Here is a 143,210-nt window from a genome sequence, read left to right as displayed (position 1 = left end):
GCCGCTGTTGGCTCTCTAGTAGCCTGAAATTGCCAGATCGTCGCTGGGCAGGGTTGCGGGCGAGGCCTTGGGAACCAGGTTTGAGCTGGAGAAGGCGAAGAAAACAAGTGAAACGGGAGGGGCGGGGTAGGGTGACGGCTCATAAATCACCCAGCCCCACCCTCGGGCCTCATCGCAGAGGCGCCCCAGCCCCGCGGGGGATGGAGGGTCACTCGGCCACTCCTGGCCGACCTCTGAGCTCTCCGGGAGCCAGCGCCCCACCCTGGGCTCAGGCCTTGCTAGAACCAGCTCCGGCCCGGATCGTAAACCACCCGCCCAATTCGGCGGGAAGCCGCCCTTGGACGCGGCGCGCATCCGCCCAAGGGGAAGTTTATTTATAGCTTGTAAACGTAAAGGAAACCAGACCGCGCTGGCTCGCCGCGCTCCGGCTCCTACGCTCCCCACCTGCCCACCAGGGAGGGCGCGGCGGGAGGCAAGAGGCCGCCTCGGTCTTTCCCTCCCCTTCCACCCCCAACCCCACTCCACTCCCGAAAAGAACAAAGTAGGGTCCTAGGAAGCTGGCAAGCCTTAAATTCCTATTCAGTACCACAAAAACCGGAGAGGGTGGAGGACAGGGCCGGGGTACCGGCATAGTGAGATTGGGATGGCCGAGCTGTCCCACTTGGCACGCACCGGCGGCAGGCAGGCAGGCAGTGTGGCGCGGGATTTCGCAGCTCCCACTCTGGGCCCAGGGAAGTCCTAGAGAGCCCATGATGGGGACGCTCCGGGAGCCTCTCCTTGAAAGGCGGGATGCTTCCCCCGTTCCTCCCAAGCACGTGTCCTCAGCAGAGCAGGCAGGAGCTGCGAGCCTGAGGCTGCGATCCGCGGGTGACAGCGGCTGAGAGCGCTCCCGCCCCAACCCCCACTCCCGCCGTCGCAGCCTCTCCAAGCTCCGGGGTGTGCTCGGGGCAGGCCCCAGGAACCGGAGAAAAGGAAAAGAGCCGGGGAGGAGATTAGGGAGAGAAGACATGAAAAAGCCCAGCCCTGAATAGACAAGCAGCCTTGCTTAAAGACGCCTGCGAGCCCCCCTCACCGCCCCCTCGCCCCCACAACCCGCCCCAGCGGCCTCTCCTAGTCCCAGCGGAGGGAGAGCACCCACCCCGGGCCTCGGCCCGGGCGAATTCCTCTGTGTGTGTGCGTGTGTGCGTGTGTGTGTGTGTCTGTGTGTGTGCGCGCGCGCGCCGGGCGGGCAGTTGCGAAACGGGCTCTTGGCTGCAGCGCGGCATAATGGAGGTGGCTGAACAATGCGCGCTTTGTGCGCGCGGGGAGTTGTTTTCCACCCGCCTCGCCCCCCTCGCTCGGACCGTATGGCACTTTAATCCCCGCCACGGCTCGACACAAATGCACTTGTGTCTTGCGGGTCACCGGGGGCCGGGCGGCTGGAGCCGACCCTACACCCGCGGACCCCAACGCCGGCCGCCCTATGTTCTTTACTGCGCAGCCCACCACCACCATCTCAATTACCGGCCTAGGCCAGTGAGCCGGTTTGGAAGCTTCCGGGCCCGCGGGCCACTTTTATTTTCCGTGGAGACGACGCACCATCCCCCTCTCAAGCTCAATACAAACACACACTCGGGCCGACCACAGGCCCCTCACTCGCAGCCCTCCCTCTCCTCTCCCCGGCCCGCCCCCGCCCCCGCCCCCGCCCCCGCCCCGTGCTCTGGACTCCTGCAAACAATAGTAAATGTCAACAGATTCCGCGCGGCGAGTGTCTGACTCGGCCAAGATAAGGGTGTGCGGTTGGCCCCGCATTCCGCGCCGCCGCGGGGAGAGCTCGCCCTGACCCCAGCAGGACAGAACTAGCTGTGACGAAAGCCGTGCCAGAGAGGGGTGGATCAGAGGGAGGCCACCAGTCCCAGCCCGGTGTGGGAGCTTCACCGGGAAACCAGGCCCCGCCCCGCCCCCACCCCATTAACCCGGTGCTGATAGGGGACCGCTGGGCACAGTGAGAGAGACGGGGTAGGCCAGGCTCTTGGGCCTGCTTTCAGCTCACGATTCCACTGTCCTACGGACGCCAGAAAAACGCTGATCCGGGGCAGGAGGCGACCTACTGGGCGCTTGCCCCGGAAAGATGTGAAGGCTTCCAGTGCTTGTCTCCAGAAATTCATTTTAAAAAATATTTTTAAGCGCGCACACACTCTCCCAAGTCCTCGGTCGTCCGCGACCCACCACCCAACCGAGTTAAAATTCGCAAATTGATTCTCACGCGTTGGTATTAATGCGTTGTTCCTCTTAAATTGTTGCCAACTTTGCTAATGGATTATTATTTAAATGATTTCTTTTTTATAAAGTACGTGTCGTTTTATAGATGCATATTTACTTAAAGAAATCAACTGCATCTATTAACATATTAAAGAGAGAATAAAGCATCGGGGCCGGTGTAATGTACTGTTCAGCCTTACTTTGGGTGCTCGCGAAGATAGGAAAATCTTATTTGTTTAATAATAAGTCACTCATGAATATGCAAATGACCTCGGTGCAGTACCTCACTTCTGTCACTATTAATGAGTTGCAAATTAATGTGACAACAAAAGGAAAATCTATTTAGTGGAGGAACTTGGGTCCCTACCTGGGGAGATCCCAAGCCGGCCTGGAACTTGGGTCTCCAGGAAGGAGAGGAGTAGGAATGGACATTTCCTCACTCAGTCTTTTCCCGGAACCTCCACTATTGTTTGGTCTCAGGGACTGGCTTTGTCAGGAGCCCCTTAAAATTCTTGCTCCAGGCCTGAGGAAGAAAGGCTGCTCCAGGGTAATTAGGGCCAAGTGTGATAAATGGAAATCAGCCCACAGTTTGAAATAAAGCAGTTGGTGAAGCAGATTTGGGGCCGGGGGAATCTACCCCGCCCAGCTTAAAGATTCCCCTTTGGCCTCAGTTGCTTTGGGCAGTTAGTAGTCACAGTACCAAATCAGGCCTCAGAGGCCTGACCACAGGTATTAAGACAACACCCTATGCACTTGCATTTTACGAGGTGACTCTGCTGATGGGAGGTTTAAGAGCAGATCAGCTCATTTTCCTGCCGACCTACTTCCCAGAGGTTACAGACTGAAATCTGGTTGTCTTCCATTTGAGCCTTCGCTTATTTCTGGCCCACACATCACAGCCTGTTTTTATTTCATTGGTGGATGCTGGAGAAAATGTTTCTAATCCAGTTAAGTTTGGAAACGTCTCTGAGAAAAAAAAAAAATGCTGAGCTGCCCAGAGCTGTGAGCTAATAGTTCAGGTGTCTGGGTATCTCAAGAAGCTGTTCAACTAAGGAAGCTTCTAGAGAGATGCAAATATTTTATATCTAATCTGAGTGATGGCTACATGGTTATATACAAAATGTGAAAATTCATCAGGCTGTACACTTAAGATTTGCACACTTTACTATGTGTAGTTATATCTTGTTTTGGTTTTCTATTACTGTGTAAAACCTTCTCGAAGTTTAGTGGTATAAACAACAATAATTGTTCATTTTGCTCAAGAATCTGCAATCTGGGCAGGGCTTGGCAGAGACAACTCACCTCCACTCCACCCTGTGTCAGCTAAGACAGCTCAACTGGAACTCCGGGATCCGTTTTCAAGATGGCTCACACACATGGTTGGCAAGTTGGTGCTGGCTCTGGTTTTTCTCCATGTGGGCCTCTCCACAGGATTGCTTGGGCTTCCTCACAGCATGGTGGCTGAGTGCCAAGAACGAACACCCAAAAGAGAGAGGAAAGGGAAACTGCCACTTACCTAAGGCCTGAGCATGGCAACTAACAGTGTCAGCTGCACCATATTCTATTGGTCAGGCAGTCACAGAGCCACACAATTCAAAGGGAGAGGACATGGGCCTCTACCTCTTATCTCTCAATGAGAGGTATGTCAAAGAATCTTGGGGCTATGTTTTAGAACTGCCACATATCCATTTAAAAAAGAAACCAGAATATGTGACTTTATGTTTTCATTTTATATCCCACCCCACCTTTACCTCTTTCCATATCTTTTTCCTCCCAGCCATCAATGGGAATTACATGGTACTGTATCCTAGTAAATTTGTGTGGGTGCATATAGAAAAGACCATTTACATTGGGGTTTTAAATTACTATTAAATTTGTTAAAGTTCCAGATTTTAGAATCTAGACTTTCACGAGTCTTTAACTTCTGTTTATTAACCCTGGTATTTTTATATAAAATTAGAGCAATCATTTTTAGAGAGGGCTTTGATTAAGACTCAACTGAGACAAGTTGAACAGACTAAATGCTCTTAAACTGCCCTACCCATTTAAAAATACAGCTAAACTTTTGTAAACATTTTAGATTGCAATATGCACATTGAGTTGGTTTTATTTTCTTTTTAAGCATTTAAATGCCTGGACTTAAGCATTTGTAAGTCAAATAAATTGAATCTGTGACTATCCTGTTGTCTTCAACATTGCAACTTCTTCTGCTTTCCTAATCAAATTTTAATTTCTTTTACCTTAAAATTGCAAGTCTCAAGTCTATTACACAATTTTAAGTTGGAATCATAAGCCTTAGCTGTCTGATTCTTTACTACCAACAAGTTTTCATAAACACTACATATTAAATTACATTCATAGATTATTTCTGAATTTAACACCAAAATATCACCACATTATATTTGATTTATTTCATTTTCTCCATATTCCTTCCTCAACCTTGCCAAGGTTAAAAGGGCACCCTCTGAGGAATGTGTTTTGCCATCTCAAGGGAATTGAGGTTGCTCGATGTAAGGAAAAATTTAAGGCTTGGAAACAAGCGGATCCTAAAGGGAGTGGAGTGGATTATCTGAACCTATAGCAATATGACCCATTGTCTGCACCTAGGCTATACAGCTCTATAAGGTGTGGATATTTAACGCCACTGTGAATACTTCTTCCATCTAGAGATGCAAATAATTTGTATCTGGGTAAAAGACCACTCCCACTCCCACCCCAAAAGCCAGTTTTGCTTCCTTTTGCAAATTCATTCCAGTATTCCTGATCTATAAATATTTCTGTCTTTGGGATTCTCCTTTAAACTGGTTATAATAGCTCATGCATTTCTTCACTTAGTGAGTTAAGTAAAATCTTTGTCATGCATTCATTTTATATTTCTATGAGAGTCGTGATTTTGTCTTCTTTTGAGAATGAAGCTTGCCCTAGCTGGTGTGGCTCAGTGGATTGAGCATCTGCCTGCAAACCAAAAGGTCGTAGGTTTGATTCCCAGTCCGGGCACATGCCTGGGTTGCGGGCCAGGTCCTCGACTGGGGACGTGCAAGAGGCAACCAGTTGATGGTTTCTCTTACACATTGATGTTTCTTTCCCTTTCTTTCTCCCTCCATCCCCTCTCTCTAAAAAAAAAAAAAAAATTTAAAAAGAGGGAATTAGCCTGTAACGTTGGTCAACGGTTCACTGCACTATATAGATCATATTTGTGGCTAGCTAGAAATTGGAGTCCAGGATGCAAGATATGAGCCCTACAAATCTTCAGGGAGAATTTGCTTACATCCCAGACAGACCGACAGAGCCCCTTTTAATCCTACTTATAGTTATTATGACAACTGAGAATGCAAGACCACACCCTTCCGGTGAATTTTTTTCCCAATCTCAGGTTCCAAATTCAAGGTAAATCCTACCCTGATTCTTTTCTAACCTCTTATCTCTCTCTACTCTGTCATCTGAGCGGAGGATAGGGAATTATGTAACTACCACCCACATTGCCCCAGCACTTGATTGGATTCAATTAACCTATTTACTACCTGTGGTGGTTTTTAAATTTGTCCACAAATTCTTTGATTCTCCACTCTTCAAAAGGTGGAGCTTGGTTTTTCTTCCCTTAGTTGTGGGCTGTGCTTAGTGACTCACTTCTAGTGAACAGAATGTGACAGAAGTGACTGTCCCTGACATCCATGATTAGGATATAAAAGGCATTGTGGCTTTCTCCTTCCTATCTGGGGGAAGCCAGCTTCCATGTCATGGGGACATTCAAGCAGCCCTATGGAATGAGCCATGTGTCGAAGAAGTGAGGCCTCCTGCCAACAGCCATGTAAGTAAGCCATCTTGGAAGCAGATCCTGCAGCCCCAGTGGAACCTTCAGATGACTGCGGCCCCAGCCAACATCTTGACTGCAACCTCACAACAGTCCCTGAGCCACAACCATTCAGCTAAGTGGCTCCTGAATTCCTGACCCACAGCAACTCTGAGATAATAAATGTTTGTTGTTTTAAGCCACTAAATTGTGGGGTGATTGGTTATGCAGCCATAAATAACTAATACATGAGTCAATCTTGTATTTGGACATAGCTCTAAACCATTCTAATAACACTGAACACATTTCTATTTTGCCTAGATGGGTGGATGTGCCTCTTTCAACCCCCAAAGGATGACACCCATTCATTTTTCTCAACCTTGAGAACCATTTTCTAAATGCCATGAGGAATAACTTAAATCACATTGCTGGGAGTAAAAGAGTGAACTAAATATATATGGCAAAATAGTGTTTCCGGCAATAACAGTGATGATAAACTAGCATGAGCAATAAAACAGTTTTAAATAGTTCTTTTGATCACTTTGCAGTTGAAAGTCAGATCTTTGTAAGAATTCATTACCATTGAACTTACAGAGAGGGACCATTCTGGGAGACAGAGACAAAATGAAACAAAACACACATTCATATCCTACAAGAAGCCACCAAAAGTATAAAAAACAAAACTGGAATGATTAAGTTCTGAAGGAGTAAATCTCCTAAAGGTATGCCCCAAAGTGTTGCTCAAAGATAAAATAACTTCCTTTCTATCTATATGGTATCTTTCAACAACTGAAATGTTAAAATTTTTGGAGTGTGACCTAGATGACTCAAGTTGCTTCCTGTCCCAGGAACAGGGACTTGGTAATGTAGCTAAGACTCTCCTCAAAAGGAGTAGGTAAATTATCACATATTCAAATTACTTCATCCCAATCCTTTCTGTGAGCTTAGATGGGAAAAGGGAAGCCATGTGAGTGTGTGTGTGTGTGTGTGTGTGTGTGTGTATCTCAGGTTCTTCTGCAAAAGATTTGTGTAAATTTATCATACAAATGTAACAAACTGATAGAAAAGTATAAATAGTAAATAACCAGAATCTAGGCTAAACTAAGAATAGAAGGATGAGACATTGTGAAGGCCATAGGAGTGTTGTTTTTTTTTCTAGCAACTTGTTAGTATTCATTCCTTAGAACAACATTTACTGAACAGCTACTATAAGTTAAATGGCGATGACACAGTCCATTGTTAAGGATGCTCCCAGTATAGTAGAGAAAAACAGGGATACAAATTATAGTGATGTACAATGAAGTGTTGTTGTTGCTTCAAGGTTTTGTAGGTTACTATGTATATAAGCAACCAGAATTGTGTGCCCATGTTCACTGAAAGGTAGGTCCGCTAGCAGTACTTTTTGGTAATGAACCCAAACTGGAAACTACTCAAATGTTCATCAACAGTGGAATGGGGAAACTATGGTGTCTTCACCCAGTGAAATATGATACAGTGGTGAAAATAAACAATATAATCACGCATAACAATATAGAGGAACCTCACAAACATAATATTGAGCAGGAGAAGCCAGACATCAAAAGGCACATAGTTTCTGGACAAAGCAGGGTGCTTTAGAAGGTATGTAATAATAAAATTAAAAATATATATCTCATTAAAAGTTTGGGTAATTAAATCAAACAAACAAAACAAAACCATAATAATATTGCTTTCTATAAGTGGTTCATTTAACAGACTTAATTTAGAATAAAAGGTATTGAAAAAAAGAAAGGCACATACTGTCTGATTCCAGGCCAAACTAGTCTTTGAAGTTAGAGGTCAGGACAAATTACTCTCTGGGGAGAGGGGTTCAGTGTCTGGGTGGAGGCACAAAGGGACCTCTTGGAGACTAGGAAGATTCTGTTCCCTATTCTGGGTGCTGCTTACATGCAAATGCAACAAGTCCCTTCAGTTTTGAAAATCCTTTGAGCGATACACTTGTAATACATGCAATTTTCTGTATGTGTGCTGCCTTTCAATAAAACGTGTAAGGAAAAATCCATCCTTTCACAAAGTGGGTGGGCCAATGAGGAAGAGTGGTTAGTTAATCTTAGGGTGGGGAGCTTAGGAAAAGATTCCTGGAAGAGGTGATGAGGACCTTTTCTTCACTTGTAAGCCTGTGTTAGCCTTGGGGATGAATGCAGGAAGGTGTTCAGAGGGAGTAAAGTGCAAAAGCAAACCCAGAGAGGCCGGAACGATAAGGGAGGTACCACAAAATCACAGTGGCCAGGAGAGAGGAGCCTGCTTCTCGAATGTCTTCATCATAGAAGCTTTTTTCCCTCTTGCTCACCAGTGTGGACATGGGAGGTGGAGCTAGAGAGAATGAGATGACATTTGCGTTCTAGGATGCTCCCTCCAGCAGCAGGGCAGTGAGTGGGTGGCCACAGGCATGACTGAAGGCTGAGAGAACCTTCTGTGTCTTCCAGACTAGAGACAAAGGGGCCTTGACCTGCTGGGTTCTGGGGATGAAGAGGAGCAGAGAACACTAGGAAAGAGCAAAAGCTGCTATAGAAGAAAAATGCAAAAGAACATGAGAAAGCAAGGAGAAGAATGAAAGGAGGAGTATTTTTAAAGCTTCTGGTAAAACACATTATAAAATACAGTCTGTTCAGCTGCCTATAAAAGGAGCTTCACTGAATTCTTAAGAAGGACAGAATCAGTCATCAAAGGGATGCACCGATTTCTCTCTAAAATAGGGCTTCTTAACTTGAGAGAATTTGTGGGACTTGTAAACTGCAATGGGAAACTTTTACTTTTCATTAACCTTTAACTGAAATTTAGCATGTCCTTCAGTCATGCATGTAGGTAACAATTGCAATTGTGTTAACAGCACCTATGACTTGGTCACTAATCAAAATCACAGGTGTTTTCATATCATATTACAGTTGACGCCTATTTCTCAATATATTGATTACATCGCTAATTTTAAATTATGATATTTTTAGATCTACTGTTAAATCTTATTATTTAATTCATCATTTAGAGGTACATCCATTAGTGTTTTGGTTGTCTATGCTATCTAACAAATTGCCTCAAAATTTAGTAACTAGAGCCCTGGCTGCTGTCGCTTAGTGGATTGAGCATCAGCCTGTGAGCCAAGTGTCGCTGGTTTGATTCCCAATCAGGGCACATGACTAGGCTGCACACTGGCGGCGTGAGTGAGAGGCAACCACACAGTGATGTTTCTCTCCCTCTCTTTTTCCTTTCCCCTCTCTCTAAAACTAAATAAATAAACAAAACTAACAAATAAATAGTAAATTATTTTTAAAAAATTTAGTGGTTGGAAACGATTGTTTCTTTTGCTCTTGAACCTGCAGTTTGGGCAGGGCTTAGCAGGCTCCCTCATCTCAGCTCCAGACAAAGTCAGAGGCCTCAGATGGGATGATCTACATGACTGGGGGCTCCCTAAGCATCTCTCTCTGTGTGCCTCCAGGCAGTCTCTTAGGCTGTCCATGTCATCTGTTCAAGTGAGCTCTCCATCATGGTGGCCTCTGCATAGTGGGACTTCTTACCTGATGGCTCACAGGTTCAAAATGCTCAGAGAATGAGGAAGCTGCCAGGCTTCTTCTGACCTAGCTAACCTTAGAAGTGCCAGAATGTCATATCTGCCATGTTCTACTGGTCAAGCAGAGCTCTTCCTAGGGTCAGTGTAGATATAAGGAGAGGGGACATAGACCCCAGCTCTCAATGGGGGAGGTGCCAAAGAGATTTTGGACACACTGACTATGTCAGAGATTTGTGGAAGTTTGGTATTTTGATAACATATTTCAGTATAATTGGTTTCCTTTGTAATCCTACTGTTTTATTTTATGCTTTGTAAAAAACACTATTCTGGGAAGGGGTTCATAAGCTTTATCCGACTGGCACAAGGGTCCATGATGGAGAACCTCTGCTCCAAAACATTCTTCTGATTCTAAGCGTCTTCCTCTGTCTACTCCCCACAGCCTTGAGCTTGCCCCAGGCTCCCATCTTCTCTTGATGGACGACTGCAATAGCATCCTATTGGCTTCTACCAACAGGCTCTTCTATCACAAATCCTTCTTCCAAAATCTATCCTTTCTCAAGTCCAGATTCATCCACCCACCCACCCATTCATCCATCCATCCAGCCAGTCAAGGAATGAAATATCCTAAATGACCAAATGTAAAATGATCCAGAGTTTTTCTAATGAGAAGGCCCCCAAATACCTTTTGTATCTACCTTTTATTTTTAGGCCTAAAATATTAGATGGAAGCCAGGGATCCAGGGCTGAAGGAGCTGAAGAATTACACGGTTGTTGGCAGACCTCAGTTCCTCACTGGCAGTGAGTGGAGGCTTCCCTCACTCAATCGCCACATGGGCCTTTCCATAGGGCAGCTCCCAACATGGTAGTCAGCTTCCTCCATAGAGAGCGATCCAAGAGAAAGCAGGAAACCGAGCAACCAGATGTTCACAGTGTCTTAGGATCTAGCCTCCAGAGTCATCCATCCTCATGTCTCCTTTACTCTATTCATTTTAGAAGCCAACTACCAGGTTTAGCCCACAGACAAAGGAAATAGAATTTGGCTCCACCTTCTTAAGGCAAGAGTGTTAAAGAATAAGTGGACACATTTTTTAAAAAACCATCACAGTTATCTATATGTATTTAAAAGCACATGTAATTAAAATAACCTATTAATTGAGATTATATTACCTTTTCCACTGTCACAGCCAAAAGCTATTTTATATTTCCCACAAATTTTTTACATTAGTCATTTCTTTGTCACTTTACTGACAAGGCTTTCGAGAGCATGCCATCTGCCCTGCTCACTAAGTAGTTTGAGACTTCACACTGTCTATGTGGAAAGTTTATCCAAAGCTACAAGTACTCATTGCCCAGCCATTAGGCTGCCTCTTTCTTTCACACTTCTTTCTGTGTGCATTTATGATCTCCACAACAGAACCACTAACTTGTTTTTGAAGGCAAGCATTAAAGAGCTTATTCACAACAACATTCAATATTTATGTCAGAACCAGAAATAACTAAACCTTAGTTAGCTTACTTTGTGCAATGGGCTGAATGTTTGCCCCCACTCCACTCCTGACACTCGCCAATTCATATGTTGAAATTCTAATCACCTATATGATGCTATATGAAGGTGGGGTCTTTAGGAGGTGATTAGGTCAGGAGGGTGGAACCCCCATGTATTGTATTAGTGCCTTAAAAGAGACCCTGGAGAGCTCTCAGTTCCTTTCTGCCATGTGAGAACACAGGAAAAAAAGATTATCTATGAAATAGGAAGTGCGTTTTTTCATGAGACAACAAATCTGTCAGTGCCTTGATCTTGGACTTCCCAGCCTCCAGGACTATGAGAAATAAATGTATGTTTATAAGCCACCCAGTCCATGGTATTCTGTGATAAGAGCCTGGACAGACTAAGACAGCATCCTTTCTTTTTTTTCTTCTTTCTTTCTTTTTTCTTTCGTTTTCCTTTCCTTTTTTTTCCCCTTTTGTAAACAAATTCCGTTAAGTGACCACTCTAAGCATTACAAGCCAGCATTGATCAAGGCCATTTCTGGTTAATGGGTCTTCCCTAAACACCACTTTGTTGTTCAAAATCAAGTCATTGGGAGTGCCCTCCCAAGCAAGATTTTTTTTTAAATTTTATTTATTTAGTTTTAAAGAGAGGGAAAGAAATGGAGAAAGAAAGGGAGAGAAACATCGATGTGTGAGAAAAACATAGATTGTTTGCCTCTAGCACACACCTAACTGGGGATCTGCCCTGCAACCCAGGCATGTGCCCTGGCTAGGAATCGAATCAGAGACCCTTTGGTTTGTGGGTCAGCTCTCAATCCACTGAGCCACACCAGCCAGGGCAAGAGATTTTGTTGGGACTCAGATAATATAAGGCAACTTCCAACACTCAAAGAGATCAATATTTAGTGGAATGTTCGCAAAATGGAACACTACATAGCAATGAGAGTGACGAACTACAGCCACACATAACCACACAGGTAAATATCACAAAATAATGTTGAATAAAAGGAACCCAAACAAAAAATATGCCCAGTAGGATTCCATTTATGTAAACTATAAAACCCAGTCAAACTAATTTATCATGTTAAAAAACAAGTTAGACATTACCCTTGGTGGTGAGGTGGCTGGAAGGGGACACACATCAAGGGCCTTCTTGGTGCTAGTCATGTTCCCATTCATTCGGGTGCTGGTTATATGGGTGTGTTCAGTTTGTGAAAATTCAGGTATTCATCAAGACATATATGTATGATTTGTGTACTTTTTTGTATATTATATTTCGATAAAATAGTTTCTGTGAAAAATCTCTAAGGTAACTTCCTCTTTGTGAAGGAAAATATGGTAATGTGATACTCAGGCCTGGTGCTAGGGCTGAGGGAGTACAAAGAAAACTCCTCGTCAAAGGTCTTGCAATTTAGTGAGAGACAATATACATTCCTATATGTAGATTGCCCAGTGTACTCAGAGTGAACCTTGATGGAGGAGCCAGTGTGTGCAGACAGCTGAGGAGACTCCATACTTAGGTGGGCCACTGTCCTCAAGGAATTTATGATACCCCAGGGCAGAAATATAGTGTGCTTATTCTGTTCCAGGAGGCAGAAAATAAATGAGGCCCTCATGGATCTCCAGAAGTTTTATTTCAAGCATGGATTTTGCGTGGTGACTTAGAGCGGACTCCTTTTTTTTTTAATTAAAAAAAAAACATTTTTTAAAAGATTTTATTTATTTACTTTTAGAGAGAGAGGAAGAGAGGAAGAAAGAGAAGGAGAGAAACATTGACGTGAGAGAGAAACATCAATCAGTTGCATCTCATATGTGCCCTGACCAGGGACCGAGACTGCAACCCTGTCATGTGCCCTGACTGGGGATCTAATCCATGACTTTTTGCTGTGGGGTACTGAATGGCCTGTGTTCTGGCCTTTGGTCTGGGAAAATAAGGGGAGAGAAGTTCTGAGGGACATTGCAGCCAAACATGGGTTGATTTGGGGTAACCTAGAGGTCCTCAGAGAAGGCAGAGCTATGAACAGGAACTGACTAGTGGTGGGAAGCTTTTTTGTTTTGGTACTCAAGTCCAAAGTTATTCCTGACAGGTATGACTGGACATTAATTAAATAAATCCTAGTATAGTAAATTGCTATGTTAATCATCAAAAATAATAACAGAGAAGTATACTTATTAATGTGGAATAATGTTCATTATATATTATATGTAAAAAACAATTTATAAAACACCTGTACAATGCAAGAAAACAAAACAAATATATATATATTTGTGTGTGTGATATGTATGTATGTATGTATGTATATACATGTATGTCTGTATGTATGTGTGTTGAAAAAGAAAGTTGGGAAGATATTTACCAATACCTGGCCTCCCCCACTCCCATGGGCTTGCAATTCATTTGTGTAATAAAAAATTTAGAAATTTTAAATTAAAAGAATTTTTTAAGTTCATGCTTTACACTGGCTTCACTTATTTAGTTACCAGAAAATGAACCAGGACCCCAGGCTCAGTGGCCTTACTGCACTGTTCCTCTGGGGAGCATTTGTGGCTGAGGCTGTTGATATGGTCTCTCTGCCCCGAAAGCAGGGGTGAATCATCAGGACCATGGAGGAGCACAGTTCTGGAAACTTTTATTCCATATTTCTGCGTTAGAGAAAAAAAAAATCTCCACGAATTTACACCAGAGCTTGCAAACTGGTGGGCCCACGTTTACCCAGACTGCTTTTGTTTGGCCTACACAATGCTTTATCAATGACATAAATGATTGTGAGAGTTCACATACAAATCCAGATTATTGGCTTCTTTTCTGAAAAATCAGGAGAGCTGGCAATCCAGAGTCACAGTGCAGCAACGGCCTGTCTCAAAGTAACACTGGTCCCCTCAGACAGGACACTGTTCGGTTCGTACAGCCGCTGCAAACCCCAAGACAAGTATGTGTGAGCATCTGGCCCACACTGCTCCTTTACATTGCCCTGTGGTCTCTGCAGGCATTTCACTGTGGTCCCCTGGTTTACACTCACGGAATGGTTTCCTGTCTGTAAAGATTTTGAGCATGTGTGAGACAAAGGGAATGTGATGGCTTTAAAGCAAGCCTCCAAATTATTTGACCCTCTTCCCGCAAAAGATGGAATCTAATCAGTCTCTTCTTCAGCATGGGCTGATCTCAGTTACTTGCTTCTGACACATAGAATATGGTGAGAGTGACAATGTGTGACTTTCAGAAGTAGGGCATAAAAAGGAAAGATAGTTTCTGCATGGTCCCCGTTCTTTTAGGGATGCTGGCCTTTGGAACCCAGCCACCATGTAGAGTGTAGGTGTTCCAGCTGACAATCCCAGCTGGAGTCCCAGCCAACAGCCAGCATCAACCGCCAAACCAGACATGTGAGTAGAGGAGCCTCCCGACGATTCAGTCCCAGGTTTTGAGCCACCGCAGCTGACGCCAAGTGGAGCATAGGTGAGCTGTCCCAAAGGAGGTCTGCTCAAGTTATGGATTCATGAGCAAAATAAATGTTGTTTTGTAGTAAGAAGCTTCTTTTTTTTTTAATTTTTACTTTTATTTGCTGATTGTCAGATTTATTTTTTTAAGTATATTTTATTGATTATGCTGTTACAGTTGTCCAAATTTCTTTCGCTTTTGCCCCCGCTTCTCTCCAGCAATCCCACCCCCTTAGTTCATATCCATGTGTCCTGCATGTAAGTTCTTTGGCTTCACCCTTTCCTCTACTATTCTTAACACCCCCCTGTCTACTTTGTACCTACCAATTATGCTTCTTGATCCCTGCGCCACTTCCCCATCTCTCCCTCCCCACTCCCAGCTGATAACCCTCCATATGATCTCTATACCTATGACTCTGTTCCTCTTCTGGTTGTTTGCTTAGTTTGTTTTTGTTTTGTAGATTCAGTTGTTGATGGTTGTGAGTTTGTTGTCTCTTTTTGACAGCTTCATTGAAATATAATCCGTGTACCATAAAATTCATTCATTTAAAGTATACAATTGGTGTTTTAGTATATTCAGAGTTGTACAAACATCACAACAATTTTAGAACATTTTTATCATCCCCAAAAAGCTCTGTACTCCCTTCCTCCACCCTCTCCCCAGCCCTTGGCAACCACTAAGCTACTTTCTGTCTCTATGGATTTGCCTATGCTGGACATGCCATACACATGGAATCATAGAATATGTGGTCCTGTGTGTCTGGCTTCTTCACTCAGCAAAATATTTTCAAGGGTCATCCAGGTTGTAACATGTGTCAGTACTTCATTTCTTTTTATTGCTAAGTAATATTCCATTGTATGGGTAGACCACATTTTTACATTTATCCATTCATCAGTTGATAGACATTTGATTTCTATCCATGTTTTTGTTTTTATGAATAATGCTGCTACAAATTTTGTGTACAAGTTTTTCTGTGGACATATGCTTTCATGTCTCTTGGGTGTATGCCTAAGAGTGGAGTTGCTGCGGCATTTGGAAAATTCTCCATTAAACATTTTAAAGTACTGCCAAACTGTTTTCCAAAGTTGCTGTATCATTTGAAGTCACCTCTCATTATGGTTTTGATTTGCATTTCCTTGATAGTTAATGATGTTGAACATACTTTCTTGTACTTATTGGCCTTTTGCATATCTTCTTTGGAAAAATGTCTATTCAAATCCTTTCCCCCTGTTTAAATGAGTAATTAAATTTGTCTTTTTATTATTGAGTTGTAAGAGTTCTTGATATATTCTTTATATATCACCTATCTGATACATGATTCACAAATATTTTATCCTAGTCTATGGGTTGTCTTTTCACTTTTTTGTTTGTCTGTTTAAATCATTTTTTTCAATTACAGTTGACATACAATATTATATTAAATCAGGTATACACCCCAGTGATTAAGTATTCTATAACTTACTAAGTGATCATCCCAATAAATCTAGTACCCATCTGACACCATACATAGTTATTAAGATATTATTGACTGTATTCCCTATGTGGTACTTTACATTCCCATGACTACTCTGTAACTACCAATTTGTACTTATTAATCCCTTCATCTGTTTCACCCATCTCCCTAACCCCCTCCCATCTGGCAATTGTCAAAACGTTCTCTGTATCTATGAGTTTGTTTCAGTTCTGTTTCTTCACTTATTTTTTTTTTTAGATTTACTTGTCAATAGATATGTATTTATTGTCATTTTATTGTTAATATCTTGATCTATTCTTCTTAAAGAAGACCCTTTAACATTTCATGTAACACTGACTTGGTGGTGATGAACTGCTTTAGCTTTTCCTTGTCTGGGAAGTTCCTTCTATGTCCTTCAATACTAAATGATAGCTTGCTAGGTAGAGTAATCTTGGTTGTAGGTCCTTGCTTTTCATCACTTTGAATATTTCTTGCCAATCCTTTCTGGTTTGCAAAGTTTCTGTTGCGAAATCAGCTGACAGTCTTATTAGAGCTCCCTTGTAGGTAACTAACTATGTTTCTTTTGCTGCTTTTAAGATTCTCTCATTGTTTTTAACATTTGGCATTTTAATTATGATGTGTTTTGGTGTGGGCTTCTTTGGATTCATCTTGTTTGGGACTCTGCATTTCCTGGATTTGTATGTCTGTTTCCTCCACTGGGTTAGGGAAGTTTTCTGTCATTATTTTTTCAAATAGGTTTTCAATTTCTTATTCTCTGTCCTCTCAATCTGGTACCCTCATGATACAAATGTTGGTACTCTTGAAGTTGTCCCAGAGGCTTCTTACATTATCTTCATGTGGGTTTTTTTTTAAGTATATTTTATTGATTATATTGTATCTTCATGTTTTTTAATTCTTTTTCCTTTTTGCTATTCTGATTGGATATGTTTTGCTTCCTTAAATTCCAATTGCTAATTTGATTCTCAGTATCATCTACTCTACTGCTGATGCTCTGTAAATTATTCTTCATTTCAGTTAGTGTATCTTTCATTTCTGACCTGTTTACTTTTATTGTTTCCATGTCCTTTTTTCTGCTGTTGAATTTCTCACTAAGTTCAACTACTTTTCCCTTATGTTCATTGAGCATCCTTATAACCAGTGTTTTGAACTCTGCATCTAGTAGATTGTTTGTCTTCATTTTATTTAGTTCTTTTTCTGGAGTTTTGTTCTGTTCTTTCATTTGGGACATGTTTCTGTGTCTCCTCATTTTGGCAGCCTCCCTGTGTTTGTTTCTATGTAGAGCTGCTATGTCTCCCAGGCTTGGTAGACTGGTCTAACATAATAGATGTTCTGTAGGGTCCAGTGGCACAGCTTTCCATATCACTCAAGCTGGTAACTCCAATTTCACCTGCTCCCATGTGGGCTGAGTACACTGCCTTATTGTAGTTTAGACTTGATTGCAAGCACTGGTTGTGACAACTGATCACCATGGAGGATCAGCTGTACAGGACCCTGTCCCACAGAGCAGGACTTACTTCAGAGGGGCTCTGGCGCCCACTGAGTCCAACGCTTGAGTGTGTCACTGTGGAAGTGGTTGGGTGGTATTTTTATGTGGCCTGAAGCTGTCCACTGGGTAAGTTGGCTCTTGAGCCTCCCAGGAGGTACAGGCCAAGGTCAGCTGCCACCCGTGTTCTGCCCAGGACCACCCAGCTTGAGCTACAAAAAGATCTGCAACTTCCTGCTACTTGTGCAGGGCTTGGAGATGCCCAGGAGTGGCCAAGCTCTGAACCAAGGCCAGCTGCTGCTAGTGCTGGGCCTGGGGCCACTTAGTGAGTGGTACAGGGTACACTGAGGCCAGATACGGCTTGTTTGAGAGATTTTAGGAGAGTATGACGCGTGAGCCAAGACAGGTCATTCATATGGAAAAAGCAAGGAAAAAGCTTAAGTGGACCCACAAGCTGAGGGGTACAGGGTCTCAGGGAATCTCTAGGGCATGAGTGTGAACAGTGATATCTAGGTTGATGAAGTCTCAAATATGGCACCTGCCTGCTGTTTCTGTGGTGCAGGGCTCATCAAAGGAACAATGGCCTCTGCCAACACTTTTATCGGGGAGAAAGCTGGCCCCCAGCTCTCATACTGTGCCAGACACTTCGCTTCCTCCTCATATATTCCTGGTGCCCTTCAAGCTACTGCCCCAGTGCTGGAGCTCACTCAGAAAGAGTGAGTCAGAGTAAGTCTATATGTGAGCCATTTAAGAGGAACTGTCTGGATTTAAGAGGAACTGCCTGGGACTCCAGAAGCCCTCCATCTCACTCAGCCTCAATTCCTGCTGATTTTTGCAGCCAGAAGTTATGGGGACTCCTCTTCCCAGCACTGAAACGCTGGGCTTGGGAGCGTGGTGTGGGGCTGGGACTTCTCACTCCTCAGTGGGAGACCTCTGCAGCCGAGATATCCCTCCCGAATTTTATCCTCCACAGGTGGGTGTGGGACCAGTTCACTTCGCGTCTCCGCCCCTCCTACCAGTCTCTATGTGGCTTCTTCTTTAAATCCCTTGTTGTACAACTTCTATTCAGCTAGATTTCAGGCAGTTCTGAATGATAGTTTTTCTGTAGTTTAGTTGTAATTTTGATATGGCTCTGCTAGAATGCGAATACCGTGTTTACCTATGCTGCTATCTTGACCAGAAGTCCTGTCTTTTCACTTTCTTAATGGTAATTATTTGCAGCACAAAAGTTTTTAATTTTGAAAAAGTCCAATTTATTTTTTTCTTTGGTTACTCATGTTTTTGGTGTCATATCTAAAAAACAATTGCTTAACCAAGATTTGCTTCTATGTTTCCTCCTAAAAGTTTTATAGATTTAGCTCTTCTTACATTTAGGTCATTGTTCCATTCTGAGTTAATTTTTCTGTATCATGTGAGGTAGGGGGTCCAATTTCATCCCTTGCATGTACATCCAGAGTTCTATCACCATTATTTGTTAAAGTCTGTCCTTTCCCTATTACAACCTTGTTGTAAGTCAGTTTACCATCTATGTGAAGGTTTATTTCTGGGCTCTTTATCCTAGTCTATTTCATTGGTTTATATGTCTGTCCTTATGCCGGCATAAGCTATGAAGTCTGGTGGTGATTTTCTGCAGCCATTGTAACTGGAACAGGGAGGGGAGAGTGGATGAAGGGGTTAAATGAAACATGAAGGGGAAAGGCTGAAGAAAAGTTTCCTTACTCCTTTTTGAGTTTTCTTAAGCCTACTCTTGGCTTAAATTTGTATACCCTAAAGACACTAGCCCTGAACAAGTAAAAGCAGCTATCTTCTGGCCCCAGGGAATGGGTCATGAGGGCTGCTCATTTCTGGAGAAGTGAAATCTAGCAGCATAACAGAACAATTAGGCCAACTTTGAAAGGCTTCAAACATGTCCTTCTTGGTCCCACCCTTTTAGCCTGAAGCCTTTGGCTGGGGACACTGTTAGAACTTGTGTAGATCATACAAATCTCTCAGAGTTGGGGGTGTGTGGCAGAGGCAGAAATTAAGCTTTGGATCAATCAACCAGCCTCACAGTTGCTTCCAAAATGTGTTCAGGGTCATGATCCCACCCACTAGCAAGATTAATCTGTAGAGGAAAGTCGGACAGATAGGGAATCATTGCAAACTCTTGTGATTTTCCTTCTAGGGTTGTACAAAGGATGGACCCAAAGACCAGAACTGTTTACTTACCTCTGTTCAATTTTAAGCACTGCACAGGCTTCAGTCAAAAGAAACTTCTGTTTCCAAAGTTTGTATCCTTGGTGTTTCTCTCTCTCTCTCTCTCTTCTTTTTCACCTTCCCTCCCTCTCTCCTTTTCTTCCTTCTTCTGGTAATCATTTCCCTTTCTTCACAGCCCCACCCCCCCTTCCAGAGATAGCAATTATCCTGAATTAGATATGTATCATTCCTGTTTTTCTTTTTATACCTTTACTATTAGGAAATCATTTAGAATACAACAGTATTTTCCCTATTTGTAAATGTTATATAAATCTGTTACACTATACACATTCTTTTGTAATTTGCCTTCTATTTTAGTCAGTATTGTTTGTGACATGCATCTCTCTTGGTTGGTGTAGCTGGAATCTAGTATCTCAGTGGTTGACTATAAGCCTATTTATTTATCCACTTGCCTGTTCAAACACCACCTCTCCAGAGAGGACTTTTCTGACCTGACCACTCAATATCATGCTAACCTTTTTCTTTCTTCTTCTTCTTCTTCTCCTCCTCCTCCTTCTTCTTCCTCTTCTTCTTCTCCTCTTACTCTTCCTCCTCCTCCCCCACCCCTCCCCCTCCTCCTTCTTCCTCCTTTTAATATAAACACACTGAGGGAAAACAGCAGCTTTCAGAAACAAATCTGGCTTCAGCTAATTCTGGCCCTTGTCTTCTTTTATAGTATGTATGACAGAGGGAAAGTGTGTGTGTTTGGGTCATCTAAGAAGCAGATGCCAAGATGGGATTAGACACACACAAAAAAGGTGAGTCATTGGAGGAAGAAGTGGCAAAAAGGTAAGGAAAGCTCTCAGACCTTGATCAGGTCTGACACTTGTGGAAAGAGGGGGGGGGGGGTAGAAAGACTCTCAGACTGGAGAGTAGTTCCAAGATAGGCTCAGCCAGACAGACCATGAGGAGTCTTGAGCCAAGGTCTCCCATTGGAGGAGCCCTACAACTTGCCAGAATGAGCCAGCCTCAACATGGAGGCTTGTGCTCAGCCACTGGCTGAGAACAACCCACAGAAAATGTGGCCTTAGCCTGAACATGCTGGTGGATCCAGAGGAGGAAGGTAGCTTGAGTCTTCCATGCAATATACTCTCCAAGGCAGGTCTGGACAGTACGTTCTCATGGCAGACAGAGCAACTCTCACCAGCACTTTGGTTTTGTCTGCCTGCCTGCAAGTATTTAATAAGGACCTACGTGCTCAGGCTGAACCTGGCTGATCAACTCTTCTGTTTGTCCAAACCAGAAGGCTGAGGAAAGGAGGGTATTATGGACTGAAAGTTTGTGTTCCCCTCAAATTTCATATGTTGAAATCTTAATGCCCAATGTGCTGGTATTTATTAAAAGGTGAGGAAGTCTCTGGGAGGTGATTAGGTCATGAGAGTGGAGCCCTCATGAAGGGATTAGTGCCCTTATAAGGAGAGGCCTGAGAGCTAGCTAGCTCTATTACGTGAGGATACAAGGAGAAGCGGGCAGTCTGTAACCCGGAAGAGGGTTCTCATGAGATCTCAACCATGTAAACACCCTGGTGTCGAACTTCCAACCCCCAGAATTGAGAAATAAATTTCTGTTGTTTATAAGCCACCCAGTTTGTGGTACTTTGTTATAGCAGCCTGAATGGACTAAAAAAAAAGGGGGTGATTTCAGTGTGAAGAAGAGAGACATCCCCCTCTCCCAGACCATACCCAAATCCAAACCCCAAACCCTAAACTCTGAATCTGGGCTTTAGGAAGGGCCTAGGTGGGGAGGGGCTGAAAAACCTCTTGGGCCTTCTGGGTCTTTTTTTTTTTTTTAAGATTTTATTTATTTATTTTTAGGGACCGGGGAAGGAAGGAAGGGAGGAAGAGAGGGAGAAAAACATCGATGTGAGAGAGAAACATCAATTGACTGCCTCTCTCATGAGCGAACCAGCAACCTTTTGCTTTACGGGACAGTGCCCAACCAACTGAGCCACACTGGCCAGGGCTTGGGCCTTCTTTTTTTGACAGAATCCTAAGATCTTTTAGAAAAGGGAGAAGAGTGACAAGGTAATAAATGTTTGAACCTGTCTTTGTTTCATCTTCCTCTGAGGGAGCAGTTATGAGAGTCATTTAAAAAAGTCTGAGAAGAAAATTACATTTTTGCTTCTCAACTTACTATTTTGAAAAATTGCAAACCTATAGAAAAGTTGAGAGAACAGTTTAATATACCGTTTACCTAGATTCACCAATTATTAATATTTTGCCGTTCCCTTATCCGTGTGTATACTTTTTACTGAACCATTTGAAAGTGAATTACACACGTCATGATAATTCACCCCTAAACACCATCGCATGCATTTCTCAAGAATAAAAAACACTTTCCTGTGTAGCCACAACGCCATTATCACGTCTAAAAAAAATTAATTTATTCAATAATGCCTTCTAATTTACAGCTTTTATTTCAATTTCCCCATTGACACTATATAGAGAGTAACCACCAGCAGCTACCTGGGATGAGGAGGTTGTTGAAAGCAAAGAAGCACAAGGAAACTTTTTGGGGTGATGGAAATTTTAAATTCTTGATTGGGAGTGGTGCCTACCTGGGTATAAAATTGTCAGAACTCATACTTAAAATGGGTGTCTTTTATTGTATATAAATTATACTTTTACGAATTTCCCCCAAGTGTTTTATGGCTCTTTTCCCCCTGGTCTAGGATTTTATCAAGGTTTATGCATTGTCTTTGGTTGCTTTGTGTCTTCAGTCTAATCTAAAACATATCCTCCTGCTTTTGTATTTTATGCCGTTGATTAAAAAAACAAAAAAGGGCAGGCTAGTTGTCCTGCAGAATGTCCCACATTCTGGATTTATCTGTCTTTTCATGGTTGGATTCAGGTTACACATTTTTGACAAGAACACTGCAGAGGTGATGCTGTGTCCTTATTCATCATATTGGGAGGCATATGGTGCCAGTCTGTCCCTCTACTGGCAAGGCTTACCTTGTATGTTTATTGCTACAGACTCAGGGTCAACCATTTCTTCAAGTAGCCCCTGGTTCTTGACAGTGGAGAATGGTATTTAGAAACCAAGAATTTGGTGCTTGATGTGCTCATTGCTACTGGGGTATCAATGTTTCTTAGGCTTTTTTTAGTCAGCAGAGCTTAGAAATCCACATTGTACTTGTTTTGTTTAAATCTTAAGATGACAATTCAAACCCAACATGAGGTTCTTTCTCCTTTCCCCAGATTCCATATTTGTATCTCACTTCTTACATAGCAGTTTCCAACATCACCAATATGCTTATCATTTGCTCTATCTTACAATGCATATAAAATGCTTTCAGAATTACAATAAAATATGACTACAAGAGATGTGCTATATAAAATTCAAGCTATCTTCAGTTATTTTTGTTCTGAGAATATATTACGCTAAGGATGTACACTCTGTGTACTACTGTCAAAATCTATTTAAGCTAATTCTTTTCTCTGTGGTAATGTTGTCAATGTGATACAAAGTTTCATTTCTTCTTGTTTACACTCAAATTCAGCATTTTTATTTTTCATTTTTGGATATTTAAACCATTAAAAACTCTATAATTTGCATATACATGCCATCCCTGACCTCTCTAGCTTTTGCCATTGAGAGCTACCATTTGCCATGTTTCTCTTTCCCAGTTTCACCAGTGAACAGGTCATTACCAGATGGTAGAGATAAGAAAAACACAAATCTAGTTCAAAGGAACTTGCAAATTGTGTGAGGAGGCAGGGTCATTTCAGGGTCCATTTTTGTTTAAAGTACACAACATTTTTTAAAAAAAGAATAACCTATACATTTACCTAGTGCTTAATACCTGTTGGAGTCCCTGGCTGGTTTGGCTCAGTGGATTGAGCGTCGGCCTGCGAGCTAAGTGTCGCTGGTTCGATCTTCCAGTCAGGGTACATCAGAGAAGGAAAACTCTGACTCCAAAAAACCTCCGCTGCCTTGCGGCATACCTCTTCAGGAGAAAGGCTAGGGGAGTAAACCCCGACAGAAAATCCGGAGCCGGAGTCCCTAAGGCGGTTTGACGTTGTAGTCAACACCGGCAACTCCTGCGGCGCACCTGAAGCCAAGCTGTATTGACTCCGTCTTTTCCTTGGACCCTTCAGCTGCGAAGAGAGGGGGGGTCTGCTGCATGGGCAACAGCAGACCCTCCCTATCACCCCGCCCAGGCTCTGTAGCTTCAGATTCACTGGAGAGGACACTCCAGCGTCATCGAAAGATGTCGATTCAACACGGGAGGAGACAGATACCGTGTCACTCCCGAGTCGGACTGCACAGCTATTCTCGGCAGTGCAGATAGACTCTTAAGAAGCTACACCATCGTCTCTCGAGACGGACGGCTGCCGACAATACCTGTTGGGCATTCTGTTTGGTGCTCTACATGCATCATCCTATTTAACCTTCATAACTCTAAAAGATAGGTGTTGCTGCTCATTGAAAAACTCACTGCAGAAAACTTCAAATGTACTCAAAAGTAGAGAATAGTATAGTGCAAATAAACCTCCACGTACCCATCACCTGCTTCAACAATTACCAATTGATCTGGCTTGTTTAATCTATACATCACCCTGGATAATTCTGTAGCAAATCCCAGATACCCTATCATTTCATCCATAAATATTTCAGGATATAAAAGGACTCCCTATTTTTTAAAAAATGTAGTGCTTCTATTTCTCCAATTTTCACAATTATTTTTTAGTTTGTTCAGTTCAGACTCAAAGATCCATATTTTGCAACTCTTGGTATCTCTAAGTTTCTTTTAGTCTATGGGTTCCCCCTCCATCTATTTTCTTCCCCTTAAAATTTATTTGAAGAAACCAAGTCATGTGCTTTATAGAGCCTCAGTATGGCTTTTGCTGAATATATACCCATAGAGTCCTAACATGTTCATTTGTCCCCTGTAATTTCTGTAAATTGTAAATAGATCTAGAGCTGCATCTTCCAGTATGGTAGCCACTAGCCACATGTGGCTATTGAGCACTTGAAATGTGGCCAGTCTAAATTGAAATGCTATAAGTATAAAATATGCATTGGACTGTTTAGAGGTCTTAGTACAAAAAAAAGTCAAATATTTCATAAATCTTTAGAGATTGCATGTTGAAATGGTAATACTTTGGACATATTAAATTAAAATAAAATATAAAAATTAATTGACCTGTTTCTTTTCACTTTTCTAAGTAGCTACCAGAAAATTCTAAAGTACATACACAGCTCACATTCTATATATAAAGGGCAGCACTGCTCTAGATTTGGTCAGTTTCAGGATCCATTTTTTTGGCAAGACTACTTCATAGGAGGTGTTTTCCTGTCAGGAGGTTCATAATGCCTGTGTTTCCTTTTTAATTTTCTACTTTTGGTAATGTTGGGCATTCATGATCATTGCCTAGACCCACTGTTTCATTAAGGGTTTTCAAATGGTAACATTCTATTATTTCTTCGTGTACTGGCTAGAATACTATTTTAAAAGCGTAAGATTTCCTTTCATATAGGAAAAGCAGGGAAAATGTTCGAGTCTTTATTTGCCAGCTTTCAAATGATGTTTTCCCCAACACCACTCTAAAGGTGATAAATTAGTCTGTTTTTTTGTACCTTTATGAATTCATGGACTTGAACATATTTTGTTCGTTTATACTTGTAGTCATCCTCACTGATGTTCAAAGCAGCCCATATGCACCCAATGGGGACTCCTCCAAGTTGGCTACCTGGTGTTTTTAACACAGCCCCACCAGCTTGTGCATATCCATACTCCCCTCGATCTCTTTCCCTCTTCAAAATGGAACCAAGGATTTTTCAAAGGAGTCTCAATTCTTTTTAGTGGGAAAAAGTATTTAGAAACCACAGTCTGAGAGCTAGCGGTGCTCACTTCCATTGGTCACTGTTCCTAAGCCTTTTCAGTGGACAGAGCTAGGAAACATTTTTTAAGATAAAATTCATCATAAATTCACAGTAATACTTTTAACTCACTAGATTACCAGCTGATTATAAAACAATATATAGCTCAGGAACAGCCAGATGTCAGCTGCCTTTTGTGTTCAGTACATACCAAACTTCATTTGGTATGCCAAGTCTTCCCCCGAAAGTGGTTCCCCTTTCTCACTCTACATATTGGCTTCTCTGACAGTGCTGGATTTCCCTGTTCCCAAATATGCCTGGCTTTTCCACCTGCCAGGCCAGTTTTTGCTGACCCCTCCTCCCTCCACATACTTCAAGACCTCACTGAAGTATATTATCTCCACAGCCTTTTCTATGACCTCAGCCCCTTTCAGTCTGCTCTGCCTTGATGTTCTCAGGGTTCAATGAAGGTCTGGAAAACACTCAAGGCATTCTGAACACAAATGGATTTGATAAAGTAACCAGGTACTTAATCAAATCTTTGGGAGAGCCAGAAGAATGTGAGTCATGGATGGCAGTGGAACCACTGGGTTCAAGAACAATTGGCTGAAGTTTTCATCCAGGCATCAGAATGCTGTTGCCACTAACACTACTGCTTCTCATCACCTACAAAGTTGAAGAGTCAATGTTGGAAGGCTGGTCTAGTCACTCCAACTAGCCAGCATGTCTCCTTCACCATTTTTATCAGCAGCCACTAGAGCAGGAAGATGCTTCTACCTCACTCTGCCTTCCAAACTAAACAGATTCCTAGCTGCAAGGGAGTCTAATAGTTTTCAGTTCTCTAGTTTCTGCAATTAAGGAAGGACATAAAATAAAGTGGGACAAAAATTGAGGGCCAAATGACAGTTCCCAATATGGATACTGCTGGAAAAAGTAAGAGCAGTGGAGGAGCAGAGTGGTCAAAGGTACAGGCCTTGACTATCAGGCCATGCTAGTTTGGACTTGACCTAGAAAGTGACTAAAAAACATGAGGCCTGGAGAAAAAAGTGACAACAAAAGCCTGGTTTCTGGCTTTTTATATAAAGATATAAAGGGTTGGCCATGACAGAGCTACTGTAGTTCATCAAGATCAAAGACAATGTAAAACCAAACTAGAGCTTCGAAGAAGATGGGGAAGATAAGGATCTGAGAGACATCAAAATATATGCCCAAAATTTGGGCTTTCAGGACAGGACTCCAAATCATATTCTGAGCATAACTCCCCTGAAATCTTCCAGTATGCTTTGGTTCAGAGACTATAAATTGCCTTAAAATCATGTGTAGGTAATTAACCATCAATATCATTTAAGAAAAAGAAATCTGTGACAACGTTTTGGGAATACATATGACATAACATACTTCAACGTTCTCCTTTTCTCAACAGGTTTATTGCCTTTTAAGAAAATTTTTGTAAAATATAAATACAAAGGCAGAGAATTTACTTACAAAGTTAAAACACAGATTTCAAACATAAACACACAATTCTGAAAATTTTAGTTTTATGTACATTTTCAAGCAACCTCAACATATTATGTTAGTTTTCAATATTTTACAGGGTACAGAAAAAAATAGCTCAAAGTCTTCTTTAAATAAGAGCATAAAATGTTTAAACATATAAACAATCCGGTTTGATGCGTGAAAACTAATTTCACAGCTTTTAAATTAGGATATAAAAGTTTCATACAATTAGTTGTTGTGTGTGGATATGGTTTGAATTTATATTACACGCTACTGGATTACATCCAATAGCATTTACCTGACCCGAGCAGGTACTCTGTAAACAAAACATAAAGTTACAACATCACCAAGTGCCTTCACCAAATTCATTTCCCCAAACCATCCACACAGTTCTGACCACTGCCCATCATTGGAGCTTTGTATGAAATTTAAGTCCAAGTGTTGCGCTCCCTTTCCTCATATTTTTCCTTAAAAAAGAAAAGAAACAAATGTTCCAAGTAAAAACAAACATATCCCAAAGCATGTGTGCATTGAAAAGTAAAGAAACATTATAACAACTTTCATAAAAACTGACTTAAAAGTTTAAAAGAAAAAAAAAATGTTTCTAAGTCCTTCCGACTGGAGTCATTTCTCTTATATAAAGAAGAGATATTTTCATATGTAATAGTGTCCTTTCTTTACAGAAATAGTCGTATTATGACACATATGCACAAGGATTAACACTATAACACACTGTACATGGCGGGCCTGGCGAGCTCACCAGTAGTCATCTGAGACCATGTCGCTGGGGTGTAGCCACTCCATGGTTGAGCCCAACAGAGTCTGAAGCTCGCTAGTGAACTCAACCAGATCCAAAAGCTCCTTGCTTTCAGGGTTAAAGGCTTCCAGGTCTTTGGAACAAGAGAACAAGAGGCTTGCTGCAACTTGCCGGTAAAACTCTGCCTCTGCAATGGTGACAATTTCCACATTTGGAAAATTGCAGCGAAATATACGGGAGGACATTTTCAATTTCTTAAGCACATCTGAGAGCAACAGCCAGTTTCGAGGCCTACAAGAGAAAGGAAAAGTGGTTCGAATTTGTGGCAAAATTAAGTGCTTTTAAGTATTATACGCCATCCTGACAAGCTCAGTCCCTAAGCTGGAACAAGGGCCACTTCCTTCTGCTTTGACACCACTCCCTCCACTGTTTTTCCCACCATACCTAGAAGAGAGGATCTACTTCTACAGGTGGGAACTTTGGACTCATCTCCATTTATTCAGAGACCACCTAAGGAGGGCCAACCCACTTAGCCAGGAGCTGCATCACAAGCTGCCTCATCACAGGCTGTTGGTTCTGATGGAAACCAATAGGTAAAGATTTGCTCACTCAGCTCTGGCCACAACTCAGGTCACCACTCTCCAAGTGAGTGCCCTGCTATAGTCACTGGAGGAGACCAGTCACAAACGCCTCTTTGATTTCTCCTCTCCTCCGTCGCTCACGCATCAAGCACTATAAACACAGAAGGCTGGCAGGCTGGCTGACTGGCTCTCCTTTCCTTTCCCACACCTCCACCCCCAGCCCTCAGTGCTTTTGAGAAGGTGTGTTACATTCCTTACATACACCCTTGCCACACTTCATGATTTCTATTACCAATAAAATGTCACCGTGACGACATACATATTTATTGCCTTAGAGCCTGAGGATGATGTTACTCATTAAGCACCATGGTCAATACATAGCAGAATACAGTCTCCTGACATGAACACCCCAAGGCCTTGGTCACAGGAGCACAGTGGCCTGACCATGGGAGTGAGACCGGATCTCACCAAATCTGATGACAACACGAGATCCCAGGTGCCACATAATGCTTTTCCCAATCTTATACAGGAAGGTGTTATATCGCTAATGTAGTCCAGTAGACCTCAAGTGCGTTGGAAGGCTCCTATGGTGGCTGGTTGCGGAGGCTCTTATGAAGGACCTCTTCCAAAGAGTTTAGTGACTGAAGGATCCAAGTTGTATAAAATTCCAGTCACTGGCTTTAATGTCCTTTGAGCTCTGGGAGTGTGTTCTGATGAGGGCATTTATCCCATGCTGTGCCCCAACACACACCTTTTCTGGAAAAGATCTACTACATTGTGTGAGGTTCATGGACACTCAGGAATTCACTCACCCACCCATCCTCATCTGGTTCAAGGGATTTCTAACTCCTGACACCTCAAGAGCAGCTGAGCTAGTTCTTAACCACATGATAGCCATGCTCACCCCTGAGCGACAGACACTTGGATGTTATAACATGGTAAGAGGGGGCTTTCTGAAAATTCAAATTCAAACACATCACTGTAGGCCTCATCATCATCGTTCTGGTCCTCTGGGCCTGGGGGGTTTGCTAAAACATCATATCCGCTTTCATCATCTGGCTCTAATGGAGGGCAAACAAGAAAGAGAGAACGGGAATCAGTCACAGCAAGAGTTCAGCAGTTGTCAAAAAAGGTCTCTTTAAAGATTCTTTCCCAACCAACACCTGCTTTTAGCACCCACCACCCCTCACCCACACCAGAGAGAAATATTTTGTAGCTCATTCACTTCCCACCGAACTAACAAGAACAATGCTGCTCACCACACACAGAGCTGCCATAAAATTCCCAAAAGCCGTTGGAGTCCTCGTCACTGCGACCCTGCAGGTCTTTTAAATAGTCTGTTGAGAGAAAAAGAAGATAAAACCTGCTGGTGAGAATTGAATGCTGGCAGAGTTAGGGGGCATCTCACTTCCTGTCCACCCCATGACATGCCCTTTGTGTACTTTCCAACACCATTCTCAACCGTTTCTGACCAAAACCCACATACCTGCTCATGTGCCCTCCCAAGGGATGGACCACCCTTGCCCTTACCATGCCCTAGTCCACCAAAAGCAAAGCTAGATTGGCAAGCTGAGATTTTTTAAGCCCTCATAGGCAAAAATAAAGTATGCAACTCTTCTTTGAATTCTGTATCTGTTCTTTCATAAACTTTATGCTGCTTTCCCAGTAAGTAAACTTAAGGTAAACAAGGATGGCCCCAGTGGGTAAGTGGCATTCTTTGGCCAGAAGTATCACCATATAGATGTTTGAGTAAGACCATTTCTTGAACTTTGTCGTACCTGTTAAAAACTTTTCCATAAGTTCGCTGTGTGTCATTTTCATAATGGTTCTACCTGAGTACGTAGCCAAAGTAGGGTCAGCACCATAGGAGAGGAGCAAGCGGACAATTTCCAAATGATCGTTCTCAACAGCATCGTGAAGAGGCCTAGGAGAGATGCACAGGATTCAACTTGTGCACACAATGCTCAGGCAAAATTAGGCATGTGTGTGCCAAGCGTCCTAGGAGCAATATTTCACTGAAGAGGAGTGTAATGTCAGTGCCATTCCGGATTGGGAAACCGAGGCAGTGACTGGCCCAAGGTCAAGCAACATCTCTTGACTATTTCAGGCCTAATTCTCAAAAGCAAACCTATGTTAATCCAAGGCCAAAGGACGAACACAAGCCAAATTGAAAATGTTTTCAATGAACTTAATAGTTAAGACAACTTACAGAAGGAAAAAAAAACCCAACATTATGGAAGCCAATACAATAAGCAATTGTTATGCCATTATTAAAAAAAAGGAAAAAAAGCCTACTCCATTTTTAAAAAGAAACTAGATGCAAAGCAGAGCCTCTCCTGAAAGCCAGACCCCAGTAGCCTAGAGATTACTGATCAATCCCCTGGCCCAGAACCAGTGTCACCAGGGCGAGTTCTCAGGAGGGTACAGGGCCCTCCCACCAGTGCCCACTAAGGCACAAAACACTGCCCAGTCCCATCCTGAGGAAACGCTATTTGGAAACCATAAAACACCAAATATATCTCACTTTTGCTGATGTTATGACTGTCAGGGGAGGCCTGGCACCCCACCTCCTGGCAGCACCCCATGCACACAACCAGGAAGATGTCTGGGCTGACTCAGACCCAGCCTCTGACCAATGAACCAAGGTGAAGAATGGGGTGGGTGGGCTATGGATGTGTGTAGACAGGGCAGGTCCTAACACCAACCCAGTGGCAAATGGCCCTGTTTGGATGCCTGGGACTATCAGCTCCAGTACGTTTTAAATATTGTGATGTAATGAAGAATCCAGGGTCTTAAAAGGCAGCACACCTTCAATTATTCAGGCAGGCTTGACATTTTCAGGAACTTTTGTCATTGTGAACTTTTAATTTGCCAGAAAGACCTGTCAATTCCATTCTAGAAGTCTCTGCCATCAATGTGCTTCCATGTCACTCTTCGTCTTTCCTTTTGGAGTTTCCTGCATACCCTCTGCCTGTGCCCCAGTGGGGCCAGTATGACAGCAAGACCTGCGACTAACCTGGTTCCATCCTGGGCACTGCAGTTGACGTCAGCGCCATATTCAAGAAGGTGTCGCACAATGTTCAGCCACCCCCTAGCACAAGCTTCATGCAGGGCACAGTAGCCGGCATTGTCTCTGTGGTTCACGTCACAAATCTTATTCTCCAGGCAGTACAAGACCACCTCCTGTGGGGAGAGAAGAGGGGATTGTCATTAGATCATCACACAACGAACCTTGTAAGAGTGATAGAGCCTGGCAATGCCTGCTTTCAAAGGCAAACACCTTTGGGTCCAAGAGCCAAATACAGCATAGGCAGACAGTAGACATCTTGGTGTGGGGGCAAGAGCATGTATTAAGGGCTTGGTGATGGAGAGTGTCATTAGCCTCAGCAGCCTGGCCCCTGGGCAAATTGCCCTTGACCTTCTTCAAGTGCCCATTTCTTTCTCTGTGAGACAGGAGAGTAACAGAGGCTCCATAGGGCAGCTGAGAAGATGCAACAGATAGCTAAGAAAGCTCTCAGGCCAGCGCTTGGCACAGCCAGCATAGAGGTATCCAGCTTCTAATATCTTAGATGACACACTGACAAGTACAGGGCATTCTCGAGAAACAGAGCCTGCAGTGCAAATGCTCCTGTTTGTATGTTTTTTTTTTAAGGTTTTATTTATTTATTTTTAGAGAGAGAGGAAGGGAGGGTTGAAAGAGAGGGAGAGAAACATCAATGTGTGGTTGTCTCTTACGTGCTCCCAAATGGGGACCTGGCCCACAACCCAGGCATGTGCCCTGACTGGGAATTGAAATGGCGACCTTTTGGTTTGCAGGCTGGCATGCAAGCCACTGAGCCACACCAGCCAGGGCCTGTTTGTATGTTAAGTATAGTAAAAGAGAGGCTCTCTCTATGCATCACATACATCAAGAAATGACACAAAATGCTTCAAATAACCCCACCCTCTAGTTTTTCTCACCTTTCACCCCACTTAGGGCTGAATCAATATAACATTTTCATATTAAGTTAATGACAGGGATATGCTATACCATATACTGCAACCTACACCTTTCGAAAACTAAATAAAAGTCCACCCTTGCCCTTTCTCAAGAGGTTTTCTGTGTCAACAGTGTGCATTAGAATCACTGTATTATTTTTATTTCTTTGGCATGTTAAAATATTAAGACAAACTGCTCCTAGTAAGCAGAGTGGTAATTTATTAAATGTTTTATTACCTTGATTAAGAAAGTTTTCATACACATGGAACAGCGCTTGCCACCAGAAAACACACTTTACTCTTTTCCTGCAAGTCATGCCCAGCAGAGCTGTTGGTTCTGAGAGCTGGGGTAGGCAAACCCTACAGATGGCCCAACACATGCTCCACTTGATCAGGAGGAGCTGGATGGATCATAGCAGGCCTCCCTGTGACAACTCTTATATACCCTTCCAAGGATACAGCAATCAAAGATGACCTGTCACTTGGAACTAACTAGAATGTTCCATATGTGAACCTAACATTGCATACTGGGGTAAACCTGGCCATAGGTCACCTGAAACAAGAGGAGGAAGGGAGAAGACATACCCACAAATGTATTCTCCATTCAGATCCGAACCTGCCAGAAAGCCCACAATCCTCTGGGCTCCCAGGCCACCTGCCCTGAGCCATGGTATCCAGGATACCGCATGAAGCTGCTGCTCTTTTAGCAGGCCCTCACTAGCCAGGCTCAAGTGGATGGCTGCAAGCTAATGAGTTGTGTGCCCCAGCCAGGGAGAGGCCCTGTCACGTGGCTCTGGGATCAGGTCTGAGCGCCACCGACTGCTGTGCACAGATCAATTTACCCAGATCCCTGTCTGGTGTCCTGTCAACTCAGGGTTTATTTGCTCTGACAATTATGGCATTCACCTGGAAACCTTCATCACTACTAGGGCTAATTCAAGGGTACCTAGGAATGAAAGGATGGCAGAGCTGATGACTAAGTCAACTTTCTCCCTGGAAGATGGCAACAGAGGCAGTAGCAACCCACAGCCAGGTCAGCCATGTTGCCATGGGCTGTCCTCACTCAGCCATGTTGCCATGGGCTGTCCTCACTCAGCCATGTTGCCATCGCTATTTACATAGCACTTCTCATTTCCCCAAGTCAGTATGTCTTCTGTTGTCCCACAGTAACCTATGCACTATCAGGAAGGGAAGATGGTACTGTTCTCATTGAACACTTGGGGAAACTGAGGCCCAGAGAAGTTAAACCTCAAGTTCAATTAACTTGGAGTACTAGTTCTAGAACTCAGGTCTTTTGGCATCTGGGCAGCAGGGAAGATTCAAAAGGCCCCAAAGGGGCCCAGCTAGAGGGATGCAATCCAGCTTAAGATGCAATCCAGCTGTGACAAGCATCTGAAGGCCATCTGTTAGGGTCAGGTGGGCTAACTACCTTCTCCTGGCTGGGAGGGCGATGGCCTCTAAATGGATGGCAACCACTGTCACTACCAGTTGGACAGAATGGTTAAGGGGCCAGCCAAGTCTATCTACCCAATACATTCCTTGGTTTATTTTCTACCCTAGAAATGGGAGTGCTTGAAGGGCAGCCCACCCATTCCCAAACAAAATCAAACTGTTTTTGTTGGACAGTTCTCTGTTAAGCAGCTATAAGCCGAATGCCATTAACCACAAAATGTAACCATAAAGGCCATAAACCCGACATTGTTAATTAATTAAATGCCTCATTAACTTTTTTAAAAACATGATTTAGTCAATTCATAGAAAATTCAGCCATCACCACTAAACGCACAAGCATGTGGTTGCACACTGGCCTTTTAGCCTAAGAATCAGAAGCATTTTTACTGGGAGGGAAAGGTTTGAGTGTCCCTGGCCATGCAAGTCATCTATGTAACACAGAGGGTGTTTCTAAACCTCGAGAACCAGATTAACATGACATAATGCTTGGATAGCCTTTTTACTGCACATGGTATCTTTAAGTAACAATGAGAAAGACTAACTTCAGGAAAGCCCTTCCAGACCTGTGTGTTCAAACTACACCTTAACCCCTTTACCGGGTTAAGCAAATTGTCCTTCAACTTTAAAAGGTTTCATGTTGCCACATCTCCTGACTGACCATCATCCTGATGTAAATTCTGCCTAAAGAAATCCTAGAAAGTTGGGTTCAAAGCGGAAATCTTTCATCTAGTAGTTAAATGTTCAACATCAAAACTGGTGACCTGTGCAATTTACATATTGAAATTTACATTTGAAGAGGGGGAAAAAAGCAGTAGTCCTGATATAGAACATTTCTAAGACTTCATATGCCATCAAAGGCCTAGTAGCCTACAAAGTATGAATCAAGTGCTCCTTGGTCCAGACCCCAGACCCACTGGTTCTATGAAAACCATAACAGAAACTTCCTGAAGGACCAACAAGGGCCTCTTGAGGAGTCTGGTCCCAAGGGAGACTGGTGGAAATGATACCAAAGTCAAAGGCAAGGCAAAGAACCCCAAAATCCATAGCAGTGGAGCAGGCTGCACTCCTGCCCTCGCCTCATCTCCAGTGTCTGCTGGAAACACAAATCTATTTTCTCAACCACGACTAATAAAGAGCGAACACTTGTCATGAGGGGTCTAGCTCAGTGCCACATGCGATATCTACCCTGTCCTTCTAGGTGCTACTGCTCTAAGCTCACGGGAAACCAACTGGCTTGCACTTAAATGAGTCAACTACCAAATCTTTCTAGAGAGTTCTCTCCAGGTAATCCAGGTATCTCCAGAAGAGACATGTTGATACAAACAGGACATACAACCAACCACCAAAAATATACCCCAAACCAAGAGAGCGTTAGTGCCTCCAACTTCCTACCCACAATCATGCCTCAGGGGTGGGCTCAGGGTCAAGGCAGTCACACCAGGAAGGGCTTTTACTGCACAATGGACAGTGGGAAGTGGCAGCCTGGCTGTGGGAGTCAGAGCTCCAGACAGACCCTGTGAGCCCTCAGCTGAGCACAGGCCAGCATGGGTCCTGCCACCCTGGAGTTTATCCACACCTCCACTCTCAACCTGCTGAGCTGCATTTTATTTTCACTATTCAACTTTCTAGAGGGCTGATGCCAGCATAAAAAAATGCCTTTGCCCTGTGGGCTATTACATCACAATTTCAACTGACAAGCATGGTGGGGGAGCTGCACAGAGCAGAGGGAGTAATCTATCTCACAGAGGTTTGGAACTGTACAAAGGGCAATTCCAATGTGAGCCAGTCTGGGAGAGGAGTGGGGTGGGGGAGGGGTGGCGGGGCTTTCGAGCCAGACTGCTGCACTGCTACCTGTTCAAGTTGCCATTTAACCCCTCTGGGGCTTAGTTTCCTCATCTGAAAGTGGGATAATACTAGTGATTACCACACAAAGATATGGAAAGGGTGAAATGAGTTACTTTGGATCATACGGGTTTAGAAAGCTATCTTTCCATCTATATTGCTACAGCAAAATAGGCCATTCCTGGCGGGGATATGCGACAAGGGCAGTGAGTTTAGAGCTAAGCCTGAGTTCCCCCTCATCCTCAGCCCTCAGGCTCTCTTTCCCTCTCAGAAAGAGGGCTCAGGTCTCCCCCCAGCCCCTACCTGCACAGACATTTCCTGCCCGCAACCCAAAATAGAGCTAACAACTTCTCTGCCCCTTGCTAATCAGAATCCAAAAGGAGTCATTAAAATTCCCCCAGTCGCCAAGCCCTGGGTTATGTCAGATTCTATATCAGAGATAAGTGAGTGAGATGGGAGGAAGCCAAGCCGTCTACCTGCCTGAACACGACCTGAACATCAGAGAGGCCTTTCTTTTCACACCGCGATTGAACAGGCCACCAAAGAGACGGCAGTGAAGTGGGGCTAACACAAACATCCTGTGAGACACCCAGCCCAGCACCCTGACTTGGAGGGGCTGGGCTTTAAGGCTGGATCCCTCACCCATCCCCCCTCCTCACCCACCCCCCAGCTCAAGGAGCAGCAGCCTGTGGTTTCTGAATCCAGGGCAACCACAAGGTAAACGCACCTCATAGCCAAGCCGGGCAGCACGCTGCAGAAGGGTTTCGCCAGCATTCTTATTGACAATAAGTCTCCGTGCCTCAGGGGGCATTGGGCGAGACTGGGTGGTCTCTGGAGGGGAGCTTGAGCGCGGCAGCTGCGAGGACTGGGAAGCTGGTAGCAATTGTTGCAAACGGTCAAAGGGCTTCTGGTCCTGCTTAGCCGGTGACAGATCATAGTCGGAACTGGGCTCAGGCCGCTTTCGGAATCTCCTGACAGTCACCTATCACAAAACCAGGCAGCGCACACATTTAAGGCAACCTTTCATAGCTGTCTCTTCCCTGAGTTACCAACCCAAGTGGAGGTAGGCACTTTTTACTCTTTTGTTTGCCCGAGGGGGTTTAGGGGTAGGGACTTCACTCTTACTAGTTTGAAACTTCACTCCCACCCAGGAGATACGCCCCCTATGATGGGGGAGTGACATTTGGAAAAGGAGTCTGGGAAAAGGAAAGCTTTGTCCCCAGAAGCAGAGCAGCAGACAAGTGGGATGTGCTCACCCAGGCCCAGGGGAGAGTGAGGGGTCAGAGGTACCTTGCCATCAGCATTCTCCACATAGTAGTCCCCTGTCAGCGACAAGCCCCGCCTGGGCTCCTGGGGGATCAAATGCTTGGTTTTACACAGTCTCTTCCCCGATGGTTTCTCGCTGTTGTCGGTGTATTTCTGCAGCAGGGAGGCAGCCTGGCAATCCTCTTCTTCGTCTGTGCACAGCACATCTGTCTTCTGGCTTTCTTTAATTTTCTGATGTTTGGCAGGCGGCCTCGAGGCTGGCGTGCAGCTTGGCTGAGTCTGCTTTTTGCCGCTTGCATTGGTGGATGAAAGACTCTTCATGGGCGGAGAGCCCGAGAACACAGGCAAACCTAAATCCAGAGGGGGTGGCGGGAAGAAGGGAGGGGGAGAAGACGCAGGCGTTAGCCGGTGTGGAGAGAAAAGCCCATTGTTAGCCCTGATCACTGGAGTGGCTTCAGTTTTTAAAGATATACCAATTATGTTTTCAAAGCATTAATATTTTAATTATCCCACATTCAAATGGCAAATAGGTTAACCCACAAAATGCCAAGTGGCAAGTTTCTTCAAAGGCCTAGGACAAGAGAGTAGAAGCCAGCCCCTGGTGTTCTCTCGCTCCTGCCCCCACTGGGCCTGGGAACTTAAAACCTTCCCAAGGACGGTCAGTCTAGTGCTTAGGACCTAGTGACCAGACACAGCCTGAGGCTGAAGTGAGTGCACTGGCAAGCCCTGGGGTCACCTAGACTCTCCTTCCTGCTCTTTACCCATGCGCCGGGCCAGGAGCAGCCCAGGAAGTCCAGCTGCCTCCTCTCAGCTGTGCTCCCCACTGTACATTCCAGAAGGAAGTATGGAGGCTAGAAGGATATCATGAAAGAACTTGCCTCCTGCCACCACTTAGTCAGTCAACTTCTATGGTGCTCAGGTTCCCTTCAAGGGCCCTTTCCCACAGAGGGCAGGTAGTCACAGGGTGGCCTCTGCGTACCTTGTTCATTGTCACTGGACTTGAGGGACTCTTCTGACCAGGTTCTGTTGCCTTTAGCCTCTGCCCTTTTCCGGCCGGGTTTGTCTTCGGAGATGTTATTGCCCTGGGCAGTGGCCTCAGGCTGAGTGGCCTGGGTCACTTCCTTCCTGCCCTGCCGGCCAGGTTTGCTCTCTGCTGCCGACACCTGCTGCTCCCACCGTTCTCTAAGGTGCAGCAAGTGGCGTTGTTTTTTAGGATGGAGCCCTGTTAATTCAATGCACACCTTCAGGTTGGTCAGCTCATTATAATGTGGGTCTTCTAAGTGGTTAGAGGAATTGTTTGTCATTTCCCTCTCAGGCCAGTCATCTAATGGAGAAATAACTACAAATTAATCAAAAGTCCCCTGGGAGGGGGGAACAAACTGTCTTACGCATCACTAAGGGGGGATGGGGGAGGGGAGGGGTATGGTCACTGTCTCTGCTGGAGCGACACATCAAGTCTTGGGAGGGACCAATTTGTCTTTGGCCATCCTTAGGCCAAAGAATCTTTCCTGCCTCTGGCTTTTGGGAGAGGGAGGTATGAGTGGGTTCCCCAGGGCTCTAAGGTAGGACTGGAAACATCCACTGCACCACCCCGTGACGTGACTTCCCCGGGGCGCCCTGTGGTGAGGCAGGGTGCACACATGTCCACCTTTGGTGGCTAAGCAGGCGGCTGAAGCTGACTGAGCTCACCTTTGGAGACCCGTCTCCGCTTGGCTTTTAGCAGAGGGTCCTCTGGCAGCTCCTCTACAGTGGTCTCAGTGTGGGTACTGTCACCTGAGACTTTGCGTTTTCTGTCCAGCTGGAGGGTGGGGCTGCTCCGTATATCCACAGCTGTCTGCTCTGTGGATGGCTCACTTACAGATTGCCTGTCCACAAAGTACTTCTCCACAGGCAGATCTTTGTCCTCCGGGGGTTCAAAGGGGTCATGCTTATTTCCAGCGCTATATTCACCTGGGAGAGGAGGGGGGACAGTAACAGAAATGAAGGTCCAAAGGTCACCACGCAAAGGCAGGATTGGGGTAGAAGGCAGGTCCTCCATGCCCAAGGTAATATTCCGCCATCAGGCCTTTCTGTGGAGGCTGGGGGCCTCACACACTGGAACCACAACCTGTCAGAAATAGAATGTCCCACAGGAAGGGCAGCTGGAGACAATCAGCTAGTAAAAGCAGACAGTGGGGCATGTATCACTCACGACTTTCCCTTTCTACTTTTTTAGAGTTGGGGCAGAAATGAACCGAGGGAGATGAGGCATTGACACTATCTTCTCTACAAAGCCCATGATGAAAGAGCTTCCCACCTGCTATAGCCCAGCAGGTCACTTTCAATGCTGCTCAGGTCCCCTCCAGGGCCCTTTCCCACAGAGGATGGGTGACCTCTAAGCAAGATGCAACCAAGCCAGGGCTGACCCTCTCCGGCAACATTGGCTGAAAGGAAGGCTGCTTTAATAAAGAGACCAAATATCCACTAACTGTCATCTACAGAAGGGGTGACACCAATGCTCACATGGGCACCAGGGGAGCTGATGAAGGAAGAGGAATGGCAGAGTGTTTGGTGGGAGGCAGGGAACGTGGGAGACCAAGGGCACTGGGCAGAGGAGTCTGGTGTGCCAACAGTCGGGGGTGACATCAGAGAACAACCTGATGATCAGTGCACATCCTCTGTCCTCTCCTCTTTTGTAGACCCGAGGGGCGGGGAGCCTTTATTGCAACCAAGGAGCTGCTCCCATCTCCTGTCCAGATGGAAATCCCTTGAGGCCCAGCACCTTGGTGACACCATGTACACTCACAAGGATGTAGGCACCCCACCTGGGGCTCCTTCATGCCTTCCTTTACATGCAAGCATCTAAGGACATTCCAACAACAGTACGCGACCCCTTTCACTACCAGGTGTCTTTTCCACGTTAGGTCAGCACTTGCTAAACTGTCCACTACAACACTGCCTGTGCCACTTCTGCTCCTTCTGCTCAACTTGGAGCCAACTTGGAGCCTTTCCTTAAATCACCTCAGCCCAACATCTCTCCCTACTTTTGCTCTAGCCTAAGCAACAGCTCATCAACTGCTCTGCTGCTCGTATATTTTCTAATACACAAATAATTCCAATATCATCACGGTGAGGTTCACCTGTTCCTTTAAAGTGACCCTGCACGTCACCAGGGGAAGGAGCTTAGTACCTCGGTAACACTGAGCTAAGTAAGCCACCCATGTCCATTTCCAGATGAAATCATATGTATACTCCTCATATGCTGGTCCCTTTCCCTAGCCCACTTCAAATATCACCTCCACTCAGTCCAGCCCTGTTGGTTCCTAGGTCAGCCTTCTCTTGGGGGGAATTCCCAGGGCTAAGGGGCAGTCAGTTGTGGAGACAAGTGTTACCCTGGCTTTGGCTAGCCTGTGCTCTTAATGGCAGAAGGAGCCCATTCAGCTTCTTTTCAAGGGTACCCCCTAAGTGGGACAGAGGGCCACATGTACTCTTGCAAGGGATTGGTGGAGTTGCCCCAATTATGTAGGTCTTCCGTCATGGCAGCATTCCAACACAAAGCTGACAGCAGTCGGAGGAAACCCACAACTCGCCCAAATCTCTGGTCCGTGCAGAGAGGGGCTGCGACTGTCACTCTGGCTGCTCTGTGACCCTCTTAACTGTTCTGGCAATAACAGCGCCACTTTACAACTTGGCCCCCTTCAGTTGTAAAGTGGGAATGTTACTGCAAGCCGCCTCCTGGGGTGGGTTTCATAAACAGGCCCTGCCAGCAAAGGGAGGCAAAGGGAAAGTCAAGAGAAATCGCTTTAACAAAAGGACACCAAGATTCTGAAACCAGCTGGAATTATAGGCCCCATATGTATGAAATTTAAGGATGTGAGCCCTCTTAGTTACACCATTTGACTTTTCTGGTCCATTCAACCATCCCAGAAAGCCCTATGGGAGGGCTTTTTGAAGAGCCACCATGTGCAATTTAAAAATTCATTTTAAAGTGCACTCTCTCACCTCCGCCCCCTTCTAGGTAGGAAAGGAAAGATGGTTCAAAACAGGTGGTTTGAAAGCAGAGGTGACACATGCCTTCCAGGGTCACATCAGATAGCAGCTTGGCCTGCGCGGGGGTCCGCCCCAGAATCGGGCGGCTCTGCCCTGCCACCTCTGTCCACACCTGAGATGGCCCATAATCAAGATTAAAAATCACTTCCACGTTTTACTTTTTAGCTCCAGGTCTCATGGTCACCTGAGTCTGTAATAGTCCTGACCCTATCTAAACAGGCATCTTGCTCAGGGAGACAGTTTTCCCCTTAAGTCTTCACTCTCTTGGCAAACTTCCCTTCTAACAGGGAAATTCACTTATAATCTCCCCCACCTGACATTTGCCACAGGGCCGGCCTCGCCCACCACAGAAAACCACCTAGAACACATGTGAAGGCTTATTTCACAGGCAGTGACTGGGGACCTTGTCTCCCTGCTCCTTGCTGAAAGACAGTACCCCTACAAGGCGAGCCCTTCCAGTCTCCTGCAGGCTTCCCATCTGGTAAAGCTGCCTGGGTGCAGAGAGTGCCCCTTCACCCTCCAGGACAAGGAGCTAGCCACACACACACCTGCCATTCCCACTCAGCCGAGGATGGCAGTTCCGGGCAGTCCACTCCTGCCTTATCCCCCAGGGGCCCTGCAGTGTGACGTCTGTGCTTCCTCATCCTGAACTATTATCAGGAACCCACCATTACTAAAGTGGGTTCATTGAAATCACCCACCCACATACTTTCAGTTGCTTTCTTCCCCATTTTGTACAAGGATCTTTTCCCACTAGGTGCGTCTACCCATCCCCAAACCCTGAGCTTCTCAACCCTGGCAAAGATCCCAATTCCCCTAAGGGACTCTAAGATCTTACTCAGGCCAGTTATAATCCTGAAAAACATCCACCCTGACTGCCCAAGATACACATGGCCAGCAGCTATGGGGCAGAGACTCCAGGTCACATTCCTGCATACCGGACTTGGAGCTCTTCCAGGAAGATATCCGAATCACAACCCACAGGATTGTCCTTGAGGGCAAAGGAGATCGAGATAGATATACAGGGTTCTAACCACCCTCCATCATTGCTACTTTAGTCCCTTCTAAAAGTGAGAAGCCATGCGCCCTTGGTCACTTCATATAAGCAGATGTGACTGTGGCGATGTTGTTTGTGGTTTAACACTTGATCCCTGTAGTCTGGTCATATGACTCAGCACATACATCCAATAATTTATCATTGGTATGCCATAGCATTACTTCACAGAAGCATTGCCATAGCAACATTTACAAGTCACCATGGCAACAAAGCACCTTCACCACTGGCGTGCCTTGCCCAGTGAGCCTTACACAAGGCAGGATGGTTACCCATAATTGAAAGGCCCTCCTCTACAGGTAACTATAGCACCTCCGGCGAAGGCTAACCTTATTAAAACTTAAACTCTCTACAGATGAGACATGGGCAATCTCTGTTCTGAACTCAAAAGTAGCTTACAGCCCTGGCTGGTGTGGCTCAGTGGATTGAGTGCTGGCCTACAAATCAAAGGGTTGTCAGTTCAGTTCCCAGTCAGGACACATGCCAGGGTTGCGGGTCAGGTCCCCAGTTGGGGGCACGCGAAAAGCAACCAGACATTGGTGTTTCTCTTCCTCTCCTTCTCACCTCTCTAAAAATAAATAAGTAAAATCTTAAAAAAAAAGAAAAGTAGCTTACAAAACATGCAGGTACTCAGCCAGAAGAGAAGTTTCCCGAGTTAAGAAGTTTTGTGAAGCCCTTTTGCTCTGGAGTCCTCTAGTTCCTGCCTAGGCATTGCCACTGAGCAGGTCCTGGGTCTGCCCCATCCCAAATGGCTGGCAATGGAGATGGTTACTTCACACTGGAGAAGAAACAAACCCATGCCTCCAGTCCCTCCCTGTCCTCAAAATGTCACTGATGATTCCTATTTGTCAACTTCCAAGTTTGAGGAGTCTCCTGACTCATTTGTTGACCTTCTAATATAAAAATTTCACTCAGCCACCCCACTATCACAAAGAGTAAGCGAAAATCTTGGCCATTGTGTTTTCAAGCTAATTCACCTTTCTCTAAGTGAGGCCCTCCTAACAACATGCACCCACCATATTAGAGGCTCTGAAGGGACAAGGCATCTGGAAGGTGTCCTATACCCTTTTTGTGACCCCTGCCTGCCCTGGCTCCCACATGTTCAGAGCTCAGCTCTTGGTCACACTGACACTTATTGGAAGAGAACTTGGGAAGGGAACCAATGTGCAACAGGGCCCAAGCCTGTGTGCACTCAAAATACAAGGATAAGAAGATCCATTAATCTGCAATTGAATGATTCCAGCCTCTGCTGTCTCCTATGTGAGAGGTGGCAGCAAGGACAACAGCTCCTCTAGATTACTCCTCTTAACGAACCATAAGCCGTAAGTCCCCAGAAAACTGGGGATGGCGACCCACCTTCCCACTTTGTTGCTCTAATCTTTAAAACTGAGCCTCTCACCTTCCCCAATCCTTTTCCTGCCCTCAGTGGCCATTTATGGCTCACTGGGCCATGTCTTAGGTGCTCCAGGAACAGACCCCATTGGCCTGAGCTTGGAGAAGTTAGGGAATGGCCTTTCTGAATCATCTAGGGCTCAGGCACTGCTCCCCAATGGCCACGCCAAGTTCTCCTCACTCGCTACGCTGAGTTCTCATTTCTAGGTTCAGCAGAAAAGACGGGGGAAGACACAACCTTCTCCAGCAGGAAGGCTGAGGTTAGGTCACTGAGATGTGAAGGGCACAGGCCACCCTGGATCTGGCTGTGTTACTGAAAAACCAGAGAAAGGGCAAAAAGACTTGAGGCTGGTAACTTCCCGTTACCTGCCTCCAGCCTCCGTCACCATCTACCCAGAACAGAGGGATTCTCCCTCACAGAAAGTTTTTCCTCCTCAGAGAAGCACTTACCCATGAACTGGTCTTTCCCACTTCTACCAGGTCTTCCCAAGAGGCACCTCAGACGAAGGGCTGCATGCCTGGTGTGGGCATCAGCCAGAAAAGCTTTCTTTGCTGCTTTACCCAAGAGTGGCCTGAACCCTCCATTTTCCCATATCAACCCCATGTGGTAAAAAAAATAAGGACACCTTTACTTTAGGTACTTCAAGAACTCCTGTCACTCAAGTAAGGCCATCAATGACTAGCAACAGAAAGTCCCTTCTTCTGAACTCATGTAGAACAAATTGGTCCTGGTGTGGTCTACCCAGAACCCTGGCCACAGGTTGTTGTCTGACCCCAAGCATGAGCTGGGGGATGCGCAGGATGCACTCTAGGCAGTGAGAAGCACGATCTCCTGACCACAATACTCCCAAACTCCATCAGGCTCCAATGAATGAACTAAGTGTGCATGGAATGGCAAACCTGACATCCAATGGCACAGAGCTCACAACCGCATCCATGATCCCGGCTGATCTTGTCTCAGGAGGATTTTGCACCCACTCTCTCAATGTTCGCCCAAATGCCCTAATTCACCATCACCAACGAGGTTTCTGAGGGCTAGAATGGGCTTCATGCCTCAAGCATACACATTTACGAAATGAGAAAGACCTCTCCACGTGCTGCCAACACATCAGGCAGGGAGGTCTCGTGAGCAAATCCCAAAGTCCAGCACAGCAGAGGACCAGCCGTTGGGACTGAAGAGTAACTTGAGGGAAAGCATGAGCTTTCTCTTCATACTGTGTCTCCAAAACATAATACTTCCTCTGTCCAGTGGGAATAATTGGATTATGTTGTCAACTCCCAATGATGACACACAAATCCGCCACAGAAAATAATTATGCTCATCTTTACAGGGCCTTCATCATCATTCATCCCATTTAAACAACACCTCTACCTTTGGAGGGAGAATACAAGTGCTCTCCATTCCAGACCAGACTGTCACTGTGGGGGGTGGGAATTACCTCTGGCTGGAAGTGTCATTCCACTGCTACAAAAAAAAAAAAACCCCAAACCATATCTGGCCCTGATTGGTGTGGCTTAGCTGGGTGACCTTCCACCAAGTGGAGGTTGCTGGTTTGATTTCCGGTCAGGGCACATGCCTAGGTTTCAGGTTTAGTCCCCTGCTGGCGTGCGTAAGAGAGGCAAGTAATCAATGTTTCTCTTCTCTTTCTTGCGTCCACAAAAAAAACAAACAAACATAGCTGTACTTGCTACAAAATACAGCATAGATATGCAACACTTACACTTAAAAGTATCCTGTTGCCATTACTCTGCCAGTTTGTATTAAATTGTTATTAAGTACAGCAACAGTGTTTCTCTGGAAAAGGAAATGTGGCCGAGGAAATAATCTTTCATAGGTGCCTCATTCCTGGATGCCATGGTGTTCAAAAGGACAATCAGCCCTTCCTTCTACTGATGGGGTGGCCTGTTCCTCCAAGCAGCCACCAACTGGACATCGGGCCATAGTAAGCAAACTGTTTCCTTTCATCTCGCTCAGGTCTGGTAATAGCTGCCCCAATGCCACTGACATGGCACTACACAGAAGCCTCTAGGGTTTACTTACATCTCTCATTGTCATTCTGGTTGGCAATGGCCTCCTCCAGGGCGACCGACTTTGGCTTTTTGTCCTGATTTCCTTTCAAGGTTTCCCAATCGGCAGGGCTGAATTTGCACACCTCGGAGTCTTTGGTTGTTGGGTGGCCACCTTCTCTCTCTTTCATCTCCAGCTCTGAGAAGCGCATCATTGCACGCTAGAAAGAGAACGAAGATGGGGGAAAAAAAAAAAAACACAACACCTTACCATAAAGGCTATTTCATTTGCCTTACCTTAAAGGAAAGTATTTTCAAAGAAAAGTTTGCCCAAAACCAACCACAATTTGTGATACGACTGAGATATTTTAAAATTTAACAGATAAAAATTTAAGAGTATCTATATGTAGTCACACATTCTTAATTCATAAAGTCATATGTATAGATATATATGCGGTGTGTATGTATATCCATACATACACTGTTGCACAGAGACAGACATTCTCTTTTGAAGGTAAACAAAACAAAAACACAACGCAAAGAAAACAAAACAAAAACACAACAGAAAAGAAAACAAAGTGCACAATGAATAAAGACGACCATGGCCCACAAACTTCCCTTTGTATATTTGGAAATGAAATTTAACTCAAAAGGTTTATGTAAGATTCTAGTAATAAAAATTTGAAGAACTGACCTCACAGTAAGCAGCGGGTAGACATAAAATACTGTCCTCTTGTAATCCTTCCATCTATGTAATTAAAATGGGCACTCAATGGATCATTTAGATAACTTTATCCATTTTTATAAGCATAAACTAAATTTTTTTTCTTAACATTGCAAAACAATTTGGCTTTATTTATCTTTTAATTAAAAGTAAAATATCTTAAGGAAATTCCTATACAACATCTATCATTCACTAGCAATTTAAATACATACTCTATCCCTTTAAGCGAGCTTTTATTTTTTGGTGAAAAAAAATTGCACGAATCCCACAGACATGCGGCTGCTACACACCTCCACCAAGTATCATGTAAGGCATTCTTAAGCAGCACTTCTAGGTATATTTGTTAACGTATAGTAACAGCAGAGAAATTAAAGCAATTGATAGGTAAACGTCATGCAGTCTTTAGATAGCCTTCACAATAATCAAAACTTCCTTTATCAACATTTGAATGGAGTTCTCTTAAAGTCTACAGAATAACTTAAAATAACCAGACACACAAACCTCCTAAGTGCTATCACTCATGTCCCCTTACTGGCCACATTTCATACATTTAAATTACCATAAGTTTCATTAAACAAATCTGCCCAGTGTCCTGCCCTATCATAATCCCCCAGTCCTCTTTACACATTAAAAAAAAACTGACAACTGGTAAATTACTGAAATTCAGGTGTGGGGCTCACCTGCAATGCCCGCTGCTCTCGGCTGAGCTGACTGGAATCCGCGTACAGTTCAGTAGTGACACACTTGAATCTGTCACCCACATAACCAGCAGAGTTGGCGATTCTCTTTGCCAGCTTAGATGGCTTCGGTTTCAGCACTTTGCCATCATTCGATTCTGCCTCATCAACTCCATCTTTGGTATAGGTGGGGGTGACATCCACACTTGGTGGGGCACCGCTCATACAAAATGGTTTGGGATCCTCTTGGGTTTTACCAAAAGTTACAGCAGGGCCATCGCTCCCTAGTGTTGGCTCCAGGAATGGAGCAGAGACTGGCATCCCCAGGTTCTCCTTGTTGGTTCCTGCTGGAACGTTCTCCTTGCTTAAGCTGAAGACTGACTGGCCCGGAGCCTGTTTGAAAGTATAGGCTTCATGGAAGTCACTGATGCGCCCCAACTCCTCTCTCAGGGTGATGAAATCACGGTGTGGCTGTAGGGCCTGGTCAGTCGGGGCCTTGGTGGGCTCAGTGGTCTGGCCGACACTCTCAGCTGCAAAGCTGGGTTTAGGCATGTTTGTGTCAGTTTTAGCATCTGACTCTTCCCGCAGAAGGTCTACATAGACAAGTTTGTCACTTTTGACAACAGTTTTCCCTTGATTCCAGCTGGGGCTGGGCTTTAGGTTCTTATCAGTGGGAATATCTGGATGTAACTTGGTGTTGCTAGCTTCTAACATCTCGGAAAAGCGGTTCCGGAGGTTTGAATCCTCATAACGGGTTCTCTCGTGTGACCGGGACCTCTTCTCCGGCTTCTCCTCTTTAGTGATCTCTATGGGTGCGTGAGGTATCAACATGGGATGCACCATGCCCAATCCCAGCGCATCTTGGTAGGTCACAAACTCTGGCCGGCCAGTGGGCAGCCCGTAAGGCAGTCCAGGCTTGGGGGCCAGGTGTCCAGGAAAGAGACTGCCATTGGGCAACAAAACTGGGTGAGGGTAGACAGGTCCCTTGCCATGTAAGGAGAGGGGACTGATAGCAATGCCCTCAGGTGCTGGGTAAGGGAGGTAACTCCTGGGGTAGGGAATTGGTGGGGACCTGAACGCCTCATTTGGAGAGAGAAATATTGAGCTTGGCGGGAGGCCATTCTCACTTGCTTTGAAGCTCGGTTCTGGGTTGCTGACTTTGGCGCTCTTGCTGCTGGTGCCACCGCTGTGCTTGGCAGGCGTGGTCGGAGGCTGGCCCACATGCTGAATGACGGATGGTGTGGTGTCCACGGAGCTCCTGCTAGCCTTGCTGCCATCTGCACTGGCATTTGGGGCTGGCGACGCAGAGGCTGGACGGCCCGCACTGGACACCGCCCCTGAAACATTAGTGACCACAGCATCTGTGCCGCCCATGCGAGGACATGAAGAACTCCGCTGCTGTGGTATTGCCCAGTCCAAAGCCTTGTTTTTCAGCGGCATGCCCTTGCCATTGTTCTCTTCATTGGGACTTGGCCCGGGAACCACCCAGGATGAGGGAGCCGTGCTAATGATCTCGGATCTATAGATAGCACAGCCGTTTCCTGGAGGAGATAAGGTTTCTTTTGGAATCTCACTTCCGGAGAGCACTAAGCCACTTCCAGCTCTGCTGTGAACCAAGACTGTGGGGGCCATCTTTTTCATGTGCTCAGCTTTGGAAGCATCTACATCCACCACTTTAGAAGACAAGTCCAGTGGCTTATCAGTGACGTCTTTGGTAATCGTCTGCTTCTCCAAGAGAGGAGGTGAGCCGCCATCTTTCCTGTCCTGACCTGCTATTTTCCGAGTGTGCCCAGGAACTGGCTGGGCACTTTCGGCCCCTTCTGGAGTCTTGGGGTACTTGCTGTTGGAGATCCTGGCCACGGGGAACTCGCTGCTGACTGTCATGTATGGCTTCGACAGGGTGACGGAAGGTGAGGTGGAGATTCTGGCATAATGCTTGTGGAATTCAGAGTAGGTGTCCGCCGTGGGCTGGGAGGGAAGGTGGACTCGAGGTGAAGGCCGAGGCGAGGGGGGCAACAGGAGAGCAGCATCCCCTGGCAGGCTGCTAGCGACCGGCTTGGCAGAGGGCACTCTAGGCTGTTTACTATTCTGGATGTGGGGATAGGTGTGGGAATCGACAGGGTTCCCAGGACTGACACCCATCTTCCAGGGCAGGCTTTTGTCTGCGCAGTGGACCAGAGGTGGGATGGCTGGGGAGGCTGAAGGTGTTGAGAGCCTCATGGGTGAAGCCAGGGACGATGGGATGTGGGGACTGACGTAGTGAGGTGGTGGCAGGTAGAGAAAGCGCTCCCCATTGGTGCAGACTGGAGAATACAGCGGCTGGGCCAGGCTGTAGGACTGCTGAGGTAGCAAGGCCTTGTACATGTTCAGAGAATACTTATTTGGCGAGTCAAGGAAAGGGTAGATGGCTGGTGTGGCACCCTCCATGTAAGGATTGACCCAGGGCAGCCGCAGGTAACTAGCACCATTGATGTTGAGAGGGCTCTGTTTGTCGCTGGCAGGCCTGTCCAAGCCCAGCGTTTCTGCTGTGGGCACAGCACTTTTTTGTATTCCAGGTGGTGTTTTGTATATAGCACTGAAGCCATTTGGGGGTTTTCCAGAGACAGTGGAGGCATCCACTGTTTCAGGTGTATTCGGTTTGAACTGTACCTCTGGGTTTCTTTCAGAAGAATACCCAAGACCACCTAGAGTGCTTGTGGCAGTCTCACGACCTTTTTCTGAGCCCAGTCCACACAAACCAGAATAGACAATGTTGCCTGGGACACGCAGCCCTTCCCGAATCAGGCCAGTGCGGTCCATGCTCAGTGCTGTCAGGCCATCAATCCGATGGGCTGCAGTTGCGTCCACCTTTGCAGAAGAACATGGAAGTTACTTAGGACACTTCTTCAAAGCAGCCCGGCCCATCCCTAAGAGAAACTACAAACTAGCTCAATAATGACATCAGCCTCAACATCTGAGCAGAAAGGGTTAATAAGGAAAGGATTCACAAAGTCTCTGGCCCCTTCCCCCCACCTCACCCAAAACCCTTTGCTGCCAGTTCAGCTAGTATCCTGAAAGTCCAGAAAATGTTGATCCCTTTAGACTTGAGGCCCATACATTAATTCAATCACCTATTAACTCTGGAAAATTTACCTACGCAGCAAAACCAAAAGTTTGCTGCAACTGAGACACACCAACTCCACTATTCTCAGTACCACCCTCACAGGGTGTAGGACTTGCACTAACCCTCCCTGGGCCTGTTGGGTTGGGGGCGGGGGGCAGTGTTCCCTGGGTTTTTCTTGTATGTTATTTAACATAACAAGAAACAATCTTCAGTGGGACAGGATGAACGGAGGACTTTAACTGTCTTGTTTCTAAATCAATAAAGAAGCCATGGGTCAAACTGTGGTTACATCTTTTGACTTCTTCTCCCTGGTGTTCTGTGTTTCATATATTACTGGAAAGGTGAACCTTAAGGATCTACTTGGGGGCTGGAAATTTACCCAAGTGGGAGCACTGATGAGGCATGTAGCTTAGCAAGGAAAAGGCAGCACATATCCCACCAGTCAATACGGGATGTGGACAAGGACCTGAAGTGGGAAGAGCTTAGGTGAGGGCCTGGTCCTGCAACAGCAGAGGCTTTCTACTCAGCCCTACCCTGAAACACCCTGCTCCTCGTCTCCCCCAAAAGCCCTTTAATGGTATGCAAATTAATGTACGATTGATTACAGATCACTGAGATTCAGATAGCACATCAACAGAAGCCATTAATCTCTTACCACGTTGTGGTTCAAGGGATTTTCTTCCCTTAGTTCCAGTCTGGCCTTTGAAGCGTCACCATCATTTACAGGAATTTTCCTATTTTAAAAGGACACGCCAACGTCACAAAACCATTCCACACTTAATCCATCTTTCATAGATCACCCCCAGAAAAGATCAGTTTCTAATAACTCCATTTTTTTCAACTGCCCTTAAAAACAATATCCTCCCCAATGGCCCATATTGAAAGTTGTCTCCAAATGGTGATTTAACTGGCTGGGAAAAACAAAGGCAGGCCAACAGGGATGTGAGAACACAAATATGACCCCGAGGTGGGTAAGCCAAAAATGAAGCACAAGCATTCCTCCAGCACAGTCTTTTCTCCAGAGATGCCAAGTAGGCCAATCTGGGCTCTGATATCCTAGAGAACCCTTAGAAGCTCTACCTGAGGACAGACATGAAGTAATACAATGGCCAAAAACCAAAGTGGGGGACAAAAGGCTGGAGTGTACTGACTGGCCACATCAACCATTTCTGCGTTACCCACAAGGGCAGGCTTTCGAAACTTTCCCCCGAAGTTAGGTACCATGTCCTCTGAAACTGGTTTCCATGGTGATAACAAAGCCATATTTGACTGCCTTTATCAAAATGATGAGGGATACACACTAATATACAAATGTCAGCTGCTCCAGGCTCCAGAGGAAGCTGCACATCTGTGCCAGGCTGCTGCGGCTGCCCTGGGACTTGTTATCAGAAAGCATCGATAAAGAAAGCGCCTGGTGCCAACTTCCAAATCCCCAGGATAAAACTGCTGACAAGCAGCAGAGGAAAGCTTCATGATTACCCCGAAAACCAGCTTCAATCATCTACTGCTTAGATGCCTCTACCCCACACCCCTGAAATTACTGATCAGGAAGCGTAACAGAGCTGTCAGGTGACTGAAACCATGAGCCAATGGCCTTGCAGAATGGGCGGCAGAGAACGCCTAGATATCCTAGGCTTAAATGAAGTAAAGGGTGGCTATCTCCCCAGTTATTACTGAGCAAACTATTTGTTTTAAAAGCACATCGAATGCTGATCCACCTGGGCCCGCACTCCTGACATTTAGAGTTAAAGCAGCACATAGACTGGGATTAATTCTCTTTCATAAATATGAAATAATAAATTAAGGACGAAAGTGCACTGAAAGGCTGCTTTAGGGGCTAATCTTTTAAAGGGCGGCAATGCTTCGCTGAGCTGGGTTGCCTGTTAAAACTGTAAATCAAAGGCTGCCAGGGAGGCAGGAGATCTTTCTCCCCACCCCTTTTGGGCCCATTCTTGCTGTGAGAACATGGGGTGGGGGGGCCTTCGTTCTGCTCAGGAGCAGGGGGAGAGAGACCTTCTCCCCAGGCCTCTGCCAGACAGGCACACTCACCTGTCTTCGTTGATCCCACACATGCGGACCCTATCACTGTTCATCCAGCTGTGAACGTTCCCATACAGGGGGGTTGCTGAAAGCATGTCGTCTTCTTGGATGGCAGCTTTTCTTCAAGCGTCTAGTCTGTTTAAGACAAAACAAAACAAAATCCCAGGAGGTTGACTAAAGAGCCAAACAGGAAAAGAGAGAAGCCCTCTTTCTAGGCAATCCGTACAGAACGCAATTTCTAGACAATTCATCCAGAACGCAGACTCAGGAAGGCAGACTGTGCTCGCTGTTCTACAGATGGCCAGGAATGTAGGCACACACCTGACTCAAAGGTCCGGGAGGGGAGAGAGTTAAAAGCGCTGCCCCCACACCATGCAAAGTACAGCCACCCGCAGCCCAGTGGCCAGCCTCCTTTACTCTTTCCCAGCCTTTGGAGTGCATATATAAAAGGAATGGTGCTGGATACCAGGGAGTCTTCTTGGGGCTGAAAGGATCAGGGTAGGTGGATGGCACAACAGTCAAGTGTGGCCCACAGCACCAGGAGTTCCTAGGGCTGTGGTGTGTACTACTTACAGCTTGAGGGTTAAAGAGTTGGTGGGATGGAGATCCATTTTACTCCAACCCTAGATTAGATTAAGCACCAAACCAGGGTGGTATGGCCTGGGTGGTTTGGCCTGGGAGCTGCAGAGGGAGGCAGCTGAGTAAATTCAATGATACCTGCTCACTGTGGGACAAGAAATCATTAGCGAGCACAGAAAAGTCTTAGCATCCCAGGCTGCTGAGCTGCAAGCCGCTTGCACACTGGGAGCAGCCAAAAGCCACCCATTTTCCACCTACCGGTAGGGGGAGGCTGCCAGACAGAGGAGGGGACAGCACCTCTCCCCACCCCCACTTCATTACCTTCTCTGCCCACCACCCCCACCCACTGCACATTCTAGTTTGCTGCATGAGTGAAGGGTCAGGACAAGCTGCATTTTATTAACAGGATTATCACGGCGCGTGATTTATCCTCATGCAGGATTTTAATTGCTCTTTGGAGGTTGAGCCGTTTCTTTTGACTGCGCTTCAGCCCATATCCTGCTGTTAAATGCTGGGTTAATAAGTAGGGGAGCCTTTAATGCCTGGGACCGATGGCCCTGGGCAATTCCCTGATCACAATCACATCACCAGCTCCCTTGTCCAGACTGGCCACAGCATCTTTACCCGAGACCCAGAACCAAAGTTGAGTGTGAAATCACTGGTGTGCAGATTATCAGGGGAACTTTTCTTTCTCCTCCTCCCTCACATACCCACCCACACAGTTTCCGAAAGCCCAAATGTTCCCTAAGACACATTTCCTTTGTTAGCAGGAAAAAATATGCAAATGATCGGTTTTTACACTTTAGCACACAGAGCGGGAGCCTACTAGGTCGGTTGCCTGGGTTGGGGGCACAAGGTCCGTGATCTTTTCGCAGAGTGGAGAGTCGTGAGGGGGGATGGGGGAGCACCTGGGAAACCCGAATCCAAAAGCCAGGCTGTCCCTGGACATTTCTTTGTCCTAACTAGGTCTTTTGTCCACTAGCATCCCCCATCAGCCCCTAGACATAGAACACTGGCTGTTAATCAGGAGCCACAAGCAGAGACACACCGCGCAGTCAGAGCTCAACAACGAGGCTAGAGAAGGAAAGAAGAAGCAGACATCTGCAGAGTGAGGCAGGCCTGGTGGGATTCTGAAGGAGCTATTTCTCTAGAAGCATCTTTCTTCAGAATGGGGTGTTTCCAATGCACGAACCACAGCACACACACCCCCCCCCAAAAAAAGGTGACTCAGGTGTTGAGGAAGGTTCTGTGGAGGCTCGTGTGCTTTTTATCCATCTTTCAAATATACAAATTGAGTTGGGGGGAAGGTCACCACTTGTGCTGGGATGACCACAAGGCACATTCAAGGGATTGTCCCCTCCCTAACCTCTGTGGCCCTTTCCAACAAAAGGAAGATATTCTGAGTGGCCTTATGCGGAAAGTGCAGCAACATTCATTGGTTCAAGTGTTCTGGTCACAGGCTGCAGCAGTGGGACTGTACCATGCCATCCCCCCACTGTGTGCCATAATGAAATGCAGAAACGACATAAGGAGCAAAGGGGTCACTGAATCCAATCCTGAAGAAAAGGATGAGGGAAGAAGAAAGTGTGTGCCTATGAAACCTCAACCTCCCATCTCCGGGTGTATGTCTCCTGGTATCCTAAGTCTTCAAAATCAGCCTTCCCTTAAACAAGCTGCTTCCTACACACCTCCTTTAGTAGTCATTTTGTGACAAGGACCTCCCAACACCTGACTGAGGAAAAAGGAAGGAAGAGTGCTGCCTCAATCATCCTACTGAGTTCCCTCCCTTTGAAAGGGCTTTCCATTTAGAAAGGACAGCCTGGACTTAGTGGAAAGGTGAATGTAGTTAAGAGACATCTGGAACCACTGGGTGCTTTCAAAGCTTCTCTCCCTTTCCAGGGCTCGTCCTGTGGGGTTTTCAATATTAATGCTGCACAGATAAATGACACCAGGCGTCAGAATGAAGTGTTCTCACATGCACAGGGTCAGATGGAGTGTTGAGGCCCAGAGCACACAGGATTCAGTGTCATCTGTGTGTGTGCTTGGGGGTGAGGTAGGCAGGGGGATGGGCAGGGCTGAACATGAAGGAGCAAAGGGGGGGCACCTTGTTGGATCCTGTTGACTACACACACACACACACACACACACACACACACACACTTATAATCTTTAGCTGCCCCATGAACTTTTTGTGAACTGTTTAAAAGTGGAGGTCTGTTGAACAAACAGCGGCGCCACTGCCAGCCATAATTTCATTGCAACAAGCTAAAGACTTTTAACTCTTCAGGTTCCTGGCCAAAGGTGAAGCTGAGTGGAGACGGCCAATGAGCAACGGCACTGCCTGGCATAAGGCCCTTCTCCAGGGTGACAAACAAGAGTAGCCCAACTCCCCGGCAGGAACATCCTCAGCAAAGGCCATACTGTGTACACCCCACCATTACTAAAGAATGGGAGCTCCCCTCCCCCATCTCTCTGGCATGTATTACTAAGGGCACAGTGGGGCTAGGAAACCAAAAGAGACTGAGAGGCAGAGATCCAGCAACTCACCCACTCCACTTCGAGGAGTGGCTGTTAAAATAGTTGGGACCTTTAAAAAAAAAAAAAAAAAAAAAAAAAAAAACCTCTAAAGGGAAGTGCTTTAAAACTGGCTTCACTGACGGTGGAAAGGGTAGGACATGTTGGAGAGGGCAACGATGTGATTCGGATGACAAACAGGGCAGTCATTTTGCTGCTATATATATAAGAGGCTCATTTGCCCTTATTTCTCAACCCCCCCCCCTTCTTCTACAGGCAGGCTATGCTTCTAGAAGTGCCAAGATGTGTGAAGTCACTCATGAAAAGCACTTTACAAGCAGCAACCTGTTTGCGGTGTGAGCTGCTAAGCTACACCCAGGCTCTGGTGTTTAACCCTTTTTCCCAGAAGTGGAGAGAAGGGGGCAAGGATGCAGGACAGGGATGAAGAGAGATGGCTGAGAGAAGAGGTCAGACTGGGAGACTGAGGAGTGTCTGGTTTCTAAAAAACCGACCGGAATTATAGTGGTTGCCTGATGGAACACCACCAGTTCCGGGGAGAAACCTGGCTTGCAAAATGCACACACACCCCGAGGGGTCTCCAACTCTCAGTCTGGCAGTTAATTGAAAGCACAGGAGAACTCGGGTCTCCCTCAAAACACTTGAGCAATCGTCATCTGTTCTGGAAGCCAGGAGCTATGATTAGTATCTGAGCTTGGCCTGGACACTGGGGAGAAGGGCCTGATTGGCAGAAAGAGGTCAGAAGGACCAAGATTAGGAGCTGTCACCCTGAGAAGGTGTACTCCTGCCCTCTGTGAAAAGACGTAAGAGGCACATGAAACCCAAGCGGCACCCACCACCACCACCATTCCTGCCATGAGGACACCGTTATGAACTGAGAAAAAGGAGAGAACATTTCTTTTTTTCTTTAAAGGTGAATTACCCTAACAGAAAACAAAGAGCAGGCTGAAAAAGAAGGAGCAGTGGCCCTGAGAGGCTGGGATGAGTGAAGGGAGGGGAGGCAGCACCAGGCCACTGCTGGCACCTGTCCTTTCTCTCCAACCCAGCTCCTCCTGGCACCAGGCCACTTTCCACTGCCTCTGCCCTTGAGGTGCCGATCAGTTAAAGTCTGCATATCACACTTGTCAAGTGGCACAGACAAAATGGAAAGCATCACCATCCCAACTCCCACGCTCCACACAAGCACTAATGGTGCCCCTTCCTAGGGTCTCCCTCACTAAGTACCCCTTGCCCCAATCAGACAGTTACCTAGTTAGTAACCAAGGCCAGCACAGATTTGTGGGAGCTTCTGGCTCAGAAGGTGGAGCTAGTGTGCAGTGGGACCTCTTTGGTGAAAGATTCTCCCTCACTACACAGCTGGTTCTCTGGAGAACATGTGAGAAAGTAGTGACCACTCCCTCCCAGCTCTCACCCTCACGCGCAGTGTGACTGTGGACAGGTGGCTGAACCTCTTCAACCTTGGTCCTCTCATCTGTAAATATTTGGCACCATGTTTTCCACAGGATTAAACTGCACTATGGACTTGAGTTTTGCCTGGCAATAGCACATAGAGGCCATGTTTAACTCCATTAGACAGCATCTGACTCCACTTTGTAACAAACCCCAGAATTTCGACTTTCTTCATAGCAGTGGGAAGGCTGAGGCAGGGAACGGAACAAGAGGGGTCCAGACCAGGGAGGGGTGACCTTCAGCAGAGTTGTGAGGATTTCATTATAGCCGAAACTAACCACGCGGGGAGCCCTTCCTGGGGCAGTTCCAAGTGCAGACTGAGTCACACACAGCGGCACTTATCTACTGGTGTCAAAGAAGGGGGGATGGGGGGGGGAGAAGTTCCTATTTTAGGATGGGGGTGCTCTGTGGGGGTGGGAGATGAGAAGAGAAAGCTCTCCCGGATGTGCAGTGTTGGGTGGGCTGATTTTCTGGGTGTGCATAGCAGCAGGGAGTTGGGAACACTGAGGCTGCCCCCCCTCCAAGGTCCGGTCTCAGGCTTCTAGAGGTGTGGCTGAGGGAGGTGCGTTCTCCTGCTCTCCATAAGTGTTGGGGTGGGGATGGGGGCAGTGATCCAGCTTGCCCAGGCGCTGACTCCTGGCACACTCCAAGCCATGGCGGACTGCCTGGGGGGAGGGGGGAGCCTCCCCACCCACGCCCCAAGTTTTGCATTAGTAATAGACTGAGCTGCAAAGCAAGGGTAAGGGGGAGGAGAGAAGGACTAAGGACTGAGAACTCGGGAAGCCCTGACCTTTTTGAGCAACCAGAACCTTCCCTGCCTCCTCCCAGGGCTGGTGGATCAGAGGAGAGACACTTGGGTCGGTACGGACTGAACTTGGCCCTCCGCAGCGACGGGGAGAGCAGAGGAGGGCCGCGCCCTCCCCAGACTCAGCCCCGAGGGCGATCAGTCAGCAACAAAGGGATTTTCTCTCCCACCACACACACCCTGGCGGCTCCTCCGTCCAGTCAGCCACCAAGGTCCCTGGTGCGGGCCTGCACACTCACTACCAAGATGCGACCCCACCTGGCCTTCCAGAAACCCCCAAATCCACTGACTGGGTTAACCCCTCTGCCTCCAACCCTGCACACTCCTCTGCAGTCCTCCTTTGCAAGCCTCCACTGCACCTTCTTTACCTGCCACCGAATCTGACAAAAAGCAGCTTTGGGTGGGCGCACAGAAAGCCAGGCTGTGCTGCCACCAAGCCAATGGGGAATGGGCACTGCAGACCCCTTCCAGCCATTATCCTGGGCTCCCTTTTGACCAGACTGGAGTGTTGCTCTACCTGGACCCCAGACGCTCCCCACAAGATACAAGCCAAGTATTCCTTGAAGAGGGAAGCGGTGGGCAAGTACCGACTGGGAGATTTGATGCCCAACTGGGGTTGCCTGCCATGCACTCTCCTACCCTCCAGGCAGAGCCATGGCCCAAGGTCAGCTCAACGGACCAACGTGGGACATTTACCCTTCTCCCTTGCCACCCATCCAGGCCACTGCAGCAGCTTTTTTTGTTCCTTTCACTTTCTTTCATGATTGTGTCACACACAACCATGCGTGTATGCAAGAGAGGGCCCATTTGGAAGCTGGTGTCCCTCCCCAACAGGAGGAGACCCAGGACAGGAAACCTAGATTGAATGCAATTAAACACACTTATTCCCCAGTCCCAAACCCCAGCCAAAACAACCCCACACTCCCTTCTGTCTAGTCTCTACAGAGCTGGGTTCCCACTCCAAGATTACACAACCTTGGGGGCAAATCCAGAATAAATGATTTGCACAACTCCACTGGGGGCGTCAATGTACTGTAGTCTCCACCGGGCTTTGCAGCCCCCCCCCCACACCCCGCAAGGAATAAGCTATACCATAAAGCTAGTAACAAGAGCTATCATCAGTACACACAGGAAGCACAAAGGAACTTTTTACGAATAAAAGATGCATAAAACACACAGTCCCATGGTCTTCACTGTGTTCCTTGCTCATTGTGTGCCCTCTGGGGGTCCTGGGGGTCCTGGGAAGTCTGGGGATGAGGGTCAGAGGAGGAAAGGGGTGCCCACTTTCTTTACAAGGAACAATGGGAACCCCATGTCTGCTACTCAATCTTGGAACTCGGAACATCCCAAACAAAGCTGTGGAACAAGTGTGGCATAGATGGGGACCTGTGAATTTTTGTAGCTGTTCAGAGCTTAATTACTCCTCCTTGATCCGTGGGACTAGACACGACACCGCCAAGGTTAAAATGCCCTGAACAGCACCGAGCAGATGTGAGCGAGCTGGCAGACGCGCAAATGAGGCCTGCCTCGGAGCACGATAACAAGTGACTAATACATTGCATATCGTTGAAAGAAAATTATTTTTCTCTAATTTGCATTTGCTTGGGGAAAAAAAAAAAAAAAGCCAACCAGAGTCCCTCCTCACAAGCACGGAGTCTAATCCTGGAAATACAGCCCGGCTGCTTTAAGAGAGCTGGAAGGAGGGAAAGACTGCCAGTGTTTTGGCGTTGCAAGCTTGTTTATCTTTCCGCCTTTCCTCCAAGGCGAAACTCGTTTTGCAAGCAACATTCCTACAGAAAATGGCACACGTCATAAAAAGAGACCAATTTATAGAACTGGCACCGAAGTTCATGTATCACTACAGAAGCATCTCCCAGCTCTCCACTAGGGAACCCAACTGAACGTAGAAATCCACATTAAAACCCAGACAGGGGAGACTTGGTGGGCTGGGGAGGGTTGGTAAATTCTATTTGCAGATATCCTGTAGGCTGTACACCCAGAGACCAAGTAAAGTCACACAGAAAGGGGACCAGTGTAGAGTTAAGTCACCTCTAAATGATCCTCCTCCAAACTCTAGGTGCCAGGGCTGAGCAGGCTTCAACCTTGGGATGGGGAGGGAGGAGGGTGAGGGAGGGGCAGTGAGTTTTACACTCAGCTTGCCCCAGGAGAGCCCAGAGGCAGACCCACCAGGCTATCTAGGACTGGCCATTGTTGCCACCAATTGCTCTTCCTCCCACCCTGGTGCCTCCCTGCAGTACAGGAAGAGGATGATGGGAATGATCAGGAACTCAGAAGGCCTGTGGCTATGTGGGAAGACCTCAGGACTGCACCTCTCCATAATGCAGCTGAACGGTCTTTGAGCCAAAGGCAAAGGTGCTCTTGAAAATGGGTAGGCTTGGGAGGGAAGGTTAAGGGATGTGGGTAATCAGAACCCAAGCTGCACCCCCTTCCACCCCAACACACCCCCTCTCTTTAGTTCTGGAACCTACAAACTTAGGTTTCCAGTCCAGTACATGGTGCTGCTGAGAGCAGAACACACACACACACACACACACACACACACACACACACACACACACACACACACAGCGTCCACCTGTCTCTCTAACTTGTCTGAATAACAGGGCTATTTCAGAGGGGGAAACAACAGCCTTCCAGAAAGCAGTTTCCAGAAAGCCTTCAGTTAATAATACATTCTTCCCAACAAGCTCGCTTAGGGCTCAAAGTTAGTTCCCCGAATCTTAAAAATCCTATCATAAGCAGCTGAGGAGCCAGGTCCACAGATCCTAGCAAAACCTCTCCGGACAGGGACACTCATGACCCTGTGGACCTTCTCCCACCACCTTTCTTGATTTCTTTCTTTCTTTTTAAAAAAATATTTTATTTATTTTTAGAATGAGGGGGAGGGAGGGAGAAAGAGAGAAAGACAAACATCACTGTGTGGTTGCCTCTTGCTCGCGCCCCCAACTGAGGACCTGGCCTGCAACCCACGCATGTGTCCTGACTGGGAATCAAACCGGCGACCCTTTGGTTTGCAGGCCGGCGCTCAATCCACTGAGCCACGCCAGCCAGGGCTCACCACCTCTTTCTAACGAGTTTCCTAAGCCACACAACACACAAACTGTTCTGCACCTCCATCCCAATCCTGGGAGCCAGAGAGGTGTGTGTTAGGGGAGGGGGTTGCTGCTGAGCTTTCCCTCATCTGAGGACACTCAGCCAGAAAGTGGCGGCCACCTCTGCAGCTCTGGGCGGGCCTGCATAGTGTGCGCTTTGTGTAAGTGCCGAGGAGGCACAGCGCTGCTCGTGCACCAACAGCTGTCACATTATTTGCACTCGCTGTAAACAGCCTTCACACTCCCCCCTTACCACATAGTTAATGCCAGACTAACAATCCACAGTTCGAGATCAAACCAACAACAGCAGCATTGTGTCTGCCTCCACGGCCTTCGCACCAAGCCCAGCAGCTGGCAGGTTTCTCTAGAACAAGGGACCCCCCCCACCCCTCCAGGCTCCAGCCAAGGCTAGGCAAGGCAGCATGCGTTTGTTGCTCTTGCTGCCGACAGTCAATGTAAAAGAGCACAGCCATTTCGCCAAGGTTTCAGTATGGTTTATCAGCCTACTCCCAGAATTTTCTCCTGGTGGCTTGGGGAACCACCCCTCCCCAAGTTCCTCAGCTGGGAATAAAAGCAGTTCAGGCTCCCAGGGTCTGTTTCCATGCTTGGCAAAGTGTGGGCTAGCCTGCGTGGGCCATGCTTAGGGTCTGGGCAGGGAGGCCTACAGCTCTCCTGCCTGTCACAGGGGCTAGGCAGCTCTGAGCTTTCTGCAGCCTCCTGTGTTTCAGAAATTGTCCAACTCCCTGAATACTTTTACTGGTCGCCCCACTGATCAAAATGTCTCCTTTATGATTTTTGGTTAAGTCGAACATTTCCATAATCGTCATTATTAGCGCAAATTACACGCCTAATCGGTCCTTAAATAGATTTTAATTAAATAATCATACAAGGCTCATTTTATGACTTAAGAAAGGCATTACTTTTCGTTATAAACTTTCCACCAGGATGTAAAATAACGATAGTAGACAAATACTTATTCTTTGATCACCGATGGGCAGAGTATGATGAAACAGACCCAGTTTCACCTTCTGGAATTGAAGCCAAGACCAGACACACCACATCTGCACAACTTTCCTCCTGAGAAGAAGAGGGGATATCTTCCTTCAAAGCATTACTTTTGTCTCTTTGGAGCCAGCAGAAACCAACCCTAAATTCTACTTTTCCTTCCCCATCTAAAGAGCTTTCTCCAGTTAGAAGACTCTCCAAGAGACCACACCTCCCCACCCCCAGCCATTTTCTACCATTTCAGTCTGGTGAGAGTGCAAAGCAGGCAGGTTGTGCTTGTTAAATGCTGTGTAAAATGCTGTTAATAAAATAATAAACACAAAGGGTGGAGGCTGCTTGTTCCATGGGTGTTTTGACTGGCAATTCCTTGGCACTTGTCATGTGTTTATGGGAGGGCAGACAACTGAAGGATTTACATAGTTTGGACAGTTCTGTACTTCATTTATACTTTCCTAAATGACCTAGGCCTAGAGCTATTTCAAGTTTGCATTTGTACAGAACTGGTGAATACCTAAGAGTTTCTCCAATTAAACCAAGTTTTACACCTAAAGCTGGAATATGCTTACTCTCCAAATCTCCTCAGCCCCTTTTGGTCAAGAAAACAAACAGAACTCCAACAACAACCCCCTGCCCTGCTCTTCCCGCCTCACCCCACTCTGGGGATACCTAGGGCAAAGGTTAAGGTGTCTTCAGATGACAGGCAAGGCCCTAGCTACCCACTGTGAAAATCACCGCAGTTGGACACATCCTGGCCATACTCTACCTCTAAAATAGTGAGCTAGGATGGGGGCAAAACTGCTGGCCTGGTAAAACCCACTGTTCACGAAACAATGTCAGCAAAGGCTGGAAGACATTCTTTAGAGAGGGACCAGGGATTCGTGCCTACTGAAGCTCTTTCAGCACAAAGGCTTTTAGGGAAAGAAGGGAAAGAGGGAGGAGGAGGGGGAGAAGAGGAGAGAAAGGGAGGGCTCCTGTTTCAGAGGCATCCCCTGAGAGTCAAGAACCAAGTGTAGCTTCAATCAAATGCTGACTTCCCCTCTGGGAGTCGAGTAGGAAACCTGATCACAGTAGCTTACTACCGGCCTGGATCCATACAGGTCTGGTTTTCTTCTCATGCTAGTAATTTTTTAAAATACATATCGATATAAAAGAAGCAATCCCTGGCAGACTTTATTGAAAACCACACTGAGCCCTCATAACATCCGGACTTAATCCCTATCAAACAAACCACAGCACCTCTGGCTTCTGCAGCAGGCCACCCCACTCTCACCTCTTTCAACCAGGTCTCTCCCCTCCGGCCACTGCAGTTCCCTCCCCCGAAAGAATGAAAGGATGAAGGGAAGACTCGCCAAAGAGCACCCAGATACTGGTTCTGGAATCAATTCCTAACTATATAATGATCCCACTGGGGGGGGGGAGGGGCGTCCAAGTCCTTTCATATGGAACTCTTTAAAATGCAGAATGCAAAGAACTGTAACAAAGGGAGAGAGGTGGGCTGGGGAAATATCCTTGAGGATACCTTGGGAGGGGAACTTGAACTGCAATCCCCAGACTGGACTCAGCAGGTCTCAGGGGAAGCATTGACTAGAGAAGCAACCTATAGGAACATGACCAGTCATTCAAAGCAGTCACTAATCCTTGGGGCCTACTATGTGCCAAGTATTCTTTGATCCTAAGGTGGATAATTGTTCCCAGTCTTACAAATGAAGAAACTTACTGAGGCTCAGAGGCCATAAATAACTTGCCCTCAAGGTCACACAGCTAGTAAAAATCGGCCACGGTCAAACTCAGTCCTGGAGTTGCGGAGAGGAGCCAATTATTAGTCTAATTGTGCCATTCGAAATCCCCAAGAACTTCAGAAGGCTTCCTCAGGCCTTGTTACTCAAGTCCAGGGTACAACGATAGCCTTTAACACCAAGGCAACTTAGTCCACACGGAGCCTGGAACCCAGTTGCTCCTACACCCAGCAATCTCTTGGTCCACTTGAAGTTGTTCCCAACTCCCCCCGCCCCCCATCCTCACATCTCCCTACCTGGGAATATCCTGGTGTGAGGCCAGGGCTCCAACAAGACTACACTTTCTGCTCCATCCAGGATCCAAGAAGTGGCAGAGGTAGTTGGTGGGTTGCTACTCTCAGGTCTCTACAGAAAAGTGCAGACCTCTGGCACTAGAACAAGGCTTGCCAACCTAGTTTTACTACATAAAGCAATAAATCAAATTATCTAGATAGAGCAAAAGTACTTAGGAAACAGTGCCTACACCTACCATTCCTAGGGTTTTAAGGAAAAACCCCCAGATGTGGCAGGGGAGGAAATCAAGGTAGAAATGGTTTGCAAGATGCTGAGCTCTATTGGGCCCCTGAGGGTCACAACACAAAAAGCCTTTCTTACTCCCAACTTCTCATCCCAAAAACTCAGGGTCAGCACCCAACATTTCCTCCCTACCTCATCCCCAATTTCCAGGTCTGCCCCCAAGCTTTCAGATGCGACTGGGTGGGGGCAGGGACCAGCAGGGCAACAGGACCAGTTGCTCCTCCAGAAGCCGAGCAAGGCTTCGGATGTGCGAAATGGCTCCAGGAGCCACTGAACTGGCAAGGGCCTGGGCTGCGGGAGAGATCGAGGCGATGGCAGGCCGGGTCCTCACAGAGCTAGCCAGCTGAACAGGCCTCCCAGGCCCGGCCTCTCCTGACTCTCAGCCAGTGACTTGCTCTCATTTTTAAACTTTCCAGCCTCGGCAATCAGGCCGTCGGGGCAGGGCTTCCAGACCCCACCACCGCCCTCCCCGCCGCCCCCCAGCTTGCTGCAGGATCTTCCAGCCTCAGGGGAGGCAACCCCTGCTCACCCACCGGCACCACGAGACGGGGGCCTGGCAGACGCTCCCCTCCCCCACTTGGGCCACCTGGAGCAGACGGCTTCTCCAAGCAATCGGCGTCCAGATGAGACAGGGACTTAGTCCGGGAGGAAGTCCAGTCTCCAACGGTCCGAGCCTGCCCACAGCGCCCGTGCAGTGCACCCCACACTCGTGCGATCCCGAAGGAGCTAACGCTCGGGAAGCGGGGGGAGGGGAGGCAGAAAGGGTTGTGGGTTGCTTAAAAAAAATTTTTTTTTTAACTCTTCCGATAGAGGGTTTTGGGTGTCCCTGACACGATGGCGAGCGCTCACTCGGGCAGAACAAAAGAAATGGGGGGGTGCCGGAAATGGTACTGGAAGACCCCAATAATGCTATAAACCTCTCTTCTCCCTCACAGTTACCATTAGCATAAAAAGACTCCAGTGCCTTAAATGCAATAGTACATGTTTATAACTTTTTCCTGCTGGGTCTCCACACACTAAACAGGTCCCCTCCTCACATTATGAAACCACAAAGGCAAACATCACTCCCAAATTTGTGACCTGAAACTCTGGGGCCTCTCACCTGCTCTGCCCCTGGCACCCTTCTCTGACTCACCCCCCTCTGAGAGTAGTTCCTCTGGTTTGCACCTAGACAATAAATTTAGTTTAATTTAGCTTCCGGTCTTTAATTTTAGCAGGTCTCCTTTTTGCATGCAAATCAATATGGCAATTACCATCTAAAAGCTCGCCCAGCCCCGGGTCAATGTAAATTGATCATTGTCCGCCTTCCACAAAATAACACCGGGAGTCTGTGGTGCATAATGAGATTATACTGGAAACTGTCTTTTAGATCACAAATTATATTTTATGCTGTCAGGATCTTCTCCTAGCGGACTTCCCTGCTAGACTAATCACTGGGAGCCAAGCCATGGGTGCTGAGGGGTGCTGTTGGCTGGGGAATCATGACTAAAAATTAGCCAAGTGGGGACCCCTATTTCTGAGACCCTCCATTGCGGGCAAGCGGAGATAGATGAGCTTGCGCAGGGAAAGGGGGCCTTCTACAGAAATTTCGAGGAAAAGCATCGTTCACTAATTTTCACCCAACACCAAGTAAGAGCTCCCTTCCAAAGGAACACACTGGAGGCAACCACAGAAAGCCGTCGGGCAGATCTAGACGTCAGTGGATGTCCCAGGCCAAACGCTAGCGACAAGGCAGCTTGGCCACCCCCACCCCGGTGTTTGGGGGCGGGGGGGGGGTTGTTGGCCAAAGGAGGCCAACCACTCCTGCTCCGGCTGCTTCTCAACCTGGCCGCTGCCACCCAGGACTCAGCAGCGCAGCGAGCTTTGCACAGAATCTTGTCAGCCATGCATTGGTAAAGCAGCCAGGGCGGGCCTACTCATCCCCTCCCAAGGCTGGGCGAGGTCCCGCTAGGCTCGAACCTTGTGATAGGGCAAGAAGCCTCCCATCAAGAAGGTCCCTTCTCACCCAGAGCACCACTTTCCCTTCCCTCTTCGGCCCCCAGGGCATGGGTGTGACCCTGGGGCCTAACAAAGGGCCATCTGAGCTCCTTTCAGCCTCGGGCTGGTGCGGGGGGCAAAGGGGGGGACCAGAGGCCGAAGTGGACTCACGCGGACCCCTACCCAGAGGACCGGCGCCCTGGAGGAAGCCACCAAAATAGCATTGTCATGGCTGCCGGGCACTCCTGAGTACCGTCCTGGTTGTCTTGGGGTTCGAGGGGGCACGGCAGCCTTCGAGTCTTTCGCCCAACCCGCTGCCCACCCCTGCCCCGCCCAACCCGGCGCGGGCTCCACCCAAGAGTGCGGTCTTCCCAATAAAGGCTGAATTCCCGGCTGGGCTCAGACAAAGAGGGACCGCAGCAAATCGACGCCGCAGGCAAACCAAACCCTAGCCTAGTTTACGCGCGGCGTCTGGGGTCACAGAGACGCCTACTAATCCATCCTACGCAGGCTGTCCCCACATGGTCTCTTCCAGAAAAAAAAAAAGAGAGAGAGAGAGAGAGAAAGCACACCAAAATGAAAGCATACCTCCTGTTTATTCCTCCTAGAGGCCAAACTTCACACTTCTTTCAGTTCTGTCTTTATCAGTCCACTGGGCCCTGCGCCACCTTAACATGAGCAGTGCAACATCCATTCCTCCCTCCTGACCCAAAATGTAAAGCTACTCCTCCTTCTTCCTCCACCCTCCATACACTCAAGGTCGAGAACTCCAAATCTCTTAGAAATCCTCCTACCTGCTTAACAAACACATACCCTCTCTTCCACTCTTGATGGGAAGAAACTATAACCAAAAGTAATCTTGGTAATTGAGGACTGACCACCCACCCTTACCTAGGCCACTTTGCCTTCAGTTCCCGTCTAGCCAAAGACATTATTTCCCAGTGAACGAGGGTGCAAAGGTGGTGGTGTGGTCCACACTTCCCTGTCTATCACAATCTCACTCCGCAGGAAAATCTACATCAGACACTGAGTTTTTGTCATTCAGGCTGTGTATCTAAGCATGGATGTATGCATATGAATGCTTTCTGTGTTTCCAAGTGACCCTCTTCACACCTTTAAATGGGCTTTTGTCTCGACCAAAGTTACAGAAATTCTGTCCCAGTTTCCAGCTCAACAAAGTCTGGGATTTTCTTAGAATATTGCTATAGGTCCCTGTATTTGCAAATCCATGTTTACATTTCTCTTGGTCAGTTCTTTATCTTTTATGTATCTCTTGTTCCTGGTGGGCACCAGAACCCAAGAATCTTGATTTGTCTCGGCACATGTCATCCAGGCACACATCTTAATCTGAGCACCCCTGTCGAACACGTACGCCTCCCTACTACTTACTTTGTTGCCTTGCCTATAATGTGTAGCTCATTTTCAGGTCAGACCATTGTAGTTTTGCAGTTTAAATGTAACTAGAAGATCCCCTAGACAACAACCCTGAAAGAGAGAGGAGGGGGAAGGAGACAGGAGTGCTAATAATGATTTATTTATGTATAGGGTAACCGACCCACCAATTTCAACCTCTGGGAAGAACTAAACCAATGCCTGCTGAGTTGTATGAAATTTTTAGACCAATTCAGTGTCAACCCCATGTATGTGTATACAAATGATCCATATTGTACACATCACTGTCCAACTCCTGTTTGGAGGTGGGGTCTCCCTGCATACATCTGGATAATAACTCCACACAAGTTCACAGTTAAAAGTGTGTTTATTTATACAGACAACTCAAGGACCTCTTTGCTCTCTCCAAATACCTGTACACAGTGGCCTGGCATTTCAAGCTCAGGTTTTCCATCTGCGGTAGTCTCAATCAGAGGCTCAAACCAACTACAACTCTGAGTGTACCTTCCCATACTGGATATCCCGCAAGAGTTCTCTTCTGGGAACACTGAGGTCTACATCTGTATCTCCCAAACTCAGTTCCTTAAGTGAGAGTGCTCATTGTGTTCAGACTTTCCCCATTGAGAAATACCGGGTCAAACTAGATCATCTGGCAGCTGCGTTTGGTTTGTGGAAGAATCGAGCCCAATGCACCAAGATGTGCGCTTGCAAACAGAAAAGGGAAAACCCTAGGCCCAGACACCTGCCCCTCCCCCCGGGGCTATTCTGCCTCCAGGAATTTCTGCTAGGCTTCCTGCCCCCCCCCCCCAACACACACTCTCTCAAATCACCTTGAAAGGGTTAAGAAAAACCCTTGCAGTCTTCCCTCCACCCTGCTCGCTGGGCCCGCAGGCTGGCTCGCTCACTCGTAGCTCGCGGGAGTCTGCCGACGCCTCCGCAGCCCGCCCCCCCCTTCCCGTCCTTCAGCCGGGAGGGAGCCTGCATGCCTGTCTAGACCGATCTATCACAGGCACACCAACAACACCCGCGAGAACGCGGAGACCCTGCCTAGATCTCCCTGCCCTCATGGTTCCCGGTGGACAGACCAGGGGAGCGTGACCGGGTCTGCGGGATGGAGGGGGAAGCCTACCCGCGCCGGCCGCCCCGAGCGCACCGCGGGTCCCACACGGCCCCAAGCCCCCAGAGCTCCCGCCAGCCCGGCTGCCGGGGCACAGTCACAGCTCTGCGCGCTGGGCAGTCCTATTTTTATCTTGTCTAATCCCAAACTGGGCGGGGAGCACAGGCGTCGTGCTTAGAGAACAAGAGATAGGCGAGGGAGGCGGGGAGGAGCAGCCAGGCAGCGACGCGAGCGGGAGCGAGTTAAAGACACAGTCGAGGCGACTGAGGGCAGGAAGAAAGAGCGGGCTGCGCGGGCCTCGCGGCGCCGCACGCAACGCGCAGCCGGGCGAAGTTACACTCGCCTCCCCACAGCCCCTCGCTGCCCGCCCCTCCCAACTTCCAGCAGCTCTCTCCTCAGCCTGGGTAGCCGGGCCTCGGCCTGTGTGGGAGGCAGAGGCCTGGCCGGCCCTGCGAAGGGCTGGAAAGAATCGCTAATGAGCTGTACGGCCCATTGATCCGGAGAACACTTCCTAATTAACTCTCAGTCGCCTACTGGTGACAGGGCCTCAAAGGACAGCGCTGGGACCGTCCGAGCCCCAGCCCCAATCTGCCCGCCTAGGGCCAACCGCCCGAACCCCGGGCACTCCTAAGTACCCCAGGCGATCCAGGTGAGCAGCGGCGTATACTCGCACACCGAAGGCCAATCGCTCATTAAACCTGGACGGCATATTAATCAACATCTCCCCTACTTCCTCCACGCGGTGAAATAATGCCCAAAATAAACACGAGAACCAATACTGCAAAGCCCAGACCAGATAACAGGTCGGGGTGGAGAAGTGTCAAGAACGAAACGTATTCTCCAAGTGTCCACATAGAGGAGTCCCCGAGGCCGACAATTAAAACGCCTTCCACACAAGCAATTCTGTTGGCAAAACCGAATCCAACACCTCGTAAGGATTGATTTCGACCCGCGGTGTCCTTTTCCAGTGCCACAGGAAGTGTCAGATGGCTAGAAATACCCAAGTCTGTCTGGGTTCACCACCCACCACCTTCTGGGGTGAGCCATTTCCTCCCCATTTTCTACTCCCAGGCCATTTTAAGGATCTTTCTTCAAGAGGCTAGCCCTAGAACGTAATACCACTTACTTCTCCCCCTAGCCCTCTATAAAGAAAGAAAGCTAAAACCCTGATCTGTCTAGTCTAGACACAGCGAGGCGGTGCGAATACCTATTTGAAGCGCGCTGGTTTCTTTTTAAGGTTTGTTTTTAAATACACATATCCCTCCCCTTCCTTCGCTCTTCCATTCCCCAACCCCCACCCTTCAGACGCCGACGGCGCGCGTCCTCGCGCGCGGGCACTCACAGCCTCTAGCTGGAGATCTTGGACTTTCTGGAAAAGATTCATTAACAGCAAATTAAGCCTCACCCGGCTTCGGCCTACACGCAGCCAGACTCCACCGTTTCAGGGCTCCGGAGATGTGCCCACTCGAGAGGGCGAACAGGGGGAAGCCCGCGGGGACCACGCGTGGCTTAGTCGCTCGGTTCCGCACAAGGCGCCTCAGGGCTTGCTTCGTAAACAGAAGGCGCACGTCGCCGCCGCCCCGAGCCCCCGAGTTGGCGGTGGCTCTGCAGCGCAGCCACTCGCCTGCTCCGAGCACGGGCCCCGCGGCGTTTTGTCCTCCCCACCGCGGTGGAGGATCCCGCCCGGGTGCGCAAGTTCCTCTTCACCCTCCACCTCAACACCGCACACCCTCGGAGTGAGACCAACTTCCTCCGGCCGCAGACTCGCACACGCCCAACAGGGCTTCCCACCAGACTCCCCGCTGCCCAGCGGAGGGCCCAGGTCTTGCCACCCCACCCTCCCTTCCCGCTCCCGCCCCCACACAACCTACCCCCACCCCTGGGGGCTCAGAACTTAAAACCTACCCCACAGCGTCGGGAACAGGGTAGGGATGGGAGAGGGTGGCAGATTACAATTTTACAAGAACATTTACAAAACAAAGCGTCTGACCTGGCAGGCGGGAGGACAGGCCGAGTGTCGGAACCCCTCACTCCGGTAGATTTCCTAGTCTTTTTTTTTTAATCCACGTGATTCGTGGTTCGGGGCAAGCCAAGAAAAAACCCGGGACTCCCTTCCCGAGTTGCGCGGAGGCGGCAGCAGGTCGAGCTCGGCTCGGCCGGGGCGCCTGCCACACACCCTGGCGCACGCACACGCCGAGTTCCACTAGGAGGAACGAGCGGCCCCCGGAGAGTCGAGACCAAGCGGCGGCGGCTGGGGGTTTTTACACTTCTTTCCCGAGTCGAAAAAGAAAGCAGACGGGAACCCGCCGCCCTCCCCTTCCTGCTCGCGAGCTAACGCCGAGCCGAGCTTCCCAGCTTCCAGCCCAGCTTCCCCCCGCCCCCTCCTGCGCACGACTCGCTGCACTCAGCGGCGACCGCACTCCCGCGCACGCAGACACACAGGCTGCAAACTTCCACTCAGCAAACTCTGGATCTCCTCCCAGCCCCCCCCGGGAGGCGGCATGCCCCCCGCCGCGGCCCTCCCCAGTGCCCACGCGGGGCTGCTTAGGTTGGCTGCATTTTTAATAACTTAGAGCTAAGAAATAAAAACGAAAGCGAGGAGAGCAGCCAAAGGGAAGCGCGAGGCGAAACCTTCGCGGGGTACACAAGAGTCGGAGGAGCAGCCCGCAGCGGGTGGGGGCCCCAGGGAGGGGGACGACTGCAACCCGCGGCGCGCCCGCCTGCCGGCCGGTCCTCCCTGGGGAAAGGTGTTTCGAGCACTGACCTGAAATCCCCAGTCGGGGAATTAGCAGGGAGCCTGCGATCCGGAGCTTTGAAGTGCCCCCCCCTCCCCGGCAGAGTCGAGGAGTCGAGGAGCCAGGGGCGGCTGGGTGGGTAGGGAGAGGTGTGCGGGGTGGGAGAAAAGTGGGGTGGCAACGGGTAGCGATCGGAGATGGAGCCGGGCCGGGGAAGCGCGGCGGGCAGCAAAGTTTGCGGTCCCCGGCTGCCCGCAACCCGCTCGCGGCGCCTCGCTCGCTCGCCTCCCTCGCCGTCTGCTGCCAGCCGGCTGCCCTCGGGGTCGGCCCCGCTGTGGGGTGGGCTCTGGACTGGGTGGGGGCGGGTGGACTGGACTCAAAGCTTCCAGGCAGGTGGCGACAGCCCCGAGCGATCCTCCGGGCTCCCGCAGCTGGGCCGGGCTCGATCGGGCTCAGCAGCTCCCGCGCCGCCGCTGCTGCCACCCGCGCTCGGGCAGGAGCCCCAGCGCCATGTTGACGGATCGCCGAGAGAGCACCCGCTCGGGCTGGGTGTGTGTGTGTGTGTGTGTGTGTGTGTGTGTGTGTGTGTGTGCGTGCGTGTGTGTGTGTGTGTGTGTGTGTTGGCCAAGTCGTCCCTGCACGGCGACAGCGCAGCTTGGGCTCCCCGCCTGGCGGCTCGCGGGCTCCCCCTCCGCCGCCCGCTTCGCTCTCGATCGCGGTCTGGGTTCCGACGCGTCTCCCCCGCAGCCGCCGAGCTCTGCCGGCGTTCAGCGAGGAGCGTAGCTCAGCCTCACCTTGCCGCTGGGAGCCCGAGCTCCGTCTGCCGCCGCACGCCGCGATCCCAACGCGTCCCCACTCCCGGGTTCCCTCCTCTTCCTCCTCCCCCTCCCTCCACCCGCCCTTTCTCCCTCCCTCCCTCCCTCCCTTCCTCCCTCGCTCCCTCCCTCCCAGCAGCCGCCTCCCCTCCCCCCCGCAGGCCCAGCGTTCGGGCGACAGCCGCCCGCCCGCCTGCCGCCGCCGCCTCCAGCTCTCGCAAGTTTGAGCTCCCTTAGCCTTCGCTCACCCTCTGCTGCGGCGCCACGGCGTTGAGCTTTCGGAAGGGTGATTCCCCAGGAAAGGTCTGCCCGAGTTGCCCCAGCCGTCACCGATTCCCCGCCGGGTGCATTTCGCCTCTCAGGGTCCGAACCCCAGACCACTAGTGTGGCTCCCCTCTCGCCCCTAGACCTCCCCTCCCCCTTTCGGACCGAGTTGGCTGCGCACACCGTCTGGGCGCGCGTCCTGGGCGAGCCCCAGACCGACTAAGGCGGCGGCGGCGAGGGCGGCCCGCAGACCCCAAGCCCAGGGGATGGGGGGCGGCGGGGGCGGCTCTCCCAGCCGCGCACCGAAGACTCCCCTCGCTACCCAGAAGGCCAGTGGAGGACCGCAATTACCATAAAGCGCCTCGCACTCCGCTCAGCCAAAGCTGTCAAACCCCAGCGGCAGCCACTGCTGCCTCCTCTCACCACCAGCGCTGCGCTCTCCTGGCCGACCGTCCCCTACAAGACCAAGCAGAGCCTGGCGAGTGCCCGTTGGCACCCATCCCCTGCCTGGGGCGCCCCTTACTCCCGAAGGGACCCTTTCCCATTTCGCTGTCAACAGCTACCTGAAAACATGGCCCGGAGTACTGGTGGCCGTTCCTCCCGAACTCCCCGCCCGAGTTCCCCGGACGTTTCAATTGTATGGGAATTGTTTGGAGGGGCGGGTGGTGGAGGATGCAGCCCTTGGGGCACAAGGAGGCGGGGATGGGGGTGTGGGGATGGTAGAGGAGCGGAGATCCGCCAGAATGTCTCCCTGTTCGCGGGCATTTCACAGTGTGCACCTCAGATGGCTGGAGGGTCTGTCCCGGCCTCTCACCCCCACCTCTAGACATTATCTCCCGCGTTTTATTTTCCTTGGCAGGGAGCAACTTTTGGCTTACACCATTCGCCCCATAAATTTCCACTCGGTAACGTCTTGCTGATCGTACAGCCCGCGCCCGCAGCAGTTAATTCAATTGACACGTATTGAGCTTCTCCAGCGCACCCGGCGCGGCGCTGGGCGCGGGGGAAGGGCGGGGGCAGACAGGCGGGAGGGGGAAGCGGAGAGGCGAGGTTCCGGCCTCCCCGGAGCGCAGAGCCTCTGGGGATAGCCGAGAAGCCCCAGTTTGTGCAGCTAGCGGGAAGGGGTGGGAGTAGGGGAAGGGTGTTCCGGCCTAACCGCACCCAGATCGCGGGGCCGGGACAACACGGCAAAAGGTGACCCCACTCCGCTGCTGCTAGGGTCTTTTTTATGTTGGAGGTGGGGAGTCTTTTTCTGCTTAAGGACAAGATGGTGCAGGCTCGATGAGAACATCAATCTGAAATGGAGGTGACTTGTAAATCCACACGGAAAGTTTTAAAATATCCTGGAGTGTCTCCATGCCAAAAATAATCAAAAGCATCTCAAGTTGATTACTAAGTCAAGGTCAAGGCCAAAACCAGCTCTAGTTAGCAGATCCCTTTTAAAAATTAGACTTAATACTGACTGCAGGACTGGTGTTAGGTGCGATTTTATTTATTCTGTTTTAGTTCTCAGCAGTTATAAAAACAGCTCTTTCCAAAGCAGAAGTGAAACATCTCTACCGTTTGAAATCCGAAACTTCGGGCAGAATTAAATCTTCATGCTCCAGGGCTGCTCATAACAACTGATGCAAAAGACAGGCAGGCAAGTGCCCCAGCGAGCAGTGCCCAGCCCTGCTGGGCTGCCACTGCTTCCAGGACCTGCGCCTGCATGATGGAATGCATGCCTTTTCCTTCCCGTCTTTCTGGAGGTGGATGTCTCTGAAAGCTAACCCACACATTTTTTTAATCTCCGGTAACAAGCAGAAAGACACCTGGACTATTATGCTGTAAAGCTATTTTTTATAAAGACATTTTAGGGCCAGACATTAAAAGTTATTAGACTGAACGCATGCGAGTTACAGACGCAGCTGGAGAAGGGCCTCTGGTTGTGTGTTGTAGCAACATTTCTTTTTGAAGCGACTCCTTTTATTCAAAACAAATCCAAAATAACTAAGAAAACTGAAGTTGGGTACTTGTGGGGAAATTCTGAACACCGTTCCAGGCAAGGAGGCCGCTGTGCCACTGTGGGCCACGGAGGAGAGCTGGCCTGGGCGAGTGGAGAGCCTTGCCAGGGTCTTCCAGCTCAGTTAGGCCTCCACAGAGACCCTGGCCACGTGTCCAACCCCCTTCTCTCCCTTTCCCATGCCTCCCCAACTTTACCCTAAGGCAAGGCTTTAACCCGGACTTAAGAATTGCAAGTAACCATTCAGAATTTGGGAAAATCCTGGAACCAAGAGAGAGCATGGAGCCTGTTGCCTCTCGGAGTCCTGTGGTCTCCTGGGGCTGCTGACAAAGGGGCCTGTTTGTCTGACTTTAAAAGTCCTGGGGTTAAAATGAATGGGGGGGGGGAGATTTTGCTGTAAATGTGAAGGGGCCTCGAGGAGGGTCAACTCTGGAAGAAATTTGATGCTGGAGACAAACAGGCCAGTAAATTCGACTTTGACGTATTTGCAGCATTTCATACCTCCCCCCCACTTTTAAGGAGTCTCGCCTGCAAGGTATCCTCGTTTGGGCTGGTGGGATTAAAGGGTTTTCTCTTCCATCTCTAAGGCACACATTTTCCAACTCTGGGATTTTAAAAATACCTTATTAAGGCAGTCCTAAGAGGCATGAGTGTGTGTGTGTGTGTGTGTGTGTGTGTGTGTGTGTGTGTGTGTGTGTGTGTGTAGGGGGGTGTTCATGACTCACTGCGAATTAAAATGTGAAATTTTCCCCCGAGGTGCTCCAAGGCAGAGGGGGGCGGGTAGAGAGTTTATACCTGTTGGCCTGGTTAATTGGAATTGTTCCAGGGAGAAGAAGCAAAAAGCTGAAGAAGGGCAGCCTCATCTTGGGTTTCCACTCAGGAAGGGGCTCCTAGAGCTAGGGACACCACAGAGCTTGCAGCTTGTGAAGACAGCCAGGGCCTTCCCTTGCTCCCTCCTTCAGGGCTCTCCCACCAGCCCCTCAGGAGTTGACCTGTGGGTCAGGCCTCTATACCAGGCACTCAGTAAGGGCAGGATTTCAATGAAAGCAGAGGAGGAGGAGAGAGCAAGTGAGTTGAGTGCAAGGGAGGGGAGGCCGCACAAGCAGTGGAGAAATAGGATAGGTGCTTCTAATTGAGCTGTGGTGGGCCACCCCTCCCCTCCCCTTGGAAGGGTCTCCAGGTTATAATATATGCTTGGACCTCAGGCTCCCATGTACTCTCCTGCTACAGATTCTATCTAGGCTCTGCAACTGGGCCAGCAGGTTGGTGCTTCAGGGAGCAGGCCTGGAGCCTGGCCACCCTTTTCAGGCCAGGCTGACTGTGCAGGGTCTGCCAGGGACTCTCTCACACCTTCAACCAGGGCCTAGGCCTAGGAAAAAGGCCATGTGTCCCATGGTGAGGTTCTTACCTGGTGTTTGGGGGAACCCTTGGATCCCAACATTGTGTGTGTGTGGGGTCATTTGTGACATATGTGTAGCATCTAAATGATAAAGCTCTGTACGCCCTGGATGGCTCTCTTCAGAGGCTGTTCTTAAGTCTATGAGACTGGTTATTGGAATAGATGGGAGTTGGGTGATTTCAGTGCATGTATTTTTACTTTACATAGTGTGAGCCAGCCTATTGATGTTAACTATTTTAGAAAACACACAAACACTCACACTAACAGTCTTACCTGGTCAGTTTGTAAAAGAACTCCGGGCTTACCCAGTGGCCCTTAAAAGAGCCATTGGCCCACCCTCCCAAGCACAGGGCATCCCTGTCCCAGGAATTTTAGTTAGCCAGAAACTAAAGATAGCTGCCTTGCATGGCAGGAGACTGCTAAACTCAGGGGCGGCCAGGTTGAAGATAGTAGCTGCTCTTTCTGCATAGCTTTTGAAGGGTTATTGGGCCATTCCGAGAGAAGGATCCAAAAGGGAGGCCCAACGTGGTAGCAGCAACTGCCTCTTAGAATTTCTGGTCTGGGCTGGATTAGTGTCAGGCTCTGAGATTCCTAAATCCAGGGACAGTGGGTGAACTGCCATTTACACCCAGAGGCCCGCTGGGTAGATGGGTGTCAGCCAAATAAGCATAAATGCAAGCAACTTCGGGGAGGTCCCGTCTTGCACCCCACCTGGTCCCAACTTAAGAGCCCTCGAAGCCGCAGCGTTGGCGTTAGGCCGGATGCTCCCATAGATAAACCCGGCTGCCACGTCTAGCCCTGGTTGCTTATTTAGCAAGGCGCCTGCAGCTCACATTTTACCAGGCTGGGGGTGGTGAGCAGGGACTACGGGGAGAGGGGATGGAGAGCCACCAACTACTTGTCTTCGGACCTAGCAGGCCAGACTTCATCCCCAGCCATTTTGGATCAGGCCTTCCTTCACTTATGCGGGACCTCTGTGAAGACGCACCCCTCTCCCCCGAGGGACTGGAGGAATCTGGAAGGCCCCTCAGCCCCTCTCTCTTGGGGAAGGAAGGGAGTATGGCCCAGCACCTGGAAACCCAGTGCTGATCGGTCTCAAAATACCTCTGAGGCTCCTACCAAGTCGGGTGCAGAGGTGAGTTGCAATGGGTGGTTGCCTCAGGAAGGTGGCAGCCAGAGCAAAGCTGAGGGCTGGCGCAAACTAGAGTCCAAGCAGCCTAATCCTTGGCACTTTTAGCCGCTCCCATTCCCCTTCCTCTGCCTCTACCCCCCCCCCCCCATAACCCCCTCCCCACCACCACCATCCTTGTGTTTCCAGCCGCGCAGCCCCGGGCCACGAATGCGGCGGGTGGGGTGGGGTCGGGGCGCAGGGTGGTTTGCCTTGCGAGGCCTGACAGAACCTTCTGTGTGCGGCAGAGGGAGGAGGCTAATGCATAATGCACAGCGCCTGGAAGCCCGGCCATTAGCGGCCTGTCGGTGACACAGACAAACGACTGAGAGGGAGGAGATCCAGCTCGCTCTGGAGTTTAAATATACCAGCGTGGAGGGGAAACGCCATGATTTAAAAGTGTGTTTGCAGACACTCGCATATATTTTAATGATTTCCAGCAGGCCATGCGTCCCAGCCTTGCATCACCCCTCCCAAAAGAGGGATGTGTAGTTGGGGTGGGGGAGAAAGCAGAGTGAGAAGCCTCAATAGGAGACCCATGCCAGCTTTTGCGAGATGAAGGGGAAAGAGAGGTTGGGAAACGCAGAAGAAAGCGAGGCCTAGGGAAGCCACGTGACCCAAGGCCATCCCCAGAATTTTCCCCCCAGAATCTGGCCATGGAACCTTCCACCCCTACTGGCCCCTCTACTAGTGCTAGGAAGGCCTGGGGGAAAGAATGCATCCTGCCAACCTTGCTTTCCCCAGGCGCCCACATTTTTGAATATTCCATTTCCATTGAGGATCCAGGGACCTCCTTCCTCCGGGTTTAACACACCAGTGTTTTTTAGCAATTAAGGCGAGAAGGGGGTGGGGATGAAGATAAGCCAATTTTTTTTTTCCTCCATGCAAGTGTGAAAGATAAGATAACGTTAAGCTGGGGCAAAGCGGCTGCTTACAACCTCCCTTCGGCGATTTTGATCGGTCACTTCTTATCTCACCAAAATGCTCCTTTCGAAACTGTATCAAAAAATAAATAAATAAAAAGAAAGAAAAGAAAGGAAAAAAGGCTGAAGGGAAGCATTTTCATTTGGAAGTGACATTTAAAACCTAACTCCTCTAGACAAGCAACCTCCACCCCATTGGCGGGGCTCCCCAGGAAAAGTCGCACCTCAACTCCAGGGTTTCAGGGTTTCTCGTGGGGGGCAAGATTACTAGTGTAATTAGGCTGAATAAAACCAGGGATGCATGATGAGGATTTATCCTGCATCCAACACCAAGCTCACAGTCGGGTTTTCCTTCTCTTAGTTACTGACCAGTGTTTGTGTTTCACCATCGCGCTGGTGTGTTGAAACTAGTTATATTTGGGAGGGTCATATAACTATGTCAACACGAGGTGGCTGTTAATGCGAAATAATAAGAAACTCTGCTGATTTTTACAGGCCCCTGGAAAGGAAGGAGAAAGCATCACACGCCCCAGAACCCACGAACTCTCAGCCGAACTGAACTCTCGGGGAGTTTTATAAAAACCCTTTTTCCCCCCACAAAATAAATCTTACGAAGGGGTTTCCGGGAGACCTTGTATTGAGGGCGGTTTCGGTATTGAATTCGAGGCCCGCCGGGCAGCCTATAAATTTCCCCCCAGCCCAGCGGCTGGCCCCAGATCATAAACATCAAGGCGGGCGGCCCAGGCCGAGTTGACAAGCTTCTGCGCCCACCTCCGGCTCAGAGTTCCAAAGCTCCCACCTCCTCATCCCCCATCCCGGGTTCGCACCTTGGCGCGGGCACACACCAGATCTGCCCCCTCAGGGCTGGGCTGCACGACCTAAAGCCCGGGGCCAGCCATGGCCGGCCGGATTGTCCCCGGGGAGCCGAAACCACGGATTGGGGAAACCCCTCCTCTTGCCCTTCCGCGAAGAGCTTCACCGCGGCGTAGGCGCCGAGCGAGCGGGCATCCGCTGACAGCCGGGCCTCACGTAAGGCCCACAAGCGACCCATTAGTCAGCCTGAGTTCCCCTCGGGCGAGCCGTCTGGCACGGCCCCAAGGCCGGGCGGGGAGGGGTGCGGGCCGCAGCGAGCTGAGAGCGGGGCGGGGGCGGGGGCGCGGGCTCTGCGGGGCCCGGTCGGGCTCGGTTCCGCGTTCCTGGGCCCGTGGGTAAGCTGAGCCGCCGGGGCAGGCCGCTCCCTGGCTGGCGCCGAGGCGCCGAGCTGCGCTTCACGTGCCCGCCATATCAGAGGCGGCGGCGAGGGGAGGGGGCAAGGAGGCACGCCGCAGCTCCCGCGGGGTCTCTGGCCCTCCCTCTCCTCCGGGGGCTGCGTCGTGACCATCCTGCAGCCCCTAGCCCCGCGCCAGCCCAGAGAGGCGCTGCCAAGTGCCCAGAGGCTTCTAGGGCACCGTTCCGAAAGCTGCGCGCCAGCGGCAGCTAGGGGAGGGTGCTCCACGCGGCCGCCCCGGGAACTTCCCAGCCGCCCTGCCGCCGCAGTCCCCGGGACCGGAAGCCCCTGCGCCGCCCAGAGCGGCCTCACACTGCCCCCAGGGCTGTTACAGACAAGGGCTGGCTGCGCGTCGTCCTTGATCCCTTTTGGCTCCAGCGGCCTTCCTGGCCCTGGGGTATCCCTATTTAAGACCGCAGGACTCTTCTCGCGCTCCAGTGAGATCTCCTTCTACATCGCCATAAGCGCCCCCCTTCCACCCTCCGAGCCCCGCAGCTGGGACAGGAGGGGCGCTGAGCCGCCACTCCGACCGGGCAGGAGGAACACCTGCTCCCGGGCCCTGCAGCTGGGCGCGTGGTGCCGGTGAGAGGCTTCCTACTGTTGTGTGCAGAGATCGCGGAGGAGAAAATGGAGCTCCGAAACTCGGGGCCAGGCATAGCAGTGACTTGGCCGCCCCCATCTCCCACGCCTTCTGTGCGATCAAACCCGAATCCTGGGAACTAGGGTCTTCTGAGGGTCAAAGGGCCGCCTCCCCTGGGTTGCGGCTTCTGGCCTTAAGTGCTCTTCTACATGACAGATGGGGCAAAACGTGTTTTGGGAGCCTTCCGGTATTCGCCCCCGCTCTCCAAACCAGACAAACTCATCTCCCCTCGGCACTCACTCTGGCTAGCATCGGGAGGGGGATGAGAGTAAGTCATGGCACCGGCAACCCCCCCTCCGAACGGTCTGGTATCGGGTTTGGACCCAACATGGGGAGGGACAATGGACCCTCCTCATCTCTGTGCATCCCGGACATCGGGCGGCCGACGTGACCTGTGCTGCTCGCTCTGCCTCACCACCCCCTTCCCCGTCCCGCCCTCCCTAGCAGTCCTGGCCCAGGGCCCGGCCGGGGAAGGCGTTGTTTTGCCAGCGGGAGCCGAGCGAGTGCGCAGAGAAAAGCCTCCCTGCTCTAATGAGAGTGCACACAGCGCTGCAGCGAGGAGGATGATTACCCGGCGGGCGGGGGGGGGGGGCCGGGCCGCGGGCGGCGTGTGCGGCGGCCCCGCGGGCCCGGAGTCCCCGCCTGTCTGGCTGCTAATCGCACGCTTTCTGCTGTTACGCAGGCAGGCGGGAGCCGGCGGCCGAGCCCAGCGCCGGCGACTCGGCGGGTGACACGGAAACATGGCGCAGCGCCCCTCCCCCGCCCGCCCTCACCGCGCTCCCGCCTCCCGCCTCGCACTTCCTCCCGCCCGCGCGGCTTTTGCAGTTCTAATGCTTTGCTGTCGGCCCAGCACCATTACACTAGCAGCCGCTCCTAAGCAGGGCGCGCGTCTCTTTCCCCTTTGTTTTCGGGGTCTATAGAAAACGTTTGCTTTTGTCCCAAGCTCTCGTGAAACCAAACTTGTGGTGGCAACGCAAGGCGGAGCGGGCGGGGAGCGGCCCGGGGATTTTGGCAGCAGCTGACCAGAGCGTGGTGGAAACTTCTCTCGCTGGGTTCCCCGCCTTCCCTCCCCCCACCTTCTCTCTCTCCTCTCTCTTCTCTCTCTCTCTCTCTCTCTCTCTCTCTCTCTCTCTCTCACACACACACACACACACATACACACACACACGCCAGTAGGCCTGCCAATGCTTACCCCTTCTCCCCCAGAGGCTTCAATGCCTCAAGAAGGTTTGGGCCAGAGGGACTATGACCAGGGGTGAAGAGCCTAGAGTGCATGTGTCTTTGAGCCCCGAGTTTGGGGCACTCAGTGACCTGGTTCCTGGCAACCCTCAAATGGCCTCTCCCTCCCCTTGGTCACTGGGGCCTTTGTATCAGCTGGTGGAAAAGGAAGGGGAGGGAAGAGAAGAAAGTGGTTCGTGTGTGTGGTTTTTATACTTGGTTTGTTGGAATCTCTCACCCCCACTGTACAGCCTCTTTTACATGATCTAGGGCGAGAAAGGGGGACCTTAGGCTCCACGGGGAAAGGGTCAGAATCTTAGGCTTGGAAGCTGGACCGTACTCTACTGGCTGGCTCAGCCACACTCCTGCAGAGTCGGGGACAGACGGGGCCAGGTCCCCAGATCCAGGAAACGCCAAACCTCCCTCCCCGGATCGGGAGCGCAGGTCCCCCCCACTCCTGGCGCGCTCCCTAGCCTAGCGCGCACGCCAATGATTCTCCGCACCGGAGTTGCTCAGGCGGCAATTTTTTAAGCCTGCAATTAAGCGAGGCGTCGCCGTGTCCTCTGCTAGTGTCGATCCTGTCAGTCGCACATGGCCTTGGTGCTCCAGTCCGAGGCCCCGCGATTAGTCACAGGCTTGCTTCGCTCCTTCCCTAACCCGCCTCTGCAGGCAGCCTGGGGACGCGGCCGACTTGGCGGCGTTGGCAGGGAGCCACTGCGCGCGGGGCGGGCCGCCTGGCCAGTACTAACCCCGCTGCGCCCGAGTCGGTGCGGGCCCCGGGGTGCGGGCTTGAAACTCCCTCCCCTCTCGCAGCCCCCAGGCTGGAGCAGCAGCGCCCCTCCTTCACTCGCCCCACTCCCGGGCCTTCGAGATCTATTTGTGTGGTGTCATTTGCATAAAAATAGGACAAGTGTTTCAGTGCGTTCGAACGCGGGAGGCGAAATCCTTATTGATGTGTCTGTGTGGAGCCCTCAGTTGTCGGAGCGGTTTGATTTAGGGTGTTTGTGTTGCCTTCTGCGAGAAACGAGAGGAAATCCTGCGCAACGCCTTCGGCGGTCCGGGCCCCCCAGAGCATCCCCCTCTGCGCAGCACGGAACGGTCCACCGCCTGGACCCCGGCGCGCCGAGTCCACAGCAGCGAGCAGGTTGAGGGCCAGGCGGGCGGCCCATTATGACTCATAAAACCTGGCGGCCTAATCACCAGCTGCCAGCCCGTTTACGTGTAGCGCTTCCCAATGCTCCCTTCGCTCGGCCCGGGCCTCCCGCGGGTTGCCCCGCTCCGTGAGGGCTAATCGAGTGGCCTCTCATTCCCGTGGGCAGCGCAGCTTTAGTTCCCGGGCGACCCCCTCTCCCGGCCTTTGCGCCGCTCTCCAGCAACTCCTCAGCTTGGACAAATAGCTTGCAGGGCGCCGGCTGCGCGGAGCCAGTAAATCAATCATTAACTCTCCAGCGAGACCTAGCCAAGGGAGGGAGTGGCGGCCAGAGGCGAGACTGTGGGGCGAGCACCAGGCCCCCTCCCCAGGTGGGGAGCCGTACACGCGCCAGCGAACAGGGTGCGTGAAGGCCGGTCCTCCCGGGGCCTTCCCGATCTCCTCCAGAAGCCTCTACCAGTCGTGCCTTTCAAGCCCGCACCTCTCCTCGCCTCGCCTGGCAGGTCGGGTTACTGCGCGGCCCCGGGGAGGGCTTGAACATTAACGAGCCGCTCCCGGCCTCGCGGCCTGCTCTCCCCGGGAGAGCCTGCCACGCTTGGGCAGGCTCCTTGGATCCGGTCGGGCTCTTCTAGACTCCGCCTTGCCAAACTAAATTGATCGCCCCCTTGTCGACCAGTCTCCCTGTGGCTCCCTCCCAACGGAGCCCACAATGGTGCAGCACGCAGGGGGTTAAAAGCTTCGCTTCGCCCTGGCTCCTCAGCGGCGCAGAGGAAGCGCCGATCAAAGTGCTTACGGGGAAGGAAACACACACGAACACTCGGGCCTGGGTCGAAGAAAGCCTACTGGAGAGAGACGGCTCGGAGCCGCCCGCCTCGACCCGCTTCCCACACTCTCGGGAACGCAGTGGCGGCGCTGGCCCGCGCGATTCTCTATGTTGAGCTTGGCGCTGCGGGGCCGGGAGGGCGGCGGGGAGGGGGAAGGACTAGGGGTGGGAGGCGAGCCCGGGCTGAGCGCCAAGAGGCCCAAAGCCGCAGATTAGTCACCGCTCGGCTCAGCGTTCACTGGTGCGCCCGGGAACCGGGAGGGCAAGCGTCGGCCCAGCTAGGTTGGGTTCCCGGAGCTTGGGAGCCACCGCGCGGGTGTCCCCGCCCCCACCCCCGCGCGTGCTCGATGCGCCTGGATGGGCTCTCGGGGACCCGCACTGCCAAGATCCACTTGTCAGTTCAAGGGCAGGACAGAAACTCTGCAAGCGAAGTCTTGAGAACAGGAAATTTCTCATTGACAAGGTGCTGCCCCTCCCCCACGCCGGCTTCAAAACAAAACAAAAACCCAGCGCCAGCACTCAACGCGCCCACCCTGGGCCCCGCAGCCGCCTGCTTCCCTCCTCTGCCTTGACGACCCCCGCGTCCCAGCAATCCGGGGAATGGAGAGTTCTCCCGGCCCGGGAAGTGGAGAGTTCGCTGGGTCCCAGTTCCCGAGTGCCTGTGGTAGCAAACAAACAGGCCTGGGGAGCAGGCTTGGCTCGAGCCCCGCCGAGGGGGCCCAGTTGCCATCCGCTGGGGCCTGGGCTGGGTCGGGCAGGGTCGCTGAACGCAGAAGGTTCTGCGTCCTCCCGGGCGATGAACCCAGCAGAGCGGCTTTTCTGAGCTGCAGGAATCGGCCGGATCTTTGGCTCCCTAGGGGGTGGAGGATTTGGAGGCCGAGCGGCGTCGCCGACTTGGTGAATCCCGCTGCGGGGACTCGGGAGGGCTGCGAGCTCGGCCTGGCAAAGTTCCCGTGGAAACTCCATGTTTAGAAACTCCAGCCGCGTAGCGGGAGGAGGCGAGGGAGAACGCGCAGGGCGCTTGGGAGCTGCCCGCACCGCCTGTCACTTATCCGAAAGGGGGTTAGCACCCCCAGTAGCCTAATAGGAAGTCAGGAGGGTGGGGATGGCCAGTTGAGAGGGGCTGTTCTTTTGTGTATGTCCCTCACTTTCCTCCACACTCTAAAAGAAATTTCTAAACCGTTTTATTTATGGAATTCAGCCAGGGGAGAAAGGCCGTCTTTTTAGGACCCTGATATTAAGGGTAATTTCGTATTTGACGCATGTAAATACTTAATACTCTCAGGTAAGGTCAAATTATTTATCATCTTAATTTATATTTCAATAGGCCTACAATTCAGAGGCACGAAATGCCTCCTTATGAATCATTATGGTCTATTAGGGGAAGTAATGTATAAACAGCACTATTTGGGATGGAATCACTTATGTTGACATTTAAATGGCTCTTCAATAGTTAAAAAAAAAAAAGACATTCGAGTGCCTTCGATTAAATATACAATTTACAAGACCATTGGCAAAGCCAACAGGAATATAAATTCTTCTTGGGATTTTTATTTATTTCCTTTTTTTTTTTTTTAAAGCCTTCCAGGGCATGCATGTCATTTAATCCCTTTGGGAAAATCTACAAATTTCAAGGAAAATGTCATTCTCCTATCCCCCAGCTAATGTCGAATCAGGAACCTAGGGAACCACTGGAAATGTGAGCAAACTCCACCAGCAGGCACCCCAGAGGGAAGTTTGTAGATCTTTGTATCTCACTAACAGAAGCAACCACTTTCTAACAATATTGCCACTGATTTGTGAAACATCATAGCTTCCCTGCTGGAGCAGAACCTTCCTGAAGGCCTGTGTTCATCTATCCATCCTGGTGTTCCCACAACACCCAGCACAGGGCCTTAAACTATTTTAAGTCTTTCTTCTACACTTGCTAAAATATGACACAGAGGCTCTTCCTGGATGTCCCTTCCCCCAACCCCATGCACTCTTTATTAAATTACTCTGTGTATTCATTCCCTTGAAGCATATCCCGTCTTTAAAATGTCATTCCTTGACCCATCTCCTTCCCCGACTCCCTATTTATCTGCTCCTCTGCAAAGCTATACTTCTCAAAAGAGGTGTTTACATCCACGTTGCATCTCTATTTCCTAACCTGACGTGCACTGTGAAGATCAGCTAATTTTGAAGTTATTCTAAGATATTGGGATAAATGCAGCTTTGTCTGTAACAGTGTAAGATTAGAAGCAACCTAAATATGCAGTAATGACATTGATGCTATATGCACACAAAGGAATATTCTGTAGCTATTAAAAAAAATAAAAGAAATGCTCTGTATACTGATATGGAATGACCCTTAAGATCTATTGTTAAGAGAAGGACCTAACGTGAAGAATGAACAGGTATGTTACAGTTTGTGTAAAATCAAAGTAGGGGGTAATGTAGACACATGTTTATTTGTGTGTGCATTAAACATCCTTAACACTGCTGGGGAGCACCCCCACCATCGCTTTCTTTGTACATATGCATGTCCTCAGTTTTATTTTCAGAAATGGGAACACGCTACATAGGCTGTTCTGTACCACACCTATGAAACATATCGCAATATCTTAAAGATCATTTTCTATCAGCACACAGAGATGGGCCTTGTTTGTCTAGATGAATCATTTATCACACTCTTCAACCCACACCTCCATCCTCTCTGGCCATTCTGCACAAAGTGTTCAAGATCATCAGTTACTTCTTGTTGCCAGATATGTTATGTGGGATAAGGTGTTTTTTCAGTCCTTCCTTTGGCCTAGGAAGCATATAACACCCCTGACCACTCCCCTGCTGAGCTGCTCTTGGCTTCCAGATGCCACACATGGGTGGTTTTCATCCTACCTCCGAGTCTCTTTCTGGGCTCTTCTCTATGCTCTACCAGGTGCCTTGTGCCTGGGCTCTCCCTTCCCCCCAATCTCATCCAGGCGCATGGCTTTAAATACCACCTACTTGGTGATGATTTATTATTTTTTTTCCAGTTCCAGACCCCCATATCAAACTGCAGATGTGATGTCTCAACTGAGCAATCTATGTCCAGCTTAATAACAACGATAGCTAAAATGTGCATAGTGCTGGCAGTCCTATTCTAAGCACTTTAAATAAATCAACTATCCTTACAATAACCCTATAAGGTAGGTAGAATTATTATCCACATTTTACAGATGAGAATACTGAAACAGAGAGGTTACAGAACATTCCAAAGTCACTCGGAAAATGATGGCGCTAGAAATCAAACCCAGGCTGTCCTAGCTCCAGCGTCCATGTTCTTAGCCACGCTGCCTCACTGCTTCAGAGCATCCCTAAAATTGAATTATTAAAAACAATGAATTGGTCTCTAAATATTTGGGGTATTTACTAAATGCCAGGCCCTGCAGTGGATGCTGAAGAAACAGTGGTAAGCAGGACAAACTGTCCCTTAAAAAGAGCCAAACTCTTTCCTTGGAACCTGCCCTTTGTCACAACACCCTTCCCCAGAGAAAATGTCTCAGTCACTCAAATGCTTGAAGCAGAATGGGTGTGAGGTGGGGGCTCATTCTTGACCTGTTTTCATCTGGTACCTCACCTTCCTTCAGTTCACCGGCAAGGCTAACTGATTCTACTTCCAAATGCAATAAACCTACTCTTTCCCATGCTCCCACATCCCCCCCTGAGGCTGGGCCACCATTTCTCTTGACTTAATTAGCATACAGTATTATAATTTCAGCTGGTATCTGTGCTGCATTGCTCACACCCCCCTCCAAAATCCTCCACAGGGCAACTAGAAGGTTTTTTTAAATATGTCATACGTCACTACTCTACTAGTTCCCACTGTACTTGGAACAAAACACAAACTCCTTAACAAGGTTTACCATCCTTGCCACATAGGGGCTTGCCACTGTCTACCTCACCCTCTGAGGGCCAGCACACAGGCCTGCTGTCTGCTCCTTAATAGGCTCCAAGTGTCTCTTCCTGTGCTGTCACCTCCCCAACAGGGCTGTAGACAGGGTACCTCATCACTGTGAACTAACTTTACATCAATGTGTAGGAATGAACTTGTATAAACATAATGTTCACGACTATATCCCATGGTGCCTAGCACGGTGCATGACACATTGTAGATGTTAAAAAATACTTGATAAACAATAAATGGCCCTAATTGGTGTAGCTTGGTGGGTTGGGGGTCGCCCTGCAGACTGAAAGGTCACAGTTTTGATTCCCAGTCAGGGCATATGCCTGAATTGCAGGTTCGGTCCCTGCAATTGTGGGTGTGTGAGAGGCAACCGATTGACGTTTCTCTCACACATCAATGTTTCTCTTCTTCTCTTTCTCCCTCCCTTCCCCTCTCTCTAAAAATAAATAAATAAAATCTTTAAAAATAAAACAATAAATGAACGACTCGATACTTAATACATTTTCGCTAACTGAATCAATATTCTGTACCATGGCCAGAAAAAAAAACCAAGTTCAAGAGAGCAAGACAATTGTGGGTGTGTGCCAAAGTAAAAGGAGAATGCCTGGGCTTGCAAGGAGTGGCTCTGCAGTTCTGGTGAGGATTGAGACAGGAGAAATTATGAAAATGAAGCATGAAGCTTGAGGTGCCATTATCACCTGGGGAAGTCCAAAGGAGGCCCACGGAAGCTTGGGATGCATGTATACGGGCTTTGTCAGAGGAGCCAAGGTTCCTAGGTGTGCAAGTTATGGGGAGGCCTTGGGCATCCTATCCTTGCTTAAATGCCACAGAATATTATTTCCAGGAGATGAGAGAGGGACATCCCAGCCAAGAGCAAGACAAAGCCAAAACCAGAACCTCCTTAGAGTACTTTGCCTATTGACAACCATTTGGTTCTTAATTGGTGGCAAAAGATTAAGATGTCTTTCTTCTCAAGATCCTCAGAAACCAGAAGAGTGGGTTCTGGTCACAGCTGATCGTGGACAGTTGGAGTTCTCTCAATTTCATGACATTTGACTTGTAACAGTAACTTTGTCACTACAAAGCATTTGATAGCAGAGCAGGTCGTTTTAAACAATAATTTCCAATGATAAAATAGCTACTGTTTATTGAAGGTCTTTGCCATTTTCAGTTACTTTATGAGGTCCATTTCCAAGATACCTCACGTAAGCCCCCAAATCACCCTATGGGTGAGGTATTAATTCACAATTTATATCTGAGGAAACGTAAGATCTTACAGTTGCCTCCCAAAATACATATGTAATCTAGCTGAGTTGATCTACAGAGATTCTGATTCCAAACCTGAGCTCTTTCAAGTCCAGTATATTGTTTGCTTCCCACACACATGCACTGTTCCCCCCAAACCTTCAGCTATTTCTGGGATCAGAGCTTCTCCAATCTTGTCCCTCTGGGGTCATCCTGGCAACTCACCAACTGCAGTAAATATTGCAAAAGGAGTTTGTTTCTTTCTGGGATCAGCAGGTCTCAGCTGATTTGTTGTGTTCACCATGGGAACCTAACAATTTATCATCTGAATAAGCTTTGAAAAAGTATGGGGCCAAGTTCAAGGGAAGGACTTCATCCCCAGAACAAGGAGATTCTCTAGCTCTGTTTGTAAAGTTCTGCACTTCCACCAATAGTAAATTATATGGCTCAGCCTTTGGTGGGATTATAAACCAGGTGCTCTTTCATATTTCTGGGCAATGTTTTTCTCTGCTTTCAGCTTTGATAACAATTACTCTGCTCTTACCGTGGGGAGAGGTAGAGCAGGGAAGAGATGACACAGAAGAACCCACCACACAGCCATTCTGAATCTGGACAGATCTTGAGATGTGGGAAGAGGAGGATCACTAGCTTTTTATTCAGTCCTTAGAAGATCAACAGCTAGGATGAGTAAGGACTTACTACCTGCCAGGCACAGTTCTATATGTTTCATGTGCATTAATGATCTCATTTCATATAGAAGATGACCCTATAATAAAGGCACTTTTATTATCCCCATTTCACAGATGAGGAGGATAATGAATTTGCCTTATTGTCTGGACACTCATTGCTCCATTCCTAGAGCCCAAACTTCTATCCACACAGTCTCTCAGACTTTCCAGACACCTGTGGTCAGCTTTATGACTCTGCCAATTCCACAGGCTCATCATAGCTCGTCATAATTGGGTGCTTTACTCGGATCTGAAAGGAAATGGTCTTCACTGCATCCTGGCATGCAAGCGATGTCACCTGAGGACATGATGGCAGTGAATTTGTCCTGCAGGTCCCTCTGAGACACCTCTTCTGTTCAGTAGCTTTCCACGAGGTAGCCCATTCCGGGTGAGTGGAGGCTCTGGTGTAATCCCCACAACAGAGTGTGGAAATCCCTGCCCTGCTTTCTTTGACAAAGCACGCTGGTCAGTCGGTGGACGCCCTCATCCATTCAATGCCACTGGCTGCACTGGGACCCTTCTGACCTGCTTGCTGGCACAGGGAGTGCGGAGGAGGGAAGATCAATCTCCAAGATAATTTAGGTCTGTCTTTCCTCGAACCAGCCTCTGTCCTCTGCTCTAGGCCTGACGACTATGATTAATGCGCAGCCGAGTATTTCCTCTCTTCAGCTTCTTCCTTGCTCTGGGGTTTATTTTACAGCCGTTGCCAGAGTTTCTCCTCAGAAGAGAGTAAATACTCAGAGACTAGAGCATAGCCCTTGGTGTTACTCAGAAAGTGTCACAGGCGGAGGTGGCTCCAGGCCATTTCTGCAAGAGGTGATGTGACTGTTTAGGGCTCTGTGCTAACCCACCACTTCCAAAAATTGGGATTGCAGGAAAGGCAATTTATAGGACCACACAGTCTATTCCCTGTTTGTAATTGTATATTATTATTTTTCTCCCTACTTTGTTCCAACAATGATTTAAGGCAGTTTCCAATGATACCCAAAACCCAGCAAAGAGAAATGGAAGAAGTGGGACATGAAATATAATGTCATGCCTGCTCATAACATCTTTGCCCCAGTCCACATAATAGAACTGAATTCATAACACCTTTCAAAAATGAGGTAATTCAGCTCTTTTGGTGGCAACACTGGGCTCTTTGTAAAGTGAGGGGGTGGTACTCAGTAATGGAAAGAACTGTGGAGGCAACAAGCAATCCGGTTTCTAATGCTGGCTCCTTTGGTGCATGACCTTGGGCAAGTCATGCACCCTCTCTGGACTTTGGATTCTGAAATTCTCAAATGTCTCTGCCCATCTCTAAGCCCTGCTCTGCCCTCCCTCTAACTCCTACCATCACACAGGTGGAAACCAGCACTGTCCATCTGGCATGAAGCCCTCTAGGAACTACTGTTAGAGAAATGAATTCTCCAGAAGCACATGCTCTCTCACACAATGCTCCCCACAACACACACACACACACAGAAAAATCTTCCCAGACCTTGGGACAATGAAACCTGAATTGCCTCTTCCCTCAATGCAAAGATCCCACTTTTAATCTTCCAGGAGAGCAGAGCAGGGTAGCCTGGAGGATATCCTTTCAGGAGGCAGAGAGTCATGCCCTTCTAGGCCTTCTCTGTCTCCCTCCTTTAGGTGTGAGCTACTTTCTTTCCTCTTGCAGTTTGAGAACCTCTTATAACCTGGCCCAACTCCCTTGATCCAGTCTCATTTCCCCTTCTCCTAGTCTAACCACCATCTTCTAATTTTTTTTATCCTTTGACTCACCCAACACAATGCTCAGCATATCATTTGCTTCAAATACCCATGTTGTCCTCCCCCCACCCAAAGGCTCCATTTGTCTTCTACTAGAGCTTCTCCAAGTTTTTCTTGAAGGATTCCACTGGCCAGTGGGGCTCTGAAAGCTCAGCCCTCATCACTTGTCTCAAGTGGGAGGCTGCTGGAAAGACAGTTTTTAAAATGCAAGCACGTGCAGCAACATGGCACATCCCATGAATGAAATTACACAAAGGAAGGCCTTCAAAAAGCATGCACAAGAGGAGCTTCCAGGTTGGTGAACACATAGAGATTTTGGGAGAATGATGGCCCTGAAGAGGATACAAAAGTTCTTCAAATCCTTCCCGACGCCTTGCCCTAAGCACCTCCTCCATCTGGCTTTTCCTGAGTTATATCTTTTTATAATAAACCGATGATCTAGTAAGTGGGGGGGAAAAGCACAAGATTCCATTTACATCAAATTTTAAAGTGGGCAAAGCCAATGTGAGATGTCAGAAGTTGGCATAGGGGCTACGGTAAAGGAAGGGGGACAACAGAGAGGGGCATACCCCTTGGGAGGTGGTGCACCAGGGACTTCTGGGGGGCTGGGAATACTCTGCATCTGGATCTGGATGCTGGCTGCACGGGTCTGCTCAGCTTGTAAAAATCCATCAAACTGTACATTTAGGATTTACACACTTCTGTCTGTTTGCTGCACTTCAATAAAATGTTAACAAAATAAAAAATACGATAAATAAAAGAATACATAAACACACTGGGGAAGAATAAGGTTTATCATTGCATGCAAGCTCTGGGCAGGAAACCTGGCTGTGGGAGAGTGGGGATGTTCTGGGTGGAGGAGGGTGCTGTGGGGTTGTTCTAGAGACGGCCAGGAAGCACAGGTTACAATCACGTGAACAGAAGCAAATGTTCTGCTCCTTAATAGAAGCGAGTTGTTGAGAGTGAGGCCCCAGGCAGAGGTGTTCTGGCTGAGGCTTCACAGCAGGCAAGCTTCACAGCTTTGCAGCTTTGCAGCAGCCCCGCCCAGAGGCCCAGGACTCCAGAGTGAGAGTGGAAGGTAGGCCCATTAGCGGATGGTCAGGCCCCCCATGCTGTCTTTCCTCTTACCTACTCTCCTCTGCAGGAACTTCCTTCCACCCAGTCAAACTGGATTTTTCACTATCCCTCAACAGGTACAGCCTTTCCCCACTGTTGAATATGCATGGTCCCCTCCAGCCACCCACTTTTCCCTTCATTCCTTTAGCTTTGCTTCTTCTCTCTGGTCCCCACCAACCACCTGCTCATCATATGCAGTTATACATAAAATGCTGTCCAGAAACCTCGGAGTCACCTTTGACCTCTCTAACCACCTCACCCCTCCAACAACCCATTCCCAAGTTCTGTTTTCTCTTCTCTGTGCAGCTCTAGGAGTCACGCATTCCCTTTGCCTCCAGAGCCTGCCTAGCACAATGCCTTGCCTAAGCCATGGCCATGAACTCCTAACTGGTCCCCTCATTCACACCTGCCCTTCTGCAGTCTGTTTCCAGCATGGCAGCCAATAGCAGCATCCACCCCTGCAAAGATCCACTACTATCGGGTACCACAGGCTCTTCCAAGTGCTCTGGGCACACCCTGAAGAACAGATGGGTGCCTGCTCCTGAGATGCTTATATTCCAGCAGGGGAGAGATGGATGATAAACAATAAAGGTAACAGGTCATAAAATTACCTTGGATGGTAGACAGTGATATGAGCCATGGTGAGAAAAACGGAAGCACGTAAGGGGTGTGTCAGGAAGGCAGGGGGTGGGGAGAAGGTTGCATGATTCAGGGATAATCAGGGGAGGCCTCTAAGAAAGTGAGACATGAGCAAAGACTCTAAGGGGGTGAGGGAGAGAATCAAACGGATTTCTGGGAGAACTGCAGGCTGAGGCATAGCCAGTGCCAAGAATCTGGTGGGAGGGTACCTGCTGTGAGTAAGGACAAACCAGGATTCCAGGGTGTAAAAGAGGAGGAGGAGGAGAAGGAGGAATTACAGAGGAAATGGAGGGCAGTTCCTACAGCCAGGGCCATGGTGCACCTCCAGCCGCCACTATAGAGAGAGCTGAGAGAAAAACCCTCAGTCCGCTCAGCAGGCCCGGCCCTTTGCACCTTTGCTCTTGGATTTTGTTTCCAGCCCCTTCCCACATTGGGGCCTTGCTTCCTCTCTCACCCCCCCTTCCCCACCTTTGCCTACTCATTCAGAGCTGTATTCAACAGCATTTCCTCCAGGACACCTTTTCCAAACCAGGTTAGTCCCCCAGCTCATCCTCTCAAACCACCCTGCCCTGCTCCTACACCAGAGGCCTCACCCATTCACGGCAATCTATCATTAAGTCTATAATTAGTTCATTTCGTTCATCACATCCGTGACAGGTGTTTACTCTGTGCCAAGAACTGTCCTGGGTCCCAGGGCATCGTGGAGAACAGGACCTACAAGGTCCCTATCCTATGGGAAACAGACCATAAACAGAAAGCAAATAAAGAAGACAACTTCAGCTGATACTATGCACTACAAAGAAGATGAAACAGGGCAGTATGGCTGCAAGCAGCTGTGAGGGGCAGCCAGGATGGCCAGGGAGGTCTCATTCAGGGAATGACTTTTGAGCTGAGAAGGCACCAGCTTTACGAGTATGAAGAAAAGAGTGCTCCAAGTAGCCAAGGAGCAAGAGCATGGGCCCTGAAGTTGGACTGACCTTGAACTTTTTGAGGAAGAGAAGAACAGCCTGCATGGCTGGAGCCGAATGGGCTGTCTGGCCAGATCTGATGGTCACACGAGATGCAAGACCCCTTATGTTTTCTTTGCAGTTGCATCCACTGTGCTGGCTCACAGCTGATGCTCACTGTATCTGTTTGATGAAGAAGTAGATATTTCAGTTCTGCCCCTCCTTCAAATCCCACTTTCTCTGTGAACTCTTCCCAGCCCACTCCAGAACTCCAAGAACATTTCCTCCCCTAAACCAAAATCTCAGAACCTTCACCTGGGATCCTCAGGTGCTCTGCTTGGGGCCGGGCCACCCCTTGAAATGGTATGAAAATGGTGGCATTGATGTCTGTGTTCCACATTCCTGGGGGCGCACACATCAGAATCCCAGAGGATCTGAGAACTGACTTTCAAGAATGTTTATGAAACAGTGATTTAAACTCTTCACTTTGCAGATATAGAAACTGAGGTTTGAAGGAGGACCTGCCTATCCTGGGCTGCCCGTCAGGCTGCCAGCTGCTAGAGACCATGAGATCCAAGCAATCTGGCTGTGAGAAGCCAGCGTGAGCTCTGTCGTTGGCACTTACAGTCTCCAGCCTCATATGAGGCGGTGTGCCTCTGGCCCCTTCTCTATGGTCGTCCTTGCTTTTGTCTGTAATGTACAGTAAGTTCCTTGTGGCAGGAAGGTCCTCCCTCCTCAAATTATATATTCCTTGAGAGCAGGCTGGACTTGTTGGCTTTTTAAAAAATGTTACTTTACTTGATTCTTTACTTCTGTGTCTACACAATTCCAATGAAGGGACTCAATGAGCACTGGCTGGCCATTAAGCTCCTTCCTCCCATGCCCGAAGGACCACGGAAGCTGCCACGCGGGGCGTTAACTGGCTTGTGGTCAAGCCTGTGGCTGGATATTCTTAGCAGCTTTTGGCCGCCCCTCCTGAGAATTTCAACTCCCCTGTCACCAGGGCTTAGATCCCTCACCACTGGGACAGAGATTCTCTCTCTTTCCAAGCAGGCAACTCAGAGTAAAGAGGGAAGCAGAGTGTGTTTGTTTAAAAGGCCCACAGCCCAGTGTCACACTTAGCCTATTGCTGCCCACTGCTGCCCCGGGCCTGACTGGCCAGCCAGACTGTTTGGAAAACACGGTCTGGCTTAGCAGAACTGCTCAGCACGGCAGGAGCTTTTGGCCACAGCATGGCAGTTAGCATGTCTGACCTCCTTCCTGGGCCCTGGGGCAACTCTGAGGCCTGGGAGTCTGGGACACTTGCTGACCTTCCTTTATAGAGCTTTTAAGACACCCACTGTGAGCCAAACAGCAACTTTAAAAAGGGGGTGGGGTGGGGACCAGAAACCCTCATTTGGGCCCTTTTCTGAAATCAATCCTTGGGTAAATCCTTTTTCTAGATGACTTGCTTCTTCCACTCCCGAGGTGTCACATTTAGCCTGCCAGCAAGCTGTGTGTGCAGTGGTAAGGGTAGGGATGGAGGGTGTGAGAGGGGACCCTCCACCAGCACATCACAGGCAGGGAGGGCTGTGTAATCAATAGGGATACTGCAGTCAGTTAAGCATGTTTTGCAGAGAAGGTTTCTGCATATTCACCATAAGTTCATAATGATGTTTGGAGGTAGACCTAGTTGGACTGCCCAGCAGAGCATTGGTTCTAGCAATGGCTATTGGCTTTGTCAACCTGTTCTGTTGGGCTGCCACCCCCATTGCATCCCTGAGCTGCACTGTGTGCCCATCAGAGCTGCCAATAATATGGCACTTGACCTCTCCCGACTCTGTGCCATTTCTTCTCGTTTTCTCCCTCACTTTCTCATTTCTCCTGGTGTGGGTGGCTATATCTGCAGCTGTGCCTTTCTTTCCTTCACTTCTCTGACTTCTCTGGCTCTGGAACTGCAGGGCCATGGCCTTGGAGGAAATGCAGGCTGGGGCACAGGACAGCTCCTTGGTGTGTGTGTGTGTGTGTGTGTGTGTGTGTGTGTGTGTGTGTGTGTGTGTGTGTAAGGGGGAACAGAAATGCACCTCTCTCCCAGCACCACCCCTCCACCAACCCACAGCAGATAAAAGCCAGGTTCAATGTCAAAACCCCAAGTCTTTGAGGGTGCCATGTGGTAAGGAAGAGCAGCTGTGAAATGGACTCAGAAGGGGAAATAAGCTCCAGAGAAGCTGTGCTAGGAGAAACCTGCTGAATCCCTGCTGGGCTTTTTGTGACTTTGGGATTTGAGGCCTTGTGGGGAATTGTTGAGCTATGGGCTTAAGGGGACCACAAAGACTCTGAAATCAATTCCATTGTACAAACGCTTATTAAAGAGCCTTTATGTGTAAGTCAGGTGCTGTGGGAACAAGTATACATGTTCCCTCATCTTGGGGACAGTGTCAGGTCAGATGGAAGATGGAAAGGTTTGCATGGGAGGTGGAGGCATGGGGTGATAAAGGCAGGTGGGGCCAGCCTGGCTTGTTCTGTTCTGGGAGGCCGCCCCACAGTCTACTCAAGGCCAGCTGAGTGAGTGGGAAGATTGGTAGCAGAGGCAGGTACAGTCCCTGTAGCCTGCTGTGTACCGGGCAGTGATGTGTTAAGGGCAGCCGCCCTGGGGAAGATGGGTATTTGCTGGAGAGAGTGAGTCTGGAGGGTTTTGGCAGTTTTTTCTCCCTAACCCCACAATAAAATAGCAGAAATAGTAATACTAGCAGTTGGCATGTTTGAGCACCTACTATGGTTGGGCACCATACAATCTTTTGTAGTAGATTAAAGTTGGCAACAACTTCCTTACAGTTCCTCATACCAAGAGGTTATGGGCTGAACTGGGTCCGCTCCAAATCCATATGGTGAAGTTCTAACCCCTAGGTTGAAGTCTTACCTCAGAATGTGACTATATCTGGAGATAGGGTCTTTAAAAAAGTAATTAGAGTTAAACTGGGGTAATTAGAGTGGACTCTAATCCAATATGACTAGTGTCCTTATAATAGAAGGAAATATGGGCACAGAGACACACACAGAGGGAAGGCCATGTGAGGACACAGGGAGAAGGCGGCCATCTCTCTACAAGCCAAGGAGAGAGGCCTCAGAGAAACCAACCCTGCTGACACCTTGGTCTCGGACTTCCAGCCTCCAGAACTGAGAGACGGTACAAGTTCTGTTGTTTAACCACCCAGTCTGTGGTATTGATACTTTGTTATGGCAGCCCAAGCAAACTACTACATGGTGGAATCTGGGTTGCCCTGGTGACTTACTCTGATCAACAAAATGTTGCAGAAGTGACACTGTGTAACTTCTGAGGGAAAGTTGTAAGAAACCTTGTAGCTCCCTGCCTCACCCTTACAGGCAGAGCTGAAACTGCTGGGTAAGGGAGCCAGTCTCATGTACCAGAGGATGTAGGGTAACAGGGAGAAGAGCCACAGTTCACCTCAGCCAATAGCTGGCACCAACTGCCAGACTGTGCATGAGGCCACCTTGGGTCTCCCCTGAGCTGTCCTCTAGCTGTCTGCAGCTGCAGAAGTGAGCCTAGCCAACCGTCAAACAGTCAAGAATAAAAAACTATTGGTGTTCAAGCCATGTTTTAGAATGGTTTGGTTACCCAGCAACAACAACAACTGATACACCTCATGAAACATCCTGTAGAAAGGTTTCCATCCGAAAGTTTTAGAAGTATGTTTTCACGAATATTAGGCAATGTTCTCCATTAAATAGGGAAAACCTTTATCTAGAACTTTCCCCGCAGGGCTTCCCAGCTACATCTGAATTGCCCCCCTCACTGTGTCTGAGCCAGATCTTTCCAATTGTGGGGCACAGCATGGGGTACCCCTCAGGCGGGGAAGGGGTCAGGGAGCACTCCCTGAATTATTAAGGGAAAGGACCTCCATTTCTTTATCCACCCTCTAAGAACAAGCGGCCACCTATATCAGTCAAATCCCCAGATGTCGATTAATCAAACACCTTCTGGATACGCAGCATAGAATCACTATGGAAATAGTCACCATTTAGAAAGCATCTACTAAGTAAAAGGCATATATTTACTGCATTCCCTTATTTAATCCTCATGGAAGTATGGTCAAAACAAATTGCTAGTCACAATCATTACCCTCTTTTGTAGATGAAGAACCGGAGATTCAGAGAGGGTAAGTAGGTCACAAAGCTAGTGGACCTGGACTCCTAAACTATTGGTCTTTCATCTCCCTCAGGGTTTGACAATTAAGGGGGGGAGGGTCACAATAAGGAAAATGGAGATTTTTGTCTGAGTGAGGAGAAATGCAAGGAGCTGGTCTTATAAAAGCAGGGCCAGGCCTCAGTGGTGGGGTTGTGTGGCCAGGCCAGGTGTGTGAGAGGGAAGACCCAAGGGTGGAGCTGTCAGGAAATGCCTCAAGGCAGAAGGTGAAACCAGTCTGGAGGGTAGGGAGGGGCTGGGAGGCCTAGGGAGGTTCAGGTACTAGTGGGAGTGGAAGCTCTGACACTGTCCAGACCCGAGGGCAGAAACAGCTAGTCACAAAGAACCCACCCCTGGAGCAGACTTTCAATCCACAACACCCCCTTCCCATCTCGGAAGTTCTCCCTGACTTCGCCCTCCCAGGCAACTCCCCAGAAGCCCCTAGGCTGTTTCTCTTGCTTATGCAAATCCCTGACACTTGAAGACAAACCTAATTAAGGGCTGATGGTATCAGTCCCCTGCTGAGTGCTTATCAGCTACCCCTCATTTCATCCTCATGGAGGCACTTTAAAGTGGTCACCTCATTACCCCCATTTTTCCAGATGGGGAAACTGAGGCACGGAGCTATGAGAGCATGGGCAGCCTGCAGGATGGCCATCTTAGTTACTCCGTGCAAGAGTCCTATCTTGTCCTCCATAGTCCTCTGAGACCTGTCCTGCCATGGATTCCTAAGGGGCTCATGCACGTCTCTCACTCACTAGGTATGTAGTGTGTGCTCCTCCACCAGCACCATGGAGGCCTGCGGATCATTTCTCACCCTCAGCACAGTGTCAGGTACAAAGAAGGAACCTAATAATGTGAGCTCTGGCAGCTAAGCTGTTGCACTGCTGTGCAGCTCTGAGCCTCATCCCACCCTAGTTTGAACAACACAGATGCCCGATGTGAGACTAGTAGTTGTGGCGATGAGGGAGGTAAACGAGCCCCAGAAGGAAAAGCAGGAGGACCAGAGACAACATGTTCCTCAGACTGTCAAACACAGGCCCTGCTACCTATTTCCAGAGTAAGAGTAAGCAAGAGGGGTAAATGGACCCTTTCCTCAGAGAGAGCTCTCCACCAACCCCTTACCAAATGATGGCAAATTGTAGCAGACACATAATGGCTCCTCCATGTGCTGTTCTGTCTTCTCAGGGTAGCTTACTGGGCAAATTCTACCCACTCTGGCACCAACTGTAGCCCAGCCTTCCTTTTATTGCCACCTATCCAGAAGCAACCCATCCCCCACCTTCCTTTGGGAGCCTGGAAGCTGGCCCCAGTGGTCTCCCTTTGACTTTTCCTCAGTTCCCTGACTCTCTCCAGACCTGGGGTTAAAAGGAAAAAAAAAGAAAAGAAAAGAAACACAAGGCATTAAAAGGGACCCATTCCTGAATGTGAGGTGGAACAACCCACAAAAGCCACTCTCTGACTGCTTTCTCTCCAGATGCCACTCAGTTCACCATCTTAGCACAGGTGGGTCTCCCAAGGGCCCCACACCAGGGTGTCTTCTCCTGATGACATTGTGACCTCAGCCTGGTGTTCCTGCTTGGAACCCAAAGAGCTTCCAGTTGAAACCAGGCACACTGCAGTGTTGACATGGGTAGCAGAAAATCACAAGATACCTTGTGTATCCAACTCCTTGTGTACCCAAGAACCACCATCTAGGAATGAGAAGGTGCCCCATTGCTGCCCTGTACAAACTATCCAAAGGGACCAGAAATGACTAGAAACTAAGAAAGACTGTCCCTTCATCCCAGGGAAATTCACATTTGTCCAGCGCTTCGGAGATCATCTCACTTAATCCTCAACAACCTCCATGAAATACTGTGGTGGTTTTAAACATGTCTGTGGGTTATTTGACGCTTTTCCTGCCAAGAGGTGGGGTCAATACTCCTACTCTTAGAAATCTGGGTGGTCTGGTAACCACTTTGAAAGCAACAGAAGTGATCCTGTGAGCTTTCTAATGCTAAGTCAGGAAGAGGTCATGCAGCTTCCTCCTAGCTCTCCTGGGACACCCATGATGGGAGAATTCAGAAAAAACTCAACTGCCATGCTGGGGAGTCACAGGGAAATGCCCCAGTTGGCAGCCCAGCCAAGCTCCCAGACAACAGCCAGAATCAACTGATTGCCACATCCTTCAGATAGCTTCAGTCCCCATTGATATTTCACTGCAACCCCAGGAGAGAACCACCCATCAGAAATCCTAACCCACAGAATCGTGAATAAAATAAAGTAATTTTTAAAAAGTGGCAAAGTAATTTGCTGGTAAATAATCAACAAATCTGGGGTCATTTGTTGTACCATGGTGTTTTCACTTCACAGGAGGAACTGAGGCCCAGAGGGGTTGAGTAACTTGTGCATGATCACACACCTGGTAAGTGAAAGAGCTGAGACTCAAATACCAGCTCTCTAAATCCAAAACATTATATGACAGTCCCTTCTCATGGTGCCCCCAGATATTTTCTCACTTCCTAGAAGAGAACATTCTTTTCAGACTCAACTAGTTTCCAAACCTGGCTGTGCATCCGAGTCAGCTGTGGTGAGTGTTAAAGATAGAGATTACCGGGCCCTATCCTAGGCCTACTGAGTCAGACTTTTCAGGCATTGTGCCAGGGCATTCTACACCCCAAGTGACACTGAGACAGCGAGTGAACCAGCCAGAGAACCCCGCTGCTCAGCCAGGTTATTATAGACAATTGAAAGGGACCAGCAAGCTTTTCTTCCAAATACACTCCATGTTAGGAAGTCACTCACGATATGTCCTCATCTGATTAAATTTAGACTTTCTTGACCCTAACATCTGAGAAGTCTTTTCCAGCCCCACACAACTAAGAGACAGAACCTTATGGTAGTGTATCCAATCAGTAAGTACACCGTGGGCAGCACTGTGGGCAGGATGTGTTAACACCTTGAGAGGCTCTGTGGTCCTTGCCCTCTAAGAACTTACAACTGAACCAAGGAGATAAGATATCATTCATTTCAGAGGAACCAGATGATAAGTTTTGTGGCTGTGACAATAAGAACAAAGAAAACAAGTATGCCTAGAGCTGGGCGTCATGGTGAGCAGGAAGGTCACTCCAGGTGGGGGCCTGGGAGATGATGATCCCTTGGAGGGCAGAGCCAGCAGGAGGTCATAAGTGGTTAGCAGGAAGCATTGGGCTGCCTGGAAATCAGAGTAGGACCAGATAAGGCAGAAGGGAAGGGGGCCCTTGAAGCTTGATATAAATTTTTATTTTCTCAGTTTCCAAAAGCTACTGTCATTAAAGATCAAGGACAAAATTTCACATTTTCTTGAGAATGAAAAGAAATCACAGGCTTTAATTTCCCAGGGCATCAGCTAGCATTTTTCCCATGATGATTTTATAGGAGACACTTGGGAGAATTTTCAAGGAAGGAAAATACTTTGTTTCTGCCCTTTAAGAGTTTGAAACCTAATAGGGCCCACCAGAATGCCTAAAATTGAGAAAAGAAAATTCCAAGTGCTGCCAAGGAGCATGCTCATGCTCGGCTGTGGGAATATAAATTGGTATGACCACTTTGGAAAACTTTGGCATTATCTATGAAAGCTGAATATAGGCCCAATCTATGGCCCAGTAATTCCCCTCATAGCTGTACATACACCCAGAAGGAATGTGTCCATCTCTTCAGCAGCAGTCATGTACACAAGTGTTCATAGCGGCAAGATTAGTAATCATCCCAAAGTAAAACTGACCAAATGCCCATCAACAGTAGAACAGTAGAGAAATAAAATGTGGTATATTTGCACAGTTGATAACTACACAGCAGAGAATGAATGAGCCACGCAGCTCACAATATGGATGAATCTTTTAAGCATAATGTGGAGCAAAAGAAGTCAAACACATAAATACTTCATATTGTAGATTCCATTTCTATAAAGTACCACATCAGGCAATACTAACCAATGCTATTAAAAATTAGGATAGCAGTTATCTTTGGGGCCACAGTACCAGGAAGGGAACGTGAGTTGATTTTCAGGGTGCTAGCAATGTTTTGTTTCCTGACCTAGGTACTGGTTATATGGGTGTGTTCATCAAGCCCTATACTTATGTATGCTGTTCTGTAGAGCTATTTTGATTCAATAAAAAGTAAACCACCGTCACCATCATCATCTAATGGGGAATGAAGGTTAAAAGCACAAAAGGGCCTCTGGGAGACAATTGTGAAAAGATTTACATTGAGAGTGACAAAAAAGGCTGAGGGAGGTTCAGACATGGATAAGTTCAAGATGGACCCAGTTAAATCAAGCCAAGTTGCCAGTGAAATCAGAGACCAAGTTGTAGTTTCAGGAATGCCCAATTACATCCAGCTGGTCCCCCTTCCAGTTCTAGGCTAGGATTAGTTATAGAAGATGGATCACCTCGAACACCTTTGGAGACAGGAGCCAGAATTCCTCCAAATAAGAGATGGTCTGAATCCCCGTGGGACCCCATCATTAAACATTTGCGCCCCCCTCCATTCTCTCTGCTTACAAGATGTAAATCTTGATGCTGCCACATTGAATTTTTATACAGTGGATTCCTTTGATTGGAATCACTCTGGGCAAAGGCAATTAGATTCCATTAGCCATTGGAATCAATTGAACAGTGAGCTTTCTTTCCTAAAGGGAAGGGCCAGGTTCCAGTGCTTGGCTGACTTCACAGTCCTGGAGGAATTCATGGAAGGGAGGCCTGATTTTAAATAACATCACTTTCTGAAGAGACACTTATGGATCCTGCCCACATTATTCAAGGATAGCATGAGAAAGGCAGGGCAGGACTACAGGGAAAGGGGCTACAAGGAAGAGCTGGAGACTATGTGCTTATACAATTGTCGTCGGCAGCCGTCCGTCTCGAGAGACGATGGTGTAGCTTCTTAAGAGTCTATCTGCACCGCCGAGAATGGCTGTGCAGTCCGACTCGGGAGTGACACGGTATCCGCCTCCTCCCGTGTTGAATCGACATCTTGCGATGACGCTGGAGTGTCCTCTCCAGTGAAGCTGAAGCTACAGAGCCTGGGCAGGGTGATATGGAGGGTCTGCTGTTGCCCATGCAGCAGACCCCCCCTCTCTTCGCAGCTGAAGGGTCCAAGGGAAAGACGGAGTCAATACAGCTTGGCTTCAGGTGCGCCGCAGGAGTTGCCGGTGTTGACTACAACGTCAAACCGCCTTAGGGACTCTGGCTCCAGATTTTCTGTCGGGGTTTACTCCCTTAGCCTTTCCCCTGAAGAGGTATGCCGCAAGGCAGCGGAGGTTTTTTGGAGTCAGAGTTTTCCTTCTCTGATGTGCCCTGACTGGAAGATCGAACCAGCGACACTTAGCTCGCAGGCCGACGCTCAATCCACTGAGCCAAACCAGCCAGGGTTTATGCTTAAGATAGTGGGCAGAAAAGATACCCTACCAGATGAAGTTTTCTCTCCTAAATATACAATACATAAAGATATATCCTAGACAGCTAGTGAGACTAGCGATAGGTCTAGTTGGTGGTAGAGTGAAGTAAAATGATGACACCTCCTAGGTCCTACTTCAGATTTGTGTCACTCCAAGACCTGCTCAGAGGCCAGCAAGGATACTTGCTGGGTCTGGAGTCTCCTGTGGTCTTTCCCATCTGCACCATCCCTGCATGGGAAGCTGAAGCAGGAAGAAATGTATCCATCATGGTCTTCTCTCTCAGCATTGGGATGGCCTGTGGTCCATCTTCCCAGGTTTCCTGAGGTTGGTGGCCATGACCCAGAAGCCTCTGGTCCCATAATAAACCACCTCAGGGACACTAATGTGTAATTATTGCATGGATTTATTTAAATTTAATTTAAAACAGAAGATTCCAGCAAAGGCAGTTATATCATTTGATATATGCATTTGTGTATATAAATGTCATAGCTAGAGATACATAGTTTTGATTTGAACCATCTGTTTCAGATTGCATTACTGTTCCCAATTCTTCACCTTGCCCTGTATCTATGCCCTTTGCCATATGACTTTGCAATTCATCCTGCTAGATGTGGAGTGTACCTCCCCGTCTCATTGATGTCAGGCCACAGAATATCTTTTGGCTAATGGAATGTAAGCAGAAATAACCATATGAGAGTTCTAAGCCTAGGACTTAAGAATCATGGTGTTTCCACTCTACCTTCTTGCACTCTTTCCATCGCTGTGAGAAGAACATGTCCGAGGTAGCCCACCCATCCAAGGAAGATGGAGGGACACTTGGAGCAGACTGGACCCAACCCACACTTGGAGTCAAGCCCAGTTGAGCACAGATTAGATCAGCTAACCACAGATGACCCATAGACACATACGTGAGAAATAAATGCTTATTGATATAAGCCACTCAGTTTTGGGGTGGTTTGTTATACAGCATTATTGTGGCAAGTACTGAGGGATACGTCACCTAGGTACTTTATTCCACCAATCTAAGACTTAAAATGCACAATCTACCATCTAAAAGAATATTCCATCTCTATCCTCTTACCTTTCTTAATTCATTTATCACAACCTGAAATAGTGTGTGTGTGTATTATAAGTAGTCTTTCATTCATGTATTTATTCTATTTCTCTCTCCAGTAAAATGAAGTTTTATGATGGCCACGATACTATTTTGTTCTTGGCCATAATGGAATGTCCAAAGCCTTGGTAGGTGCATGTAGCAGGTGTTAAATACTTATGTGTAGAATAGATGTGTACAGTCCTTTCTGTCTTTAGTTAAAATGTCTCTTATGTAGTTTATGTTCCTGTGTGTAGCTCAACAACTTGGCGATAGGCAAAGTTGGGGAAGGAGAAAACATTTTATGGAGAAAAATCTCCAAACAGGAGACTTCCACATGTTGTCCCTGATGAGGAATGAATTACTCTTCCTCAAGGAGCCACTTGTGGTGGTTAGGGCCCTCAGAAACCACAGCAGGCCTGCAGAACTGTGGCAAGTCAGCAGGTGGGCTGGCCAGTGCTATCCAGTGAAACCACAACACAGCTACACTTCTGTGCCCTGTACCACGGGCTATTCTCAGCCTTAGGAGATTTCTCCATGTGTCAGTTCACTGGGGGGAACTTCAAAGGGACTTACATGGCTTCCAAGAGCTGTCAGAACATTTGACTTTCTGACAGCATCACACATTAATTAAATTATATGGCAGAAGCACCACAATGTCAAGGTCAGATATTGCAGCCATCAAAGCCTGACACTGGGTGCAGTATTTTATAGCATGGAGCAAAATACACCTTTAAACAAATTTTTTACCTTTCCTGTGTTCTCTCTTGCCTCTGGCTCTTAAAACATCCACCATTCGACCATTTCTATGTGAATTGCATCCCAGACAACTTTGTCTGGAGGGTCCATAGACCCTCTCTGTCTTGTCAGACAGGGAGAATCCTAGAATCACACCCAATTGCCCACATGACCCTCAACTCAGTTCCCAAACAGGCGTTTGTGAGCCTTGAAATCCCTGAGGGAGGACATGTTCTTTCTGGTTTTGTCTCTAAAGTAAATGCTAGTTCTTTGTTCGAAGATGGTTCTATCAGCAGGGCAGCAACTAGCCAGGCTAGAAAATGGGAAGAAGAAAAAAACTTTCCCTCCAAATGTCTTTTTAATAACTCTCCCCATGAATGTGGAAACAGTCCCCAGGATGCCCCTGCCACTTAGATGCCACTCTACCTCAGCTCAGAGCAGAGCTGAGCTCGAGTGGTTCTCTCAGGCAGGGAAGGATTATGAAGCCACATTCCTGGTTTCCTCAGGCCTCTGTTGCAGTTACCAATGAACACCCAGAAGCCATGAACTCAGAGCCAAATGGCTCACATGCAATCACCAAAGCAAAGTTGATACCAAATGTATTTAAGTCTCCCCAGCACTTATTAAGCATCTTCTATATGTCAGGCACGATTTTAAGTGCTGTATGTCCATCAACTAATTTAATTGTCCCAACATTCTGCAATCTGTTGCATTATTACTCTCCATTTTATAGGCAGGCAAAGTGAGGCATCTAGAGTCACTGCCTGAGGCCACAAAGCTAGTCAAGTGGCAGAGCCAGGTTTCCAACCTGGGCAGTCTAGCTCCACCCTACCAACTAGCATGCAGTTTTTGCTATTGAATCCACTTTGCTATTTAATGCCTACTGTGAACAAGGCCCACTGATAAGGTGCTGCAGCTGGGAGGCAGGGAGGATGAACAAGCAACGTATCTATAAGGGCAAAGTATTTCTAAGTAACATCTTAAGATAAAGGAAAATTAATTCAGATCTTTGAAGGGGTTTTGAATTCTTTCCAAGGGTAGGCGTGTTGAATAAATATAGCACTTTTGAAAGTCAGCCTTCATTTATGGGTACTCATTGTTCCATTCTTTCAATTTTTTTGTGGGTTTGGGATTTTTCAAAATAAAATAAAAATCCTTTTAAGAATTAGCCCTAATAGACTATCTTGGGGAGGGTAAGGCAGAAACCAGGAGCAGTGATTGCCCACAGAGAGGCGAGCGAACTGGGTGACTGAGGGAGAAAGGGGGGAGAGGCTTACCTTTCCTTGGCACACCCTCTGATATCCTTAGAACTCTGTGCCACATGCAGGTGTGACCCATAACATCTGCCATCAACGTGACGTTGTCTGGGTGGAACCTCAGGAAAGAAAGCAGAGAATTCCCAGCTCCCAAGTCCCTATTCATCTGGTAAACATTCAGAGTTGGGGGAGTCTGGTTATCCAGCTGTAAGTGGAAAGTGGGCAGAAACACCATCCACCCTTTGGTTTGAAAAATATATGCCTGAGGAGGAAAAGCGAGGGTAGCTGTTTCTCCTGGCTTTAGTTAGTGTGAGCACAGGGAGGTATTCAGCCATGTGAGCTTATCTCTTTCCATGAGACTATAAATTCTCGAAGGAGGGGCCTAGGGTCTCCCCCTGCCACCCCCAACAGCCACAGGCACAGTGCCCAATGGACAAGGGGGCTGAATCAGATGCTTGTTCAATGAATGACTGAGTCATAAAGGGCCACGTGGCCTGATGCTCTCCACCTTATATGTGTGGGTACCTCTTGGGCCCTGTATGTCATACTTATCACAAGTTATTGGTGCTTTCCAGCCCTGACACACACAGATGGTGATCATATCTTTATGGCACACAATGGTAAACAGTGACCAAGTGTTCACAACTGCCCAACATGGCTGCTCAAGGCCTGAAGCTATCAGCCAGTGGCCTTGGGGCACCCCTAGACCCACCAGCCCACCCTGAGAGGCTGGCCAACTGACAACCTACTCAATTTTAGGAAGCGCTGGGTTAAGGAACTGCAGAGGCCATTCTGGCTCTGGAACTAGCAACTTAAATGGGGAGAGGGCGGGCTGAGAGGGTGGCTAAGGGGCAGCAGGGCTTGCTGGGGCCTGGGCTGGGTGTGAGGGTGTGTCCAGGTCTGGGGGGCCACTGTGGCCTGAGTGGTGGGCTGGCGAGGGCATGCTGCCAGCTCTGGCTGGCCCACAGCCAGGAAGTCTGACTGAACGTGGGCCAGCCCTGTTGGCCCACAGACTCTGTAAGCTGAACTGCTGCGGCACTCCTTGGCCTCTTTGTTTTCACTTCCCCACAGCTCTCCCTTAGTGTTTAGGAATGTGCTTTGAAGGTTCCAGCATGTTTCGCCTCTGCTTAGGGAAACCAAGAGCAGAGGCTGGGCTGAGGCCAGATGGCTGCAGGGAGGGCACCTGTGATCACACTGCGAGCTCCCCAAGGGGCAGGTGGAATCTGGGGGGCAGAGTGGGGAGCAATGAAGCCAGTTCCTCTTCTCTGCTGGGAGACTCCATTTCCAGTGCTAAACCTTGCATAGTCTCGGGTTTGTTTTGTTGAGGGAAGCAGTATTCCCTTACCAGTCCCCCCAGAGAGCCTGCATTTGTCCAGAAGCTTTGGGGATAAGCTACACTCTTCTATTTGTCCAGGGCAAGAGAGACTGCAGTGAGTGCTCGAGCTAGCCAAGCTTCCTCCTCAGTATGCATTAGACTCATTTTCCTGCCAGCCTTGGGAAACAGTCAGGCCCTCCCAAGAAGGTGGCGTGAAGGGCCTTGGCCCAGATGGCCTCTCTCACACCTCCACCCCTGGGAGAACAATCTTACATCCAGGCTGCCCTCCTATAAACCTCACATTGGGCTGTGTTAAAAAGCAGAATCCACCATGCGAGTGGTCAGCTTCCTTCCCTTCTCCAGCCCCCTTACCCACTGTCCTTCGTGACCTTTGTTACTAGGCACAGAAGGACTAAGTCTCCCTCTCCCCTATTCAATCCTTTGAGAGCTAGTAGCATTGTGGCCTCATATGCCCAGCATAGTGCTTTGCACGCAGTAGGTGCTTAATAAATGCTCAATGACTAAAATACCAGGCCTCTTCAGTGACCAAGAGTGCCTTGGATCTTTCTCTAACCAGAAGTTGCTTTCTTCCTCTGATTCATTACACAAAGCAGGGAGCTCTGGGTTCTGGTCTTACTTTTACCACCATGTCACCTTGAGCTAGTGTCCCCACCCTCTGTATCACTTTCATCAGCTGGGTTAAATGGGGGGCTCAATTAAAGCCCCGACAGCCGTTCAATGAGATCTCCACGCACTCATGTTTGCTGGCTGTCACTTTATCCCCAGGACAGCCCACTTTAATCCCACTCAGGCCCAGGTCCGAACTTCAGCGGAGTCTTCTCCCTTTGCTTTTCCACGGTCTGTTTAGCTTCACAGCACATTCCTGGTCCTTGGGTTCCTGATGCATCCGCTCCTTTCTGTCCTTACAGCCATTTATACAGCTCCAGCTCCTGCATGTGACGGAGCCGTGGCACATGAGCAATAACTCCAATGCCACAAGGGCACCCAAGTCATTTTTCTGCAGCCAGCATTGTCTGTTTGGAGCTCCAGTATGCCTCCCGCCTGCCTGGTGGTGACACAGGCCCTGTTTAGTTAAGTGTAAGCTATGGATTTTTTTCCTTCCTAATTTCCATTTCTCCTTGATTTCAGCCTGGGAGTTAATGTGCACTCCGGGGCTCTGCTGAGGGTAAACAGAAAGTGCCATCAGAGGGATCCCTTCCTCCTCTCTCTCAGAAGAGTCACTTTCTCTGCCTAGGTAATGATCGCCTTTTCCTTCCAGCTGCCTTTCAGCCTCCGTATATTTAGTGAACGTTGCCCTGGATAGAGTTTAATTAGGCACCAATGCACCCAGGGGCAAGAAGCAGGGACCCCTCTCGGGTTGAACAAATGGGGCCCAGCCCCGGTGCAGGAGCCTGCAGCCAGCCTCCCCTGGCTGGTAAGTGATGGGCTGCCAGCAGGTAGAGGAGGTTGTCCATTCTCAGCTAATGATCGCCTTAGGCACCAAGTGCTGGAAAATCCAGGCGGGCTGGCGAGCTGCAGGGCGCAGCCAGGGACAATTGTATGGACCAGTTTAACATGGCTGGGGGAGGGCTGGCAGAAGGCATGTGGTGACTACATGTGTACATGTGTGACTGTGTGTTTCCTAGTCTCTTTTCTCTCCCCTCCTCGCTGCCTTTCCCTCCTTGCTCTCGTTTTCAGTTTTCTCTTCTGTTTCTAGCCCACGCGAGTTGAAATTAGAAAGGTCTTTGCATTCATTCATTTGTTTTAATAAAGACAGCATTTTTAAGTAGCATATTTGCAGCAATTGAGTGTTAAACTAAACACCAAGCCAACTAAATGTGTTAGGGGGAAATGAAAAGTCAGTTTACAAGAAACATATAATTAACATGTTCTTTGACTTTCCCTAAGCCTTTTGTCTGGCTGAGGACAAGACAGAGGAACCATAATCAACTTTAATAAAATGAAAGATGGTATGGAGGCAAAAGGGGAACAAAAAAGTTTGGAGTGGGAAACAATCCTGAAGAGGGGATTCTTAAGTTATAATAAATATGCTCAAAAATTAGTCTTTTGTTGCCTTATTTTCAGTCAACAGCCATTTTTCTCCTTCCAACTACAAAAGCTTTGGAAGGCTCTAGTTTGTCCTGTACCTGTTAACAATGACTGAAGCTGAAACCTGGAGGGGGAGGGTGGTACAAGGACCGGCAGGAGATGCATGGGAGTTTCCGGAGGCTGATCTACCCAGGCTAATGGAAATTACTATTGCACAACACCAGAGTCTTCACGTGGCCTGACTTCCAATAAACTGTTCCCCTCCTCACCCCTTGGAGAAAGTGAAATAAGACATTAGACTTCCAATAATCTCATATGGTGATGATCAATCAAAACCCAGAGGAGAAGGCCAATTTATAGAAATTGTATCTGCTTCACTGGGCGGCTGGAACCAGGGAGCTGAAAAGAACACGGTACTCACCTTTGATGTGTGAAGTTGCCTTAAAAAACGACAAATGCCAAAAAGCATTGCCTGTACACATGGGAGTTTTTCAAAGGGGGGGGGGGTGCTCCGGAGAGGCCTGTGTCAGGCAGAACACTGTAGGGACCTGCCTGCCCAAAGGCACACACACATGTTTAGGCCACATCAAAACTATTTATTTTTATTATCCTTTGGCTATTTTAAGTTGGCCTTTCCATCTTTCTTGTTTGTTTTATCACCAATTAAGTTTATTTAGTGAATTAACTTTTAATGGATCCTCTACTTTGTTCTTTAGAGTTGGCTTCTAGGACTTGGGCCTTTTAGCCAGGACCCTCTTGCCTTTGTGACCAGCTCTCACACACACTCCCTATCCCATTCCTGGAGGTGAAGGGCTCAGCCTCTGTTAACTCCTTGCCTGCTGGTGTCTTTTCTCTGTAGTTACTAATCACCTCCTTTTGATCATTGCCAAGTTCTCAGGTTGAAGGAAGGAGAAAGGACCTCTTGACCATTCTGGCTGGCTTTCCACATGAGCCTGAAAATGTCGACAAATTTGAAACATCTGCCGAGTTGCTTTGGTCTGATTGCTAAAATATGCCGACCTCAAGCCCCCTCCTCCCGCCCCTTTTAATCTGTTTCATATTCACAAATTAAGCATTTAGTCTGGGTAATAAATCAGAGCGGTTTACGAGACTCACACGAGACAAACAAGCGAGTAGGGCGCAGCACAAGCCCCTGGAAGCTGAGTGCGCGAAGCTGCCAGGAGTCAGGAGCTCCACGCGCTCGAACGCGGACAGCAGCCCTGGCGTGCCCTGACACGCCGCCGGCACCCACACTTTGGCCAGTCCCCGAGCGGGCGGAGCGGAGGGGTGCAGGGGAGCAGCCCCAGCCTGGACCCACCCCACCTCCCTACCTTCCGCGCGAACCCGCGGCGCCGCCCGGCCCGCCCCAGCTCTGGGCAACTCGGCGCCCCCGCCCCGCCAGGGAGGGGCCGTTGGCAAAGGCGACAGCCTCACCCCGGCACACACCCCGTGGTGGGCCCATTAAGCCTCTCCCAGCCAAGAAGGTTGGTTCCCCCCTCCCCCACCTCTTCCATCCGGCTGGGCTCGGCCTTAAAGATCCCAGGTCCACACTGGCCAGAGAAGCAAATGATCCCCTTCCAAATCCACGTGTGACCTCCACAAGCCTGGGCATTAGGCGCCACCCCCACCCCATCTCTCCGCGTGGCCTCCTCCCTTTTTCAGTCCCAGCAGCCACAAAGCTACTTTCAGATTCAGAAGCGGGGGGGGGGGGTGGATCGGGAAAGGGCTCTCCTTCAGAGTGGATCGAGGCTTAAGAGAGGCATGGGGAGGGTAGCAAAGGCACAAACGGGGCTGAGGCCCCCGCTGCAAAAACCCCGGCCCAGGCTTCAGCGACCACCCAAACTCAGGGGGCTTCAATCTGTGCGTCTCCCGCCCTCTCCTTTGCGAGAAGTGGGTCTGGACCTGAGGTCTCTGGCCAGTCCCAGCCTAGGACCTAAGGGGAGAGTGGCTCCAGGTCTCGTCCGGGTCTCCGTTGCCCTGTCATGCTCAAGTTCCCTATTAGCGTTCTCGATGCCACGGCGGGACTCTACCACGATGGTGGTAGAGGTGGAGGGCGGGAAATGGGGAAGACAGAACACTGCAGCCCACCCGAGACCCAGTGTGTGTGTCGGGGGTGGGGAGAGGCACAGGAGCAATTCCCCCACCTCGAAATACAGTGCACATATCGCCCTTCCTCTTTTCTCCTAGCACACATTCCGACTGCGAAAGCCATTACCGCCAGCGCGCGAGAGACTTTTTAAATATTTACAGCCCGCTCTCCGCACGGTAGCCTGATCCATCTTGTGGGCGCGGAGGCGGGGCGTGGGGCTCCGCTCCCGGGGAGGTGAGGAACCAAGGAGGGGGTGCCAGCGGCCGCCCCCGGATCCTCCTGGAGCTCCCTACCTAGTCCCCTCCAGGTGGGAAGGGGGCAGGAGACTGTGCGCAGCGCGCCCAGGGCCCTCCGGGGCCTGAGCATAGTGCGTGTGGGGGGAGGGTATCGGTCGGGAGGAGGGAGGGCCGGGAGGCTGATTTAAAGGTTCTCACCGGGAAGCGAGCAAGGCACAGACCTGAGAGCCGCTGCGCGGTGAAATCCGAGGAGCTCTCTTGGCGAGGAGGGGCTGTCAGAGGCCATTTATCTCTCGCCAGAGTGGAGGCTCGGCTCCCACACCGCCCGCGAGTAACAATGGCAGCGATCAGCAGCTCTGCACGCGCTCCAGTGCATGAATGGATTGCGGAAGATGCCTGCGCTCCTCTCGGTTCGGGCGGCTCTCCGAGCGCCCCCTCCCCGCCCGCCGCCCCCATCCCCCGGCTGCCTCCCGCCCGAGTGCGCGCCTTGCGCCTTGGGGTTCTCAAGTCCGGCCCCGCCGCGAGGTCACTCTCACCCCGACCGACCCCCGCCGCTGTTCCCAGGGCCTTGTCACCTTGCCACCGAGTGTCATTAGGGACTGAAACTTGACACAAGCCTTCCCGACGCAGACACCCCCGCCAGCCCCCTCCCTCCTTTGCTTCCCTTGTGGCAAGTTTACTTTCAAGGAGTTGGACGGGGTTTTTGCCTCAAAGGCCAGCCTTGAGGGAGCCCAGATCAAGGGGGAAGGCTCGGAAGGGTTTCTTCACCTGCCCTGCGGCCTAGGGTGTTAGAAGACCCCTGGCTGGCCCCCAGCTCGAGCGCCCCAGGTCAGCACCCCCTGTCCCCCTTTGTAGTGGCTCATCCACCGAGAGTCCCTCCGATGGGCAAATGCACACGCACTCGGACCACTCCCACCCAGACCCGCACTTCTGGCCAACTTTCGGGTCAGCGGCAGAACCGAGTACTCAAATTCTTCTCGGCGGCTTACAGTCTGGAGAATTCAGACTTCAGAGAACGCCACAGACCGCGCGAGGTCGGTTGCATAAGTGTTTTCCCTCAACTCTGCAAAGGTCTCCTGAAAGCCCCCTTCCAACTGCTGCCTAGGGCTGGAAGCAACGGGGAACACAGCAAGGGATGCTCCGAGCCCTCCAGGGTTTGCTTGGGTGGAGATACTCGCAACGACCCTAAGGTAGTGCCAAGTCGCCGGGAAAGAAAAGGCTGAGCGGAGTCCGGGTGGAGGGAAGCCGGCTACACGTGCGCGAAGAGCGCCGCAGAGTAAAAGAGGAGACGCACTCGGAGAGGCAGAGCACGACCCGCCGACCCAGGAGACTGGCGAGGACAGACTCTCGAGAAGCTGGCAGCGAGACAAAGCAGGAGAGAGCCAGGGAGGCTCCGCCGCAGACCCGGAAACACAGGCAGCAGCAGACGCCAGGGCCCCGACGCGGAGGCGTGTGCTCCCAGGTCCCGCCTGGCATACCCGGGCTCACGCGCCCAGGGACAACTCGGACTCCTGGCGGGGTCTCCTGCCAGAGCTGGTCTCTGTTGGGCCTGGGCCGGCTTGGCGAGTCAGCTTAGGCCTTCCCAGCAGATGATGGGGTCCCCGGGGTAGTCTCAACTGATAGCCCTTCTGGTCTCCAACCCTCCTGGAGCCTCGGACAAATGTAGTAGGGTTAGAGGAGCACGGCCTTTGGAGAGCTCCAGTCTCCGATCTGGGGGCTTTGGGCAGCTATGTACCTGACTTGAAGGAACTGGAGAACAGCCACCCTTAACCGAATTAACATTTGGGCTTCCCAACCTCAAGACCCTCATGGCACAGCCCATGCCCTGACTTTCCAACAATCGGGAATCGAGACTGGATTTCCCGCGATGAGGAACAATGTAATGTGGGAAGAGGCCCCTAGCCTCAGGTCTCTGCCGCTCCTTTCCACCTCCCACACAATGGGCCCAGCAGCACCCCTACCCCCGCCCCCCCACTAGGCCAGCAGGGTCCCCTACTTACTCTCCCCTCCCGCTCTGCAGTTCCGGGCAGCTGCAGTGGAAAGAGCACCTCTCCTCGAATAAAGCCTAGCGCTTTCCCTTGGCTGTTTCCCTTGGCCTTTGCGCACACTCTCCGCAACCCCCACCCCCACTCCTTGCCCTTCCTGTCTCCCTGCTGGGCGTCCTCAAAACCTGACTACCTAACCTCAGTACAGAGTCCTGGCTGAGTGGGGATCCTGGGAGATCAAGTGAAGGTGGCCAAGAGAGAGGAGAGAGCCCATAATGAAGGAGGGGGCTCATGCCTGAGAGAGAAAGCATCCAGCCAGAGACACAGCCTGCCAGAGAGGAGGCATATAAAGGGAAAGCCAACACTAATCCCTCAGCCTGCCTATGTGGGGCCTGACAGTTTACAAAAGCCTTTTCCCTGAATATTATCTCATTTGCACCAGCCTCACCACCAGGCTGTGAGGGAGGTAGGGCAGATAGCATTACCCCCATTGGCAGAGGAGGGAAATGGGGCCCAAAGAGGTTGAGGGAGGTCTGTACCAAGGTGGCAGAGTTGAGTGGTGGAAGAGGCCCTGGGCCTGGGGTTTCCTGTCCCCAAGTTCACTTTCCTGTTCAATAGCTCTGTTGTGTGTGTGTGTGTGTGTGTGTGTGTGTGTGTGTGTTTTAAGATCTGTGGGGAGGGGAAGAGGATGGCCAGACAGGAATGAACGGTCCAGTTAGGGAAGTCCAGGAAGGAAGGACACAGACCCACACCTCTTCCTCTATCAAGGTCTCACACAACAGCCCCCACTCTTTCCATAGCAGCCTGGAAGCACTGCCTGCCCAGGGATAGGCCAGTGCCTGGCTGCCTTCTGCAGTGGTCATTTCAGAGGTCTTGTGTCACCCCACCCCCACCCGCACCCCTGCTTGTCTGCACAGCTCTCCTCTCTGGCTATCATCCCTGCCCCCAGCCTCGGTTGCAGGATGCCTTGCGTCCAACTGTGGTTTCCGGGCAATAAAACAACTATTAAAGTCTCAGGCACGGCTGGTGATTTGCATCACATCCTCTCGTGCATGGATTCAATATTTAATACACAATATTGAATAGGATATTAAAAATCAATAGCTAAGGACCCCTGGGGAGGCAGCCCAGCTTCGAGAACACAACCAACTCCTCTGAAAAGACAAGGATGGCAAATTCATCCAAGCTGAGCCCAGCACCAGGGGAAGTGAGGAGTAGTGGATGCCTCTCAGTTTTCTGATACGCTTAACTGCACCATGCTCCTAAGCCCAGCTAAAGGGAAGCCAAAGGAATGATGTGTCCCCGGGCTTTACTAGTAGGGTGGTGGTAGGGTAGGATTTGTTTCTGAGCAAGCTACCCAGGTGGATGGAGCTGCTTTTTTGTTGCTGTTTGCACTTTGGTTTGGTTCAGGTTTGCGTCCTGCAGGTGAGCACTCAACACTTCCCACCATGATGGCTCCTTCCCAGGGGCCTGAAGACATCCATCACCATAGGCCCCATGGGGAGTTCTTGGCATAAGCTTTCAGAGAGGTGGAACAGGAATTCCAATGGTTCAGGCTCAGAGTTGCAGGGTCTTCTGAGGTGCCACCAGCCTTCAAGTCAGAAATCCTCAAGCCATGTGACCTACCCAAGGGCCTGGTGATAGCTGGATGCTGACCCAGGGAAGGGGACAAAGACTAGGAGAAGGAGGCTGGGGCATCGAAGCACTCCTGCTCTAGAATGAGAATACAGATTATTAAAGAGCCAAAAGAAGAGTAAGTTCCCGGATGCAATTATCTTTTCAGGCCTGAAGACGAACACAAATTACTTTCTTTATCAAAACACAGAAATATACTTTACCCTACACAGAAACCAGGTTCTCACAGACTGATTGGGTGTAGTGGTAAAGGAGAATAAACATCTTTGAGAAGATTCCTTTTTTTCCACTACCAAAAGAGAAGAGAAACTAACAGTGGGAGACACATTTAAATTATCTGATTGGAAGGGGCTGGGGGCTTTTAGATGCTAAAGAACTAGGTGAACTTGACCTATGGAAGTGCCATTCTAGACATCAAGTTATATTAATTTTACAGGTTTCCTTTTTATCACAGCTTAACTAAAATATGGATTGAGTTGGAAATCTTGCTCTGGTTATGAATAGATTGAAAGAACACCTCAGTAAAACCCCAAACTGGCAATTTGGGTAAAACTTAGAAGGGAAGGAAAGTGGTGTTGGAAAATGACAGTTAATGAGCCAGTGGCCTTGCCTTTTGGTTCCCTAACAGTTGTCAGAAAGTCATCAAAGGGAGGCAACAGGCATCCTTCTCAGAACAGTCACAGGAAAAGCTGACACTCTCTGGCTGCTACAGATCCCCTCTGTGGTTCATAGCCCCAGCCCTCTGGGACTATGCCTGCATATATTTATGCATTGCCAGGCTGGGCTGCAGCCACATTTATAACATTCATCGGGCTTTGGGCCTATGAAACCCACCAGCAGAAGTTCTCCTCAGAGGAAAAGACATTCTAAGGTGGATGTTGGATACAGAGCAACTGCACCAGCCAGTAACAATGTCTTCTTGAGTCCTTCAGCACTACTAAAGTGCTCTACTTCTTCCCACCTTGGCCATCAAGCCAGCCTCTGGGCATACTACAGACCCACGTGGACCTGTATGCACTTAGCAGGGACACATGGCTAAGATATGAGATAGTTAGCCAAGGGAGAAGGGAAGCGCAGCTGGGGGAAACCAAGGCCCAGGAGGGTCTCCTGGTACAAGCTTAAAGCTGATGCAGCTTGGAGGAGGTGCACCTCCAGAACCCACTAAGGCTGACATATTGCCTCCTGGTACTTAAAATCCAGAAGGAAAGTGACCTTGTCCTGTTTGGGTGGGCCAAGTCCAAGGTGTAGCGGAGTGCTGCTACATGAAGGACCTACACATTAAGTCCCAAAGGCTGAGAGGGTCTGGGGGTAGAGCAGGAGAGGAGGTATCTTTGTGCCTGCCACTACTCCACCCTTCTATAACATTTTCCTGGAACGAACTGAAGTTGCTAGTGGAGTTATTCCTGAAGCCCCTGGAGGACTGTCACTACCTCCTGGTGCAAGACAGCGAGGAAGATGGCTTTCTGTTGAGAGGACCCCCTGGATAGTGTTCATCAAACCACGAGCCTCAGATTCTGGCCCAAAACCTCACAGTTCTGATAAGACTCCACCTCCCGTCCCACGCGCCCCCCCCAAACACCCCCTAACTGTTAGGTTGAACAAAGAGCCTGAGGCCAGGGTCATGAGAGAGACCATCCCCACCACCAACAAGTTGCCACTCCAGATAACAGCTGGGGGAGGGGGAGGGGAGTCACAGGCAGGCATGACTGAACGGTTGCGATCTAGAAAATACAACAAGAGGCCGCCGCAGTAGCGGCGGCAGCTCCAATTAGCTGAGCCAACTGGGAAGGCAGAGAGCAAGGCTGCGGCCCTGCCGATCGTGCCCGGGGCGAGCAGGCGGGCGGAGGCGAGGGCCCTCGGAGCTGCTCCGGCGGCCCTTGCCCGGCCCCTCCCGCGGGCTCTCGGAGCGCGCCGGGTGTTTACACACTGTCCTTCCGACACGGGATCAAGTTTCAGGCTGTGCCGGAGGCACCGGGGGCCGGCCACAGGCCCGGGAGAGGGGAAGAGCTGAGGCGGGATCTCGGGCAGCGCTGCGCAGACACGAAGGCCCGGTGCGCGTGGGCATAGCTAATCAGATGGCTCCCCGGGAGTGGGGCAAGGGGAAGCCCATCAGGCAGGGTGGGCAGGGTCAGGTGGGTCTGTGGGGCGCGATCCGGAGGGTGAAGCATCTCCGAGTCTCAAGAGTGCTTTTGCTCACTCTGCCACCCTCCCCCCAGTGTCTTTGATATACTACCCGATCCAGGCCATTGTTGGGGAGGGGAGGGACGGGACGATCTGTGGGCCAGAGGAGAAACGCGCGGTAGGAGACTTCGAGCCCTAGCCTCAGGGCTGCGGAGGCCTCGGGCCGAGTGCCTGAGGCCTCACCATTGCGCACCTCTTCCGAGCTGGTAGCGCGGGTCCCCCAGCCTTCAGGCGGCAGCGGGTGAGCTCCCAGCAACACAGGCACACTGTAAACAGCTGCGTGCGCGCCCTCCCTGCCCGGGCTGAGAACCTCACCCAAACACCACGTCGCCTTCTCTCCAGCTCCTGGCTGAGGGTGGGGGTGGGAGCAAGGCTTTTGTAACTGAGTCTGGGGAAAGAGAGCCCCCACCCCAACCCCCAGGCCACCAGGGCCCGGGAGCGAGCGTTCTGAACCTGCAGGGGTGCGGGGTGCTGCGGGGAGGGGAAGGAGCCAGTGCCTGCCCCCTCCCCACTGAATGTCTGCTTTGTTCCGGAAAACAAGGGAAGCATTAGGCTGCTGCCCCCGGGGAAACACAAAACTTCTTTTTGAATCTCGGGAAGGGCGGTTGACTGCGCTACGGGGCTCCCGAGACAGACCGAGGAGGGGAAAAGCTGGGAGGGCGGGCGGAGACAGAGAGACTCCGGAGAGGGGACGATGGACAGAGTGGGGGGAAAGCCTCTCAGGGTGACCGGGCGGCAGACCCGGGAACCCGACTCGGCGCGAAGGTGCCGCACGAGTTCCAGCGAGCAGCCAGCCTAGCCAAGTGGCGCCGGCCCAACCAAGCGGCCGTGCCAGCTTCCTGCCCTGCCCAGGACCGCGGAGCAGTCGGGGACGCCGCCGCAGGCTGGCCCGGAATCTCAGGGCAGCGGGGGTGGGGTGGGGGTGCAAAGGTACAAGTAAACCCCGACTAGAACTTTCTGTACCTCACCCCGACCAACCCCCAGAGTGGGCCCGGACTCAGGCATGCGGGTCGTCTGCTCGGGGCTTTCAATCTTGAAGGGAGGGGGCAAAGGCTCAGGGAGCTCCACCGCGCATAAGGTGGGGTGCAGTCTTAAGTGTCTTTGGTCTCATTTGATGACTGCTAATCCGATCGGCTCCCAGGCCGGCTGTGCCGCTATGAGGGGGCGAGTCAGTTCTATCCTGGCTGGTAGGAGCGGATAAGACCGCGAGCGAAGGCAAACCTGGAGATCGCTGGCTCTCCAGCTCCCCCTCCTCCCCCGACCACCACCCCTCACTCACTCTTCCCGCACGTAAGGAAGGGAAGGGCACCCAGGCTCTGTCCCACCCCCACGAGGCGCTCCCCTCCGCCTGGGGAGCTCTGACCGAGAGCGAGGGTTTTCCCCCTTTCCCCTGGGTTCTAACTTCCTCTAAACCTCCCTCCTCGCTCCGAAAAGCCCCGAGGAGAGGAGCAGAGAGGAAGCACGCCGCTAGTGTGCGAAATGAAGACCATGTGTGGGGACGGCGGCATCAGAGTGCAGCCGCCTGGGTTGGGGTGGGGGTTGGCGAAGGCCCCCGCGCAGCCCGAGGCTCGGGGCGGCAGCAGCCAGCTCCTCTGCTCGGCGTTGGGGGCGCGGAGCTGCAGCAAGAAGCAGCGAAGCGGCTGGGCTGGCCTAGTGGCAGGCGGCGGGGCGGGGGTGCGAGGGCTGCCACGCCGTGGGGGGCGGGGGGTGGGGACGCAACCCTAGCTTCCTGGGCCGCAGCTGCGACCCAGGGCGCAAGAGCAAATCGTGCTCGGCGGCGGTGGCGGTGGCAGTGGCGGCTCGGGCCCGCCGCGCTCGCAAGCTGAGAATCAACAAAGGGAGGCGGCAGGCGAGGGGGGGAGGGGCGCCGCCGAGCATTTGCTGGCTGCCGTGGAATAATAAAAAATAATTAATAATGATAATAAGAGAAAAATCCCCTGGCTTTCATGGCTCTGGGTTTCCGTGTGGCTGCAGCGGGAAGCGCGCTGTCCTTGAGGCGGACTCTCCCGCCCGGTATGCCCGCCCCTCCCCCTCTCTCGCCCCCTCCTCTCCCCAAGAACCGGGAAGAGAAAGGTCTGCAGCTGACAAATATTATCCATTCTCCCCATCGATCGCGGAGTGTACAGATGTGAGCGCTTGATGTGCCCGCGGAGCGGGGGATCCTCCCTGCTCGCTCCCTCTCGCCCAGGCTCCGCTCGCCGCCCCCCTCCTCCCCCTTTGTTCTCCTCCCCTTTCCCTCTTTAAATAGATTTCAGGGCGCTGCCTGTTGGAGAGCAGCTGGCGATCTCTCCCAAGAGAGGGAGCGAGCGCAGCCCGTGGTGCCCTGTCGCCAGGCTCCCCTCCCCCACTTCGCCTTCCGCGTGCAAACCTCCCCCTCCCACCTTTCTGCAGTTTCCAAAACAGAAAACACCCGGAACACCCACGTCCACTGCACCGCGAATCTCTCGGAGTCTTTGGAGCCCTCGTGCTGTTCCCTGTGTCGGTGTCTGTCTGTGTGGGGGAGGGAGGGGCCCGGGGACATGCCGGAAGAGCCAAGGGTCGAGATCTGTCCCTGCCATCAACAGGGACGCAGCCCCGGTCACGCAGAGAGGGGACAGTTTACCCATCAGGTTACGGAGGCAGCCCTTTATTCCTCTTTTGCAGATGGCAGATTAAGCCAGCAGCGTCCGGCCTCAAAGGGGCCAGCCGCTCGGCGAAGGGTTAACCCGTCGGCCAGTGATCGCGGGCACACACACACACACACACACACACTCACACATACCCGCGCGCGCGGCGCGCCCTCCCTGTCCGCCCGAGCGCCCGCCACAGCCCGCAGTGCGCCCGGAGCTGAAGGGGGGTTTCGGGGGGAGGGGCGGGGCGGGCTTAACCAGGCCGCTCGACTGAGCCGAGGCCACCTCGCCGTCTGTCACTTAAATGATTGTCCTCCGCTCCGCTCGGTGCGGTCAGTAAGGGCTGTTAACAGGCAGTTGCAATCAGTTTCCGAAAGGTCAGCCAAGGTCCTCCGGCTCTCGCAGACGGAAGGCATTACGAAACCGCTTTTGTATCTGCAGGCACTTTAGAAAAAGAGGCGAGGAGGGGCGCACCGCAGCGCCGCGGTGCTACGAGCCCCGGGAGAGGGGCGGGGGCCGCCGGGCGGGGAGCTCGCCACCGCACCCCTGGCGGCGGGGAAACCACCCGGCGAGTGACCCAGGCCCTCCCGGTTTAGATGGGGAGGCAGGAAGGAAGGAGGGGGAAGCAGGCAGCAAGGGAAGGAGGAATGGGAGGAAGTGGGAGAGGCGTCCTGGCTCCCCTCCTCGCCTGGCCTGCGGCCCACAATAGGACCTGGACAGGGGCAGGCGGCCTTGGGCGCGACAAGACCCGGCTTGGACTCTCAGGTCCTCCCGACGGCGGGGAGTGGGGAGAGGGATGGTTGGAGAAAGAGAGACCCTCGCAGAACAAGCAAGTCCCCGCACAGTGTCTGAAGACGCTGCTGCCGCCGCCGCTAGAAGTCGTCCATCAGCAACCAGTCCAACCTGCCAGTGATAATGTGCGATCAACACCAAATCACCCCCGCCAGGCGCGATCCATCATCGCTGCACGCCGCGGGCCCGCGTGAGGCTGACTCGGGGCTGGGGGCGGGGGGCCGCTGAGCAGGAGGCGGTCGCCTCGCGCACTAGAACTCTCGGCCGTACCTTGCCACCCCTCCCGAAGGCCTGCATCCATGCGTTCATAACTCTCCAAGTTCCCCAGCCGCGAAGCGCAGACCCCGTGGCTCTTAGTTCCTGGCGCAGGTCACTTAGGAACTCGCGCGTCCTCCGCGCCCTACTACCCGGGTCACGCCCTGTAACGCGGTCCCTTCTTCGGAGTTACTCTTCCTGCCCCTTCCCCCTCCTTCGAGAAAGCCTGGCTGGCGGGAAATTAATATTTAATATCGTGAAATTGATTAAAGGGCTGGAAGCCGACGACGGGGTGGGGGAAGGGTAGGGGCGTAATTAAAGATCTGAGAGTCGTGGCCGCTCCTTGTCTGCCCCAGCCGCTCAAGGCCTTTGTGAGGCCGAGGCGGGGTCTCGAGGGGTTGAACCGGGCGGTCCCAGGGCGGTGGACCGTGGGCGGAGGTCAGGGTCGGCCTGGCGAGGGCGGGCTGTCTCGAGGTGGCAAGTAACCTTACCGCACCTGGTGGTGCGCGGAGAGCCGCGCCTCCCTTGCTCGCCTGTATCGTGGATTAATCTCGGCCCAGGAGCCTGAGGGTCGGGTGCTGAAGCTCCTCGCTGCTAGTTAGGCATAGAATTCCTGCCCCAGGGACCCTTAAGGGTGCATCCCCTCTGCGACCCCAAGGTCCCCAGCGCAGCCTTCCATTGGGCCCCGCTCCAAGACCCCCTCCCCAGTCCCTGACCGGGGTCTTCCAGGCCTCCCACGCAGCCCTTCGGAGTCAGGTCCACCCAGTTCTTTAACTGGGGTATCCTGAGGCTGATGCTGCCCGGAGCTCCCTCGTCTAGGCCCCACCCCGGGCCGCTCACGTTCGGGGCAGCTTAATCGTTCAGCTGCACTGCAGATGGGGCCTGCCGCTCGAGGCGGCGGTCTCCTGGGAGTCGTCACGGAACCAGCTCGGCCGGCCGCCTGTCGTACCGTTTATTATTACTGCGCCTCCCAGGAGGGGCATGGGGGTGAACAGGGCTGGAGGTGGGTGCGCCTGGGTCACTGCAGCTGGCGCTACTAGAGGAGGAATTCGGTGGGCTCAAGGTCAGCGGTAACCCCTTGGCGCTGGCTACAATTTAGAAATCGGATGGCTGGCTTGGTGGTCGGAGGCCTGGCTCCAAAGGGCTTCGTTGAACTTTTTCTTGTATATGATTTATTATTATTATTTTTTGTATGAAGCAATCTGTCTGAAAGGTACCAACAAGTGTGCAGAGGGGAGAAAAGACATAAGAACAACAAGCAACATTTTTGGCCCTAATCAGTTTGAGGCCAGGACGGCCCGCCAGGCTCCAGAATTGCTAGAGGGAAGGTCAGGACTAGGGAGGATTAGGCCCAGTCTTGGTTTTATTGCTGTACTTGAACAAAGCACTGGGGCTGCCTAAACTGGGGCAACAGTGAGGTAATTAAAGGAGGGGCTGCAGAAAAAAGGAAAAGCTAGCGTGGCTGCAGCTCAAGAAGGTGGAGGAAGTGTTCTCCGTTAGAATAACAAGCTTGTGAAAATGTTATGCAGAATGACTTGATTTCACCAAAACAAAACCCAAACGTTCACATTCAGCCCCACGCTGAGCTGATAAGCAACATGCAAAGTTCGGATGGGACCTGGAACCAGTGAGAAGTGTCAGCCACAGTTTACAAGGCACTTGGAAGCTTTTCTGGGTACTTCCTCTCTCCCTACCATTGTGATTCTACCTGCAGCAGCTGCTCCCTAGGGGGGCCATTCTGACCTCCCAACCTGAGCCCCAGGCGAGATCACTCAGAATGCACGGCATTCATCAATGCCATTTCTGATAAATTGCAGCTTAGGTTTTGGAGTGTCCTAGGAGAAAGCAAGCCTACACAGTGCATACACCGATGTCAGAGCAAATGTGATGGGCAGCACTCATTCTGTAGCTTCCACTAGATAATGTTACAGATTTCACAACCAGATGTATCAGATTTTCCAACGTATTCTTGATTTCAAGAGCTCTGGGCCCTGTATCTTTCACGGGTATGATCCCCCACCTGTGGTCACCGGCATTGTGGAATTGTGTAGCAAAGGTGTCTCAAGGCTTAATGGCTAGGCTGCCAAGGAAGGAGGAAATGGCTTGGGGTGAGGCCTGCACCCGGTGGTACCCACTGATCCTCTGTACACCACGTGTAGTCAGCCAGCCATCCTCCTCGCACTCCTTATCTCAACCAAGGCCTGTCCCTACCTCCTCGTACAGGAGTCTGGGGGAGCTGAGGGGTAAATATGCCTTTAGAACCCGTCCAGGTAGGTCGCCTGTCTAGGGAAGTGGCAGACTTCCTCGGGGGTCCCTGTGGGCTAAGGAGGACTGGCCTCCTCCCCCCGGGGACACAGCTGCTAGCACAGTCTGTCCCCAGGCGCGGGAGGCCCGCGCAGCTGCACGCGGGCCGCCATCTTGGCCCGGGCGGCGCGGGCGGCGCTGCCCCCGGCGGTGGGACCGAAGAGCCGCAGCCGCGCCCGCTCCCTCCGAAACCCCCTTCGCGCGGCCGTTCACCGCGGACCCCGACTCAGGGAGACCGCTCCTGGTTAAAGTGCGGCCTGTGGTCGCCGCGACGCCAGAGTGGATTTCAGTCCCTAGAAACGACCTCTTGTGCCTGGACTCTGGCACCGGTCGACACGTTATCACCTCTCCAGCGCACAGCGGCGCGTCTGTGCACCCTGAAACTTAGGCTGCTGTCCCCGACTGCCACCTGCGGAGGCAGCTCGGGGTGGGGGTGGGGGGCGAGGCCTGCAGTTCATTCTCCACCGTGCAAGGGGTTCCTAAGTATAGCTTTCAGGGCAAGGGAGGATTTGAAAGTTACCTCTCTTTAAAGGATCTCGACTGGAGAAGACTGTCACTTTATTTGTCCATTTTTGGAATGCGTTTATGGAGCGCTTGCTAAGGGCAAGCCACTGTGTTAGGTCTTAGGGGAATCCAAAAGTACAAAAGTGAATTTTTTTTAAAAAAGACACTCCCGGCTCTCAAGTAATTTATTGTACAATCTAGCTGGGAAGGCAGACTTGTAAATGACTAACTAAACACAAATAAAAAGCAACGTGAAATGAATGTAAACAATGAGCATGAATCCTGCAGTAAATGGCCTGGGGAAGGGACAATTAATTATTTAAAAAATAACCTTTACTTCTAAAAATGTAGAATCCATCTGTTCTAGGAGGGAAGGGGAGGATAAAAATTTACTAACACTGGATAGTTCCAGGATTCCAGAGAATAACAGTCATCACTTCTGAAAGGTTGATGTTTAGGAAAAATGGTGAAAGTTTATTTAAGACTAAGCAAAATACCAAGAATCAGAAACACTGGATTCCTTTCTCAGCTCCTGACATTAGCTGGGTGGTAGAGATGCAAATTTCCATCAACAGAGAGTACCCCTGTTTGAAATCAGTAAACCTCCCACCACACCATAAAAAGAGAAAAGTTTTAGAAAAAAATTAAAGGGAAGATTAGAAACTTCTAAAAAGGTTTCAGACATAAAAAAAAAAAAAATGAGAATTAAAAAAAGAAACACACAAACCCAAAAAGATCAGCCTATTTACAGATGGTCTCCAAGACGTGAACGTGCAGAAAACTGTCCCAAGATGACCTGTACAGAGGTTGGAGAGTGTGGGAAAATTAGTCATAGGTCAAAGAAAATTAAGCAAATATAAAAAATGAGACAATTATTAACTCCAGGGGAAAAAATTGTACAAGAGAGTAAATACAATCACTGAAGCTCATTTGCCTCAACAATAAATAATATGTATGTGGTCAGAAAGTAAACATTGGATATGGGTTTAATAAATTATGATACAGCTCTATTGTGAGAATGGAGGAGGGGAAGTATGATTCAGAGAATGAAAACCCTCTTCTACCATAGTAGGAAGTCAACAGATGAGAGTCACCATGGATTATTTAAGAGAAGGCCACCATCTACATATTACTTAGAAATATGATGGTATTTTCCAGAAGAATCAGGCAGAACAAGGGATAAGGGTACCCACAGAGGACTGCTTGTTTGCACCAAGCCTTTACATGTTATTTGGCTTTATAAACTCCGCATAAATATTCCTTTGTGAAAAATACAAATTAATTTTTAAAAGTAAACACACAGAGAATAAAACTCTGAGAACTCCCAGTCACAGTGATGTAATTAATGTCCTTTGAAACTCTCTTCCTTCAACATACCCAAGTCAAATTGCCCAAAGTGTGGAAACAGGCAGTGAGGTGAATGGATTTGGGGCCCCTGGCTTATACATTCCTGGTTATCAGGGAAAAGCAAGTCATCTCAATTTGCCCTTCCCAGGAAAGATGCCATTTATGGCTTTGCTGTGAAAATAACTTTCCAAGTATTACTGGAATTCCAAATAGCAACATAGTCCTCCATAGAGGGATTATGTACAAGGCTTCCAAAGGTTTCCCACTCCAGCCTATTGCTGGCACCAGAAAAGTCTCTCTTTGGAGTTAATTTTGATTAGGAATCACTTTCTCTGGATGATCCTCCACTTTTAAATGCAAATTCTCTTAATCTATTACACACTAGTGTGAATTTTAGTTCACAGCTAACTTGTTAGGATGTCAAACTCTATTGCACCCTGTTAGGGTCTTACACTCAAACACCTTACACCCAGCACTTTAAGGCCTGCAGTTAACAGCAGCCCTTAAAGGCTTCACATTCAAAACCAAAGAAAACATACTCCCTCTCAAATCCCACCTTGCTGACTAAAGAAGACACTTAGGTAGGGTGACACCCCTGTCTGTTTTTCTTCTTCTTTTTAACGCCAAATAAAGCTTAGAAGGGATGCAATAATTTATGAACACTGGACCGTGCAGATGAAAGGTGACAAAACAAAGAGCGGTCAATGGACCTATTCCACCAACCTGCTGGGTCAACACCGGCTTGGGCTGCAGCCTTAGGCTGGCCCACTCTGCTTCCAAGATGCCCTTTTGACCCCCCCTCCTACCCTGTGTCACCCTCTCTTTTCTTCTTGATCAGAGAGAGAATCTGTTTCTCCTCTGCCCTGAGCAAAGAACTGCCACTAGCCTAGTCCATGACTCAGTGAGAATTGGAGAAAGGCACCCATGGGCCTGAATTCCAGCCCTAACTCCCTATCTTGACTGGGGACATTTGTGTAGTGCACAATCTGCACAACCTGATGTGCTTGTCCTGCCAGATAAGCCAGCTCATTGTAGGGGCCACCCTAAATATTGCTTAGTTCTGACCCACAAGCTTCCTGCTGAATTTGGGTTTCCCTGGTGCCCAGAATAGAAACAGTCAGCTCTGCAGACCCAAATCACCTGAAGGAAGGCTGAGGTGAGCCAGATACATCCTGGGAAGTCTGAGTGAGGTCAGGAGTGGGACAGGTAGGTCAAAGTTCACTCAGGAGCTCTCCACTAATTCTGGGACTTCCATTTGCATTGAGAGCTAAGACATGAGCCTCATGCCCCAAAGCCTGGCTGAAAATAAAATCTTCATGAATGAAAAAGAAAGTAGGCCAGAGGGTGCACATGCCTTTTGGATTTTCAAAAATGGGAACATGATTAGATCTCACATTTAGGGAAGGTGTGCTACATTAAGGGAGCAAGAGGAAATAATAACTGCTGATTCCCAAGCAAAACAGAATCATATTTTTCTACCATGTTTCTATCTCTGTCTCCTAGTCAAGCCACAATGAAATAGCAGATCAAATAGCAGATCAAAGGCAGAGGCAAATACAATTATGTTGCCTGTGAAACCCCTAGCATGAAATTAGAAGTCAAACTCCCCATTCAGGGGTTAGAGACAAGGATAATGGGAACCTGGGGCCCTAGAGGTGTACCCAGCCCCTTTCACTCACAAGGCTATCCATGATGGGTATTTAAAACTACACCTGGGGGTAAGGGACAAACAGTAGGTATTAGAATAATTTATTATTAGAGTAATGTATTATTTTTTCCAAACTTCCTTTGGGAAATGCATTGACTACATTTCCAGCTTTGTACCACATAAAGATACCCGTCTGTTGAAAAAAAGTGATTTTAAGTAAATAGTGGAAATAAATCCCTAGAGCAATAAAGGATTACCACAGATTCCCCCCAAGATGGTGGACAAAGGATGGTGGCAGCCAGATTGCCTGTCCCCTTCCTACTTTCCTTTTCAATACTGAAGGGCCTAAAAACCATCCAATTTTACCTCCCAGTTCTTCTTCAGTCCTTCCTACACTTCACAAGTTCATGGAGAAAGCTTTTCTTTGATCTTCTATTTTTCATGAAATCCGTATTTGCTTTATGGATCTATTTCTTTTACCCTGGCCATTTAGCTCTCTGCAACTCCCCTCCCCCCTTTAATTTATGCGGCCTCTGGAGGGTGCAAGCTCCTACTATAACATAGACTTTCTGTGTAGAGCCACTGTTAATTAAGCTTAGATCTCAAGAGTGCCTGGCATGGCTTTCTCCCCTCCCCTTCCCATGGCCACAGTTTCTTTGATACTCTCTCCATTGAGAGGTAGGGTCTATTTCCCTTCCCCTTGAATCTGAATGGCCTTGTGACTTTTTGCAACCACCAAAATATAGTACAAGTGATAATACTGTGTGACTTCTGAGGGTGGATCAGAAGAGGTGATGCAGCTCTCTTCTTGTTTGCTGGCATACTTTGTTTTTGGATCCCTGAACTGCCAATAACTTCAAGTCCTACTACCCTTAAGCCACCCTACTGTGAGGAAGCCCAGGCCACAGGGAGAGCCAATGCTTGTACTGTGGGATATGGCTTAGGTCACAGGTCATAGCCAGCAGCCAGCCATGTAGGTGAGGCCATCTCCAGATGATTCCGTTCCCCAGCTGTTGGGTCTTTCCACCAAAAATCCAATCCGCAGAATTCAATTACTCCCTTGCTGCTGACATGCTTTGACTGTTCTTTTGCTAAATCCATAGAAGAAAGTGAGCTGGATCAGCCCTAATGGGTGTAGCTAAGTTGGTTAGGCATCATCCTGCAAGATGGAAGGTTGCCAGTTTGATTCCTGGACAGCCCACATGCCTGGGTTGCAGGTTCAGTTCCTGGTGTTTCTCTCCTTTCTTTCTCCCTCCCTCACCCTCTCTCCAAAAATAAATAAATAAAATATTTTTTCTTTTTTTTTTTTAAGTGAGCTGGATTAAACACAGAAGTATGGCGGGTCATGACACAATGTCTTGTTCTTTATGGAATCCCTACAGAACAGTGACCTGTCTCCACAAATCTGATCTCACATTTCCCTTAAAGGATCTGGTTGAAAGGACCCTATTTGCTGTTCCCTTCTGACCTACACTGGCTGCACAAGGGAGCCAGTTCACTGTGTAAGAAGGAAGGACCAAGCATTTTCACTGGGTTAGCTTATCTCCACTATCTATTCTCTTCTCTCCCTACATTTTCCTTGTCAGTTTTTGAAGGTTCTCATGTCAGGGATGGGGAGGGATGGAATATGGAAGGACTGTCAGATTACTTCATTTTCTTCCCAATCTATCTCCTGCTTCCCGCGCCCCCCCCCCCCGAAATCCCACAATTTCCCATTCCCGCATCCCAACTGCCCTACTTGTGTCATACTCCAGACACATGCATTTTCATTCACAGTATTCACAGTCACACTTGCTAGGCCATACTCACAGAATCACTCCACAGTGCCATCGGCCCCTCCCTCTCCCCTCCTTTCCCTGAAGCAGGCACTCATAGGCCCCTGCTGTCCAGGTAGCCCCTGACCTCAACTCATAGTCTGCCCCCCTGGGGAGGTGCTGAGCTCAGGGGTGACCTGGAGAGGGGTCGCAGGACATCTGGAAAGTGGAGAACTGAGGAGGGAGATGTGGGGAGCCTAGGTCCTACCCCTTCCCCTCAAAAGCAGGGCATCCAGGGAGCAGGAGAAAAACAGACCAAATTGTGGTGGGGGGAGCGTGGGGTGGGGGTGGGAGGGTTACTGAACAGACCAGAATGGGACAAGCAGCAAAACGAAGTAGGCAACACCCCCTCCTTGTTCTGCCAAATGCCAAGGGATGAATTTTCCAAAGATCAAATAAAGGCATGACACTGGAGCAGAGGTCAAGCTGAAGGGACAGTTCTCCCCTGACCACAGAAGGCCAGCACCAACTGGGTTTACCTGCTAGCCACTCATCTCGGATGCTCTGGCCCTCAGTGTACAACCAGGGTTCAGAGCAAGTCAGCCCTGCACAGGAAAGCCCAAGGGCCTGGGATCTGCCCCTTCCCCAGAGCCCGGATCCAAAGGCTGGCACCGCTCCCTGAGCTAACTCACAACCTCGGGCCTGCCTGTCCCCACTGGACAACAGGGTCCTGTGGCTCTAATTCACAAGGGCAACTAGAACACACATCTTAGAAGCAATTCTCTCTTCAGACCCAAATCCAAGCCAGGCCAGTGAGAACTGTCCCCAACTAGGGCCTTGCATGAACCTGCCTTCTAACACTTTAAACAATATCAGCCCAAGCCCTCCCTTGCTCCTTCAAGAACCAGGGCATAACATTTATTAAAATCTGATTCTGACCTTCTTGGTGTTTTACATGCAATAACTTCATCTACTCTCTCTCCAATCTTATGATGGAGGCCTTCTCATGCCCATTTTACAGACAATGAAACTGACTTTCAGAAAGGTTACACAACCACTAGGGGCAGAACTTCCATCTTAAGTCCAAATGTGTCTTGTTCCAGAGCTTTCCACCATACCTGTGATCTTCAAAACATTTTGCTTACATATTTTATGCCAGGCCTTGTGCTGAGCTTACAAAGATAAATTAGACATTCTCTGCCCTTGGGGAATTCGTAGGCTAGCGGAGGAGACAAAAACTGCAATACGTGGGATAGGGACTCTGAATACCCTTCAGAAAATCTTGATCACCATTGCCCTCCAACCCCACCAGTACTCTTTTAGCCCCTCTGGTTTCTTCTCAAAAGGTTACTCTTCTTGTCCTTCCTGAGGCACTAGTTGCTGGCTTGCCTCTCATGCCTGTCTTTTATCCCCTGTAAACAGGGTCTGCACCCACACACCTGGCAGGTATCCTGGTACCCTGCTTCCCTGAAAAGGCTGCCTTGGTAGGTAGATGTCCTTGGTCTCTGGAGCCCAGGGGAGGAGTGAGAGCCTGCCTGCAGCCTCAGGCTTCCTCAGCTGGGAAATGGGCACAGGGGCCTGGGACACTGAGCAGGCTGGTAGGCCCTAGCAAGGCTTTTATTGAAGCCTGTTAAAAGGCTTTGGGCTTCCTCTGATGAAAGGCGCTTAAGTACATCTGGTTTTGATTACAAGCGAGGAGAAAGCCAGGCGGTCTCTCGGGGGTTGGACCAGTCATTTGGCTTTGCCTACCTCGGGGCAGAGCTTGCTGCTGGTGAAGCCAGGAGGCCAGGTGTGGGGGGCAGGCAGGAAGCAAAGCCAGTACAAAATCCTCCAACTCTCCAAGGCTCCTGCCCCCAGCCCGTGACTCTGCAGGTGGGACACCCAGAAACAGCATGATGGCTCAGAGTTGCCAGACTCCTTTGAGAAAGTCAAGTTCAGAGTGGCTGCTGCCCACTGCTGACCCACAGCTCTTCACTGATTTCCACCCTCTTATCTCCAAAATATCCTTCCAAGAATCCTGACCCTCCAACAACCTTCCCTACTGCTCTTCTCCCTGGGGCGAAGTTAAAATAGGCTTCTTCTGCCTCAAGGGTTTCCGAAAGTGATGAAAAGTAAGAAAATGCAGACTTTTAAAAGTTAAAAAGCCCTCAACATCTTTTTTCAACTAGTCAGGTATCACTTTCCATAAAACAGACACCGTTAAAGATTCCACGTCACTGTAACAGACAACCACGCTGAATTAAAGGAAGAGTTAATATTAAAATAAGGTGGCTATCCAGGAACGTCATCAGGGAGTCTGGAGCAGCTCAGCGCCCTTCGCTCGTCCCTCCGCAGGACCCCACGTGCGCACAAAGAGCTCTCGGGGGATCAGATGGGTTAAACACAGCCCGCCGTTCTACAAACGAAAATGCATTTTCTTATTCCCGCCCTGATTTAATCCTGCTGCATGTTATTATTGTCAAGTCTCTTCGCACCAACGTTTCTAAAAGGAAAACCCGTGGGTCTGCGCCACCCTTTGCCGCCTGCTCGGCTTTTATTGTGCATGCATCCTGGTCTGAGTGGATCCAGCACGTCGTGACCACCTCGCAGGCTCGCACGGACACCCTCAGATTGGCATTTCGCTAAGAGCTAGGCGCATTGTTTCAGCGGCCACACATACACACACAATAAAGGGCTACAGACCCCTGGCCAACCCTCCTGGCAACCCATAATTAGAGATGACCTTTGCAAAAGGCAATTAAAATATGGTAATGATCGATGCGCTAGCCCCTTTCTAAAAAAGAAAATACACAGATGTTGGCTTCAGGAGGCTCCACCTGGCCCGGCCAGGAGGCCTACTTTAGCTCGTGAATGAATTCCTGCTCCCCAGAACCTTCTATTCCCCGCTACCTATGCGAGCGCTGGCTCCCCTCCTCCCTCTCCCCTCCCCCACTAGTGCTCCGGCAGGCAGGAGCTTGCTGGCGGCGGCGGCTGGCTTTGTCATCGGAACGCACACACAGACATGCACACGCGCGCACCCAACCACCACGGGACCGCGGCGGCCACTGCATCGAGTCCTTCCTCGCTACGCTCCCCTCCCCCTTTTTAAGAGCTCTTCCAAACCCTTTCTTCTGTCCTTTATGTGTATGGTCCTTTTAATTGAGGAGTTGGGAAAGCATTTTAGGGGGGCCTCCCGCGGGGCGCGGGACGGCTGAACTCCGAGAAGACCTGTGGGCAACTGGCCTTTGTTCTGCCCTTTGCCGGGATCCCAGGGGCGGAAAAACCTCTGTCTCGCTGGGACCCACCCGCGAGTTGGCATCAGCTGACACCAGCATCCCCCACCCCTCACCAAAGAGAAACGTGAAATCCCTTCCAGAGTTCACTCTGGTCTTCGTCGGGGTGAGGGGAGTGTGGGCATCGCCTTGGGGGAGGGTCTGCTGGCCCACAAGTGGCTCTCTTCGCACAGACAAATGTGCAGTGTCATTACGGTGGCTCCTGTTGCTCGAGGCCCCGGGGGTATTCTGGCGGCGCGCGTGCACCCCACCCCTACACTGCGCGGAGGGAGAGGGGGGGGCCCAGGGGCTGGGGATCCCCGGGAGGCTGCCTGGAGGAGATGCCGCATCCGGCCTTCCCTGTACCTCCCGGCTGCTTGTGGGACCGTGAGCACGGAGCCAGGGCGGCCTCTCGCCTTTCATTACTGGGCCTACGAAAGCAGCAGCCCAGGCAAATATGTAGCTATTAAAATTAATCGCCCTGCGTTGTCAGCTGAACATAATGCAAATTATTTATGGGCTGTCTGCGCAATATTTATCATCGTGCAGGCTCCAGGCGCTTCGTGCCTCCCGGCCTCCCCCGCCCACACCGGCCCTCGCAGGGCGAAGCTGCTCACAGGCTGCGGTGGCCAGAGGGCTCTGGGCACCAGGATGGGATTCCGAGGGCGAGGCTGCGCACCAAGCTGCCTTTCAGGCCGAGAGCCTCACTTTAGTTTGTCATTCATTCCACGATTGTTGGCCTACTATGTGTCAAATTAGGTCCGCGAAACGGAGCCCGGCGCGGGGGGAGGGTAAAAACCAATTTTGAAAAATCGGAGACAGACAAGCTCGGGCCCTAGGGGCGATGCAGGTGGAGGCACCTGGGCTGTCCAAGTAAATTTACTATGGCTCAAGCCTGTCCTCCACCCTGGGAAACCCATGTTTGTGGGAGGTGGATTCGCACTTACAGAAACCGAGAGCATCGGAGGTGCCCCACAGATCTGAGTACCACACTGCCAACTAGAACCGGAATTTGGTGTCCTACGAGCCTCAAAACTTGTTTGCAGATTGCTGATAAAAGATTAACTGCTAATTGTCGAAATCGGCCAACCATTTAGTTTATCACTGCTGGGGGCCCCGTGGTATTTGCTGCACTTTTTATATGCAAAAAACAGCCTTAGTACCTCCGAAACAGCTTTTGTGTGGCTTTTGTTTCTCTTTAAAATACCGTGTTTTAAAAAACAGCAGCGACACGCCACCCCACCCCCTCTCCAACCGAGCCTTCTCATTAAAAAAAAAAAAAAAAGCCCAGGAGGAGAAATAATCTATAGGACAATCCCCCCCTACTGGTCGGCGCCGGCGTTAGGGCTTTTTACGCAGACCGAGTCGCTCTGGGCTGCAGAGGTAAACAGGCTTTCTGCACTGCTGCTAAATGAATCATAAGGGGAAGAAAGGGGACTGCGGGGCGGGAGAGGCCTCGGGATCCCGGCTCGGTGCCAAAGAGGGGAGGGCGCAGCACGAGGGGCAGTGGGGTGGAGACGAGTAGACCCTGCCCGGAGTCCTCAGGGCCAGGAAGGTCGGTGGGCGGTCAAGCCAAAGGCCTGCGTTCACAATCTGCGAGGCAGGGTGAAGGCAGAGCTTGGGCCTCTATCCCCAGCGCGCCTGGGTGCCACCTGGGGCCGGTCACGCTGCCGTGAGTCCATCTGCGGAGAAGGAAGTCTCGGGACGCTTCCTCCCACACGCAGTAGCTCTGGGCCTTCACGACGCAGAGGCAGGCCTACATCTTTCCTCTGATGTGCATTTTAAGCAAATTATTGGCTTTCGTCACTGTCCCCGCCCTGACCGCCAACGGGACCTGGGACCTCGCACTTAGCTGACCAAGCCTGAGTCAGGGCCTGCTTCCAGGGTCCTGGGTGAGGGGGCTGGAATGGCTATCTATGGTACCTGACTGGACTAACAGACAGAAGGGTACATAACCAGAAAGGTACTTCAAATTTATATTTTTTATCTGATTTCCTTAAAATGTGGTTTGACCCAATTTGGAGGTCCTTTTTCTTTCCCTTTAACCCCCAACTTTTCACAGGGAGTTTTCTTAGAACATTCCAAAGACTCTCTCATTACTTCAGAAACTTAACTTGGAGTGATGTAAAAGAAAAGGAGGTTCGAAAGATTAAGTTGCTCTTGGATTCCTTTTATCTCCTACACTCCTGCATGGCTTTGAGGAAGGGCTGGTTTTCACTTTGTTTTGTTTTAAATTGGCAAGTCACTGTGTTTTCTAGGGTGAGACTGAACATTACTCACAGTAAAGTACAGGGGTCATGTTCCGTTTACAAAGTGCTTTAACACTTTGGGCCTCAGAATCCCACCTGAGAGGGGCAGGTAAGTGTTCTTGTTCCCATTGTAGAGTTGAGGGGAATGAGCGACTCCTCCCCCCAAATTTCAGGAATCTAGTCCTCTTCATCGAATTGGGACTAGAGCCCAGTGAAACTTGCCTGCTCCTTCCCGCATCCACCCTCCTCCATCTTAATGTCATTTATAAATGCTGCACCCTTTTCTGAGATATATCTACTGGGGCCCAGGCCACCATTCAGGTTGAGGGAGCCCCCACCACCCATATTTTAGGCAGCTTCTTCCACAGCCTGCAAACCGCACAGGAGGCTTGGAGTGTCCCTTACAACCGTCTGTTTACTCACTTCACTCCAGTGGATCAATCCCGACACCAGGACGGGGAGTACAATTTAAAAGTGTTTCTGCAGAAAAGACCCTCTGCCCTCGCCGGAAGTGTTTTATGGACCTGTGAGCCGAGTTAATCCCAGGAGGGGCGGCAGGATTAGTCCCTGGTGTGGGTGGGGGATTCCTGTATTAAGGTTTTAATCCCTTGAGAGATGGGGGGTCAGAAAGGTTTCAGCAATGTGTGTCCCATCCCCATTAAACTCCCAGATTTGGGCCAAGGCAGATGGAAACTGAGGCATATGGTTCTGGACCCCCAAAGCCTCGATCTTCCGCAAAGCATGGTGTAGGGGGGTGGAAGGCGCTCTGCGTGGATTCACCCTGGGAGATCAGTATGGACTTGGAGTGCGAATGGAGAGCTCAGTTGTGTGAGTGTTTCCCCCAGGTTTTATTCTTCCAGCCCTGCGGAAAGCAGGAGAGCCGCAACCCGGGGAGGGAGAGGAAAGAAACACTTAATCACCGGCGTCTCGCTGCTCGTCACGCGAAGATGGCAGCGGCTCCCCTGGGTTTCAAGGTTCCGGGAAAGGCGTGTGTTCTGCCTGGAGGCGCGCGGGCTGCTGCGCTCCCTCCCTTCGCTGGGCGGCCAGCCCGGGCTCCCCGAGCCCCTCTCAAAGCCAGCAAGTGTGGCTAGGCCGGCCAGCTGCCCCTCTGCGGGCCCCGGTGGTGGCGAGGGCGGCTCGTTTCACAGGTCTTCGCAAGTGAAAAGTAAAGGCTCGAGGAGGTGGGGAGGTGATCATCCAGCGCCGCCTCCGATCACGAAATCCCCCTCCCCCGTACTCCCATAAACCCACACTAGGTTCGGGCATGCAGGATGACAAGCTATGGCCAATACAAGACGTGCCGGCTTAACTCCTACTAGCTGTGGCCGGAGGCCGAGCGAGCCTTCGCGGGAGAGGGGATTTATCACCACCTATTTACTCGTAGTCCCCACGGTCTGACCCTCCCCTTTGACCCCGGCCATCATGAGACACAGAGCTCTGCCAGCCGAGGCCACTTCCCGGAGTAGGAGGAAACAGTAGAATCCCCAGGGACGCTGGGGAGCAGGAGGGCAGCGCAGCGGCCCTACACCCTGACTTCCCCCGCGCGGTGCGGCGCACAGTCGCCTCAGGCTTCCGTAACGCCCGAAGGTGGTGGCGGCGGCGGCGGCGGCGGGGGTCGGGGGGAGGGTCGGGCTGCGCGCGCGTGTGTGTGTCTCCTGTTTGAGCAACCAAGAACCAGCGCTCCCAGTCGGGGCTGACCAGCTGGCCTCTCCAGCAGCTCCACCGCGGGGCTCCGTGCTCAGGGCTGGTGGGTCCAGCGGAGAGGAGCCCGCAGCTGCGGAAGGCGCAGCCGGGCGTCCGGCCAGCTCTGAGAGAGGAGCCCGGGGGCGCATCCGGAGCCCAGGGATCGGTGAGACCCAGCTGCTCCCGCAGGCGGCCGTTTAGCTCCGCCTCCTGGGACCACTGACATTCGTCGATAAGGAGGAGTTCCTTGGCAATCGGCTGTCCCCAGCCCCCAGTCACCTCCGGCGGACGTGACCGCCGGATGCTCTGCGGCGAGGTGGGGGCGAGGGGCCTTTGCACTGCCTTCCCTGACCCCTTCTTTGCTGCGGAGCTACAATAACGTGCTCTGTACGATGCTCCGGAAGTTTCCTTTGCAAAATAAAGGCCAATTTTTTTTTACTTTGGAAGGTGCGAGGTCTAGGCAGTCCTCTCCAAATACCCCTAAACATCTTACCTTCACTACACAACACTGGAGCTGTAACGCAGCACTTCTTCCCTCCTCACCCTGTCGTATCCCAAGCTGTGAAGCTCTAGGTAAGCTGCTTAACAGTCTGGGCCTCAGTATCTTCATCTGTTAAATAAGGCCCCGCAATAATAGTCTAACTCATAGGGTTATTTAGAGGATGAGTTAATACATAAAGAGCCTAGAACGCTGCTGAGTACACAGTGCTACAATGTGTGCTTAGGAGTTTGGATGGGGAGAAGTTACGAAAAACGTCCAGGTTTAAGTTCTTGGAGGCCAATATGGAGTCAAGTTTGGGCAGGGTGGAAGGGCCCTGTCGCCCACAAAAAAAAAAAAAAAGTTAAGGAGGCAAAATGGGCTCACAGTCTCCATTAGACTTCTCCTTAAAGGCCTGCCCGTGTGCTAGTGCTGTAGAGGGGAATGTGGCCTTTCATGGTGCTCATTTAGACTGGATTAATGGGAAGCTCCTGCCAGGGCTCAGGCACCATTACCCACCCTCTCTCCCTGAGGTCTTGGGCACACTTTTTGATGGCTTAAGGCCATCTCCTATATATAAATCAGTTTTTGGAGTGAAACCTACATCCTTTGGGACTAGAGTTTAACACTGGTCTGGGGCCTGCATGTGGCAGGCCTAGTTCCTGGACTGTTGGTGGCCTCATTTTAGGGACACACAAATGCACCAGCATTTACATAAATAGCATACACCAGATTTCTGATTTCAAAAAGCTTCCCATTTCCTTTAAAATGGGGTCTCCTGTGCAATAGGGCCTGAGGAGGCCTCGGCACCACTCACTCCCGCCTATCCTGTCCAAGGTCACTCATAATTCATTAGGTGAAACAGCCTTTTTCCTTTTCAGAGACAACGCAAATGGCCTTTCCCTTACGTGGCTGCCGGCGTTTGCCTAATCACTGAAATGTGCTGGCGGTGCGCTCTCACTCTCAGTTGATCCTTATCAGAACTATGCGTGCCAGGTTGCTAGCCCCGCGGAAAAACAAAGACACGGGCGCCTCCAGGTTTGCTCCGGAAGCCCTGGTCACCTCCGGGACTTCCCCTTCACAGCCTCCGGTCCCCAAGACGATGCAGGCCAGCCTCCGGAACAAACCCGCAGGCCTAAGTCAGAATTCCAGTTCTCGAGCGCCACCCGGAGAGTTCACATTTCCCCTCCTCACAGGCCAAGTGGTGAGCCAGCGAGACTCTTGAGGGCTGCGGCAGCACACGGGCCCGGGATCGGGGGGCGGAGCAGGCCTCCCCGAACCCAGCAGCACGTAAGCAGGAAAAGAAAAAGCCGAGATGAAAACGTGGACTACAAAAGCCAAAGCCCAGGGCCATCTACTACAAAGTACAAAATACCCCAGGCAGGAGTTTGCCAGGAGTAAGTAACCCCCAAAACTAAAACTAAAATAATCCCCTTTTAGAGTTAATGTTAAAAGTCCTCGAAGGCGGAGTGCAAAGGGGACCATGCCTTCCTCGGACACATCGGTACTGTCAAGATACATCGTGCAAACTAGGCATGATATCTCCGGCACACATGTAGAATACCAGGCAGAGAGCGAGGTCCTCATGTACCAATTCGATTCACCAGTTTTCACAGTATTCATTACTGACTCAAGGTGTACTTGATTAAAAAAAAAAAAGATTGATCTTGCTTGAAAGATACATGGACAACCTGTATTTAGATGGGCAGCTTGTCTGACCACATTTGTCTGATCTAAGAATCCACATTTTCTAGCTCGGGAAGGGTCAGGCGGCCCTCGTGGCTCCTCCTTCGGCGGTTTCCTGGCGAGGCGCCCATCCTCCCCAAGCACCGGGAACGGAGGCGGCCACATTAATAGTAGCGGGGTGCCTGCTCTGACCTATACTGTCATTTTTTCCATCGGTCAGAATTGGGCGGGTGGGAGGGGGCTTCTTCTCCGAGGGGCTCTGCACGGATCATTGGGTTTTCCCCGGCGAACTTAACACGGAGGCAAAAGGGGCAGATGGAAACCAGGCCTTGGCTGGCCCAGCGCGCGTAAGCGCCCGCTCTGCAGCTCGACGCAAAGCCAGGGCTGGATTTTCTCGGCCCTGGCGCAGAGGCCTCCCCGCGCCAGCGCGATCCTCTTTCCTTCGGATTGAGCAAACGTGCTCGCCTAATTCCGCCTTGGAGACAGCAGCTGTGCGGCGAGAATGGGGGTGGAGGGAACACACACGCAACTTTTCCAACAGAAAGTGTACGCGCACAGGAGAGGTAAATGCCCACCCTGATTCTGTGCACGTACCGACAGAGCATCTAATCAGTGTCACTGCCAGGAATACGCTTCCGCGGCGGGCGACACCCCCGCCCCCGCCAACCTGCAGGAGGGAGGGGGGATGCAAATGGCGTCTCGCGACGTCCCAGACTCTGCACAGCTCAGGCGCCTGTGACTCCGAGCAGACGTCGCAGCGTGCCAAGCGCCGCCACTCCGGAGTTGAAAACACACTGCGTGTCCCTCTCTTGGGCCAGGGTCTCGTGAAAAGGAACTAACACCGCTCCTGTTTGAGAGGCCATTCCCCCGCCCCCACCTCCGGAAGAGCCGCCCTTTCCCGACCGGGGGGTGGGGGGGTGGGTCGCGGGAAACTTTGGGAGACGACTGTTCCGCGCCCTCTCCGCGTGGCGCCGGAGAGGAACGAGGGTGGGTTTCCGGTCCGAGGACTGACCACATTCCCCCAACTCTTCCAGGCCTTGGACTTGAAACTCGTGGACCATGGGAGAGGGGCATTCAGGCCACTCTGGGGGGAGGGGGCACCAAAGTCCAGTGTCCTCAAGAGCTCTGGCTGGTTGCCAAGTTTGTGTCCTTTCCCTCCCACGATGGAGTAGCACACGCGACCTTGGGGAAGCGTAACAGACTCCTCACCCCCGGCCACGAGGTCACTCCTGTCTCCCAGGCAGGGCCACGGTTTCTCTACAGCACCTTCTCCTGCTCTGTGGCCCCCACATCCCCGGGGAGCCCCCAGAAGTGGCCCGCACCTTCCTTCACCCGCCCTCCCGGGGGAGGCGTGTGTCGTGTGCACCAAGGCTGTGGTCCGCACCCGCCGCGGAGCCATCTCAGCAGCCCTGCACGGACCCGGCCTCGGCCGATCCCCACCTGGGGCTGCCATACGGGTTGCAGCCTCCCTGAAGCATAATGGGGCGCTCCTGGGGCTCAGGCAGGTATGGCGGTTCCGGTTGTTCCGGGATTTGCGTGCAAGACGAAAACAAGGCCGGCGATTACAAGAGCGGCGCCTCCATTTCGGGGTTCAGACACCCGCGCAGTCTTCGTGTCGGTCCCGTTATCGCTACTCTTAGCCCGGGGAGCCCATTTCCGTACCCCCACGCCACCCCCCAGCAATTCCACATCTCGTTTGTGCTGCACCACGCGGAGCTCCAAGAACCGTGGCTCCTACCCCAACCCCTCCGTAACTCGAGTGCCTCCCTCGCCCCGGCCTCGGGGCGCTCCTCGCTCTCAGCGCCCGGAGTACACTGGTTTCACCCTCGGCTGCAAAAGCCGCCGCCCCGCGCCGCCCCGCGCCACCCCCGCCCGGCCCGGCCCAGCCCGGCCCTTGTCCCAGCCCGGCTCCCCCGCCAGCTGCGCCGCCACCGCCGCACGTGACCCGCCCCCGTCGCGGCTTCCGCTGAGCTGCCTGTTCCGGAGCACAAACAATTTCTGCTCTGACGCGGGGTCTCTCGGGCCCTGGCGTCCTCTCTTCCCTACCCCCCCCCTTCCGGGTACGAGAACTCAAAACAACTCTCTGACCTTCGGGCCGACCAGCTCCGGCTTCCACAGACTCCCGCATTCCGTTCAAACGCGGCAGCGGCAGCTTCTAAGATTTCACTCGGCGCTGGGCTTGAGGGAGGGAGTGATTTCTCCGGGAGGGGGTGTCTCAGATCGAAAGAGCCACTTCACTCTCCTTCCTCTCCTCCGAAGTGAATTTTTAGACTACTCAGAAGTCCTGGGGAAAAGCGAGGCTCAAAAAGAAATCCCCTCCCTTCGCCCCACGCAGATGCCGCCTTGACTAGTGTCTGACCAATTTCCAGGGTCACGGCCCAGCTGCAGAGGGCCTGGCCAGTCTCGGAAATACCACCAAGCTGTGGACTGGCACCGACAGAGCTGGGCTGGGGTGGAGGAATGGCATTAAATAATAGGAGCTCCCACTCCCTTGCTCTTTACTGACTACTTCACAAGTCCTCTAACTTTACAGATCAAGAAACTGAGGCATGGAGAAAGATCAGTTAAATAACTCGCTCAGTCACCTAGCTAGTTAAGTGACTTAGTGGAAATTTGAACCCAGGTCTCCCAGACTCCAGGGTGGTTAAACATTATGCTATAGTGCTCAGGATTCACAGTACATACCCATCTACAAAACTTAGTATTCGTTTGAGGGCTATATATTTTGCATATTGCATTGTGGCCTGCGCATAGTAGGCACTCAATAGATATCAGTGGAATGAATGGGCATTTGATTAGCTGATTGACAGAATCATTGATGACAAGTGGTTTCAGAGAAAACAGCCTTAACCGTTGTTCCTTCTAAGTGGATTGTTTTACCATTATAAAATCTCTAGCTGTTTTTAAAAATGTTTGCAGATAACAGGAAACTACTATTCAAAATGCATATTAACTTCCCACCCCCATCAGCTTTTACTTGGTCATAATCATCCTTCTTCCCACCTTGTTGCTTCTCTGTAGGGCTTCTGCTCATGGTCAGGCAACCTGGAAGTGCATCTGAAGTGATTCTGAACATATAGCAAGAAGAGAGGAGTGTACCAGACATGGCTCATTGGCTTTCCTTCTACAGGTGGGTGGTGATGGGATGGGAAGAGCATGGCTTGCAGCTCAGTGGCTAGTTTTTAATTCACTGACCGCATAAAGAACACCGCCATCCATGCAGCTTGCTTGAGTCGCAGCCCTCACCAACTGTGAAGTCGTATCTCTGGGAAGCCATCTATCTACCTTAAACAACAGCTCTGAGATGCTGGTCAGTGGGGCAACATCTGTGATTTGGAGAGCTGCCACTGGTGCTCCATGCTATCCTGCTCCTGGGACCCCAAGAGAAGAGGCAATAAAAAACTTCAATGTTTGTACATTTAGAAAACCCGACAGAATGCACTTCTATACCATATTGTTATCTTCCCTCACTTCATTTTCCAAACTTAATCATTTGTTCCTTCAGTCACTAATTGAGTGATCTGAAATGAGGACAAATTTCACTTCAGATTACCTGACAGTAAACTTTCTCCTTTCCAATTTGATTCCTCCCAACATCTGTTGAATGAATGCTTTTGTGGTGTAAGTCATGATATCAGGCAGAATATAGAGGAGGACAATGCCGAGTCTCTGTTTCTGATTATTCATATAGTCTGTCCTCCCTCTCTCTGCCCCCTCCCTCCCTCTCACTCCCTCTCTTTCCCTCCCTCCCTTCTTCTCTCTTTCTGAGAGTTGTATATTTTGTTCATGTTCTTACGATTATTAACCAAGAAATGAAAATATTTATTTTCTCTCTAAGTAACAACCCGCCCAATCTTGATTATAAAGCTGGGGTTTCAGCCCTGACCGGTGCAACTCAGTTGGTTGGGTATTGTCCCACAAAGCCAAAGGTTGCCTGTTCGGTTGGATTCCAGGCTTGGGTTGCGGGGTCAGTCCCCACTTGGGGTGGAGCACATACAAGAGAGGCAAGCAATCGATCTTTCTCTTCCTTTCTCCCTTCCTTCCCCTTTCTCTAAAAATAAATAAATAAATAAATAAACAAACAAATAAATAAAAATATTTAAAGCTGGGGTTCCAGCCATCTCTTTTACAGTCTTGTCTGGAAAGACCAGCAGGACCCTCTGACCTCAGCCTATGGCCAGCCCAGGGGAGATGCATGAGATGATTTTCAGGGAGGCCTCAGGCCTCGATTTGATGTGGCCTGATGGTAACTGAAAACAGCCTTGCCGAAGCTCACATATCCCTTGTGTAGGGGGTACTGGTGACAAGTGATGCTGCACCGGAGGTTCAAGATGCTAATTTGATTTATTATCTTTGTACAGCCTGGGGAGGAGAAAAGGCTCATAAAAGTGTTCTAGGCTGGTCATTCTGAATGTGAGCATTTATTTATCTGCAAAGCTGCCGAATGTCCCTGCAGGAAGTCGCAGGCGCAGCAACCCCTGACTGCACAGACAAAAGTCTCCCCTTTACACAGGCTGCTTTTATTGTTTCCAACAGCTTTGTGCTCTCCCTGGGGATAGAGGAGCTGCACATAGCGAGGTTTCTTCCTCTTTTCTCACGCTGCAAAGGAAGTGATGTTGTGGCATTAACTCGGCCTGTGAACCACATCAGAGACAGAGTTGGGATAAGCTTCGTGCAGGGTGGCATTCCTATGGCCTTCCTCCTTCCCCCAAGGAACCCCAGCCTGGGTCTGAGTGTGGGGATGGAGTATGTACAAAGTTGGCACAAAGCAAGGGAAGCCACACCTGGGAATCATCCCATGGGTAGAAGGGGCTCCTAAGGGATGGATGCTCCCAACCTCTTCAGCCTGCTTCCCATTAGGAGCAAAGGCCAAAGGGACTTCTGGAATACTTTTCATTCATTCATTCACTGGACAGCACTTAGGGATTACCCACTTCGTGCCAGGTACTGTGCTAGGCCTAAGTACACAATGGTAAGCCAAAGACATGGTCCTTGCCCTCTTGGAGCTTACATCCTTCTTTGCTTGGCACACAGAAGGCTCAGCTTGTGGTCTGGATCATCTAATCCTGTCAATCCTACCTTATTAACAACTCTTCTGTGTTCTTCCTCATTCTACTGCCTTAATTCACATCCTTGAGGACTCTGGGGAACAACTGAACCTGCCTTCCCCAAACTCACCTCTTCCATCTGCTCATACCACCCACTGCTCTAAATCCTTCAAGTGGCCAGAAGGGGAGGGACAAGGAGCAAAAGGGGCACCTCCTCTAGCTGAGTCAGCCTCCTTTATAAAGATTTCTCAGAAGTCCCACCCAATGATTTCCACTTACATCTCATAGGCCACCTCTTGCTACAAGGGAGGTTGAGAAATGTTACTTTTAAGCTTAGGTACATTGCTGACTCAGATTACTAAGGAAGGGGGGTGGCTATTGGGAAGGCAACCAGCCACCTCTGCTCATAGTCTTATGTGACAGACAGTATGAAAACACTTCCTAGGTGGTAGGGGAGGAGTCAGTAG

At 49.9% G+C, this 143,210-nt stretch overlaps 1 protein-coding gene across 6 annotated transcripts; it reads right to left on the bottom strand.

Moving 5' to 3' along the window:
* Nucleotides 1-26,925: 26,925 nt before the first annotated feature.
* Nucleotides 26,926-71,781, bottom strand: BCOR (BCL6 corepressor). Of its 6 annotated transcripts, none has more exons than XM_090264275.1 (15): nucleotides 71,730-71,781; nucleotides 51,929-52,054; nucleotides 50,535-50,613; nucleotides 46,780-49,623; nucleotides 46,070-46,123; nucleotides 45,410-45,596; nucleotides 38,583-38,843; nucleotides 37,873-38,217; nucleotides 36,918-37,243; nucleotides 36,355-36,609; nucleotides 31,372-31,538; nucleotides 30,134-30,279; nucleotides 29,615-29,692; nucleotides 29,260-29,416; nucleotides 26,926-28,065 (listed from the first exon to the last, which is right to left on the bottom strand). In XM_090264275.1, the coding sequence occupies exons 2-15, from the start codon at nucleotides 52,012-52,014 to the stop codon at nucleotides 27,774-27,776; spliced, it is 5,277 nt and encodes a 1,758-aa protein (XP_090120401.1). In that variant the 5' UTR covers nucleotides 52,015-52,054; nucleotides 71,730-71,781; the 3' UTR covers nucleotides 26,926-27,773. The 6 variants fall into 6 exon arrangements, with proteins under 6 accessions (XP_090120401.1, XP_090120400.1, XP_090120404.1 ...); XM_090264274.1 differs by lacking the exon at nucleotides 71,730-71,781 and adding an exon at nucleotides 70,965-71,292; XM_090264278.1 differs by lacking the exon at nucleotides 71,730-71,781 and adding an exon at nucleotides 70,965-71,291 and having other exon boundaries at nucleotides 37,873-38,115.
* Nucleotides 71,782-143,210: the final 71,429 nt, after the last annotated feature.

The sequence above is a fragment of the Furipterus horrens genome, unplaced genomic scaffold (assembly GCF_987537825.1).
Source record: "Furipterus horrens unplaced genomic scaffold, mFurHor1.1.pri manual_scaffold_17, whole genome shotgun sequence".
Taxonomy (NCBI): Eukaryota; Metazoa; Chordata; class Mammalia; order Chiroptera; family Furipteridae; genus Furipterus; species Furipterus horrens.
The sequence above is the reverse complement of the archived record's forward strand: the minus strand, read 5'-3'. Positions and strand labels throughout refer to the sequence as shown.

Coding starts and splice junctions, on each gene's coding strand:
- BCOR (XM_090264275.1), bottom strand. CDS start 52,014: ATGCTTTCAGCAACCCCCCTGTATGGGAACGTTCACAGCTGGATGAAC. Junction 37,244..37,872: donor GTCCAGTGACAATGAACAAG/GTACGCAGAGGC, acceptor CTCTGGATTTAG/GTTTGCCTGTGTTCTCGGGC. Junction 28,066..29,259: donor CAAGTGTCTGTCGCTCAGGG/GTGAGCATGGCT, acceptor TTTCTCTTGTAG/GCCTCGAAACTGGCTGTTGC.